This window comes from Callospermophilus lateralis, chromosome 1 (genome assembly GCF_048772815.1).
Source record: "Callospermophilus lateralis isolate mCalLat2 chromosome 1, mCalLat2.hap1, whole genome shotgun sequence".
Classification (NCBI taxonomy): domain Eukaryota; kingdom Metazoa; phylum Chordata; class Mammalia; order Rodentia; family Sciuridae; genus Callospermophilus; species Callospermophilus lateralis.
Window position 1 is genome coordinate 78,759,943 of NC_135305.1, and position 144,179 is coordinate 78,904,121.

At 36.8% G+C, this 144,179-nt stretch overlaps 2 protein-coding genes across 2 annotated transcripts in view; both read left to right on the plus strand.

Moving 5' to 3' along the window:
* The first annotated feature begins 45,851 nt into the window (after window positions 1-45,851).
* Window positions 45,852-108,296, plus strand: Sp4 (Sp4 transcription factor). The gene is made up of 6 exons (XM_076863310.2): window positions 45,852-45,907; window positions 46,327-46,439; window positions 46,967-48,521; window positions 87,539-87,767; window positions 91,959-92,158; window positions 104,855-108,296. Exons 1-6 carry the CDS (start codon window positions 45,901-45,903, stop codon window positions 105,100-105,102), a joined length of 2,352 nt encoding a protein of 783 aa, XP_076719425.1. The 5' UTR covers window positions 45,852-45,900; the 3' UTR covers window positions 105,103-108,296.
* A 26,288-nt stretch (window positions 108,297-134,584) lies between these two features.
* The window catches only part of Dnah11 (dynein axonemal heavy chain 11), a 302,098-nt gene continuing 292,503 nt past the window's right edge, over window positions 134,585-144,179 (plus strand). Inside the window, exons 1-2 of the mRNA XM_076853784.2 lie at window positions 134,585-134,911; window positions 136,216-136,359. Coding sequence (XP_076709899.2) covers window positions 134,585-134,911; window positions 136,216-136,359 — 471 coding nt within the window. The remainder of the gene's footprint in view (window positions 134,912-136,215; window positions 136,360-144,179) is intronic.

Here is a 144,179-nt window from a genome sequence, read left to right on the forward strand (position 1 = left end):
AGAGTGGACCAAGGTGCACTGTGATGGAGCCACATGATAATAAATTCTGTACCTTTAATTATGAAATACAAGTTATTTTTACTGATTTGAGAAAACAAATTTCTTGATTTCAAAATAATTTTTAACTAAGGAAAAATATTTTTTCTATTACTAATTATGCAATGTTTTAAGAGTATAAATATTATTATCTGCTTAAAAAAGACTAAAATTATAGGATTTGCATACCTGTATAGTTCTTAGTGTTTTTCCTTTCCCCTAATGTTTATAATGAGTCTCTGCAGGTCTATATGGGGAAAAAAAAAAAAAACATTGATTTTAGGAGTTTGAAAGTGCAGACATGAGATTTCAACAATTTCACTTGATACAAAATAGATTGTTCAACTGTTTAATGCTATTCCTGTTTGTTTTTCCTTTCAACACTTGATCCTTCTACCAATAAAACAGTAATTGATAGAAATTATATTGCCATTGTTGTGTGTATGAATGAATACATAACAACAAAGCCCACTATTATGTGTAATTATAATGCACCAATTAAAACATGAGGAAAATCCAATTTATTGGAATTTGTAAAGGTATTATTTTCAAATAGAGGAATGTATTTGCATTAAAACACATTTTCTTCAAATAATTTTAATTTGCATTCATTAGAAATTGTGTTTAAAATGTTTATTAAGATAAAAACACAGAAGCAGCACTTTGAGGGTACACTTTAGCCATAAACCTATTGTAACCTCTGCGTTGAGCAGAACCTCTGGTAAAAAAGGAGAAGACAGAGAGCAATGATAACTGAGAATTTATAGTCTCCAAAATGATTAAATTACAACATTCATTTCTAAACACCTGAAGTGTGTACATATCACTTGAAAAATCACTCTAGTTTCCGGAATGTTACCTATTTGACCTTTGAAAGTGGAAGCGAGTGAATTTTGCCATCGTGATCCTTCTTTCATCTTGAAGTTTAATATCATGTCATTGGCTTCCAGCGTCCATGGTGCCAATTTCCCACTGATGTCTTATATCTTGGGTTTCTTTTTCCCAGTTAGTAAAGCATAGTGATGAAATAGGTGAGGTAACTTTGAACACAGAAGGCCCTTGTAATTACACAGTGTTTCCAGCACAATCCACAATGTTCTGACACTGGACATCAGCACAATGATAAGTAAGAGTGGTAAGCTTGTCAGGGAAATTTGGCTGTGAGTGCAGCCTGGGGAAATGTGTAGGGGTGCTTCTAAGCAAAGGTGGTGGCTGTGAATACTTGGAAATCAGAATGTTTATGCAGAGAATAAGCAGGTACTCCTGATGGTTTCTAGGAGGGCTTTTATGAGGTTCATTTTTCTTTTAAAAAAACAGAATGTTCCATGCATAAAGTGATTGCTTTTCTTCTGAGAAGAAGCATTCATGGAAAAGGTTATTTCCAACCATAATGGGATATGGATCACTGTTTAGGTTTGCATAACTGATTTTCTAAAGCTGATTTACAGTTCTCCAATTTGACAAAATTTGATTATCGACATCAATGGGACTCACACAAATACAGCCTCTGATTTCCCATTGAAATGAAATGCCACCCTGCTTGTATGTCCCCTTCATGATCATTACTCTCCAAGGTGCTAAGGACCTAGAGTACCTGTTTAATCATTATAAGTTATTGTCTCTGATTATGCCTAAAAGTGATTAAAATAAGTACTTTTATATAAATTCATGTGTTGTTTCCCTGACTGAGTTTTTTTCCTTTGGCCCCTTTCTTGATTTTTGAACTTCTTATTGCAATTTGACCTGGACACTCCTGGTGTAGCCATTAAGGTGCACCCCGAAACTCTGCTTTCAATCTTGAAAGCTCCAGCTAGCTGTATATGGAAGTGGGAGAAAAGTTATTCCATGTCTCTGAGCTTCCTTAGCTTCAGAGGTACCTCAGACGACAGATTTAACCAAAATCACAACAGAAATCATGTTCTAGGAGTCTTAGCATGAAAATAATTTTACATCTTGATTATGCTTGGAACCAGAAATGTTTTGAAGATTTTTGGATTTGAGAGTATTTGCATACACATAACAGGAAATTTATTTTTTTCACACATTATACAGGTAACCTGAAGATAGCTTTATAGTTCCTTCTTCTTCTTCTTCTTCTTTTTTTGTTAGGATGGTATTGGGGATTGATTCCAGAGCCTTATAAGTGCTATGCAAGCACTTGCACTGTACACAGAGCTACCATCCCCAATCTCTCTCTTTTTTTTTTTAATACAGGGTCTTACTAAATGCCCAGCCTGGCCTCAAACTTGCAGTCCTCCTGCCTCAGCCTCCTGAGTTGCTGGAATTATAGGAATGCACCACACCTGGAATTTATACACTCTTCTTTAGTGTCTAATGAATAAACTCTGCACCCATTACTATGATTTTTAAAAAGTTAAAAATTTAAAAGTGACACATAACAAACTGTATGTACAGTATATATAGTAGGATACTGATTCATTTAATACTTTAAATATATACTAAAATACTAATAGCTAAAACACCAAAATATTAGTAGTGGTTATCTTTTGGCACATTATTGGTAATGTTCATTTCTTACACTTTATCTTACAAATTTTCTATACTAAATATAATACCGTTATTAAGTAGTAATTTAAAATACAAGAAATGTCCTTATTTAAATGCAAATGGTAAAACAAACTGGGTTTCCCAGAGTGTCATAAATTTGTCATGCTATCATGTTTATTTCATAATATCACTGAGCTTATCATGTCAGTAAATTTTTAAATGTCCAACAGAGGATTTTTACATGTAAAATGAACTACTCAGAGCTTTCTCAATATGTAACTTGTTATTGTAGTTAATTAAAAGACAACCTTTTCTAAATCTCTGATTTCAAATTATAGTTTTTGCTAATTTAATTATGAATTAAATAATATTATTAAAAATAAGCAGAATCATGCTGGGGTTGTGGCTGGCTTTGATCCCCAGCACCACATTAAGACAACTAAATAAACAAAAGTAAGCATAATCACGTTTACTTATATTTTAATTAATTTTAATATATTTAATACATTAGATAAGCTAAAAATTATTCAAAAATTTACTAAATTCCCTTAAACATTTTAACTAACCTATATGTTTGTATTTTAATTTCCTCAAACATCAAATTCCTGACAAACCCAACTTAGAAACTAAAGCAATTTTTGTAAGTTCTTATCAGCTTTTTAAAATATAAAAATTTGAATTTATAAACAGTAAACATTCAAATATTGTTTATAAACTTAATTAATTATATTCCCTGATGCATGTCAGCTTTAAATCACAAGTATCAATCAAGCATTTCTAATTAATAATACAAAACAAATAATTAAATACATGTCAGATGACATTCTCTCTAACATGTCATTTCTTGAGCATTTCAAACATGACTATAAAAAATGTAAACCAGCCCTATGATAAAATCTAGTCCCCATAAACTACCACGGTATTAATGTCTTCTATATATTATTTCCTCATCTTTTCCAACTAAAGAGTGAAGAATATTACCTCTAGCAGAGTCATGTTCTTTGGGTGAAGATTCCAAATTTGATCTGGATAATTGGTTTAAATTTGGAAATAGAATGTAGGGTCAGATTTGTGACTGTTTTCCTGTCCATGTTAAATGGGGGAAACTCAAAAGCACAGTTTAGCTTCCATGCCATTTACATCCGCTAAAACACATTCTTTTATTATTATTATTATTAGTTGTTCAAAACATTACATAGCTCTTGACATATCATATTTCACACATTTGATTCAAGTGGGTTATGAACTCCCATTTTTACCCCATATACATATTGCAGATTCACATTGGTTACACATCCACTTTTTTACATACTACCATACTAGTGTCTGTTGTATTCTGCTGCCTTTCCTATCCTCTACTATGCCCCCTCCCCTCCCTTCCCCTCCCATCTTCTCTCTCTACCCCATCTACTGTAATTCATTTCTCTCCCTTGTTTTTTTGTTTTTTCCCTTTCCCCTCTCTTGCTGGGAAACCTCAAAAATCTCTCCCCAGAGCTCCGTGGGCGTGACTGTAAAACACATTCTTTAGGTATATTTCAAATTTCACGTTTATGCAAATTTTGCTTTCAATTTTTGTTGTAATCTAAATTCTGATTTAGATTGAGGAAATTCTGCACAAACCACATGGAATCCAGCTAACTGCCTTCAGTTATAACACCCTTCATGAGTATAAAACCCTTCATATTTTATTCATAATCTGTCTCCTTGAACACTATTTGATAGCCATATTAACAGTTACATATTTGGTTACATGTGGGTTATGTAGATATATGTAAATGTTTATAAATTGCGTTAGGGATATACTCCAACACAGGAAAATATTGTTTCCATGCTTATTTATTTTTTACTTACTTTTATTTCTTTGTTGTGCCAGGGGTTAAAACCAGGTCCTTGCACATGCTAAGCAAGCACTCTACCACTGAGCTACACCCACAACCCTTCCATGTTCATTTATTAAAATTATATTTAGGTCACAGTATGAGAGCAGCTAGTTCACCTGTCCAATAACCCCTAAGGCCAGACATGGCCCACTCAAATTAATCATCTAATAATAGTCTTTTTCACATAAGTATAAAGTATTAATAAATGTGAGATTTTGTAAATATACTGGAGCATCTAATTAACTTCATTTTTATCATTATTTTCAGAAACTCTAAGCTGTCTAGGTTAGATTCATAATAAAAATAATCATTCATCAAATTAGCATAACAATAATTTGCCATTGCCTGTGGTGATAATTAACTTGGTTTTCAATTTTTTTATTGTAAATAAAATTACATTGAACTTTCATTTGTTCCAGAATGTACTTCTCTTGTTCCATTTGATTATTTCCTTAGAAAAAATTCCCAGTGGTAATGTTTCTCTGTGAGCAAATGGTCTTAGTTTTGGCTATTGATAGGTATTGCCTTAATCATTTCCAAAAAGTTTATTTGATCACAATTGTATCAATATTGTATTTATTGGTTTGGGTTGTATATTCTTCAATAATGGTAAATTCATAGATGTTAAATGGTACTAAAACATTAACTCACTAAGGACAACAAATATTTTTAGTACATTTTGTTACTAAATTTTGCCTAAGCAAAATTTAAGTACACTTACATATGTAGATACATAACCTACATGTGACTTATCTGTTTGAAGCCTTTGTTTGATATTCATCTAGAAAATTCAAATCAATTTTTATATATTTTATTAACATATTGGTATTTATATTTGATACAATGTGTTTCCCCATTGTTTTATTATATTCATTTTATACAAGTGTTTAAATGTTTTAATTTCTATGGCAATTAATCTATCAATGCTTTGAATAACTATCCTATAGCTTTTTTTTAAAGAAACAGATTATATTTTTAAAATATGTGTTTGCTCCATTAGAGCAAGAACCATGCCTATTTTATTCCACCAGAAGCTCCAAGATCTAGCGTACAGCCTGACACACAAGGGGTACTGTTATGGTTCTAATATGAGGTGTCCTTGTAAAGCTTGTCTGTGAGAAAATGCAAGAATTTTCAGAAGTGAAATGATTAACTTGTAAGAGTTGTAACCTTATCATTGAATTAATTCACTGATGGGTTATCCAGGTGGTAAGGTGTGGCAGGAGGAAGTAGGTCACTGGCAGTGGGCCTTTGGGGTTTATATTTTGCTCTAATGAGCAGAGTTCTCTCTCTTTCTGCTTCCTTGTTGACATGTCCTGTGCTTCCTTCCTTTGCCACACCCTTTTGCCATGATGTTCTGCCTCACCTGAGGCCCAGAGCTGGAGAGTTGGCTGACCATGCATGGACTGAACTACTGAAGCCAAAAGCCAACATAAAGATTTCCTTCTCTTAATTTTTCTTTTTTGAGCTTTTGGTCTCAGCAGCAAAAAAAGTTGACAAAACCAGGTACCAAACAACTTAAAAAAAAAAAAATCCATTTAAAGCTGGGCACAGTGGTGCACACCTATATTCCCAGCGGCTCTGGAGGCTAAGGCAGGAAGATGAAGAGTCAAAGCCAGCCTTAGCAATGACAAGGTGCTGAGCAACTCAGCAAGACCCTGTCTCTAAATAAAATACAAAATAGGGCTGGGGATGTGGCTCAGTGGTTGAGGGCCCCTGAGTTCAATCCCCAGTACCAGAAAAAAAAAATTACATTTAAATATACATAACATTTCCCTAAGTGTTTGGCAATTAAATAAATTTTGGGAATACTGAAAGCTATGGCCAATGAAATTTACAATTTATATAAGGATGTTAAAGTCTGAGTAGTTTGACTATTAAAAAAAAAAAAAAAAAAGCAGACTGTAGAGGGGCACACCTGTAATCCCAGCGGCTCTGGTGGCTGATGCAGAAGGATCATAAGCTCAAGGACAATTTTAGCAACTTAGCAAGACCCTGTCTCAAAATGAAAAGGACTGGGGATATAAAGCTTCAGTAGTTAATCTTCTCTGAATTCAGTTCCAACTGGGGTGGGTGGGCAGTTGACTCATGATTCTGGTCTCTGATCCAAAAATCTGATCCAAGGAGTCACACCTGGTGATAGCCTTCTTGCTGGCAGGATCCCATTGGCAGCTCATCAGTTTGGGAAAGGACAAACCATATTCAAAACAACAAAAAGAGTAACACGTATGAAGTAGGTTCATCTGATGATCCTTTCTAACAGCCCAAAGTAAACTGTCCCTCTTTCTGAGAAACCTCAACTCATAAGAAATAGCCATTTGTTTTTCATAATTTTCCTCCCTGAAACTACATATTAGAATGTTTAAAATTTTAATTTTGAAGCCTGATTCCATTTCAGAATAAGTAATTTAGTGCAACAAAGAACAATTTGGCAAATACAATTTCTGTTTAATTACCTTTTAAGAAATCAAAATCTTAGCTGGGTGTGGTGGCACACACCTGTAATCCCAGCAGATCTGGAGGCTGAGGCAGGAGGATCTGTTCAAAGCCAGCCTCAGCAACTTAGTGAGGCCTTAAGAAATTGAGACACCTCCCTCCCCTGCCTCCATATCTAAATAAAATATTAAAAAAGGGTTGGGGATAGGACTCAATGGTTAACCATACTGAGTTCAATTCCCAGTACCAAAAACTAACAAGGAAAGAAAAAGAAATCAAAATCAAAATATTTATATTTAAATCAAAATTTAAATATTTTAACAAAAACAAAAACCTTAAGTATGACATTCCTGGGTTGAGAGGAAAATATTTTAAATCCTCTTATTTAACTTTTTTTTTCCCAGAAAAGTTATTGAATACAAAAATATTTAATATAGAAAAAAATATAAATCAACTAATTTCTCTTTTTATAAACTTAAAATATAACTGGAGTAACAAAAATCAAGAAATAAAATAAGGGTAAATTGAGTAGGAAGAGCTTAGATACTATAGTAATCAAGTTATGATGGAGTAGTGTGGAGAGTTATTGAGTTGCGGGGAGAACATCTACCTCAAAAATGGTGGGGACGCAGGTCTTTGGGGAAGGCTATTGGGAGGTGTCAGTTTGACTATGTTTTGTGGGATAGATTCCATCAGTATTCAGTGAAAGTGGAACTGACTTGGGAGAAACACAGAGGATGGTGGTAGGAATAGTATGTGCAAAAAAACAGCATGGAATACCAAGATGTAGTTACATAAATGTCAAAAGTTCCGTATGTTAGTACAGAGGAAGTGACAGAGTGGGCCAGAGCCAGAACATGAAGAAATTTGCATGGTACTAAAGTCTTCAGAATCTACCCTGAAAAACAGTGTGGATAACTTGTTAGCCAAGACATCAAAATTTTTGCATTTTAAAATAAGATCACTTTGGAATCAAAAGGGAATATAAATTGGAAAAAGGCAGGAGAGAGAGCACCAGGAAAGGGAGTTTGGTGAAACAGGTGGGGAATGATACAGTCTTGAGGTTGAATGGGAATAAGAGGTCAGGTTCAATATGTTTAGAAGATACATTGACAAGGTTGGTGGTTAATTGGAAGTGAGGCATGAAGGAAACAAGAATTTTTAATGACTCACAACCTTTCTGAATAGTTGCCTAAACAAACTGAGTGAGCATCTTTTGAGTATATTGAGATTATTGACATATTAAGATTAAAGGACATAACAACATCCAAAAAAAAGATGCATAGAAAGATAGGTTATCTGGAGTCAAAGAAAAGGCTGAGGTAGATATTTGGGAATTAGACCTCATGGGTGAAATTGGAAACAATCAGTGAGATTTTTATTTTTTATTATTTTGGTACCAAGAATTGAACCCAGGGGCACTCTACCACTGCACCACATCCCCAGTCCTTTTCTTAATATATTTTATTTAGAGACAGGGTCTCGATGAGTTGCTTAGGCTCTCACTAAGTTGCTAAGGCTGTCCTCAAACTTGGGATCCTCCTAGGTCGGCTCCCGAGTCACTGGGATTGGGTTTGGTGATACAGGTGTACACTACCATATTCAAAATGGAACAGTGATTTTTTTTGGGGGGGGGTTGTTTTGCTTTATGTTGTGGGGTTGCTTTGTTTTTTTCTTTTTGTGTGTGTGTGTGTGTGTATGTGTGTGTATGTTTGTGTTTTTGTACTGAAGATTAAACACCGAGCTTCACGAATGCTAAGTACACACTCTACTACTGAATTACACTTTCAGTCCCTTGGGTAAAAGTTAGATGGCAACAAACATTACAACACAGAATAATTTAATGAAAAAATACATAGTCTTCCAGTAAAATCTACAGTGGAGGGATTTTACACAAAGAACTGAAAAAGGAAAGTACACAAGACTCTCCATTAGAAATATCTGAACATTGCATTTTATTTGGGGGTCCCCTGTCAAAAAAGTGAAACTTTATCAGATAGTGAATGACATTTATGTTTTTTGCTCCATTTTCAAGAAAACAATTTCCTTGAAGTAAACCGGCTTAGTTTTTCTACAACAAGCAAATGTATTCTTTTTCAGTAGAAATGAATCACTTAAACCCAAACAATAGAGACATCTTTCATCATTGGGTACTTCAAGCAAAAACAGGCAAAAGTCACACTGTTGCTAAGAAGCTGGTGAAACCAACCACAGAAACTAATAGTATGTATTTTACTCGCCCACAAAACAAAACAAGCTTTGGCAAACATCCTTTAGCTAAGAATGCTTAAGATGTTGAAGAACCATCACTGTCCTTTGGAGAACTGGTCAAGTGGCCAGTTCTATATCCCAAATGTATTCAAAATATATAACAATTGATCAAGCACAGACAGCAGCCAATTGTAACAGAAGAGGACTGAAAGCCAATGATATTGGACTACGGATGTGTGTCAACCTACTTCCTAGCAGACACTTTGCTTTGAAACCATATGGTGTGAACCATTTCTTGGCAGGTGTCTGACACATATATGAAGGAAAAGTGATTAACGATGTTTTTTTGTTGTTGTTGATCATTGAAAATTTTAGTGTTCTCTCTAGGAGACTTTTTGACACAAAGTTAGTCTAGCCCCTCTTCTCCTTGCCAGCCCTAATAAGTCAATGGCTAACTGTAAGGTTCAGAGCTTAACAGACAGACCTTGTTAGAAGCAATTTTCAAAGTGTTCTTTGGTTCCCTCTTAATATAATTTCAAATTATCAATCAGATAACTTGCACCCTGGTCTCTCAACTGTCTATTATCATGTCTCTAAAGGAAGAGAGACTCTGTTTCTGTATTTACACAACCCTTCAGGCACCAAATGTGTCAGTTTTTTCTACACTAATGAATTCTCTGAACCTATGCCCACACCAACTGGGTATAAAACAACTGGATTCAGTTCTGACCTGAACTATCTCATAGGTCAGAAGCAACTCCATGGGTTTGAGGTCTCAGTCTCACCAGACTGCCTTCACTTCAGAGGTCAGCTCCAAGGAAGAGATTACCCATGCTACTCTTCCAGCCATTTTCCCTGATGACCAGCTATATAAATTGGAGATTCCTGGGCCACCCTCCACACATTCAATAATTTGTCAGAATGACTCACACAAAGAACTCAGGAAGCCAGTTTTCTTATGTTTATGAGTTTATTATAAAGGATACAAATAACTAGCCAGATGGAGAGGTAAGAGGGAAAGTTCAGAAAGAGTCCCCAGCAGGGCACTTCTGTCTTCCTGGAGTTGTGGTGTGCTCATCTCCCAGCAGATGGGTGCATTCTCCAATTCAGAAACTCAAAATCTCTTTGCTCAAGAGTTTTTCATAGAGCTTAATCTTTTACTTGGTCTTTGTTGGGAAGAGCATCATCCTAAAGCTATCAAGAGATATCTCCCTAAATCATTCCATTTAACATAAATTCTGCTGTGATCAAAAGGGTCTCTGAGGGCCGGGTTGTGGCTCAGTGGTAGAGCGCTTAACTAGCATGTGTTAGGCACTGGGTTCAATTCTCAGCACTGCATATAAATAAATAAAATAAAGGTTCATCAACAACTAAAAAAAATATTTAAAAAAAAAAAGGAGGCGAGGGAGGGTCTCTTAGTGAATACCAAAAGACTCCTACCACTCAGGAAATTCCAAGAATTTTACAAGTTGACGCCAGGGGAAAAGACCAAATATATTTCTTATTATATCAAAGTCTCTTTGGATGAATTGTTAGTATTTGTTTCAGTAGAGTTGTTCTCTTAGGGGAAAAGACGGAAAGAGAACAGAAGGGAGGGAAGAAATAAAGATGGTAGGGAGGAAAGAAAGAGAGACGGAAGGGAGGGAGGGAGGGAAGGAGAGAGGGAAAATTGTCTAGGTCAGTCCTCAGGGATTCATTTAGCTCTTCTTCCCCTGGATTTAGTAACCTCACTCCCTCTTTTACACCTGACATGACTGACAGTGATGACAACCAATCACAACCTTTACCTTCCCATTGGGGCACCAAGATAAAGGTTCCTTAAATTCTGTAATAGAAATATAACAGAACAACGACTTTTCTATAAAGCCTGAAGAATGCATACGTTTACTCCATCCTGGTGTGTTTGTCAAGTTCATCTTTTTCCAGATGAGAGAAAGTGAAATGGTTATTGCAAAGCAGAATTAGTTAATGCTCTTGTGACTTACCACGCTATTGGAGAAGAGATTTTGTTTGTGTATTTAGTTAAAAATTTCTTTCTGAACCATGATGTGAACAGGGAAGTATTTGATGGGATCAGTACTGACAATACCTCATGATGTGCAGCAAGATATGATGCTGGTACGTGACTAAATGGGAGTTTTGCTCCAGTACTGATCTCCAAGATGCTTTCTCCAAAAAGAATAGCAGGAAGGGAAAAATGTATCTCCAAATCTTAATTCAGAGTTATAGTAGACTATGAAAATTGTGAATGAGATTAAAGTTTAGCCTCTTTTTAGCATGTTTTGCAAAGAAATGGGCAGCAAGCTCAAGATTTTGCTTTTCTCATTTAAGAACAATGACTTCTGGAAGGAAATGAGATGATCTAATAACATTTCCTCATGACATGACATGGCCAGTAAAGCATGTCTGTTATTTTAAGGCATTGTTCAAGTGGTAGATCTCTGAAATGCGCTCAATATTTTGACTTCAGGCCGTGTGTGTGTGTGTGTGTGTGTGTGAGTGTGTGTGTGTGTGTGTTTGCAGAGGAGGTATGTACCGGGGATTGAACTCAACCACTGCGCCACAGGGGCACTCAACCACTGAGCCACATCTCCAGCCCTATTTTGTATTTTATTTAGAGACAGGGTCTTGCTGAGTTGCTCAGTGCCTCACCATTGCTGAGGCTGTCTTTGAACTTGCTATACTCCTGCCTCAGCCTCTGGAGCCACTGGGTTTATAGGCTGGGATCATAGGCACCACCATGCCCAGCTCCAGGCCTAGGTTATCTTAATTTTAATGTTAAAGATAAGATTTCCCAATTTTTTTAAAAATACAAATTGTGGTTTTATGGCTTCAGCCCCATAGGCGATTCTTTTCTAACATATTGGGATTTTTTCCTCACATAGGGGTAATAAGCAACATACTTAGGAGAACATTATTTCTAAATAATATTCAAATGCTACTACTAAAACATAAAGATATAAGGTTAAAAGGCAAAAGCATTCCCAAGAGGCATAATAGGAATTATTATATGATTATGTCCCAAATTGTAATTGACTTTCTGGTAACAATAAAAGGGTGAAAGTAATTACTGTAACAAATGCTCCATCATTTCTGAATTCACGTTTGATCCAAATGTCCAGAACTACCTGAGAGAGCTAACAACACTTAATGCCATTCTCAACAACCTGTAATTATAAGTTAGGTTTTTATAAAATAGAAGACATAAAGAGGAAGAAAAGAAACTGCCCACTCCTGGAGTATGGCTTACAATTAAGACATAGCTTTGATGGAACAACAGAAACCAGGCTATTATGAATGTGAAACAATTTTATTAAATAACAAAAATAAGGCTCATAAAGATAATGATAAGTTACAAAAGTTTATAAATAATTTATTCTTATTAGTTTACAACTGTGATTAGTTCTAAATGGAGTTTATTTTTTGAGCAATTTAGGTTCACAGCAAAATTGAGTAGACTGTCTATCTCATAGAGCTCCTGCCCCCACATAGGCACAGCCTCCCTCACTATCAACATCCCTGCCAGAGTGGTATATTAGAACTGATGGACCTACATGGACCCATCATCACCTGCAGCCCATAGTTTATGTTAGAAATTGTTCTTGGCACTGTACCTTCTGTGGGTACAGGAGGATATTATTGACAACTATACAATGACAACATTACAATATCCACCGTTACAGTATTATACAGAATGGATTTTTCACTGCCCTAAAAATTCTCTGTGTTTTACCTGTTCATTCCTCCCACCCCCCAGTCCCTGGCAATTGCATTTTTTTTTATTATCTCCATGGTTTCATCTTTTCCAGAATGTCTAATACTTGGAATCTTACAGTTTGCCTTCTTTGATTTAGTAATATGTTTCTAAGACTTTTCCATGCCTGTTCATGGCTTGATAGCTCATTCATTTTTAGTGCTGAATAGTATTTCATTGTCAAAAGGTACCACAATGTATCCATTCAGATATTGAAAGATATACCTTGGTTGCTTCTGAATTGGGGCAATTATGAATAAAGTTGCTATAAACACTTGAAAAGGATTTCATAATTCTCTCAGGTAAATATCAAGAAGCATGATTGTTGGATCATATGATAAATATTTGTTTAGTTTTGTAAAGAACTGTCTTCCAACATGGTTGTACATTTTGCATTCCCCCTGATCAATGAACAAGAGCTCCTGTGGCTCCGCAGTCCTCACTAGCATTTGATGGTGTCAGTGTTTTGGGTTTTGGTCATCCTAAGAAGTATATAGTGGTATAGTATCTCATTTTTGTTTTAATTTGCAATTTCTTAATGACATATGATGTTAAGCATTTTTTCATATGATTATTTATCATCTGTAGTTTCTTTCCTATAGCAATCAGGTCTTTTGCAAATACTTTTTCCCAATCTGGGACTTGTCTTCTCATTTTCTTGACAGTGTCTTTCACAAAAAAAGTGTTTGGTTTTAATGAAGTCAATCATCCTTTCATAGACCATGCCTCACTGTTTCTAAAAAGTCATTGCCATACCCACTTTCATCTAGGTTGTCTCATATAATCTAGGAATTTTATAGTTTTGCATTTTACATTTAGGTGTATGATCGATTTTGAGTTAATTATGTGAAGATGTAAAAGCCTGTGTCTAGATTTTTTTTCTTTTTCTTTTTTTGCCATTGGACAGCTGTAAGTAAATTTTTTAAGTACCTTGAATTGGGTTTCACCTGTCTTTTTATAAAAACAAACAAACAAACAAACAAAAAACACTAGTCTGGCCAGACACAGGAGCACATACCTGTACTCAGTTTAACTCAGGAGGTTGAGGCAAGAGGATTGCAAGTTTGAAGCCAGCCTCAGGAACTTAGCAAGACTTTGTTTTAAAATAAAAATTTTAAAAAGGACTGAGGGGGCTGGAGTCATGGCTCAGTGGTAGAGCACTTGCCTAGCCCGTGTGAGGCACTGGGTTCGATCCTCAGCACCACATTAAATAAAATAAATAAAATAAGGGTATTTTTTGAAAAAGGACTGAGGACATAGCTCAGTAGTACAGCATCCCTGGGTTCAATCCCTAGTACAAAAAGAAGGAAAGGAAGGGAGGAAGGCAAAACAAAAAGTCTGGAGATTTAGAAAAGAATTGAATTGAGATAGGGAGGGAAGCGACCATTGTTCATCAGTCATCCCAAATTGCATCAAGTAATTGCCTCTTTTGCCACCACCTGGTCTGCTTACCTGAGGGAAGCTGCTCTGGGAAGACTGAAGAGGAGCTCCCTGAGACTGAGGTTGGCCGACATGAATGAGCTCACAACTGGGAGCTGAGTATACTCCTCACCTGTGCAACCAGCTCTTCCTAGAAGAGGGATCAGGTCACATAAGAGAAAAATCTGTTCCTAGGGAATAGATTCCAAAGTGTGTGGGAAAAGGATCAGCAACTTACTCTCAAGTGGTTCAGCAATAATAATAATACACACTTACTATTATCATCATCATTACATTATTTATAAAGAAGAAAAGGCAAATGTAATAGAATATTGACAGTTCATAAATCTAGATGAAAGACACATGGGCATTCCTTGTGCTATATTTAACTTTCTCTTACATTTCAAATTTTTCAAAATTAGAAACTGGGAGGAAAAACTCATGATTATCTGGAAGCATCCTTAGTCAAGGCTCTGGGATGCTTTATTCCTCAACTTAATCAAATCTCCTTTAGAAAAAAACCCTCTAGCATTAGAACAGGCTGTTTTGGGTGCTTTGGAGTTTCCTGTTTTGGGTGCTTTGGAGGGACAGGAGCCTCCCTTACAAATTGAGGAGTCTGACTGTAGAGCAGCACTAAGGCAAAGGCCCACAGATTCAAAGCAAAGAAAGTGCACACAGGTTCCATAGGGCGTGCAGGGAAGGCTCTAGAAAAAAAGAAGAAAGTCTAAGTATGAATGTGAATATGTATTCAAAATTTAAAAAGAAATTACAAAGAATCACAAATTTTATGATAAAAGATAACACAAATTTCCTAAGTCTAGGAATACCATTTTAATTAAGGGCCTGACACAACTCTATTATTCCTTTTTAATGTTTTTGCCTGTATACCTTCATAGCCTTGTGATATAATTTTAGTATATTATTTTTACAGAAAGAATAGTTGTTACGGTTTGGATGTAATGCATCCCCCCAAAGCAAGAAGGTTTAGACAATGCAAGAAGGTTTAGAGGTGAAATGATTGGGTTATGATAACCTTGACCTAATCAGTGAATCAATTCCCCAATAGGGACTAACTGAGTCGGAACTGAAGGCAGGTAGGGTATGGCAGGAGGAGGTGGGTCATTTGGGGCTGTGGCTTTGGGGCATATTTTGTACAGGGTGAGGGGAGTCTCTTTCTTCCTCCCTCTCTCTCCCACATCCCCACCTCTTCTCTCTTCTCTCTTCTCTCCTCTCTCTGTCTCTCTCCTTCCTGGTATGATGTCTTGATCCACTGCCCTCCACTCTTCTGCCGTAATGTTCTGCCTCACCTCAGGTCCCCAGGTATGGAACCAACCTTCTAGGGACTGAGAGCTCTGAAACTGTGAGCCCCCAAAATAAACTTTTCCTCCTCTAAAATGGTTCTTGTTTGGTCTTTCAGTCACTGCAGTGAAAAGATCTGACTAAAACAATAGGATTGTGATTCAGTATTCCCTCTCACATGCTTGATCAACTTTTAAAATGATTCGCTATAGTTTGGATGCGTAAAACATGTGACATGACTCAGACATAAAAGCTGCCTATACTGTTGCTCGAGGTTTAGGACAAGCAAAGAAATTCTAATTTGTGTGACTTCTTTCAAAGAGCAGAGAAAACTCTATGCTGCTGTTACAATTTTACATGTTGCATTATCAAGAATATTCCTCAGAAGTGAGTACTTCTATTTTGGGCAGGTATTTATAAAAACCATATCTTTTTTCCTGACAGTTTCCTGCACTAGCTTCTGTCTCCATTAACTTCAGCTTTGTGTCTCCCCGACCACCTCCAAGCTTGTGGCACCAGTGACTGCATTCATATCATCCTTCAATTTCTGGCCCCGAAGTCTCAAGACTCCAGCTAAGTGGACAGAGTGATGTAGGTGTCATCCCTACAAGATGGCCAGCTCTCACTAGCTCATTGCAGAAGTGAATGCCAACCCCATAAATATATAACTCCAAGTACACGCTAGACTTCTTCTCCACTCAACTACCTTTTAGCTCGTTCCAGAAAAATGCCCACAGCCCAATGCAAAGGGACACTCAGAAGTCTGGATGGAAAGAAACAGCAATATTGAATTTAAATAATTTGTGAACTGATACAATTAGATTCTTTTGGGCAACGAAATGCCATTAGTTATGTCAATGATAATTCATTTTCCATGAGCAATTCTATAGGGGAAGTAAAATGAAAATATGAGTTCAAAGAGAATAAGGAACAATGTAAAATTTCTGACTGCTGAAAGAAATGTTCGTGTATTTTAAATGAGTGATGTGATAGGGAATCTACAGCTATGCCTTATTAACTGTGAGGCTATATCCAGATAAAAATGGCATAATTTGAAGATGTCCTAAGTTAAAAATACATTTAATATGCCTAACTCACTGAACATCAGAGCTCAGCAACACAGCACACTGCAGAGTGTCAATTGTCACCCTTGTGATCCACTGGCTGACTGGGAGCTGCAGCTCACTGCTACTACCCAACATTGGAGAAAGGATCAGAGGGTATAATTGCTAGCCCTCCTGAAAAAGACCCAATTTTAAAATTCTAAGTAGGTTTCTACTGAAAGTGTATTACTTTCACACCATCATAAAGTCAAAAAATTGTCAGTTGAGACATCACAAATAAGGATTTTTGATATATAGTATTTAAATGATCTTTTCTGCCAGGCATGGTATCACATACCTATAATCCCAGCTACTGGGAGGCAGACATAGGAGGATAGCAGGTTGAAGGCCAGCCTGGGAAATTTAGCAAGATCCTGTCTTGAAATAAAACATAAAAAAGGCTGAGAATGAAGTTCAGTGGCTTCAATCCCCAGTACTGGGGGGACGGGGAGTGGGGGGTTGGGGGGGGAGAGAAAGAAAAGAAAAGCTACAGAAGCAAACAATAAGCATGTGAAAAGATGCTTAATCTGATTAGTCAAGAAGGATATGCAAATTAAAACTACCATGAGTTACCACTAATACACTATTAGAATGACTAAATTAATAAGACTGACAAACCAGGTACAAGTATACCTGGGAGACGCCGTGTTTCGTTCTAGATCACCACAATAAAGTGAATATGACAATAACACAAGTCACACAAGTTTTTTTTGTTTATTTGTTTGTTTGTTTGTTTTTTGGTTTCTCAGTGTATGAGAAAGTTATTTCTATGCTATTCTGTAGTCTATTAAGGGTGCAAACTATAGAGCATGGCAGTAACCCAAATTAAACCAGCTTACTTACAGCAGGAATTTATTGGCTTAACTAATTCAGAAAGACAAGAGGGTATTGTTGTTATCAGACATGACTTAATTCAGGTTCAAATAATGTTAACAACTTCTTTCTTCTTAGCTCTAGGTATGCTGACATCACACTAAAAAAGATAAGTCTTTCTTGCAGAGATAACGGCTAATGGTGGCCTCAGAGTTATATCTTTCTCGTCTTGTGAGTCTACTTAAAAAACTTGCCCCGCTAATTTTTGGGGTGGATTGTACTCCAACTCCAAGCAAGACCAAGGAAACTGCCCAGGCCTTAGTCATGTGCCTACCCTTGTTGGCCAGAAAAATAAAACCAATGACTGAAGAAGAGAAAAGGAAGGAAAACTTGCTAGTCAGACAAAAATGTTATGAAAGCAACCAGAAAGCACAAAACTCATTAAAATAACTGTGCCCTCAGGAGCATATAAAATAAACCTCTTATTACATAGCAATCACCTTCTAGTAGGGTTCTAGATGCCATTTACAGGGTCTGTTCTGCTGGAGACAGCAAAGCAAAACAAGATCTACTGGACCGAGTACCTGATTAGATTGCAGGAGAACCATTTGACCTGTACTCCAGAGAAGGTAGAGTCTCCAGGGGCCTTTGGCTTTTCCAGAAGTTTAAGAAGTACAATCCTCCAAAATTTTCAGATACTTTCATTTTTATCTAAAAGTTCAAAGAACTTGTGAGACTTCTGGAGTTCCACAGATCCTCTAGGGAGCTTCAATATATCTAATGGTGTCTAGAAGACCTGTAGAATTCCTTGCACGCTGGTCAACTTAAAAATGCAGACTCGGGGTCTTCAATGATTATTAACTATGTACTATACCAGTGGTTCTTGAAGTGTGCATCCCAACCAGCTGCATCAACCATTCCTGAGATCTTATTAGGAACTTAAATTTCCAGGTCCCCACCCCAAGACCACTCATGTAGAAATTCTGGGGGTAAAGTTCAATATATCATGATGAAACAAGCCCTCTGAGTGATTGGAATGCTACTGATGTTCAAGAACTCCGGGACAAGGAGTCAGGAGTAGAATGGAAGAGAAATATATCAACCAGACTCTAGAAACCCCCTTGGTGATAGTTCACAGTATTGATTTATCAGAAGAAAATGGAGCAATTATTCAGAATAACTCTCAAGGAGCTTTGGATAACTCCCAATCAAGTTATGAAGAATTATCATAGCTTTGGTGTAGATTATACTGTTGACTGGTCATTTACTCTATAAATAAATAGACTATATAATTACACATAAACACAATGTTTTGGTGAGTTTTTCCCTTTTTTCATCTATTTTATATAAATAGGCTGTTGTTATTATCCAAATTAATAGTTGTAATATATTCTGATTTATATAATGCAATGTAAAACTGCCATAATTATATTGCGTGAAAAACACAGCTTGCATTGTAATACTAAAATAATCAATATAATGTAACATCCTGCTTAACAAATACAGGAGAATACCCGAAGTTATGGCTTGGAAAATATTCTTCACAGCTTTAGATAATAGAATGTACATTAAACAATGCAATTGTAATTATATGTTATTTGTAATAAATAACAAAAGTTAAATATACCCTTGCTCTGACATAAAAGTGAAGGTTAAAAACAGATTTTGAAGATTGAGATATGAAAATATTGGGAAGCTAGACTCTAAGAGCGATTCATTTATAGGGCACTTACACATGCAGATGTTGGTTAAGCACTTTGACAAACACTAACTCACCAGAGCATTACAGCATGACTATGATATAGATGCTGTTATTAACTCACTCCACTTCAGAGAAGAAGAAACAGGCTCAGAAAAGTTTACTAAAATTTGTAGAAGATCAGACAATTGGTCATTTGAGAAGCCAGGGCTCCGACCTCATATTTTAATATTTAGAGCAGGGGCTTCCAACTACTAAACAAAATAAATAAAAGTAAAATAACTCTTTGAAGAAAACACAGGAATAATCTTTCTAACCTTGGAATAAGCAATGATTACTTAAATATGCCAAAGCACAGGAAACGAAGTAAATAATAGCTTCATTGGGCAAATTTTAAATCTTCTATGCTTCAAAGGACATTATCAAGAAAGTAAAAAATCAACTCACAGAACAAGAGCAAATATTTGCAACTCATTTATCTGATAAGAGACTTGCATCTGGGATATGTAAATAAGTTTAATGATTTAATAATAAACAGACAATTAAAAATTGGGCAAACTGAGCATGGGCGCACGCCTGTAATCCCAGTGCTTTGGGAGGCTGAGACAGGAGGATTGTGAGTTCAAAGCCAGCCTCAGCAAAAAGTGAGGCACTAAGCAACTCAGTGAGACCCTGTCTCTAAATAAAATATGAAAAATAGTGTTGGGGATATGGCTCCGTAGTTGAGTGCCCCTGAGTTAAATCACAGGTGCCCCCGCCCCCCCCCAAAAATTGGGCAAAAAGAATCTCAAAAGACATTTATCCAAAAAAAGATATAAAAACAGCCAAGAAGCACATGAAAACATGCTAAATATCACTAGTCAAAAAACAAAACATATCAAAACCACATGAGATAGTACTCACTTGTGTTAGTAAGCTTTGTCTTACTATAACAAAATTCCTGAGGATGAACTACTTTTTAAAGAAGAGTTTATTTAGCTCACTGTTCTGGAGGTTCAAGGACCTGTATCTGGTGATGACCCTCTTACTGACAGAATCCCAAGGCAGCACAGAACATCAGATGGCAAATCCATGTGTGCCTGGATTCTCTGGTCTTTCTCTTCTTTTATAGCTATCAGTATTCCAATCATGGCAACTCCAACCTGATGACCTTATTGAATCCTAAAAACCTTCCCCAAAGTTCCACCTCTAAACATCATAGTTGGATTACGTTTTCATCCTCTTAATACCTCAAAATGGAGATTCAATTTCTATATATGAAATAATTTCTATATGTGACACACTCAACCCAGAGAACTACTTACACTTCCTAGGATGTTAAAGTCAAAGACAGAAAACAGGTGATGGAGAGGCTGTGCAGAAATCGGAACCCTTCTACTCTGGTAAGACTCGAAGATGAGGCAGCCGCTTTGGAAAACAAACTGTCAGTTAGCTCCTCAAATGACTGAACAAAGACTTTCAAGATGACTCAACAATCCCACTTCTAGGTATATACCCAAGAATAATAAAACATACGTCCACACAAACACTTGCACACAAATATTCATAGCATCATTATTCATAGTAACTCAAAGGTGGAAACAATCCAAATGTCTGTCAACTGATCAACGGATAGACAAAACATGCTATCTTAACAATGGGATATTGTTAAGATATATTTATTCATAGAAAAGCAATGAAGTACCAGGCACAGTGGTGCACCCCTCTAATCCCAGTGACTCAGGAGGCTGAGGCAGGAAGATCCAAGGCTCAAGGCCAGCCTGGGCAATTTACAGAGACCCTGTCTCAAAATTAAAAATCAAAAATGCTGAGGATATAGATGAAGCACCCCTGGATTCAATCTCCCTAGTATCACAAAAGATGGAAGAAAGGAAGGATATAGTGGTTGTGCTGGGTTGGGGTGATGGCTAAAGGCCGCAGAGTTTCTTTCTGGTGTCATGAAGATGTTTTAAAATGGATTGTGGTGGGCTGGGGTTGCCGCTCAGTGGTGTGGTGCTTGTCTAACATGCGTGAGGCACTAGGTTTGATCCTTGGCACCACATAAAAAATAAATAAATAAATAAAGCTACTGTGTCCATGTACAACTAAAAATAAATATTAAAAATAAATAACTAAATAAAATGGATTGTGGTGATGACTTCATAGCTCCCAATACAGTGAGAATAATTGAACTTGGAGTGAATTGTATGTCATATGAGCCATCTCCATAAAGCTGTGTACCAAAAGAGAGACAGACAGAGAGAAAGCAGAGAAAGAGTCGAGTGTTTGGCAGAATGGAGAATTAGGATACTATTAGGGTTAATGTGGTAGGAATTGGTCAAAAGTAAACTTTTTCTTTTTTTTTCTTTTTCTTTTTTTTATTTATTTATTTATTTAAATTTTTATTGTTGGTTGTTCAAAACATTACATAGTTCTTGAAATATCATATTTCACACTTTGATTCAAGTGGGTTATGAGCTCCCATTTTTACCCTGTATACAGATTGCAGAATCACATTGGTTACACATCCACTGATTTACATATTGCTATACTAGTGTCTGTTGTATTCTGCTGCCTTTCCTATCCTCTACTATCCCCCCTTCCCTCCCCTCCCCTCCCCTCTTCTCTCTCTACCCCATCTACTGTAATTCATTTCTCCCTCTTGTTTTTTTTTTTATTTCCCTTTCCCCTCACTTCCTTTTGTATGTAATTTTGTATACCCCTGAGGGTCTCCTTGCATTTCCATGCAATTTCCCTTCTCTCTCCCTTTCCCTCCCACCTCTCATCCCTGTTTAATGTTAATCTTCTTCTCATGCTCTTCCTCCCTACTCTGTTCTTAGTTACTCTCCTTATATCAAAGAAGACATTTGGCATTTGTTAAACTTTTTCTACCCAGTGGTGAGAAACTAATTAAAATTAGATTGCACACATTTGCACAGTGCCATGCCTGCAGTAGAGTTCTGTGGCCTTTTCCCCAGGGCCCGAAGGGAATGAATGACAGGCTGGGGGCTTGCACAAAGGTCAAGGTGTGAACCATGGTTATCATATGCTGTTCCTGGGTTCCTTCCCTCGGCTTCAGCCTTCCTCTCTACTTTCCTTTCTGTGCCCAGTCATCTTCCTCTGCCCATCCTCCCTGTGTCCCTAAGGGCTCCACATGACAGTCCTCCACTCCTCTCTCTCCATGCTCTCCCTTGGTGAGCTCACACAGGTCAACCTCCCTTTTTTTTTTTTTTTTTCACTCCTGAGGATTTAACTCGGGGTGAGGGTCTGGAGAGCTCTACACTAAGCTACAACCTTTTTATTTTCTATTTTGGGTAAGGGTCTTGCTAAGTTGCTGAGGGTCTCGCTAAATTGAAATCCTCCTGCCTCAGCCTCCTGAGTTTCTGGGATTACAGGCATGCATCATAGCACCTGGCTACCGTGTATATCCGGATGAATCCAAAGTTTATGTCCCTATCTCAGATATCTCCCAAGCATCAGACCTGGCCACTGACCTGCCCAAGAGACGATTTCACCTATTGTCCCACACTCTTTCCAAAACAAAACACCCAACATTGCTCCTTCTCATCTCCCTATATACCCTTTCTTAGAAAACAGAATGAATCTTTGAGGGTGAGTACAATTCTGCACACAGTATATAGGGGCATCATAAAGTTCAATGAAATTAGATGGTTTATAAATGCTACTCTGGTTTGAATGTGTGCCCCAAGATTCATACATTGGAAACTTAATCTCCAATGCAGCAGTTCTGGGAAGTGGGGCATAACAGGAGGTAAGGGTTCTTCCCTCAGAATGAATTAGTGTCATTGGTAAGAAAAGTGGAGCAGTCATCAAGAGATTGGGCTTATTATCAAAGTGTGTCTGGCCCCCTCTTAGTCTCTTGTTCTTGTCCTCTCACCTTCTGCCTTAGGATTCTAGGGTAAGAAGGCCCTCAGGAGACACCATACCTTATGTCAGACTTTCCTGCCTCCAGAACTATGAGAAATAATTTTTTTCTTTATAAATGACTCATCCTCTGGCATATTGTTATATAAAGCAACACAAAGCAGACTAAGAGGCAAACAGACCCAGGAAGTGAAAGAGCATATTACATAAGTATCCTTTTTGTTAAGTCACCCTTTGGTTGAAAACTTCAAATTACTCATTAATGTTCAGAGATGAAAACCCAAAGTCTATAGACTACTATTGATATATAATAATATAGTTTTATCTGTAATTTATAGGAGCAATACCAAGCCAATACTCTGGGCATATACAAGGAATTGTGACACAGACCTTGATCACAAGTAGCTTATGGTCTAGCAGTAGAGGCTTACAAGTTCAGAAGAAATGTCCACAAAACATGACAAAGGTAAATAAGGATTAAGCATGAGGTGCTGGGCTGGCCCAGGGGGCATCCTACCTAGTGATTAGGAGGGTGAGATATGTTAGAAATGGTTTCTGAGGCACTGAGTGTGTCTGATGGACAGAAGTTAGTCTCCCACTGTGGAGAAAGGGTGTCCCAGGCATGAGCTGCCCTGTCTGTGGCCTCTTCAGCAATGCTGAGTGCAGAGAGATGGAGCTGGCAGAGGGAGGCTGGTGGAGAGCAGTTTCAGTGGGCGCAAAGTTGAATAGGAGGTGAGGAAGTGGACACAAAGGGAACTTTTTCCAGTAAGCTTAACTGTGAAAAGGGAGAGAAAGATAAAGCAAGAGGTGGAAGGGCTGCTGTTTGAAGAGTTTTCAGGGTTGTTTATGTGTGTGTTTTTCTAAGATAAGAGATGTGAGCCAGTCTAAGTGTTGAAGGAAGAAGTCAGAGTCCCCAGAACAGGGACAGCTGTGGTGCAAGGTGCCTGATATGAGAGAGGCTAAAAAATTGAGCAAGGTGAAGGTCTTAGCCTCATTCTGGGGAACTAGAAGGAAGAAGGAAGGATGAGTATGGTGGATAGAGTGACAGACATTGAAGGATTTCACTTTCAAAGTCAGTGAGGAGACAAGTAAAGGGTGTATACTTTGCAAAATGTGAAGTGTGACGCCAAGTGCAGATGCACTCCTGTCTGTAATCCCAGCAGTTTGAGACGCTGAGGCAGGAGGATCTTGAGTTCAAAGCCAGGCTCAGCAACTTTGCAAAACCCTAAGCAACTCAGAAAGACTCTATCTCTAAACAAAATAGAAAAAAAGCTGGGGATGTGGCTCAGTGGTTAAGCACCCCTGGGTTCAATCTTGGTACCAAAAGAAAAAAAAAAGTGAAGAGTGTTCGAAATAGGGCTGCAGATGTAGTTCAGTGGTAGAGTCCTTGCCTTGCAGGCATGGGGCCCTAAACTCACTCCCCACAACCACAAAAACAAAAAGCAAAAAGACATGAATATTTGAAATAGCCATGTTGGCTACAGAAGGATTGAGTGGGAAAGGATGACTTATTCTAGTGAATAGCAAAGGATCTGAAATATTCCGTAAAATTGGGGAGCAGCTAAAATATTAATAAATAAATAAGAAATCTAGAAAGATGAGGGATTATTTATTTATTTATTTACTTACTTACTTACTACTTACTTATTTACTTATTTACTGTGACACTGGGTTTAAGGAACCCAGAGCTTCCCATGTGCTAATTCCATACTCCACCACTGAGCTCCATCCCCAGCCCTAGGAGAGCAGAATTTTAAAATGGAATGTATTTTGTAATTTTGGAGGTAGATCAAAACCCAAGTAATGATAAGGTCTTGACTTAGCAAAGGGAGTGAATAGTACACTGGGAAAAACATATAAAGGGAACTGTGGAAATCAACAAACTGAGTCACCAACAAATGGAACAGGGTGTCCAAGTATATCCAAATCCTGGTTGGTGGCAAGTCTTAAGGGGAAGAAAGAGACTCCATTCTGGAGAGAAGATGGTACATCTTGGGGGGGGGGGACAGGGCTCACACTTTCAGTGAATGATGGGGACAAGACCAGGCAGAAGGTGATGGTCAAGTGAAGAGCATGCTGTGGCACAACCATACGGATGCAGGATTTCTGTAAAATGATGACAGAAGGATATTCTGAAACCATCTCCCTGCTTCTATTGCCTGTTCTCCGAAAAGCAATAGGGTTATTGTTTGTTTGTTTATTTAAATCAATTAATTAATTTTGTTCTGAGGATTGAACCCAGCAGCACTTTACTGCTAAGCTAAATCCCCAGCCCTTTTCAATCTTGAGTTAGGGTCTTCCTAAGTTGCTGAGGCTGGCCTCAAACATGCCATTCTCCTGCTTCAATCTCCCGAGTCACTGGGATTACAAGTGTGGGTCACTGTATCCAGATTCATGTTACTTCTTGTAAAGGAAAAACGTTTTTTTTCTCTCTCTCTATCCTCGCAATCAACACAGAACAACGACCAGATATATGGGGTTCTACACGACTCGGCAGCAATACTCCAGAAACCACCAACTGAGTAACCTGTAATTCAGTTCAATTCTGAAACTTCCTACCTTGAGATAGTTTCAAACCCCACAGGTTCAGGACTCAGCCCCACAGGACTGCCCATCCTCGAGATGCCAATCACAGGTAATAGGTTGTCACCTGTACAAACTGATTAGCCATAGTCTTCCTAGATTTGAATTCATTTGCTAACATAGATCACAGTACTCAGGAAACACTTAACATCTACTGCTTTATTATAAAGGATATTACCACTAATAAATAGCCAGATGAGGGAGATGGACAAAGCAAAGTATTTGGAAGTGTTCATGCTCTTTCTGGGCACAGCCCTACCCCTTGAGCCTTCAGGTATTCAGCAACCTGGAAACTCATCGAATCTTGTTATTCAAGAGAACTTTTTAGGTACCATGGCACATGTCTGTAATTCTAGCAACTCTGGAGGCTGAAGCAGAAGGATCAAAAGTTCAAGGTCAACCTCAGCAATTCAATGAGACCTAAGCAATTTTCAAAGACCCTGTCTCAAAATAAGAAAAAGCAATTTTGTTTTAAAAAACTCGGGGCTAGGGATGCAGTTCAGTGATAAAGCATCCCTGAGTTCAGTTCCCAGTACTTTTGTTTTGTTTGTGGTGCTAGGGATATATGCTAGGTAGGCCCTTGACCTCTGAGCTACACCCTCACCCCCTAGAGATCTTATAGAGCTTAATGTCCAGCAACCCCCCTCCCCAACCCACATACCATTCCTAGGTTGGTACATGGGACTGAAACTTCCAACCCTCTAATCCTCTAACCAGTTGGTCTATTCTGTTGACTGGCCTCATCCTGAGGCAAGGACTCAACTTAAGTCATCTCATTCACTGGCATAAATGTGGGAGCCATCAAAAGGAGCTCCTTAGAAATAACAAAGGCATTTCTGTCACTCAGGAAATTCCAAGGGTTTTAGGAACTGTGTGACAGAAACCGAAGGCAAAGACAAAATATATTTCACATTGTACAACACTCCTCTACTATAAGCCTCCCATGGCTTCCCACTTCCCACTCAGGAAATATCTTCACCATGGCCTTCACTACCTAGGCTGCCCACCTTTCCGATTTGTCACTTCACTACCCACCCACCCTGCTGTGGCCACATAAGGTATTTGCACACCTCACACATCGTGTCCCCATCTCAGGGCCTTTGCACTTGCTCATCCATAGGCCCACTACTTCATCCTCTTGAGATCAACTGCTACCTCACAATTACCTTCCTGCTCTCCGCTTATGCCCAGTCCCACAGGACTCCTATCCTACATCTCTTGTTTAGTTTCCTTCCATAGCTGTCACCATCACCAACAGACTTGATATATATTTACTTTGGTGTTTTTCCCAAGCAAATTTCTCCAAGGATATAAACTACAAGAAGGCAGAATTTTTAGTCACTCTGCTTGCTGTTGTATCCACAGTAGGCATATATATATATATATATATATATTTTTTTTTTTTTTGCATGAAGACATTGGCAGTGGGCTGTGAGAAGGAACCGGACTGTGAGGGAACTGCCTGCAAGGTTCCCTTCTGTTGAAGGAAGGTGTGGGGAGGGAGAGTGCACGATGGGGGTTGCTTTCACACAGGGCATTCCAGTGGGTCTTCTGGGAGATGTTGGTGGACAAGTGGGTCTAGGTCAATGATCGGAAACCCCGGAAGGGACTATGTACCCACTGTCCCAGCTACATGGGAGGCTGATGCAACATTACTGCCTGAGTTCTTGAGTTCCAGAACAGCCTGGGCAACACAGAGATGCCCTGTCTTTAAAAAAAAAGAAAAGAAATGAAAAAATCTGGAGCTGTATGGGACACAGAGGCAGGAGGGGTGGATGATCAGAGGAACTTAACTTTTTGTTTTGTTTTGTTTGTTTTCTTGTTGTTGTTTTGGTTTTAATACTGGGGATTAAACCCAAGGATGATTTACCACTGAGTGCATCCCCAGTCCTTTTTATTTTTATTTTGAGACAGGGTCTCATTATGTTGCTGAGGGTCTCACTAAATTGCTAAGGCTGTCCTCAACCTTGCAATCCTCCTGCCTCAACCTCCCATTCACTGGAATTACAGGTATGCCCTACCATACCCAGCTAGGAGCTTACTTTTCAGAGAATCTCCAAGGACAGAGACAGGGATGGAAAATGTGACATTGGCTGGCTTTCCAGAAAACATATTCCCAACAGCCCGTGTGGATTGGCTATACTTCTGAAGCTATCCACAGGAGAAACAACAGCAGAGCACAGGACTTGATGAAGGAGTTGCTCATCCTGTGTATGTTTATGTGACCAAGGGAAGGCAGGCAGGACCAAATGGGTAGACAGAGTTTGGCCAAAATGGGACAGCTCACCAGCTGTTTTGCACAGCTAAGAGGGGAGGGACTGGCACTGGAATCATGCCAAGTACAGTCAGCATCCTGCTTGCTGTCCCCCATAAAATGTGTTCTTCTAGAATGTTCTCGCCTCTACACCTATGCTCATACTGTTCTTTCTGTCTGGGACGCCCCATCCCCTCCCCTGCAGCCCTACAGCGATTCACATTTTCAGCATCCTTCAAAGATTCCATTCAAACTCCTTTCCCTTGACAAACTTTCTCTTCACAGTCCCATCGTGAAGGCAGTCGCACCTTGCCTTGAACTCCTATCATAGATCCTGACTATAGAATTCATTTAGCTGTTAATCACTTGCTGCCTGTGACATCTCTTCAATGATTGCACTGAACTCGATATTTAAGCCCTTCGGGTTTGTCACTTTTCTTGTGATGAGGCCTTGTTGTTTCTCCAGCTCCCCCACATGCTGCTTGAAGGCAGGGCAGGTTGTGCTCATCTTTGGAGTCCCCACGTTACCTGAGGTAGCCCTGCACACAGAGAAGGGATTCAGGTTATGTAAGTTGTTACATTTTAATTAATTAATGCTTTTCAGTTTGTTTTGGTTTGGGGGTTTTTGTTTGTTTGTTTTTTGGTTTTGTTTTGTTTTGTAGGAATTGAACCCCGGAATGCTTTACCACAGAGCTACATCCCCAGTCCTTTTTATTTTATTTTTAGACAGGGTCTCATTAAATTGCCCAGGTTAACCTCGATTTTTAAGAAGAAAACACCTTATTAAAATTCCTTATGAAGTTAAGAACGGAGACAGACCCTTCTTAATAAGGGTTCATAAAACAACAAAGGCCATTTCACTAGAAATTAAGTCATTCCTGGTGAAGTGGCACTCACCTGGAATCCTAGCTACTGAGGAAGATTGAGAGGGTGGGGCCACTCTGGCAATTTAGCAAGACCTTGTTTCAAAAATAAACAAACAAATATCAAATATTTAAAATATTTTAAGTGCTATGATTTATTAATCATTAATAATCTTTGCTGATGCCCAGATGAACATTCCGTTTACTTTCAAATGATTATTTAACATGAGAATTCAGTAGTCATATTTCTTCTTCCCACAAGGTACTCTCCCTTATCCAACCCAAGACCGACGCCATTGGTTTCTCTGTCAAACAATTGGACCTGAATTCTTCAGCTGCGGCAGGAAAGCTTGGCAAATAAGAGGACAGCTCTAGAACCACATGTCCTGGTTGCATCCAATCTCTGCCATTTGTTACAAGGGTGAGTCTGGGCAAGTTATTTAATTTTTTACATACCTCAGTTTCTTCATCTGTGAATTGGGATCATATTGCATTTTTCCATGGACTTCTTGGAGGGATTAAACAAATGACACACTGTGATGTTCTTCTGTCAGCATCTGGTGTATGGTGAAGCCCTTGATACTTGCTAGCTGTTATTTCGTGTGACCACATCTAAGGTCTGATACTCTCATGCCTCTTCCCACCACTCTTTTATCACTAAGCAGCAGAGAGCAGATGGAGAAGCTATGGTGTTCTGTTCTCTACCTTGGGAGGCAGACCGCAGTCTAAACTCTGCCACTTTGCTTGTATGTTATTTTAGGCAAGATACTCAGCCTCTTTGGGGTGCTGTAAAGATCAGGGCTTAAACATCTGTGAAAGTACTTTGTACACAGCATGCTTCCTTACTCTAAGCAAGGACCTGTGGTTGAGAACAGGAAACAAATTTAATTGGTTCCGTTTCGAAAATCTTACCCTTAGAAGATTTGCTTCAGCAAATGAGTAACTCTTTGTCTCTCTTTGGTTGGACAGCCCTGATTAGCTCATGTGGACTTTATAGTTTTTGTTTGTTTTATCTTCTTTGTTTTGTTTTTTAAGTACATATGCCCTGGGAAGGCTTTCTGACCCAGTGATATGCTTCCTTCTCTTATTTATAATCTGATCCATCTACTAAACAAACAACCACATTCACTGAAGTCATACATAATTTTCATGATTTAAAATCTGTTGCTGGGCTTTCACAAAGGAGCTCTGTAGGGAATGGTAATGCGATTAGGATGGCAACGAGCTGGAGGATCCAGAACACCCTAACCAGACAGCTCCCTACAAGTTCCTGAAAAAAAAGGATCAGAGGTAGGTTAAGAGTGAGTTCTCTGGCATGAGGTTCCCTGACTCAAACCCCAACTCTGCCACTTATTTTCTGGGTGAGCTTGCAAATTACTAAGCTTCTGAGTGCCTCCTACTCCATGTCTGTAAAATGGGAACAACTATATCTACCTTACAGGGTGACCAGAGGATCACATGAGTTAACATATATAAAAGCATAACATATATAAAGCATAGTAAATGCTAAAGAAGTACTTTTTACTATCACGAGTGCAGTCAATGCCAGCACATGCACCTTCCTCTGAACTAAGTGGAAAGCCAAATGCCAGTGCATCCCTGGGAAACAGCACAGGGGCAGATAGAAGACTCTTTTTCTTCAAGATAGAGGCTTAAAGATAATACACGCCAAGTAGGTTTCTCTGCTTTCCCCTTTTCCTCAATGCCACAGCCAAAGTTTGGGGAAGTGAATCCAGTATATACTGATGCTAGAAAAAGATGAAAGGACCAAGCCCCGGCCTGTGAGACCCTGCAGCCTAAGTGTTTCTGGTGCCTTAGGTGTCATCCCTGATGAATTTGCCCCCGGGCTAGGGTTGGGGGAAGAGGTGGAGGTGAGAAGAGAGAAGAGAGAAAAATAGAGAGAGGTGATGCCAAGAGATTGAGCCTGTATGGAGTAGGATCCATCCTCTATCCCCATCTTTCCTCTCCCACTTTTTAGAAGGAAATGTTCAGAGAAAGACAGCTAGACCTTCTGCCAGGTATCACTTGCCACCTCAAATCTGATCTCTTGTATCCCAAGTTGCATGAAAGGAAGAAAGACCAAACAATGAAAGGTCAGGGAGAATCAGGTGAACTGGGCCTTCAGCCTAGTGTTGCCAAAAGCTGGGTCCTCATCCCCAATGCCAATCCAATAATGAGGTCGTGGTTTTGAGAAAAAGGAAAACGAAGGTTGATTGCTTTGCTAGCAAAGGAGAAACACAGAGGACTCCTGTCCCAAAGGCTGTGATTCTGCCCATCAGCAGGAATGGGACTTTTAAAGAGGTGATTCAAAGGTTACATTCCACTTGTTCTCTGTTGGAGTTGTCATTCACTTGTTAATTTGGAAGACAGTAATTTCTGAGATCTTCTGGTACCACCTCCAAAGTCTAGATTACTTCCTTCCTATGGTGCGTGTGTACTCAAAGACAGATATCTCTTTCTAGGATGGGAAAAAAGGTAATCCTGTTTCCCCTGAAATTAGGGAGGAGGAGAGGTTAGGGAGGAGCAGGGAGAGAGGAAGAGAATGGAACGTGTCCAGCTTATTTATTTTAAAAATAAGCTGCAGTGGTAGAGCAGCAAGGGTTATATTCAAAGCACAAAGTAGACCACTGTTACAGTAGGAACAGTAGGAAAGTCCCTTGCTCCTTCTTTTCTTTTTTTATTCTCTCTCTCTCTCTCTCTCTCTCTCTCTCTTTTTTTTTTTTTTTTTTTTTTTTGGTACTAGGGATTAACTTCTGATATACTTTACCACTGAGCTACATCCCCAGTCTTTTTGTTTATTATTAATTAATTAACTAATTAATTAATTTTTTAAAACAGGATCACACTAAGTTGCTGAGGGTCTCACTACATTGCTGAGGCTGGCTTCAAACTTGCAATCCTCCCGCCTCAACTTCCACAGTCACTAGGATTATAGGCATGCTTGTCACTGCACTCTGCTGCCCTCGCTCCTTCTTACAGCTTTTATTTCATAAAAGTAAATGAATCCCAAGAGGCCAAAGGAAGGGTCCTCAGAACTGCACAGTGCCAGGGGGAAAGTTATTAAAATTTTAATCTAGACCAGCCCTTCTCAAACTTGGCTGAGCATCAGATCACCTGGAGATCTTGTTCAGATACATGGTGGACCTGAGACCCTGCATTTCTAAAACTCTCAGATGATGCCACTGCTGCAGGACAGAGGGCCTCACTTTGAGTAGAAGAATCTTCTAGATGGTATTCTAGAGCTGGGCAATATACAGGGACACCTGTTAAGCTGATACCCCCCTTCAGTGTATAATGTATAATATGAACTATGTACATTTGAACTTGGCCACCTGCTTCTTAGGAATGAAATGATAAGACATACTCCAGCCCATGGTTTTTGACTCCAAACTTTGAAACAGTGAAGACAAGACAGTCACGGACAGACGCAGTGGTACACAACTGTAATCCCAGCCACTTGGAAGGCTGAAGCAGGAAGACCAGAAGTTTGAGAACAGTCTGGCAATTTAAAAAAACCCTATCCCAGAATAAAATATAAAAAGGGCTAGGGATATAGTTCAGGGGTAAAGTGCTTGCCTAGCATGTGTGAGGTCTTGAATTCAGCCCCTCATTCTGGAAAAAAAGGAGAAGAAAATAGAAAGTAAGAGAGAAGAGGGGATAAGGAATACAAAGTGACGTATCAAAGAGCTGTGAGTGAATTTTCCACTCTGTCCCCACACTCGAGTTGGCCAAAACAAGCCTAACATGAATAGTTTAGAATCTGGTGATATTTCACGAACTCTTCTCTTATGCATCACATTGGAAGATGAAGAACAATGTCATTCTTTCTTATCTTCATGGTGACAGATGATAACTCCAAATGGCGCTTTGAAAAACATTTTCTTTATGACTACCCAAATCTTCTTCAATTTAGCTATATTAATTATAAAACTCCTGTTTGTACGTGTAGAATTTTATTTCATCCCTCCTGAATATTTCAGATAGAGATCATCATCTCAGTTTTACAGTTGAAGGAATTGAGACTTATCAAGGTTAAGTGATTTCCCAAAGTGACCCAGCTATGCAAAACCTGAGACAGAATAGGAACCTGGCAGGTCTAACTTCAGTTGCTCTCTTCCTACCACCTCTATGCTGCCTTATAGATAACAGAACAATTGTTTTTAAATTAAGGAGAATTATTCATTATTTGAAAAGCAAATTAAGGCTGGGTGAGGTGGTACAAGCCTGAAATCCCAGTAGCTGAGGCAGAGGGATTGCCAATTTGAGGCCAGCTTTAGCAATTTAGTGAGGCCCTCAGCAATTTAGTAATATGCTGTCTCAAAACATTTTTTTAAAAAGGGCTGGGGATGTAGCTCAGTGGTAACGCATACCCGGGTTCACTTTCAGTACCAAAATAAATAAAAAATTTCTTAAAAAAAAAATTCAGATCTTGCTGGGCAGAATGGAGCTCTCCTGTAATCCCAGCAGCTCCAGGGGCTGAGGCAGGAGGATTGAGAGTTCTAAGCCAGCCTCAGCAACTTAGCAAGGCTCTAAGCAACTCAGTGAGACCCTGACTCTAAATAAAATGCAAAATGGGGCTGGGGATGTGGTATAGCAATTAAGTGCCCCTGAGTTCAATCCATGGTTCAAAAAAAAAAAAAAAAAATTCAGATCTCACAGTTGTTTGCTAGCAACTGACTCTCTTGATGTGAATTTACTGGGAAGCTAATGAAGATTCGGTTTTGAGAACTGCTTATAAAAGTGCCTTCCAAGCCTCTAAATCTGATTTTCATTCATAATTTTGTGTTCTTCATTCTTTAAGAGTGTTCTCCAATTTTTCATTTCTACAAAATCTGTATTTGCTTCTGCTGGGGATGTGACTCAGTGGTTGAGTACTCCTGGGTTCAATCCTTGGTACCAAAAATAAAAGTAAAATACAATATTTCCTGCAAGCCAAAGGTATGGCACACACCTGTAATCCCAGCTACATGAGAGACCAAGGCAGGAGTATCAAAAGTTTGAGGCCAGCTTGTGCAACTTAGGGAGACTTTTTCTTAAATTAAAAAATAAAAAATGTTGGGAGTATAGCTTAGTGGTAAACTCTCCCCTGGCTTCAACCTCTACTACTACAAAAAAGAAATTTCCAATACCTACTTAAACCTGTGCTGAATTCTCCAGCATGGAGGAGCTCTACACCCTAAAGGGAGTTTCATTTCCCTTAGTTATAATTCTTCACAAGTTCTTTGTTTCTTTAGTTTTATTTAGTTATCCTTTGACCAACATCTCTCCAACTCAGAAACTCTTTTTATACCATGCCAAATCTACCTCCTGACAACATCCATGTATTGATTTTAGTTTAGTCCTCTGAACTATGTGAGGTAAACCTGATCCCTCCCCATCTAAGAGGCCTTACCATGCCTGAATGACAGTTATAGTTCCCTTTTCCAGATCATGTTCAGTGCTTCCAGCCATCCCCTCAGGAATCACCTTCCTGGCCCACCTCTTCTTCAGTTGTTACTGTCCTTTCCCAGGTTTGATTTGATTGACAGAGAGCAAAGCAACCTCACCCCTACCTTTGTTTGTGGAAGTCTTTGCATTTATCATCATGGAAAATTATCATTGCTGTTACATTGGATTCACAGTTCCAGCTGGCCCAATCGTGTTGTACCTTCATTTGGCTTTCTACCCCAGACTTCCAACTCCTGAGATATGCTCCTGGTTTTCTTCAGATGATGGTATTCATGTCCATGTGATCTGTCAGGAGTTTTTCCTAGGATTTGGTAAGACCTAGCAAAAAGGCTTGTTGGCATATTCCAGACACATGCTCTGGGAAGACAGCACACCTACAATTGTGCCTGTGTATGATATGGCCATGTCTACACCCCTTCTCAGGCTCCCCTGGCCCCCTACCATGATGACACCATTAATCCCAATTTTCTAAATCCACTTAGTGTGTTTGGAAAAAGGCTCAGGACAGAGCCCACTAAACAGAATAATTTTGATGTTTTCCCTTTGGTCACATTTGACGTTTATATATTTTTCTACAAAGATTTCTCTGAACTCTCTTGCCTTCTGCTTTTATTTTCTTTCAATTTTCCCTGTTGTATCTACCTTTGATTTATGTAGGGATACAGCTGTGCTCTAAGCCCCATCTTCTTCTACACTGAATGAGCACATTATGCTCAGGCCATATGCACCTTGGGAGGATGAACTGTTTGTGCCCTCTGCTCTCTTTACCACACTCCCCATCCTGTACCTGGCCCTCTACTTCCCCCTCCCCCTTTATTTTGTTTTTTTTTTTTCTTTTTTTCTTTCTCACTACCAGGTTATTAGACAAGAGCTTTGCACATACTAGGCAAGCACTCTACCACTGAGCTATATACCTGGCTGGCCCTTTTAAAATTTTATTTTGAGACAAATAAAATAAATACATTTTACTTATTTTAGATGAATACATTTTATTTTCTTGTCAAGTTGCAAAGGCTGGCCTGGAATTTGCAATCTCCTGCCTTAACCTCCTGAGCAGTTGGGATTGCAGGGGTGCACCACCTGCAAGGCTTCTCTTTTCTCCTGCATTGCCTAAAGGAGGCCCCTCACTCTTCCAAATGCCTCTTCTTTTGTTGGACAAACTCCTCATTCGGTCTTTTAGGTAGAGAAATGAGTAAATTTCAAAGTTCAGATGCTTTCAGAGATAAGAGGAGACACTTTCCTCTTGTTAAATTTTAATTGAATCACTTTCTGTAAGCTTTATAATAAAGTGCTTTAAAAAAATTGATTGCATATAGACCCCAAACTCAGAAAGGCAACTGATGACCCCAGAAGTCATTATTTGCTTATGGAAAACACCTTTGACCCACTTAAATTGCTCACTACATTTTAGAACTAGAAGAATAGCAAAATTAAGGCTTAATTATCATGAAAGATCATATACTCACTGAATCAGAAGGAAAGAACTCCAAATTAATTATTAAGTGCCTGCCATGGAGATTACTTCATTTAATCTTCCTAATAACTTTATATAGTAGGAATTATTATGGAAATTTTACATACGGATGAAAAAGCTCAGAGAGGTTAAATAACTTGTTTGGAAGCAAAATGGGGCCCTTGCTTGCTCTTGCAAAGCCAGCTAATGCTCTTGCTACTTGACCTCACTCACTGTGGGATGGGTGTTAGCCAAGCTGCATGAACTCTATTATTGATGTTCTCTACAAATCTGCATTTGCACCATCCCACACCAATCGGAGGAGCTTGAAGAGTAGTGACTTAACAAATCAGGAAACAACACTGAGCAATTTAAAATGAATGCTGGAAAAGGGGACGAAACTCAGTGGCACAATTTGTGCTTAGCTTGTATACTGACCTGGTTCAATCCCCAGCACCAATAAAGTAATAAAATAAAACAAAACAAATGCTGGGTTTCATATCCTTCCCCTCTTCTTTATACCTTATCCTTAAATTTTGAATTCACTCTTAGGTCTTGAATTCACTGCATATTTGTTCCCCTGAGCCTTATATGACTAAAATGCTTAGACTAAGGATTTTGTGTTATTACAATATCATAGCCTCAGTAGATGACTGCTCCTGATACTAGAAAGAAGAGTTGAAACTAAAATCTTTGGCATTGGTAGAAATTCTTAGATAATCTAGTTTCAAGTGGACGTATTTCGTTACTTTAATGGTGTCAGTGTGAATTTTCAAAAGTTCAAGGAAACCCTATGGACAGTTTGGAACAACAAACTCACAGATTCTTGGGTTTAGTAGCATGCAATTTATTAAAGTCACTATTTTTCCCCTTGGATCTTCAGGTCCAATTTTCAAATTTTATTGTTAAATTTTTAAGTCTATAAATATTTGACTAATATAAGAAAATTATCTTTACCTAATCTTTGATTGATGTTTTATTATCCCAAAATAAACACAAAAGTTTTCAAATAATCCTACATACAAAATTAACTAAATCCTAAAATATTTCAAGCCACATACCTAAATTCAATGTAATTAATTCATTTTAAATACCAGAAATGTCAAATTCACAGCCCTAATAATGTATAAGAGGTATTTATGAAATATAGTAGCTATTAATCATTGAAGCTAAGAAAATCTTTGCTTTTTCTGAGAAACTGACTTTTTTTTTCTTTCTGATAATGACCTTATACAATCACGATTCTCTATTTGCTCTGGCTTCTGGGAAGCTTGGAGTCAACATTAAAGTTCAGATAAAATACATGTTTTGCATTATTGGTGGTCATATTTGGTTTCTTTTTCATTGAACCTGATTTTATAGTTCAATTCTTATTTTACTATTTTATGACATATGACTCAGGCCCTTGTGAGCAGAAAAATATCATCAATGAAAATGAGTTAAGAAATAGAACCTCAATATTATTATTACTAGCTGCTTTGGGATAGTTGAGAAAATCCATAACCATTATTTTAAAAACTCAATGCCTACAGCTGCTAGGAAGACCAGCTGTTTATAATATTGGGGGTATTATTAATATTGTTCCCTCTAGAATATATGCCTCCAGTCTCTCTCTCAGTATATTTTATAGTCCATTTTTTAATTCAGATCATTCCAGATATTTTCCAAATTTAAAAAAAAAGAAAAAAAAAAAAAGAGAGAAACTAAACACACAATTCAAGTCATTTTGCTATGGGTAACTTTATTTTCTTTGTAGATCATGTACGAAAACTTTCATCAACTCAATAAACATATATTGGATGTTTACTATAGGTTAGGCATCTTCTAGGCACTTAGGACCTAGTTGTATATGTTAAGGACAGCTGAGGGGGTATGAGAGGATGTATAATACTATATTTCTACTGTAGTGGAGAAGACAATTCTACCTAAATAGTATAAAAGTACTTTATCCCTATGTATATAAACACATTTTAATGAACTATGAAAAATTTTCATTTAGGTTGATATTATCCTTTGTAAAATAGAGTCCAAAATATACAGAGTATATGGCAAAAGACAAATGATTATAAATTGGGAAAAATATATTAGCAATACACATTACTTGCAAAGCCTTAGTACTATCAAATATATTCAGTTCCTCAAATTGATAAGAGAAACACAAACAATACTATAAGAAATCAAGGAGGTAAGGATATGAACAGGCAATTTGCTGCAATAGGAAATGCACACCGCTACTTAGCAAATGTAAAGATGCCTATTTTCCCTAGAGTTCAGTTAAGTTCATTTCAACCATCAGATTTGCAGTAATTTACAAGACAGGAAAAAATCGATGTTGGTAAAATTATAGGGATATGAACATTCTCATACTGAACTGGGTAGATTTTGTGTATTCATCTTACTGTATATATTAAAAATTAAGAAAGAAATCCACAGGCTATATGAAGGCAATCTTATTATTGAAATTTTTCTGCTAAACTTGTCAATGTAAAAAACAAAACAAAACAAAAAACTCTGCAATTATCAATACAAGTAAATTTATTACAAATGAACACACTGGCATTGATAAGGGTACTCTTTTTTTTTTTTTTTTTGGTACCGGTGACTGAACCCAGGGGTGCTTAACCACTGAGTAACATCCCCAGCCCTTTTTATTTTTTTATTTTGTGACAGGCCCTCGCTAAGTTGCTGAGGCTGGCTTTGAACTTGGGATCCTCCTACCTCAGCCTCCTATTGAATAAAATATATTCATATCATCAAGTAGCATATTATATTAAAATAATGATTTGATTAATAGTATTTTTGACTTGGAGAGATGACTATAATGTATTAAGGTAAAATAATGCAAGTTTGCATATATATTTCTGCTGGGTGTGTGTGTGCATATGTAATTTTATGATAAAATCTCAAACATACATACCCACACACCATCATAAATATAATTTGTGGCAGCCAGAAAAAAAGTGAGAAAGGATATACCAGTTAACACTGATGAATTGAGACTAGACTTAGATGGAATAGAGAAATCCATTTCTGTATTTGGATTTCTCTATTACCTATTTTATTCTCTATTACCTATTTCTATATTACCTATTTTAATACTAATAAGGACGACAAATATTAAGGGGCAGTTATATTCGATAATGCCATAAAAATGGGGAGGTTAAGGCTAAGAATGTGGTTCAGTGGTAGAGTGCTTGCTTAGTATGTTTAAGGCCCTGGGTTCAATCCTCAGCACCTCAAAAAAAGAAAAAAAAAAAACTAAGTTTTGTGGTAGAGCACTTGCCTAGCATGTGTGAGGTCCTATGTTCCATCAGTGCACTGAAAAAATAAATTAATAGATAAATAAAGAATAAAACAGTAAAATGATAGCTAACATGTATTATTTATTCATTTGTTAATTTTTTTGAGTGCTGGGGATGGAACCTAGGGCCTCATGCATGCTAAGTATGTACTCTACCATTGAGGTATGCCCCCTCACCATCAATAGCTAACATTTAATGAGTATTTACCAAAGAATATCCTAAGAACTTTCAGTCTCACTCAATTCTTGAAACAACCCCATGAGATGATAATGTTATCATTGTTACCATTTTATATATGAAGGAATGAGGCTTAGAGGGGCTAAAGTCACTTGCCCAAAGAACTTTTAGTAAGCAGCATGCCAGACTATAAATCCAAATAGTTTATTCCACTGCTTACATTCCTTAAGCAAAAATGGAATAGAAGATTCCTTTTTTAATAAAAAAAACATATTAGCCAGGCATGGTGGTGCACATCTGTAATCACAGCAACTACAGTCTAAGACAGGAGAATTGTAAGTGCAAGAGCAGCCTGGGCAATTTAGTGAGACCCTGTCTCAAAGTTTAAAAACAAAAGATCGGGGTTGTAGTTCGGTGGTAAAGGGCCCCTGCATTCAATTTATAGTATAAAAATAATAAAAATAAAAAACGTTCTAAATTGAGCATATAGAATTGGTATGCTGTGGAAAGTTACAATTGTGTTCTATAGTTTAATCACCAACCTTATACAATCTGAAGACAACTAATTTATCTGTTTCAACTTTTGCATTGACGGAATCTCTTTTGTTTTATGGCAATAATGAGCCATATCATTTGCTTTTGTATATAAAATAGATACAAAGTATCAAATAGATGCTGTTTATGTTAGGCCTCTAATAACTACTAATAGTTATTGTGTTCTAATATGAATTAAGGATAAATATAACCGGGCCCAAATATGTTCTGAAGTTGTACCTTAACATTCCATGAAAGAGCTAAGCATGTGGGAGGAATAGCAATGCCATCAGCTTTTTGAAGAAGTGTGTATCTGTTTTGCTAGTTGACAGTGTCAGTTACCTTTGATAATACCAGTTATAGACATTATTTTTAACTGTTAAAAGGTTTACACATACATAGTAACCTATCCCTATTTTGATGTGAATATTCTATATTCAGCTCTCAATTACCTTATAATTAAACTTCATCTGCTTCCTGAAAACAATAAGTTTTTAAAAATCATTTTTAATGTGACTTTATATACTACTCTATTTCAGTATCAACTAAGCATGGTCTCCTAAATGTACTAAGGAAGCCACGTGCTTATAAATGCAATATGTTCACTGAGCTGGTATCTGATTCCTGATTGGTTAATACTCCCAGTCAATGTACTTTGGGACAAAGTGGATGTTAAACTGAACTTCCTCTGATTTGTGGCCTTTTCAAGCCTTTTGCTCAACAGTTATTTCAAGTAGCTCCTCAAAGGAAATACTTATAAAAGATTGCTTTCTCCCATTTGTCATGTGTGGGCCTAAGTTCATTCTCCCCAAATATTAAATTAAGTAACCTCTAAAGCTGCTTCTATCCCATTCATCCAAGCATCCTTAGCACCGCTGGGGATTAGAAGTCCTGGATTTTACCCTCCAAGAGTTTAGGGCTTACACTGGAGGAGAAGGAATGGTGGCATTCAAGACTTGTTGATTGGATGAGTAGTTAATTGAGAAGTGCCAGATCCTAGAAAGTAGGAACCAGCTATATCTGAAAGAAACATGTGAACAATTCCAACAGCATTTTCCCAAATGTAGACTGAGAGCTGATATAGGTGTGTAAATCAATGCAGAGGAGAACTGCCTAAATTCTAGACTTGTTTTGCATTGAATTAGAAATATGAACTTTTCTATTCCTACAAAGAAGGATTGGTGGGAGGGGGGAAATCCTATAGGGCACTGTTTTTCAAATTCATCAATACTGCTAGAATTTTTGAAAGGCAAGGTAAAGGAGGAAGTAGAGAGCACCACGCATGGGAAGATTACTTCAGTCTTTGATATTCAAAGGATACACATTGATATGACTCTGAAAGTTGTTACTCCCCAACAAATAAATTAACATTCAAGTCCCCTTGTTGTCCCCAACATTGTTTTGTCACCCTTTGGAGCTGGAAAAGAAAAAAAGCCCCTAGGATAGTACTTGAGTGTTCTGGTAGTATTTGATCTGAGTGGTCAATGCTTAATGTTGTTAAATATTTAGAATAAAAATGCTGATTTCTTCAGTGTGTCTGTGTGTGCTGTATATACTGAGTCATGATATAAAATATCCTTATTCCTGAGAGGGGAGTTGGTCATAATTTTAAACAGCTTGAAAGCCATTGTTCTAAGGGGTGGTACGAATGTGGGAAGAAAACTTTTTAGCCACTCCTCAGGGAAAAGATCATCCTGGTGGGCTCAAGGCTGAGAACTTTGTGGAATTTATACTTATGCTATTAAAAAAGATATTGTTCATGATACTTTTTAAAGACAGTGAAGAAGACTTTAGTCAAGGTGTGTGGGAACTGTGGAATAGGCATAGGGACTACTGTTGAGGGCCACAGCCGAGTCAGGATGATGCATGGCATTTTTGCCAGAAGTAGTGGTTGAGAGGTGACGCTAGCGAGCCATTAAGATGATGACTTGAGTTCTGGCAGAGTTCCCGATGAGTTCTGCTTGAGCTCTCGCGGGGATTCCCAGAGAGTTCCCATTGGTTGGGGAAGTGCCCGAGGAGAGATATTTCTGGTTGCTGGTTGCATGAGGAGCTGCATGTCATTAGAGAGAATTCCCAGGGAGCGTGTGTGGAGTGTGCTGGTGGAGTTCAGAAATAAAATTTGTTTCTGCTTCAGTGGCTCATGATTTGTGCCCAGCCAGACTGCGGCAGACTACTGCACTGGGGTCTTAACAGAAGGGATCCCAGGCTCAACTATAGAGATCTGTAGCCAAAAGCATGGTTGGGTCAAGGGATAGAAAATTACTAAGGATAAGCCAAGTGCAATGGTATACACCTGTAATCTTAGTGATTGAGCCGGTAAGGCAGGAGGATCATAAGTTCAAGGCCAGCCTTGGCCACTTAGTGAGACCCTCAGTAACTTAGGGAGATCATGTCTCAAAATAAAAGATAAAAGGGACTGCAGATGTAGCTTGGTGACAAAGGACCCCTGTGTGTAATTCCCAGTACCAAAAAGATAAAAAGAAAATTACTAAGAGGAAACATCCAGGGGGATTCTGGCTAAATTGATCTGACAGAATCATTACTGAAGACAGGCTAGGGTAATATCAAGAGTGGGGGATAAGGAATTTCGTCAGATATTAAGGGTGGTCAGATATCAAAGATAGGGGATTTTTGCCAAATGGACCCAGCATAATTCTTGTTAAAACCGGATATTAAATGAGCAAAGCCACTAGACTCAAGATAGAGCCTACATTGTAGTTAATTAGAAAGAAAACTCAGAGGAGCCTGATTGGTCAAAGGAAAGAGCCTTGGAAAGAGCCTTTTATCTCCATAGCATTAACTGTTTTTCCATCTACAGTAGTGATATAAACTTCTTAAATTGTTAGAAATAGAAGCAAATTATTTTAAAGAAAAGACATTAACTTCATCATAGGATAGGTAGTATATACCTTAAATTAGGAAGGTGATGTGGAAATCACTATGCTCTTGGAACTATCTTAGCTAAACTTTCTATGGATAACAAAATGTTGGTAGCACCTAAGAATTGATTAATTTGTCACTGATCCTAGAGTCTGGCTCAGCCAGTGTTTAATCAGCTCAGACTGCTATTAAAAACAAACAACAAAACAAAACAAAAACCCACACACTGGGAGTTTATGAAAAACAATTTTACCTCTCATCTGGAGTCTGACATTGTGGTACTTGCACTATCAAGTTCTGGTGAGGGCCCACTTGGGGGTTGCAGCCTGACAATTGCTGGTTGTATCTTTACATGGAGGGAAGCAGAGCAAAGGAAAGCAAGCTCTCTTCCAGCTCTTCTAAAATCACTAATCCCATTCATAAGAGGTCACATTCATGACCTCATCTAATCCTAATGATCTCCCAAAGACTCTACCTCCTAATACCACCACACTGGGAAAAAGGGAACTAGAGCTTCAACATATGAATTTGGGGGGTGAGGAAAGTGAGGACACAAAAATTGTTGCCGAAGACTTGGTCTTTGTCACAGATGCCAATCCAATAATGAGGACACAGTTTTGAGAAAAAGGAAAAAGGTTTACTGCTTTGCCAGCAAAGAAGAAACACAGAGGATTCCTGTCCCATAGGCTGTGATTCTGCCAATCTACAGGAACAGGGGGTTTTTATAGAGGTGATTCAAAGAAAATGAAATTAGGGAGGAGAGATGAGGAAGGAGAAGATCAGAGAAAAGAAGACCAGGAAGGAGAAGTTTAGGGAAAAGAAGATTAGGAAAAAGAAAAAAGTATGTAAGTTTCAAAGCCACAAGGGATGTAGATATAGTCAAAGAATCAAGTGAACGCCTGTTACACATTCAGTCCATAAAAGTTAGAAACTAGCTCTTGGACACCATGAAGAGCAGAGCTTGTAGACACTTTGTAGATACATGTGAATGACCTATTGTTCATGAGTCAGTAACATTACTTCTCCTAAGCAGGTTTTCTAAGGTAAGAAAAAGCTCAAAAATAAGCCCCAATTCAGAAGACTGCAAAATGTCTTCATTCACCTGATTTGGTTACTTATGCCTGTAATCTCAGCAACTCAGGAGGCTGAGGCTGTAGGATTGCAAGTTTGAGAACAGCCTCAGCAGTCTAGTGAGACAAGCAGCTTAGACTCTGTCTTAAAAAAGGGGGAGTGCGTGCTGAGGATGTTGCTTAGTATTTAAGCATCCCTGGTTCAATATGCAGTACCAAACAAATTTTTTTAAAAAAGTCTTCATTCATTATGAACTGGGATAGGGGACTGAAGATAGTGTATCTGTAAATCTACATAGTTCTTCCGAGCTTTCTATATTGCACGTTTCGGGGGTGTGAAAGCAGGTTATTTAAAGATCTTAAATTCATCTTATAAGATGGAGTAAGCAATACTATGTAATTCTTTACTCGAATTGCTTTGTCTTGCTGAACCGCTTTGTCATCGGTCCATGTAACAATTACTTAAAAAGCAAAGGAAATGACACTCAAGTGCAGCACCTGGGACCTCCTTACCTTTGCAATATGTCAGACCTCAGGCAGAGACAAAAAATAAAATTAAAAAAAAAAAAAAAAAAAAAAAAGCCCTAGGTGAAGCCCAGGTAAAAAGGAAGTGGGTAGTTTTAAGCCTGGGTGTATAACATGTCCTGTCCCCAAGGCCAATATTTACAGTAGGGATTCACTTTCACCTTTGGTACACTTAATCACGGACTGGTTATATTCCATGGCATCATCCTGACTTCAGGACTTTGGAGAAAACCTGGAAGCAAGAGAATGCTCAAGTGCATTTGATAACACAATGCTTTGTACCAGAAGCTTATGCTAAAACATAAACAGGGCTGACCCACACGGAGCAGATCTTTTCTTCGCCTGCACAATCTGGCGAGACCCTTAAGAGTGAGAGAGAAGTCCGCCAACCTTGCGGACTCTTCCGCAACACAGGATGCAACCCTAGAAAGGTAGGTCATTGCTCTGCACCAGCGGCCAGCCAGGGACACAACAAATAAAAATGGAAGATCCTTCTCTGTGGGAAAACAGGCCTCGGACTCATGCGGTGGGCCTGAAGGGGGAAGGTGAGCAAAGAAAGGCTCAGCAAAGGCGCTACTTCAAGAAGCCGGGTTCATTCAAACCCGGAGGACAGTAAACCCCGCCTCCCCACGCCGCCGCCCGCTCAATCGCCGAGCGCTCCGGGTGTGAGCTCGCCCCTCGGGGAGCGGCTTCTATCCGAGGAGGCGGTGGCAGAGGTAGTTTGGGCAGCCCCGCGCGGCGGATAGGCCCAGGCAAACAACACCCATTCCCCCTCCCCCTCGCTCAGTTCAACTCCCACTCGGCCCCGGCCACGCCCTGACGCCGCCGCCCCCTCGGGCAGCTTTCCGCTTGGCAGCTCGGCCTTGGTCGGGGGCGGGAGCAAGGCGGTGCCTCGGAGAGGCTGCATAGGCTGCTGGAGACTACAAGGGCCGACAGCCTTTGCGTCGGTGGCCCGCCCCCTTTCTCCCACCACTCAGCGCGCGTCAGCAGGAGCTCAGCCAATGGAGACCGAGCCAGGGAAAAAGGGCGCCCGGGTCCGGATGCGCCTCAGGAAAGCCATGCTCGCTGCGCGGGGGCAGTGGGCAGTTCACCCCTCGCGCCGAGCCGCCAGGGGTCTGCGCATCCCGACCCTCGCCTCTCGCGCTTCCCTTGAGCGATAGCCCCACTTTTTCCTTTAGTGGCCATTCGGAGGGATGCTGGAACAGGGTTTTGAGTGGAGGGCGCCGGGAAATGAGTAGGGGGCGGGATATCCTGAGACAACAAGTTTGGCTGTAAGGAGGGCCTACCGGCAGCGCGCCTGAGCTAGAACATCGAGAGAAAGAGCGCGAGAGGAGCCAAGGGAGGAAAAGAAAAGCGACTGAAAGAATAACCCCGGGAAAGGGGGTGGAGAGGAGGCGGCCCCAGCGCCCCGGCCCCCGGCAGGTCGGCGGCCAATCCGCTGGGGGAAGGGGTGGAGAGTCGGCGGCTCTGGCGGAGAGAGGCCTAGGGGGGTGGGGAGTCGGCCTGGCTCGCACCGCCCTGGCCCCGCCCCCGGCCCGCGCCACCGCCCGCGCCGCGCGCCGCCGCTGTCAATCAAGGGCGAGTCAGCCGGGCTCGGGCGGAGAGAGGAGCTGCTACGCCACAGCCCAGCGGCGGCCATTCGCGGAAAAAGAGGCAGAGCCTGTGCCAGCTACAGCCTCCTCCGAGCCACCGCGGGCGGGCGGGACCGGCCTCTCCTCCCGCCTCGCCCCCACCCCCACCCACCTCTATCCCAGTGTCTCCGTCTGAGGGTTTGTCCTGTTAATGCGGGATGAGCGGTACGTATTCTCCACCCCCCTCGGTCTCCTTCACCGCCTCCCTCTCCCTCCCTCCCCAGACCCTGCTCGGTTCTCCCCCCTCCCCCGGGGCCGATGAGATGCTTTAAGGGGAGGAGGAGAGGGAGGGAGGGAATCAGGGGGAGGGAAGGAGGGTTGTGTTTTGTCTTAATGTCTGAGCTAGAACAACCTCCTTCTGGGTGTTGCTCTGGAGCCGATGGGTCGGGTTTCAAACCACGTTTTGTGATATCCCCCTCCTCCCTTCCCTCCTTCTCCCCCACCCCCTGCCGGTGTGCAGGGATCGCCGGTTTATGGAGATTAATGTTCGGGGGGGAGGGGGGAGAAGTGAAGAGAGGGAGACAAATAATAATAATCCTAATAACCTGTTGTCGTGTATGTGTGTATGGGGGGGTTTGTTGCAGATCAGAAGAAGGAGGAGGAGGAGGAGGCGGCGGCAGCGGCGATGGCTACAGAAGGAGGGAAAACCTCTGAGCCAGAGAATAACAATAAAAAAACCAAAACCTCAGGCTCCCAGGTAAAAGCCAACATACGGAAAAAAAAAAAAAAAATCATCACGGAACATTAGGGGAGAAAGGGAGTTATGCCCTTTAAATGCCCAAAAGTAAAGAGCAAAATAAAAATGTTTATCCACTCAAAGCATCTTAAAGTGAGGAACTTAAATTGTAAATTCATGAAGATTTCACATATTTGAGGCTATAACGTTGTTTAAAATTACATCAGTAACTTATACTGTAAGAAAAAGGTGTGTATTTTCCCAAGGGCATTTTGAGCTTAGGTGAATAACACTTTAGGAAAGTTTGTTAGAATTTTTTTTTTTTTTTTTTTTTTTTTACTTAAACTTTATATTACAGGTTCTGTTTCCTTATCCATATAGTTCTTACCTGGGTTTGTTAATATTTCTTTTTTATTTCTGCCACTTCTTGAGTAAGTTCTGATATGTAGAGCTGTCAAAATAAATAAATGACCCCCTCCCAACTACTGGCCTCCACTAAATCCGCCCACTTTTTCCCCCCCTCTCCTTTACCATTCCATTTTGGTTAGGACTCTCAGCCCTCTCCTCTGGCTTTACTGGCAGCTACTTGCAGCAAAATAGGGACTCCTGGTGAAAATCAAGCAACTGGACAACAACAAATTATTATAGATCCAAGCCAAGGATTGGTGCAACTTCAGAATCAACCACAACAGCTAGAACTGGTAACAACGCAACTTGCTGGAAACGCTTGGCAACTTGTTGCCTCCACTCCTCCTGCTTCAAAAGAAAATAACGTTTCTCAACCAGCTTCTAGTTCATCTAGTTCTTCCAGCAGTAATAACGGGAGTGCATCTCCTACAAAAACTAAATCAGGTAATTCTTCCACCCCTGGTCAATTTCAAGTCATACAAGTACAAAATCCAAGTGGTAGTGTACAGTACCAAGTGATTCCACAACTTCAAACAGTGGAAGGTCAGCAAATTCAAATCAATCCAACTAGTAGTTCATCTCTACAGGATTTGCAGGGTCAGATTCAGCTAATTTCTGCAGGTAATAATCAAGCTATACTCACAGCTGCTAATAGGACATCTTCTGGGAATATTCTTGCTCAAAACCTCGCAAATCAGACAGTTCCAGTCCAAATTAGACCTGGTGTTTCAATACCACTGCAATTACAGACCCTTCCTGGTACTCAGGCTCAAGTTGTAACAACCCTACCAATTAACATTGGAGGAGTGACTTTGGCTTTGCCAGTGATAAACAACGTGACTACTGGAGGAGGGACTGGACAAGTTGGCCAGCCTGCTACTACTACTGATAGTGGGACTTCTAATGGGAATCAGTTAGTTTCCACACCCACAACCACCACTGCTTCTGCCAGTACTATGCCAGAATCACCCTCCTCCTCCACCACCTGCACAACCACCGCTTCAACATCTCTAACAAGCAGTGACACATTAGTGAGCTCAGCAGATACAGGCCAGTATGCAAGCACATCAGCCAGTAGTTCTGAACGCACCATTGAAGAATCTCAAACACCTGCTGCTACTGAGTCTGAAGCACAGAGCTCCAGTCAGCTTCAGCCTAATGGAATACAGAATGCACAGGATCAATCAAATTCTCTTCAGCAAGTGCAAATTGTAGGCCAGCCTATCTTACAACAGATCCAGATCCAACAGCCTCAGCAACAGATTATTCAGGCTATTCCACCACAGTCATTTCAACTTCAGTCAGGGCAGACAATTCAGACCATCCAGCAGCAGCCTTTGCAGAATGTTCAACTTCAAGCAGTAAATCCGACTCAGGTGCTTATCAGGGCTCCAACTTTAACACCTTCAGGGCAAATCAGTTGGCAAACTGTACAGGTTCAGAATATTCAGTCTCTTTCAAATTTGCAAGTTCAGAATGCTGGGTTATCCCAACAATTAACCATCACCCCAGTGTCTTCAAGTGGTGGCACAACTCTTGCTCAGATTGCTCCTGTGGCTGTTGCTGGTGCCCCAATAACTCTGAATACTGCCCAGCTTGCATCAGTGCCTAACCTTCAGACAGTGAGCGTTGCCAATCTGGGTGCTGCAGGCGTTCAAGTGCAGGGAGTTCCAGTTACAATCACTAGTGTTGCAGGTAAGTTACAACGTCTTTTCTGTTTAACTACAGTATAAACAGTTTTTAGTAATGATCAACCAGTGCTTCTCTTTGCTAACTCTTAGATTTGATATGATCTTTGAAGTAAACAAATGATCATAAGGAATTAAAACCAAACAAGAATACAATATGAACAGCCATAACTATAGCAATCAGTGTGACCTGTTCACATCTGTAGATTTTAGTGTCGGGTTTTATGTGTTAAATTTGTTAAGTAGACCGTTTTTAAAATTCTTCCATGAAACAAAATTTTCTCGTTAGAATCCTAATTGTCTTCTGTAATTTAGACATCATGTTTGAGTACACTTGAACTCTTTAGAAAGAACTCTAGTTAAAATGATGTTCACCTGTTCTTCAGGAAAAGTAGGTTTATATTGAAGTATGTATAGTTGAATCTGTTGAAGTTTGACTTCTGCTGTGTAATAAGTCTAGCTTTTTTTTTTTTAAACTGGAAGTTATTGCTCAAACTTCAGCATCTTGTTGCCAGTGTTTGTGTTTTATTATACTGTGTTATTATAAACTAGATATTGTTGCACTTAAGGAATAGAATTTGAAGTTGCAAATTGTTTCATTAACTTTTATGCCTACTTTTTGCTCTAATCAAGATTTGCTCTAGACTGTGAATTAATAGTCCTTTCATTAAAATTTTTTATTATTTAAGTTTTGAGGTCATTGTATTATTTGTAGATGTTTAATGTGAGGTTGGTGGAAAGCAATATAAAAATGTAGACAGTAAAATGTCACTAATTTGGACTAACTGTAGAAAGGTCATTTTTAAACCAATTATAAAAGCAGTTGTTATTTGTTATGCATATAAATAGATACTGCTAAAGTACTTGGAAAACTAGTCCCTAGTAAGTAGTTTAATCTTTTTTGAAACAGTCTTATTGTACCTAATACTCGTTGACTTCTGGTAATTAAATATTTTTCATTGATTCTGGTTTGGTGAAAACCTAGTTGTGGTTTTAAGTGCTGTTGATACTTTTAAATCTTGTTAATTGAATATTTCTATTTTGGTAATCCAAAATAAATAAGCTTGTCACTTTTGAATGACCTTTCTTAAAACAAGTTGCAGAAAAAATATACTAAAAGTTAATACTTAGAGTAGATGCATACATGTAAAATTGGAAATTGCCTGATAGGACCTATTGATTCAGGAGACCATAGACAACATAGACTACGTTTTTTTTTTCCTAGATACCCACTACCTCTAGACCAGTGCCATCCAATAGAACTTTCTGTGCTCTTGGAAATGTTCTCTCTCTGAGCTATCAAACATGTTAGCCACTAGTGACATGTGGCTATTGAGCACTTTAAAATGTGGCTAGTGTAACTGAAGAACAGGATTTTAAATGTTTATTTGAGTAGCCACATTTAGCTAATGGCTCCTATATTGATAGCACAGTAATCTTTTTAGTATTTTGATTTGATACTTTTTCCTCTATCACCATTACAGTACAATTATGTAAGTGATTCTCTGGCTTATAATCCTTAACTTGCTTTGTTCCTACTCATTTTCTAAACATTAACAGTGATTGGAGCATTTCAGAACAGTGTCTGCATTTGGTAGGTTGAGTGACAGTTTGCATTGTCACAGCAAAAGTTATTTCATCTTGACCTTTAAGCGTTAGTTAGTGAATTGTAGTAATTAAGAGAATTGAGTAATTTATAATTTAGATTAGAAGTAGCCACTTCTGCTCTTTAATTAATGTATGTTGCAATCCAGAGGTTTCCCCTTCCCTGTTGAGAGTAAGCCAGTGTTCTGACCCCTCAACTCAAACTCACTTGAGTGGTTCATTTTAAACACAGGATCCAGCTTCTGGCATTAAGAATCACCTGGAAAATTTGAAAGAATCAAGGGTCTAATCATCAGCAGTAAACCAGAAGACAGACTATGGAAACAGAAGAGTACAGCTTGCCTCAGAAAATAGGTTCACTGGCAAAAAAGGAAAAACTTTAGTTTTTAATTTCACAAATATATTTTGAGGATGGCTACTGTATGTCGAGAACTCCTAAGAGATGTGTTTATTTCTTTATTTTAATGGGTGTTTTTTTTTTTTTTTTTTTTAACTTAGAGAGTTCATATCCTTTAGGAGCTCCACTTAAATGAGGAAAATTGAACTTTACATATTTGGATTTTTCCCCCTGAAGCCCAAGGACTTTAAGTTTTGTTGATGTTGCAGAGTTAATGTTCTAGTAGATAAGCTCCATTAATTTTTAAAAGAGACCCACATTACAAAGACCAGAAATTAATCCAGGTTTAGTTGTTTGCAGATTTTATCCTAATGCCTATCATGGAAGTTGCTTTTTGAAGTATGGTGCTCAAGGTGATAGAGAAGGACTGGGGACATAGTTCAGTGGTAGAGCGCTCACCTAGCTTGTGTGAGGCCCTGGGTCAAATGCTCAGTACTCAAAAAAAAAAAAAAAAAGAGAGAGAGACACACACACACACATGACAGTTTGGGATTGGGAGTAGTACCCAGGAATGGTTATAGTGGAGCTAATGAAATTGCTCTGTTTTCTTTGGTTTTGTGTTTTTAAGACTTTAAAGAGTAGAAGACCAAATATTTTAATGCTTTGAGAAGGGGAGAACAAATACTTACATATCCCTTTTATAAATGAACCCTGGAATTTCAGATCTATAACTTCATATCCCCATTCCATTTTAAATACCTTCTTGGTTATTTCATGTTTTTCTTCATGAGAATGTTTAATTTATAGAAGTGTATTTACTCTTAATATTCACAAGTTTTTAAAAATATTTTTAATTTTTAATTGACACATAATAGTTGTACTTATTAATGAGATATAATTTGACATTTCAGTACATCTGTACAATGTACCACCCACCTCAGATGTTTATCATTTCTTTGTGTTGGGAACATTCAAAATTCTCTCTTAGTAATTTTGGAATATTCAATTAATTGTCAGCCACAGTTGTCCTACTGAGGTTTGGAATATTAGAAATTACTACTCTTATTCAGCTAACTGCCTGTGTACCCACTAACCATCCTCTCTCTGTCACCTCGCCTTTTCCCTGGTTCTGATAACCACTGTTCTGTTCTTCATGTTTTTGAGATAACTCTTTCTCTCTCAACATATAAATGAAAACAGGTTCATGACAAGCACTGTCTATATTTGAAAACATTATTGGTCAGCTTTAGCAGAATGTTATAGGTAGCTCAAGGACAAAGGTTAAAACTTCTGCACCATCCATCTTCATTTTACTCTTCAGGGGGTATGGGGGAGATATGAATGATATGGACAAAGAATGGAAAAAAATCCTACAAAGCAAATCTAATGAAACCAGTTCTTGAATCTGGGGAGCTTTGCACTTTGTATTATGAAATGAGACATTCTCCCTTCTTGCTAATGTACTCAAAATAGTATGTTTCTGTGCTTTGGTCTAATCTAAAAATTCTGATTTTTAGGCTAAGCATCTAGCATTCGATTAGTTAAAATTGTAGTAGGAAGTAAATACATGTGCTTTCTGCATGTTTCTTTCTTTATTGGGATTCTGAGATTAAAGGAAAAGTGGGGAACCTTACTTTAAGTTAAGCACAAAGATAACAACTAATTGTACTTTGGCTTAAGGACATCTTTTGTTTTAGCTAAGTGAGGAGAGTGCAGGTTTTGTTCAAATGAGAACTGTCTTCATATTGTCCCTAGTTACCAAGTGAACTTCAGGAGTTAGACCTTAAAGAATTTAGAGTTTTTAGGAACCATTGGTATATATAATCGTAATTAACTTGGGCTGGCCAGAGCCAGTGATTTATCTTATTTTGGGCTATAATCAACACATATAGTAACACATCATGCTATAGGCCTTTTGCTTGATGACTGGATACTGCTTTGTTAATTTTAGTGGAAATTATATTTGCTATGCTAGTTTTCCCACAAAGGAAGTTCCGACTTGATAAGATATTGCTGACGCTGAGACTTTTGCCGAATTCCTTTATTTTTGTGGGGGCATTGAAGTTTAAACCTGGGGATATAGTATGAAGCCAGAAATTGGAAAGCCAGTTCTTCATTACTGGTAAATACGGGGACCAAATAACATAATTGAAATTTATGTTTAATTAATAAAACTAATTTAATCTAGTAGAATTATCCTCTTACATCCAGAGCTACTAAAAGTAGAAACTTGGCTTGAGATTTAACACAAATAAAGTTTTATTTTGCCATATAGGTTATATTAATTTGGATTTCGCCACTAGGCATCTTAAAAGGTCTGTATATATACATAAACTTATACTCAATTTGGTTGTTTTTCAGACAAGTTAGATTTACTTTTGTAACTCTTATTTTCTTCAAATCTTCTAACCCTCTTTGTTACAGATTAGAATTTGTTAACAAGGGACTTACATCTTATACCCTAATGAATGATTTGGGTTCTGAACTACCAAATTGGTTTTAGCCATTAGATAGTTTGTTCCTGTAAGATGAAAAGGACTCAAGTTAGAGATAACATTAATTTTTTAAAAGGGCATCTTCTGCAAAGGATTTCAGGATTGAGAAAGGAGCAAGGGAAAACACTTTCAATCATTTGCTTTCTAAATTCTAAATCAGGCTGGATGTTATAGCACTTACCTGTAATCCCAGTTAATCAAAAAGCTGAGAGAGAAAGATTGCAAATTCAAGGCCAAACTGGGCAATTTAGCAAAACCCTATTACAAAAAAGAAGGACTGGGGATATAGCTCAGTGGTAGAGCACGCCTGGGTTCAATCCTCAGTACTACCAAAAAAAAAAAAAAAAAAAAAAAAAAAAAAATATATATATATATATATATATATATATATTAGGATATACATAAGTAAATCTTTCGAGTTTGGGGGCAGTCTAGAATAGTAGGTTTAAGAGAAAATAGAAAAGGAAGTTTGATTAGAAAGCTAGGGAAAGGGGATATATGTAGACATTGTAGAATTACATAGATTTATAAAATGATAGTATTTTTTAATGGGAAAGGAACCTTGGCTTACTAGCTCTGACCTTTTGCTATTGCTGCTAAAGTCTGTTTATAAAGGTGTTTTATTGTTTTAAGTGAAAGCAAAAATATGGGTCAGGTGTTGTAGTCTCCATTAAGTGGGACTGACACATTAAGGATTGATTAAAAATGGGGGGAACCTGGCCTGATACCAGACCATACACATATATGTGCTATTCTGTACTCTTCTGAACTGTAATATACATGATGAGGGTTGTTTTACTACCTAGTGAATGAGCAAAGTGTGTCAAAGAAAATCTGTTTTAAATGCAAATTGCTTATGTAAGTAGGTGGTGGTAAGATGAAGGCTTAATGAAGTTGTAGTTACTAAGGAAACTTCAAAATAATCGAGTTGCTCCCATCCTCATTCCTTAGCCCTATTATTAGAAATGAGTAAATTGAAGCCCAGAAAGGTTGAATGACTTTCTTGTATTTTATGGCAAAGTGAGAGCTGAAATCTTGACTTCTGCTACAGTTGTTTTTCCGTTGTCTTTCTGGGTTTGTTACCCAGATCTCTTGTGAGAAAATGTAGCTGAAGTTTAGAAATCAAGGAGGGACAGTTCTCCACTTGAATTTGTCTCTCATTGGCTGTCCCTGTCTTCACTGAATATTCCAGCTCTTGTATATGAAGTATGATATTACTGGTGAAAAATAGAATTCTCTAGGTTTCCTTGTTATAGAATTTAATGGTGGGAACTAGGTGATAGTATTTTTCTCTTTCTTGAAAGAGCATGTTCAGAAAAAAAGATGTTAGTAAATTATTTTTATACCTTTATTTTATTTATTTTTATTTATTAATTTATTTTTAATGTAGCACCAGGATAGAACCCAGTGCCTCATGCATGCTAGGCAAGTGCTCTAGCCATAACTCCTACGTGTAAATTTTACATGTAGGTAAGGAAATCCTTGGGCTATATAGAAGATTCTTTTCCCAAACTGTAGTTAGAAGTGGCTTTTTCTTTTAAATGAAACTTGTGAAGGAAAGAAATAGACATTTATTGTTTACCTAATATGTGTTAGGTGCTGGACCAGCGTTTATATGGTCTTATTAACCCTTACAATATTCTTATAAGTATTGTGTCCATTTTATAGATAGCCTTACTGAGCTTTAATTTCTTTAGGAAACTATGACTGCCAGTAAGTGGAAACAGCATGATTCAAAGTCGTCTTTGATTCCATTCCTATTGTTACATAAGAAGCTACAGGATAAGTCCACAGATTTTTGCGTCTGATATCTATTCTGAAATCCTTAAAAGGGCTGATTGGTGACTTTGAAAATTGAAATATTAACTGTGCAATTAAGCTGTCTCCTAACACCAATAATTTGTGGTACTGACATATAATAATGAACAAAAGTGGTAAAAGAAGTGGTAAATTCCAACTAGTGTGGCTACATGGAGACCTTGTTAAGCTCAGATTTATTGTTTGTGGAGAATAGAAGGAGCATAGGATTAAGAATGAAAACAAAAAATAGCATGTATTTTAAGAATAATGTCAGGAAAATAGAAACTCATAATAAAAACAGGATTTTAAAAATATTTTAAACAACTTGCCAGGACTTTATTTATTTATTTTTTAATTTATTTTTTGGTACCAGGGATTGACCCGGGATGCTACTGAGCCACATCCCCAGCCCTTTTTAATATTTTATTTAGAGACAGGGTCTCACTGAGTTGCTTAGGGCCTTGCTAAGTTGCTGAGGCTGGTTTTGAACTCCTCATCCTCCTGCCTCAGCCTCCAGAGCCACTGGGATTACAAGTGTGCGCCATCATATTTTGAATCAGAGCAAGATGGACACTCATTGAGCAAAATTGTATAATATGAAGAGAGGACATAGCAAAGGCAGAGTTTTTCTATTCTGCTTCTCTTAACCAGAAGGAAAATATAGTTCCAGTTGAAATGAGTACCCTGTCACTATGAGATACTTGTTCAAGGTAAGTGAGGAGATACATCACATTTAGTTGTTTTGTGTAGTGGGTGGGGGGTACTGGGATTGAATCCAGGTGCTGTACCACTGAGCTACATCCCCAGCCCTTTTGTAAATTTTCAAAACTGGGTCTTGCTAAATTGCAGAGGCTGACCTCAGACTTTTAGTCTTGCCTCACTCAGCCTTCTGAGTCTCCGAGATTACAAACATTCAGACTTGTCAATGTGCCTGGCTAGGTTTTTCTGTCAGTACCACAAATTACTGACTATGATGATGGTACAGATTATTCCTATTCTATGGTCAAAAGGAACTTTCAGATTCTGTTTCAAACTAGTATCAGTAAAAAATTAGGGTGGGAAAAAGTACCCAGAAAATTAAGGATGAATAAGCACCTCAATTTTTTAAAATATTCTAAACTTCAAACAAATCATTTTGATTACTGTCTTTAACAGAGTCTTTGAATGAATCATAAAGTAGTTGGCCCCTGAGCATTTGATCAAAATCCAGGATCATTGGGAGCCACTGTGGGCTGACTAAGAAACTGGGTTCCTAGCCAAGCATGCTGGTGCAGGCCTGTAATCCCAGCAACTGGGAGGCTGAGACAGGAATATGTAAGTTTGAGGCCAGCCTCAGCAGTTTAGTGAGGCCCTAAGCAACTTAGTGAGACCCTGGCAAAAATAAAAAGTAAAAAAAAGGCCAGGGTTGTAATTAGTGGTAAAACAGCCCTGGGTTCAATCTGCAGTACTGCCCTATCCTCATCTTCTTTGCTTAAGCTTTCTAATGAGTATACCAAGAAAGCAATGGCAGCACAATGACACAATTTCTGAATGGCTCATAACTGGTCACACAATCAGATGAAAACTGTTAATTGATTGTCTACGTTAATAGTTGTCTTTGGCATTTTGGCATGGGATTCTACTTTTGATACAGTCCTGTATAACTTTCTTTTTCAAGTACCAGGCTGGAAGATGACCTTATTTTATTTACTGAATTCAAAGATGAGACAAAGCTGGGAGATGGTGCTAATATGATAGGAGATAAAATTGAGATTCAGTGTGATCTTAAGAGGCTCCAATGCTGGGAAGATAAATACAACAGACAAGATCCTGTACTTAAAAGTGGGGAGTATTATGTTTCTATAGGATAAAAAACCTGGCTTGCAGCAGTATTGTGAAAATGATTAGGGTTTTATTGGTTTAGTGTGGACTGAGAGTAGAGTGTAGGTTTTTCTGTACTTCGTGCTTGTCATACTGCTTCTGCAATAATGTGCACAGTTCTGGGTGGCATGTTTTAAGTGAGACATTGACAAACTAGCAAGCATATCAAGAAGGTTCCCAGAATGAAGAATGTGGAAAATATTTTATACTAGTAATAATTAAAGAAAGGCACTTTTTATTGTTAAGTGAGAACAAGAGAAAATGTGACAGCTGCCTTTGGATATATGAAGGACTGGGTTTTTTTTTTTTTTTTTTTTTTTTTAAACCTAAATAGTTCTGTTTTGTTTGGCCCTGGGAAACACAACATGCATGTGTATACACACACACACACACACACACACACCCACCCACCCACAGAGTCTAGAACTAAACCATAATGGAATGATGTTTCATTAGTGATCTTTTGTCATTAAAGATTAGCTGTCCATCTGTCAGAGATTACTGTAGACTATTTTAAAAGATTTTCTTGTATATAAAGTTTGATTATATGAACTGTGAGTTGACTTTCAATTTTAAAACTTAACGTTCTGTGGATATTTGAGTTTATGGACATATATACTTCTGTCCAGCCTATGGTCAGAGAGTTCTATAAGTCTTAAACTTACCTGATAGAATAAGTAGGGTTTTGAGGAGGAGGTTTGAAGGTGATGTTTACCGTTTTTCTTATCAGAGGCTATATAATACAGATTAATTCTATGATGCAATGAATGTTTAACTCATAAATTAATATATTAATATGTTCTTCATTATTTAGGTTTGTAGGTGCTAATGATAGACTCAGCCTGATTCCCTCTTAAAATTGGGATATTTTTCAGTATTATTTGCCCTTTAATTTGGTGAATATCAAAGCATTAGTATTTTAAACATACATTTTGGCACCCAGCACTGATTTGGTACTTATTAGCTCTTTAGTTACAGTTCTGTTTCTGATACTGTCACATTAGTATGAACAATATGATCACTTCTTGAGTGGAATTAGAGAACAGTTGGAAAATCTGGGATCCTGAGATCAAACTCTGAGAAGCACTCACAGCTTTAAATTTGTTAATTTACCCTGCGAAGTATGCAAATCCAGAATGTCTGTCTTTGGGGGTTCAAAATATCTAGCACCAGAAGTGTTTTTACTTATTTATTTATGTATTTATTGTGTGTGTGTGTGTGTGTGTGTGTGTGTGTGTGTGTGTGTGTTTGGTGGTGGTTGTTTTTGAATTGAGACCAGAGAACCTTTTTAATAGGAAAGAAGTGTGATTCATACATCTGAAGGGTCTTTTCCTCAGAGATGATGATAAATGCAGTCAGGTGTGGCTCAAAGAGCAGATTTGTTGTTTATTAACTTCAGAGGCAGGTACCGAGAGCATAGCAGAGGACTGAAAATTAAAACTTTTTGTATTTTTGCTTCCATGGTACCAATTAACTGTTCCACCCTGGGCAAACTTTGTATTTGGAGCTTCATCCTTGTTTTCATTTGTCGAATAGCAATATTAGTTCCTTCTGTCTTTACTTCATAGAGTAGTAAAGATCAGATATATGTATAAAAAAACCTGTTATAAATAAAACTATATATAAGAGGTGATGATCTGGTACACTCTTAACCTAGCAACATCCATTAAAACAATGTGAAGTAATAAAGTGGGAGAAAGTTATTTTAGGTATGGATATTAGTATTTACATTGGAAGTAAATGAGTGGTTTACATAAGAGAAGTATCAAAACTTTGGCAAAGTTCAACCAAGGATATGAGAAGAGGTGTATGTATAAATGAAAAAAGCAGTGTTTCCATGTAGTAAGAATTAAATGTCTGCTTTGTGCTCTCAGCTAGCCTTTATTAGATTCTGAGAATACTCACTTGTCATTAAAAGGTGAGATAAGGCTTATTATATACATGAAACAATTATCTGGAAATTGCAACTATATGAGAGTTTATACTTAAGTACTGGGTTTTGTGGTATGGTAAACAAGCATGAGAACTCAGACAAGTGAGATCAGGGTATTGGAGTAAACAATCAAGTCTTTCTTGAATGGATATAGGACTTGATAATAGGCCTCAGGGATTGGTTTGAAAACTGGACATCTGAGACTTTGAAAGTGGAGAGGTGAAGGAAGATGATGTCTTGAGTCAAGCTGCTGAACATGGAATGAACTTGATAGGGATCAAAGCATAAAGACCTCACTTGGAGCTTAGAGTTAACACAGGGAGTGGTATTTCATAGAGGTACAGGGGTATCCCAGAATAGTAACTCATCCTGTGCTCAGTAGGTAGTATAACATCCGTGTTTCAGCTGGAGAAGTTGTATTTATTGAACCAGTTCCTAATATTTTGAAAAGGAGATTTTGCCAAATCAATAATAAAAGTAAGTTCAAATAACATCAATCTAGTGTGTAGAAGGAATTAAATGGGAATATTTGTGATGCAAATGATATATACTAGAATATTTCTCTAACTAAAAGTGTGGAAAAGTTAGAAAGGAGCCCAGGAGCCCAGTTAAAAGGATTTTGTTGAGGTAATTAAGTCATAAAGTCACAGTGCCCTCCAAAGACTATGGCAGTGAAGGAAATGGTTACTAGATATGAAAAACAGATTATTGAACTTTTATTTAGTACCTAGAATGTTGAGAAATGGTAAGGGATTAGATAAAAACATCAGATTTGTTCTTTTCCCTATGTATCAAGTATGGTAATTGGTATTGAAACACTAATGATGAAGTGAGACATTTTCACCTTTACAGGATATATAATCTATTGTGGGAGAGACTTTTTTATTTTCTTCTAAGACATACTTTGTACATTTTAATATATTTAACATTGAAATACACCTTATAATAAAAATCATTTCATAGTTTAATAGAATTTTTTCTTTCTTGAGGTCATTCACATCTTAGACTCAATGGAATATGATGTATATATAGTTTATTAGATTGCAATGTGACATTTGGTTTATAAGAGCTATGAGTGAAGTGTTATGGAAGCCCATAGGAAAGGAGAACTGGTTCTGGGAATGTGTTCATGGAGAAGTTGATAACTGAGCTGGGATTTAAAAGAAGACTGAAAATTTGCCAAGTCAAAAGAAAGAGGAGTACTATTTCAGGTTGTATTGGATGTCACATGTAGTTTGAAAATTCAATTAGTATTGTGTATACTTTATGGAATTTAGACTTAGATCAAGTAATAATAGTATATATTAACAAATATGTATACATATGTATATATGTACATACACACACGTGTATTTTCTTCTCACGCCCTGGTGAACATTTCTCCATACGTATGATCTTGATATTAGGAAAAATATACAGGCAGAGAACTTAGACTTAATAGAAGAATGGAATGAATGGATAGATCCTTGAAATAGATTCAAGATTCATACTTAAAGAATGAGAGTTTATGATTATAAAAGGAAAAGTGATCAGTAAAGTGAAATAAAGAGAATTTGTATCAGATTGCTTTATATATTTTTGGTAGACAATTGTAGGCAAAACTTTAGAAGAAAGGGGAATTTGAAGAGAACTTGAAAGTGCGCACAGACTCCAGTTTGTTTCTCTCCATCTGAGGTTATATAGATGCTTCGTAAGGTGGCCATCAAGAGGGGTTTAGAACAGTTCTGTAAATAATGAGACAAGTCACCATAGCTTTTTGTTCACAGAAGCGGAGCTGCTTTTGCACAGGAGTATAGGAACCAGATAGTGATCTATGCTGTGGTAAGTGGGTACCTGTGCTTGGTTTGGGGCTGTGGGAGGGCTGGAAAACCCTTGTTTTGGTATAGTTGAGGATGTTGACACCAGGGAGTTGAAGGAGAAAAAGGAAGAGGAAAAGATCAGATGAATGTGATGTCAAATACTAACTGGATATATATAGGAGAAATATCTAAGATGCTTTATAAATCCTGTAGGTTTTCCCAGATAGCTAAATGTACTTATGAAGCAATTTGAGACATTTGACAGATATTGTCATACATACTATAAATTATAATATGCTTGTTGAAACAGACATCTAATTAAGTATTTGTGATTTTAGTTTTATGATGTTAAAGCATGCTGTAATTTTATTTTTAGAATTTCTCTTGTCCTCATTAGTAGACTACAACTACCTATATTTATTTTTATAATAGAGCAGGTAAATGCTTTTAGTAATTCCTTGATAGAATTTTATCCATTTCACTGACTCCCACTGGTGGACTGTATCCATGAATTCAGTAAGCAAATAGATACTCAGCATCTATATTGCGTGGCTTCATGTGTTCTTTATAAGGTTTAATATCATGGGACTGATCTCCTGTCCCATATATTCTAATGGGGAAAGAAATCATGCTGTTTTATTTCGTGAATAAGACAAGTAGTAAAGGGGTACTTCTTTCATCCTTATATTTTATATTTTGACTGACATTTATTGCATGGTTGTAGTATACTAGATTATAGATGCAGCATGTGATGTAGTAACTCATTTAATCTTCAGAACACACTATAAGGTAAGTGTTGTCATCCCTCCTTTCAGGTGTAAAAAACTGATCTAGAGAGAAATAACTTGCTCAAGGCCACCTGGTAAATGATGGTTCCAGAACCCTATACTTTAACCTCACTGTGTATTCCCTATGTGCTATAGTGTTTGTCTCCCGTGATCATTTATGAAATTAGTTCATTGGTTGTCTTTTGTATGTTATACACTGTTTAAACACTGTATTTATGTTAACTCATTTTTTTCCCACAATCCTATAAAGAAGGTGATGGGTGGTGACCTCAATTTATAGAACGAGGAACCGAAGCCATCAGAGGTGAATTTACTTAACTCATTCAGCTAGTAAGTTAGGGAACTAGGAAGAACAAATTCTTTATAAGATTGATCTAGGACTGGGGATGTAGTTCAGTGGTAGAGTACTTACTTAGCATGTGTGAGGCCTTGGTTTGATCCCCAGCACTGGGCTGGGGTGGGGGGGGGCAGGGATGGGAGGACTGGTTTAGATATCTAGATGAACAGGACTGTAATTGTAGTACAGTATGTTCAGTAGGGCACAGACATTCCTGTATCTTTAAAAAAAAAAAAAAAAACTTATTCATTTTTTATGTGGTGCCAGGGATCGAACCCAGTGCCTCATGCATGCTAGGCAAGCGCTCTACAGTGGTAGAGCCACAACCCTGGCCCCCAAACTCCTATATCATCAGCTGAGTGTTCCAGTCCTCATTTCTTTGGGGGCACAGGGAACATTAGTCACAGAGGGAATTAAAATGCCAAAAAAAAAAGTTTTTATTACTTTGATATCCCATTTTGATTGGAAATTTGAGGGTAGGAAGAATATTTTATATCTGTAGAATTTGTATTCTTCAGGTAATTCTGCATGTCATTTTATGTGAAATTAAATTGACAGGGATGGTGCTGTGGCTTTATTGTTTTGTAGTAGATAAATAATAAGCAATATCTGCCACTGTATATTAGACATTGTTCTAGATGCTGGGGAAATAAAATATGCCCATTCTCTATTCATGGGGACTATGCTTTATCTAGGTAAGTTGTGTTTTATCTCAATCTTAGAATGTCATTGGCTTTTTGAGGGGGAAGCAAGCTTGTTTTTGTTGTTATTGTTGTTGTTTGTTTGTTTTTTGTGGTTCTGGAGCTCAAATCCAGAGCCTCATGCATAGTTAGCAAGCACTCCCCCTCTGAAGTACGTCTCCCACCTGGCATTTTTAATTGTTGAGAAAAAAAAAAAATCAAGGCTCAGAAAGTTTAAATACTTTGCCCAATGTTACAAAATTAATACATGAAGATATTGGGGAAGGAACCTGAAGTCACTCTTGCTTTAAATCTCTTCCTGCTGTTTCATCATAATTTGTTGAGGCAAAGGAAATCATAGTTTCCATGAAAAGTTTTAAAGGAATTTTCTCTTTCCTTTTTTTTTTTGGCAATAAACTACCAAAGAGAATTGAAGACCAATTTACATTTTACAGAGGTTGATACATCAGAGTTCATTCACAATATTAAATTAAATAGATTAAATTTAATTTAGCTTTCATTTTCAAAACGTGATTGAGTTTATTTGTTTATCTGTATGTATGTTCATATTATGTGTGCACATATATTCATTTACATATATATTTTCTTGTTAGAAAAATATTGAGGAATTGGGTATGATAGCACACACCATAATCCCAGCTACTATGGAGGCTGAGGCAGGAGGATGTCAAGTCAGTTGGAGCCAATCTGGGCAATTTAGGAAGATTTTGTCTCAAAAAATAAAAAGGGTGAAGCTCAGTGGATTGGATTTGATCCCCAGTAGCAGGGGGAGAGAGAGACAGGAAAAGGGAAAAGGAAAAGGAAAAGGGCATATTCTATGCCTATTCACCTTCCATGTCCTCCCAGCACTACTTTATAATTAAGGCTGTCACCCCATTTTGGAGTATTTACAAAAATTTGGTACACCTCTTCACATTTCCACCCTTACCCTAAAGGCACAAATAAAACTTGATTGTCAAAACCAAAGTATTCAAACAGCTTTCAGTGCTTTTTAAAGGCTTCTTTGGCAGCTGCCTGTCTTGGTACTGATAATCATGTATAATTTTCACATTGGAAGGCAAATATGTTTCATTCTGTAAGCAGTTTATGATTAGTAGAGGTTAACTGATACTATTTAAGAAAAAGGCTCTATACTGGAGAGCAGGTGTCTTTGTCATGTGTGATCTTTGGGAATAGCATCTGTTTTTTCTTTAGTACAAGAAAATGCTAGTGTGTGTATGTGGGTGTGTGGTGGTGGTGAAATAGTTGAGATAACTTTCGTTTAGTGTTAGAATACTGTAATTTTAAACACAAATGTGTAGAGACTAGATTGGACTTAATTTTATTTTAGTGAATCAAGGGGAGTACTCAAGAGAAAATATCTAATTACTAATTACTAATATTGTGAGTTTTAAAATTGATTACCTTTTGAAGTTAAACTGTCAGTATTTATAAAAAAAAAAGTAAAGTTTTGTTTTGGCAACTCTTTGAAGCCACATGTAATATTGAGTCTGTATCTGTAGATAAAGATCTTTAAAGATCAGTACCTATAGGTTTAAATTGTTTTAAGGACTTACAGAATTTGTTTTAAGAAAATGATTTGTTTGCCAGCATCCTTCTAACTAGGCGCAAGCCCTGCCTTGAACAACAACAAAGGTAGAAACCAAGCCTCTACATCCTTTGGCATTTAGATTGATACAGACATTAAAGATGCCTGCTCAGAGACCAGTTGCCCTTTAAATCTGGGGAGTGTGATTGCTTACCCCTGAGAACTCTAGCTTACAAGCACAGTCCTGTGATAGTGCATACTGCCACAGAAACTTTCAGAAAGCTCTCCTGTCCGGTATTACCTTCTGACCTTTCCAAAAACCAATTCCTGATTTTTAGACCAAAGATTTTTATCTCTTGTGCTCTCTCTTTTTAATAACCATCTTAGCTTACCTGTTTATTACTTTAGCACCTCATGATTGGACTTCTAGTCAGCCCGTCCCATGGACAGTAGTTATGAAATCTAGAAATTTAGAAGTGGTGTTAGGTACATTTATTTTGAAATCTCCATTTCAAAGGATAAAATATTTTACTACTTATTCTAGAAAGGGAAGAATGTCACAGTTGTTTTGTACTTCTACAGGTCTTATAAGAGGAGTGGTATCTTGTCATCTGCTAGAATTTTTTGCTAGTAATATTGAGGCAGGGAGACAATTTTAGCCTACCAACTACCAACACAAATTTGAGATCAGGTTTTAGCTGATACTGTGGGAAAAAAGTACTATAGATGCTAATGTCAAAGAATGCATTTACACAGTGGCTCCTTGTGAAGAATTTTTTAGTTAATAATAAAAATAGAAACATTCGAAAAGCAACTTATTTAAATTTTTTATTATTTTTAATAGATAAATTGTATGTGTTTACATGATGAAGTATATGTACATTGTGGTATGGTTAAATCTAGCTAATAAACAAATGTATTACTGCACATAATTATCATTTTTCTGGTGAGAATACTTAACACCCATTCTCTAAAAGCAGTTTTAACTATAATATTTGCTTAGACTTTATAAGTTAACAAATTTATAACCATTTAAAAAATATGTAATTACCCATGATTACCAAGAAATAAAAGATTTGTTTTGGTAATATGTCTTAGAAAGGTCACACTAGCATACTACTATTATTAAGAAGTTAAAAAGAGAAAATTGTGCATTCAAATACCACTTACAAGAACTATCAGTAATGAATTTGTTTCATTAGTTATTAAGAATCCTGCATGCTTTTAAATATGGTATTAGCCCCACACTTGTAGTAGTAAAGGTTATTGAGCAATTAATCTTTAGTGGTTGGGAAAGCTGTTTTTCCACATAATAATCTTGTAGACTTGACTGAAAGTAGAGCTGACTTTATGGTGTTGGTGAAAGTAGCAGTGGTCAGAAACCAAGACCGAGGTTCAGTACCCTATTCTGTCAGTTGTTGTCTGTCATTTTGGATGTCATTTAACTTTCTTGAGCCTCATTGTAAACACTTCATTGTAAACATTGTAAAATGAAAACAAGCTGCCTACCAGACAAGGTTTTTCTGAGGATTAAACGGAATGGTATGTGTGAAAATATTCTGTAAAGGCCAAAGCACTAAATAGTGAAGTTTACCTTTACTCTTATAAATTAATAAATGTGTATGCTTACTTAGTATTTTGTACTCTTATTTCCTAGTGCATGGCCATTTTTGTATCTGTGGCATAGTACAATGCTGGTACATAGTGTTTAATAAATATGCAGTAAAAATAATTTTTTTAATGTATTCTCATACTTTGATATCTGGGAAGTTGCTGACTCGGGGTGGGGATTTAGCCAGTTCTTAGATAAACAAATAGTCTGCCATTGTGATTTTCAAATACAAACCAGTCAATCCAGAGCCCATATTTCAATCACCTCATAATTATGTCCCAATCACCTAGAACCAGGTACCAGACAATTAGGAAGTATGCCCCAAAGCCCTCTAAAAATCATTTGAAGTAGTTGTCCTGAGCTTGCTTATTCTTTCTTGCAGAAAGCAGAAAGTGTGGCTCTGACTCTGGTATTCCCCACCCCTCCAATCCGTGGCATGGCCTGTTCCTCTTGGGAACTGTCAACAACAAAACTGTTTCTTCAATAACAGTCAATTTTTTATTAATACATTATTTTGTGTATTTAATTTTTGCAGTACTGGGGATTGAATCCAGAGGTCATTTCCTGCTACTAAGCTATTTCCCCAGCTCACCCCACCTTTTTGGGTTTTTTTTGAGATACAGTGTCACTAGATTGCCCAGGCTGGCCTCAAACTTGTGCTCCTCCTGCCTTGGCCTCCTGAGTCACTGTGATTACAGGCATGAGCCACTGCACCTGGCTAATACATTATTTTTAAATACTGGGCTACTAAATTATTGTTTTAAACAGTCATTGTGCCAAAGAATCTTATCTTTAAGAAATAGTGTTAAAGTTTTCTTGGAAATAATTTGCATCAAGATTCAGAATGGTATTGAGATATATATGTTTGTATGTAAAGGTAAATATGTATGTGTCTGTGTATAAAAATATTTTTTAACCTTACTGGAAGATGACAGGAATTCTGATCTCTAAGTTACCCTTACAGATCATTTTTGATTGATCTGTAAGGGTAATTTACATCTTCCCCCTTTTTTTTTTTTAAATAAATTTTAAAAGTAAGACCCACATTGGAGATATAGTTCATCCAGATCAAACCGTTAGTAGTTGGCAGTGCCAGAAGAACTCAGATCTAAATCCTTGAGGCATAAGTAGATATTCAAGTTCTATAAGCTTTTTATTAGGAAAAATATTATTAGAGACAAGTTTTTCTTGCATCTCCTCTTCTCAAGGGAATAAGTTCTTAAAGTAAATGTTGTTTTCTCTGATCCCAGATGACAATGATTTGGTTGCTAAGTAATTGTTACAATTGGTGTAGCTTCTCCACTAGCAAAACTAAAATTTAAAATCTAATATGGTCATTTAAATTATTTTATATGCAAGTTTTTAGAGTAAACCCCAGATAGTTTATGCCTGAATCTACCTGTTTTGTGTCTTGCTTTTTCGTGTGTGATTTTTCTTTTATTTTGCTTTCAGTATTAGATTCACAAACCAGGCAGCCTTTAAGCTGCTCTAAATGTTTTATCATAAACATTTTATAGCACATGTAATTAATGATTAATAATCATATTATGAACAGGTAATATGGGGAATATTATTGACTAAAGAGATCAATGAATTGTGAAAAAGTGATTTAGGAAATGGGAATTTTTAAGGGTTTTTGGGTTTTGCTTTTTTAGGGGAGCATTATATGAAGAGGTAAATATATACAAGATTTGAGGTGGGGAAAAAAAAAAAAAAAACTTATGTCCTGTATTGCTGGACCTTTCTATAAATAGTGGATCAAGTTTTGTTTTCCACCTTTTAAGAAATAAACGAAAAATGAAGCCTGAGAGACAACTTCCATGCAGATAGTGTTTTGGTCAGCTTTTTCACTGTTATGACCAAAGGACCTGACAAGAAAATTTTAAGGAGAAGTTTATTTGGGGCTCACAATTTCAGAGGTCCATAGATGGCTGGCTTCATACTTTGGGCTTGAGATGAAGCAGGACATCTTGGCAGAAGAGTGCGGTGGAAGAAAGCATCTCAGGACATGCTATCAAGAAGCAGAAAGACTGCACTCACCAGGGATAAAATATATACCCCAAAGACACAACTTCAGGGACCCGCCTCCTCCTGACACACTATCTGCCTACAACCACCACTCAGTCAATCCCTGTCATGGGATTAATGCACTGATTAGATTAAGGCTCTCATAACCCAATCATTTCACTTCTAAACTCTCATGCATTGTCTCACACATGAGCTTTTGGGGGATACTTTGTATTTAAACCATTCAGATAGGTCTTCGTTACCCTCAGAAAACTAAACGAATTGTAATTATTTTGGAAGGATAAATTAGTTTAATGTATTCTTGATGTAATGCTTGAACAAGGGTATAACTATTATTGAATCTCTGCCCATGAAAAATTTTTTTATAGTGCATGATAGTTTGTTCTAGGATTGCAAGTCACCTGCTCCCCAGGGAACCCAATATGATTTTTTAAAATCATATTGAATAAAATATTTAGCAATTTCATTTTATAGTCCAATCCTAAATCTTGGTTGAATGATGTAGAAATATCTGGTTTATTCAGGAACTCAGAGTTCTAGAAAATCTTTGATTCCCTGTCAGATTTTTCATATAGCCTTTTTTTTTTGGAAGGGGAGGCAGCTTTTACACCTGGTTTCTATGAAGCCCAGAGATGTGCTTATTGCCATAACTTCCAGCTTTTGTAATGGAAAATACACAACTATAAATGAGATCTAATTAAGTAATGGTCCATTATACCACCACTAATACTTTAGTGCCCTGATCATGTTGGCTTCCTCCAGACTTCCTCCATAGATTCCTTGTTTATTGTTGATGCTTAATAAATATTTGACTGAGTAGATTCAGCTTTACTGAAAATTTTTGAATAAAATTGAGTTTCTATAGGCATATTGGCATTTTCCTGAACTTATCAGTTATTTCAGGGACAAGTAGTTACATGGGCTGTAGAAAGCATATAGAAATTTTGGAGTTAGCTGCATGCAGTAGTGCCCACCTGCAATCCCATCAATTAGGGAGGCTGAGGCAGAAGGGTTGCAAGTTTGAGGCCAGCCTCAACAACTTAGCAAGACCCTAAGCAATTTAGTAAAACTCTGTCTCAAAAAATAAGAAGGGCTGGGGATATAGCTCAGTGGTAAAGTACCCTTCAGTTAAATCCCCAGTTGTCTTCCAACACCCCCCACCAACAAAAGGAATTTTGAGTGTATCTTTTGGAGTGTTTGCTTTTTTTGTAAATTAAATAAAAGATCACTTTATTATTTCTCTGGTAACATGAAAATATGAATATTCTGTATTATGACAAAATCTGGTTTTTTTCAGTGATATATATCTGCTTTATATTTACTTTGTGTTTTGTAGCTGCTAATGAAAGTTAAACAAGTTTTTGCTTGTGTTTTATTATTAATAGTTCCTTTTCATACTGAAACATTGGATGTTCATTGGATATCTGTTTTCTCTCCAGATGCTATAACTCTGGCCAGATTTTATTTTTTAGAATTTAAAATCATACACAATGCTTTGATTACTAATTAAAACTAAAATTTTTATATGACACAAATTTAGTAGCATCACAAATTTAGAAGCACTTAGTAACTTTTCAGGTTTCTTATGATGAAGTATTACTAAGTACAGTGTAGTGGTGTAGGCCTATAATCTCAGATACTCTGGAGGCTGAGGAAGGAGGATCCCAAGTTTGAGGACAGCTTGGGTAACTTAGCTAGATCCTGTCCTAAAATTAAAAAAAAAAAAAAAAAAAATTAAATTTAAAAAAGGATAGCTAGGGATGTAGCTCAGTGGTAGAGTACCCTGGGGCCTAGTCTAGTCCTCAGAACTGTTTAAAAAAAACAACAAAAAAAAACTTTAAAAAAATATATAAATAAAAGTAATTTTTAAAATTTAATTATTATACTTGACAGCAGAATGCATTTCAATTCATAGTATACATATGGAGCACAATTTTTCATTACTCTGGTTGTACACAAAGTAGAGTCACACTATTTGTGTCTTCAAAAATGTACCTAGGGTAATGATGTCCATCTCATTCCACCATCTTTGCTACCCTCAGGCCCCCTCTCTTTTCTTCCCTCCCCCTTGCCCTATCCAAAGTTCCTCCATTCCTCCCATGCTCCCCCACCCCCACCCACATCATGGATCAGCATCCATTTCTCAGAGAAAACATTTGGCCTTTTTGGTTTTTTGGTATTGGCTTACTTCACTTAGCATAATATTCCTCAGCTTTAGCTCCACCCATTCACCTGTAAATGCCATGATTTTATTCTCTCTTAATGCTGAGTAATATTTCATTGTGTATATAAAGTTTCTTTATCCATTCATATATTGAAGGGCTTCTAGGTTGGTTCCACAATTCAGCTATTGTGAATTGTGTTGATATAAACATTAATGTGACTGCTTCACTGTAGCACACTGTTTTTAAATTCTTTGGGTATAAACCAAGGAGTGGGATAGTTGGGTCAAATGGTGATTCCATTCCAAGTTTTCTAAGGAATCTCCATACTGCTTTCTAGATTGGTTGCACTAATTTGCAGTCCCATCAGCAATGTAAGAGTGTGTCTTTTTTCCCATACCCTTGCCAACACTTATTGTTGCTTGTATTCTTAATAACTGTCATTCTGACTGGAGTGAGGTAAAAATCTCAGAATAGTTTTGATTTGCATTTCTCTAATTGCTAGAGATGTTGAACATTTTTTCATGTATTTATTGATCAATTGTGTATCTTCTTCTGAGAAATGTCTATTCAGTTCCCTGGCCCATTTATTGATTGGGTTATTTGTTTTTTTTTTTTTTTTGGTGTTAATATTTTTGAGTTCTTTATATATCCTGGAGATTAGTGCTCTATCTGGTGGTGCATGTGGTAAAAATTTGCTCTTGTTCTGTAGGCTCTCTCTTCACCTTCCTGATTGTTTCTTTTGCTGAGAAGAAGCTTTATAGTTTGAATCCATCCCTTTTATTGATTCCTGATTTTATTTCTTGTGCTCTATAGGAGTCTTGTTAAGGAAATCAGAGCCTAATCCAACATGATGAAGATTTGAGCCTACTTTTTCTTCTATTAGGCATAGGATCTCTGGTCTAATTCCTAGATCTTTCATCCACTTTGAGTTGAGTTTTGTGCATGTAGATTTCCAGTTTTTCCAGCACCATTTGTTGAAGAGGCTGTTTTTTTTCCCAATGTATGTTTTTGGCACCTTTGTCTAATATGAGATAACTATATTTGTGTGGGTTTGTCTCTGTGTCCTCTTTTATGTACCATTGGTCTACAAGTCTGTTTTGGTGCCAGAACCATGCTGTTTTTGTTACTATTGCTCTGTAGTATAGTTTAAGGTCTGGTATAGTGATGCCACCTGCTTCACTCTTCTTGCTAAGGATTGCTTTGGTTTTTCTGGGTCTCTTATTTTTCCAGATGAATTTCATGATTGCTTTTTCTGCTTCTATGAGGAATGTCATTGGGATTTTGATTAGAATTGCATTAAATCTGTATAATGCTTTTGGTAGTATGGTCATTTTGATAATATTCTGCCTATCCAAGAACAAGGGAGATTTTTCCATCTTCTAAGGTCTTCTTTAATTTCTTTCTTTAGCATTCTGTAGTTTCCCTTGTAGAGGTCTTTCACCTCTTTTGTTAAGTTGATTCTTAAGTATTTTTTTTTTAAATAAAAGCAATTTTGAGTATTAAAAGAAAAAAGTTAAGCCATTCTCTGAATTTAAGTGCAGGTTGAACATACCTCACCTGAAATCCATAATGCTCTGAAATCAGAAGTTGTTCTCTTTTCTTTTTAATGGCAGTCTTCAGATTGAACCCGGATAAATTGGAAATGTTTTAAGCACTGACTTGATGGCAAGAGTGGAAAATTCAACAACTGACTTTGTGTGATAGGTTGCTATCAAAATGCCAGCACACTGAAAATATACAAAATTATTTTCAGGCTATGTGTATAAGATGTGCATGAAACATAAATGAATTTCATGTTGGACCTAGGTCATATCCCCAAGATATCTCATGTTTATGAAAATATTCCCAAACCTGAAAAAGAAAATTGAAATCCAAAATAGCTGTGGTCTCAAGCATTTCGGATAAGGGATTGTCAACCTGTATTTACTACATCTAGAAATAAGAACAGTTTCATGTTCTTTTACTTTTTTCAGAATCATCAAAGGTAAACTGGCCAGAAGTATTCTTTGATCACAAATAGATAATTTTCTGCCCAAGTTTATAAAAGCACATGACTTTTTTTCCCAAGGGATAACAAAATACAAATCTAAAATAGTAATTAAGCCTCCAGTGTGATTAAGGGGAAAGGGATATGATTGTAATCAATCTTGTAATCAATCGTTGGTTCTTTTCATTAGTTGTTCTTTTATTTATATCATTTATTTCTCATCTGTTGCCATACATAATGGTTAAGTGCACATATGTGGAAAGATTCTTGAACTATCTTAGTATGAGAATTAATTACATGAATCTAATTTTAAAAAACAGCAATATACAACTACATGGTCTTTTGGAGATAATTATTGTGTTGAAGACACTAGAAGAATAAAATACTCTTGATTTTAAGAGTTTTTAACTCTTAGAAGAAGTTTTGATTATACTTTTATAGTAAAGTTCATTCCTTTCCTTGTCTGAATTCTCCTATTAAGTATTCAAATTAGTCTATAAAGTGCAGAAATGGTTGTCCTATCAAAGCTCATTTATATAAATGAGATTTTGTTTTTTCGGTCATAGTGTGAATTAATCAGGTAAATGATAAAACCTTTTCTTTGCTTATGTTCTGATCTCCCCTCCTCAATATGCCAACTGTTATTTGTGTCCAGGAAAAAAATCATATTTAAATGTACTTTTTCCCACTCAAATATATGTACCTACTCTTTGCATCTTAATTGTGAGTAAAAGAAATAACTAGAGATCTGGATTACATAGTAGAATATGGAGGATGGTTCCATGGTTAGAATGATCCCCATTAATTTTTTTTTAAATATATAGATGCTATTTTTTTTTTTTTTTAGAGAGAGAGAGAGAGAATATTTTTAATATTTATTTATTTCTTAGTTTTCGGTGGACACAACATCTTTCTTTGTATGTGGTGCTGAGGATCGAACCCGGGCCGCATGCATGCCAGGCAAGCGTGCTACCGCTTGAGCCACATCCCCAGCCCCCCATTAAATTTTTATAGGAAAATTGTGGCTAGTTCACCTACACTTGAAAGTAGAAAGCTAGTATCTCCTCCTTGCTCAATATGCTGTTTGGAGATGCAGCTTAAAATAGCCATCTGTGGGGTTAGGTTAGACTGCTCTATGGCAGTGTAACAGTCTTGGACTAGCCTCCCTTGGCCCTACTGAGCAACTATTTTAAGCTGTGACCCTAAGAACTGACAGGGCATACTGTACCCTCTTACCTCTGAGTGCCAGTTCTGTATTTCCAGGGCTGGACAGATCAGCTATAAACTTCTTGAAATTAAGGCTATCATTGTAATTTTGGAAATTCTTTTACCCACCTACCCTGGCTGCCAGATTGCCTTGATATATCAGGTTTCATTAAAATAAATATTATTGTAGGGGAGAAAAGATGATTAGGAAACCATAAACCCTGTGTTTTACTCATTTATTTTAAGCAGTGCTCATTTGGGTGAACTTTCTATGCAAGAGAAAGATCCCAAGAGTCATTGATGATCACTGTGATAAGATTATGCTATTTTTAGATGTCTAATATACTAAGGTCTGATTCAGTGGTTGCTTTTGCCCATATTCTCTGCTCATGTCAAATTGCTTTTCCTTGTTTTTTTTTTTTTCATTTTACCCATTTAATGTTTAGTATCCAGATTGCTTTCCCTTTTTCTCTGTGTGTTCCCACTTGAACTGCATAGCTCTTTGTGATTATTTATGAACATTCTGACTTACAAAGTATAAATACAGTGAAGGGTAAGTGCTAGAACATAAAGGTGGAAATCTTTGCCTTCTAAAAGCTTAGGTTCTTGTTGAGGGGACACAGTATTCATTCATATAAAAGGTAGAACATAGGAATAATAGATGATGACATGTATTAAAAGTGAAATGAATGAAAAAAGGTAGTGATACTGAAATTAAGAGTAGAATGAAGTCACTGAGAGCCATAGCAGAAATCCAAGACTTCATGAAACCCAGGAGACTTGAACTGATTCCTAAAGAAAAGAAGAGCCTTCACAAACATGAATAAAGAAGCAAAACATATAGACTGAGGAGACAGCAGGTGCAAAGAAAGGAATCTGGAATATGGTTCACATATTTAAGATAGAATGGGTAGACCATCTAAACTGTTGTGGAGCTTTTGAGGGAAATGCTAGAAGATGAAGTTGTCCAGATTGATAGAAGTCTGGTTTTAGAATGGTGGTGTCATACCAAGGACAGATGACAAGTCATTGAAGAGATGTGTGAAGGTGTATACTTTTTGAGGGGAGTTTCACTTGTAGTGCTGGATAATAAAACTAAAACACTATAAGAGAAATAGGGAAATCAATTTTTATACCACAGATTTAGTCCAGATATCAATGATAAAAGTGAACTTGATGTCAAGGTGTGATTTTTCAGGAGTCCTTAAGAAAAATTACAGTATTTGATTCATGATTATAGAGAGGAAAACAAAAGGAATTTTAGTAAGTTTAAGTATGGATGACCATGGGTATAATTGTACCACTGAAAGAAATAACATTGAGAAAAAGAATGGAGTGAACTCTAACTTTGATATTTGTTATGTTAGATTTACTATTTAGTTAATAGTAAATCATTTTATTGGAAATGTTTAGTTTGTATTTGGATACTAGATCTGAGAAGAGATCAGAATTGGCATTCTAGATTTGGAATTCTGCAGAGAGCTGGTGATTGAAATTGTGGTAATAAATGGAATTGATGAGACAACAGCTTTTGTTTGAAGTTCTGACACTGACCTTTGGGGACCAAAAGGAGACAGTTGAGCTAAGAATAAGAGCTGAGAAAGAATGAGTGAGTGAGAGAGAGAGCGAGAGAGAGAACACAGGATGATCTGTCAACAACGAAGAGGAATCTCAGTGTCGAATGTTATTAGGATGACTTGAAGAGTGAGAAAGTTTAATGGGTTTCGTATTTGAATTATTTGATGAGATCTAAGACCTATATTGTTCAATATGATAGCCAACATGTGGTTTTTTAAGGTAAAAGTAATTAAAAATTTATATCCTCAGTTGCATTAACCACATTTCATGTGCTATTAGCCATATGTGTCTAGAGGAGACCATATTGGAAAGCACTAATGTAGAACATTTTTATTGCCCCAGAAAGTCTGTAGGAGAGTGCAACTTTATAAAACTAAGGGATTTCTAAATAAAAAATTGGGGTGAGGATTTAAATATGAGGGCATAGTGACAATATTAAGTGTATAATATACTTCAGAAAAGTTTGAAAACAGGAAGAACAACAGTATCTTGGAGGCTGATAGAGAAAGGCTTTGTAAGGCCGTGATTTTGTTTTTTCATGTAGTACCTATTTGTTGAGGGCCTGTTGTGTGTCAAGTACTGTGTTAGGTATAGATGATATAACACAAAAGAAGGCATGACAGAGTGTGTAAGTATATAATTGGATCAGGGATGTTAAGGGGTTGGAAATCAGATTAGTTATGATATAGTGTTGTATTTTTTTTTAAATGGAAGGACTATCTTCTATGAGAACATTTAAATGTGGCTTTATAATAAAATAAAGGACTTTGTGAGGAAGGGTCCCTGAAGGAGGTAATGCAGGATAGTTCAGGTAGAATGACATCAGCCATACTGGCAAAGAAACACTAAATGCTGAAGGTCAGGCTCATGTAATGGCATGATATGATCTGGGATTTATGGATAACTTCAGGTGCTGTGACCACGAGTTCATGTACTCAAGTCAAGGTGGTAAGAACCAGGTCAGAAATATTCTTTTTTTGATAAGGAATTTAAACTGCATCCTGAAAGTTACAGGCAGCCTTCAAGGGACCTTACGTGTAATATCATGGGCGAATTTGCATCTTGGATTGCTTAGTGTGTACAGTGGAGAAAGGAGGACAGTCTGATTTCACAGAAATTGAGAGTATAGGAAGATGAATCTTTGGATAGGGAAAGACTTGAGTGTGTATGTGGAGAATAAGGGAATAACAGAAAATGCTTTTTGAGGTAATAGGTTGTAGGAAATGAAATCAAAGGCACAAATGGAAGTGCTTTCAAGATGAGATATTTTAAAAGATAAGTCAAACTGGGTTCAGTGGCACACCTGTCCAATCCCAGCTACTCTGGAGACTGAGGCAAGAGGATTTCAAGTTGGAGCCCAGTCTAAAACAAGTTGTTCAGACTTATCAAAACTCTCTCTCAAAATAAAAAATGAAAAGGGCTGGAGGTGCAGATCAGTGGTAGAGTGGCCCTGGTGTCAATCTCCTCTACCCTCCACCCTGTAACACACACATGAAAGATGAATCAACATTTTGAGAAGTATTCAGATGTTGTTGATAGAAGGGAGAATGGAAAGACTTCATGTGACTTTGGGCTTCTCAGTATATGAGACGAAGTCATCTCTTGATTGTGAGGTGCAAAGAAAGGGAAATGAGAGGTTGAGGATTGGAGAAAAAATTGGAGGAGCTGATGAAGGGATTTATTATATATGTTGCTAACATAGGGTGAATGAGAGGATACCAAGCAACAGTGATGGCCTAGATATTATTCAATTAGAATAAAATTTCAGGGGTTTACTAGTTTCCTTTCCCTTGATTTTACAGTCTAAGAACATGAGAAAGTGGATAGTGACAATTACTACCAGTATGGCAGAAGTTCAGATAGGCAAAGGTTCAGCAAGGATGTCAAATGAAACCAGAGGAGACTTGCTGGATTGGGGTTGTGTGTAGACAAATTTCAAGAACAAGGTGAGGATTAAGATGGAGTTGGGAACTGGTGAGAATTAGAGTGGCGCAAAGTTGATGAAGTGGTCAGAAAAGAGAGTGCTGAGCTGGCTCCTTGAAGGTGGAACAGAATTGATGACAGAGTTGGAGCAGGGGTTCTATTAGTAGGATTTATCTTGAGCATAAAAACTGATTTGCCTTTCCAAACATGCTTCCTTTCCCAGGTTCATCATTCTCTTTGTCACCTAGACCAGAATCTTTTAAGACTGATTTGGTCTTTTTTTTTTTTTTTTTTTTTTTTATAATTTAATGATTTTACCAAATTTTGTAGCTTTACACCAGAACTAGAGAGATTTTGATTCAAGTTTTGGTTTTGATAAAGTGTCTCTTTAGATCTGTATGTCCTGTGTAAAATACCAATAATTATGTTACCTTAGTGGGATAGTACATGTAAAGCACTTTGCACAATGCTGAGAACACAGAAAAGTTTTCACTAATTGCTAGCAACTGTTTATTATTATGATAATTGTTATTCATATATCTGGTTCATTTTCCTATTGTTAGGGCTTTCTTTTAGGATCTTGCCATCTGGAAGGTAAAATAGTATCTTTCCTAACTGGTATCTCTGCCTGTAGCTTTTCACATATCTGGTCTGTAGTCAACATTTCATAGTTTTCCTAAAACCAGATCTATGATGCACTCTGTTCCCCACATCCTTAATAGATAAACAGTTACAGACTTTCCAAGTTACTAGAACTTTCAAGAAGTGATAGATCCCAGTATAAGATAATAGTTTCTTATAGAGGCCATATCAGTTCAGTAATACCTATGAAGGGTTACTCATTTTATTTCTAAAGGAACAGAGGTACGTTAAAAGTTTATGTACTGTTTAAAATTCCACATAGAAATGTCAGATTTTCCAAATTTCTTTTTTTTCCCTTCCACATCTTAAATGCATATGGTTTAATATAGAATGAAAGGAAGGAAGGGAAATTAGATGTTTTTTTTTTAATTGCAAATTCTGTTTTAGGGAAATATTCAGATATTTCTGCGGTGGTTTGTCTATTAGAGCAAACTATTGTTGATAGTAACAGAATAAGTAAAAATAACTAGAAGTCAAAAAGGAGTGTATGTCTTTGTTTTGACAGAGCTTTTCTTTCCAACTCTTGCCTTATTTCCTCATCTACAATGCCTAGTCAATGGGAGAGGTACGATAAAATGCCTGTTGTAGCAAATTGATTTGGATGCATAAACTGGAGCCACTTTATATGTTGGATAATTTATGCATCAGTCTTCTAAATTTTGAGGAAAAAAATACATACCAATTGAATAATTTTATCTGTGACTTTTATCTATACTCACCTGTTGTTTGACCAGGTGATTTTGGAGAAAAATGTGAACTTTGGAGGTTTTCATCATTAAAAAATCTTTATTACAGTGATGAATTATGTGAACAATGCTGTTGTAAGTTAATTATAAGAAAGTAAACAAGAGTTTCTATAGAGCTTGGGCTCTAGAAAATAAGTGAGGGGGATACATTTAAATAATTAAACTTCTTTAAGAGACAGTGGCTTATTTTTTTTTTTAACTAGGCATTTATAGAGGTCTGTTAATTCTCTCATAATAATAGGGTATTGTCAATCTCTAGGATATAATTTTGGGCTCTTTACCACTGTTATCTCAAAGTTGTTACTTAGGCACATTTAATCTTTATGACTCAGTGTGTATTTCTTAATGTTTTTGCATAATTTGGAAGCTGTTTGTATTTGTGTATGTATTCCCTAAAAATTATTATTTTTTTTTAAGAGAGAGAGAGAGAGAGAGAGAGAGAGAGAGAATTTTTTAATATTTATTTTTTAGTTTTCGGCGGACACAACATCTTTGTTTGTATGTGATGCTGAGGATCGAACCTGGGCCGCACGCATGCAAGGCGAGCGCGCTACTGCTTGAGCCACATCCCCAGCCCCCTAAAAATTATTGACCAGCTTATAAATTAAACTTATTGCTATCATCTTATTAAAATTTGTGGATACATATGATTATTTGTATTTAAAATGATTAGGTAATTTTTCCTTTTCAAGTGGGACTTCCTAAAGTGATTCTTTGATAAAGTCAAAATAGATTTGTGATTTAGTCTGTAGTTTTGGAATTACAGAAACTGATTTTCAGTGTTCATGTTCTGTAGAAATTGGTTTATAAAATCAGGATTCACAAGAGACTGATAGTTATTTTTCTTTTAAGATCTGATACAGATTTTTTCAGCTACTGAAATGCTCTTAATATTGTATTTGTTGTGCCAGAGAATCTAGAAACCAAATAATAATCAAAATTAATTTGTGAGGGCTGACTCAGAGGATAGGGAAGTAGGTAATCTTTTGGACTAATAACCTTTCCCAGCAGGTTATGTGTGAAGTATGAGAAAGGGTAAGGTTGTCATTAGGATTTTCCTCAGAACTGAAATTTTGTCCACTTCTATTGTGGTTATCTTTCTGATATTTGGAATATTGTCTTCCAGTTACAGTTTTTTTTTCAAGATGATAGTTCTTAATAAATGTTGATAAATTCTTACTATTCAGTACTTTTTTTCCACGTAGGTAGATTAGGGAGATCTCTAGTTCTGCTGATGAATATAATCATTTCAAACCACACTAATATATTAACTTTTGAACAAAATTAACTGTGAGCTTTTAACTCCCTTAACACAAATTTTAATACTTTAGTCTGTTTGCTTTTCAAAATAAAAATCAGGAAGAAAGGTTGGAAGTATAGTGTAAGAATTCTTGCCTAGCATACAAAAGGCCTGGCTTCAATTTCTAGTATAGCAAAACAGAATTGCATACAATTTCATTGAAAACAAAAAATTGAATTACAGGGGCTGGGGCTGGAGCTGTAGCTCAGTGGTAGAGCGCTTGCCTAGAGTGCATGTGGCCCTGAGTTCAATCCTCAGCACCACATAAAAATAAATAAATAAATACAGATATTGTGTCCATCTATAACTAAAAAAATATTTAAAAAAAATTGAATTACATACAGTTTCACTGTGGCTAGTGAGGCCTGACTAGCCCAGCCCTAAGTTCATTAAAAGAAAGGAAGGAAGGAAATATTAAAAATTTGTTTCCAGTCAAATTAAACATCCACTTGTGTATATTTTGTACTTACAAATTATGTATTTTATAATTATTTTTATAAATTAAATTTTAATTATAATTATGTACACATAAAACACATATATATATTCTGATGTCAAGGAATTTCTAGTGTTAGATAAAAAAGTTTGAGATACCACTTTTATCTGTTTTTTTGCAAACAGCATTCTCTTTGCTTGTTTTTTGTTTTTTTGGGTTTTATTTCCCCTTCCAGTACTGGGGATTGAATCCAGGATCTAGCACATAGTGGGCAAGTGTTCTACCACTAAACTATATCCCCAGTCCTTTCAAAATTTATTTTTGAGGCAGAGCCTCATCAAGTTGCTCATGCTGCCCTCAAACTTGGGATCCTCTTGCCGCTACTTTTGTGTTTGCTTGATTTTTTTCTTTTCTTGCTTCCTTTTTGTTTATTTATTTATTGGTACTGAGGATTGAATCCAGGGCCTTGTGCTTGTTAGGCAAGTGTTCCACTACTGAGCTACATCCATCTTTTTTTATTTTGAGATAGGATCTCACTAATCTGTCTCATGGGCTAGCCTCGAACCTGTGATCCTCCTGCCTCAGCTTCCTAAGTAGCTGGGATTTCAGGCATATGCCACCATACCTGACTGTACTTGCTTCTTCTGCTTAGATACCCCTCTTCAGAATATTCTTTGACACTTTCTTGAATTTGGTAGGATCAGACCATTTAGTGAAATTTTAGCATACATTTTAAAAAAAAGTTCATATCTGCTCCTTTTAATAAGGAATTCTGCCTAGTTTAAATGGGTGGGGGAAAATCTAAGTAATACACATAAATGTATGTGTATTACACATGCTTTATAAATAGCAGATACAAAGTGACTAAAGTTGTCTTTCCTTCTTAGTTCAGGGATGTTCAAAAGTGCAGCATCATAAGACAGGTGGTACTGTGTATATCTCTAAATCTTTATTGTCTCCAAAGCCTAAATCATATCCTTAATTCCCAAGGAGAGAATGTAGCCAACTGGAAAAGAGTTCAGGGCTCTGGTTGGAGGTTGACCTAGGTTTACATCTTGGTTTTGCTACTTAATAGTTGCCAGATAACCTTGAGAAATTTATCCCTGAGTCTTAGAAGTGAATAGTAGATGGCAAAGTATAAAGTAGTTGAGTTCATTGCAGCCATAGTAAATTCAGTAAATGCAATGGCAGCCATTCTCTGGATTGAGGATGAGAAAGGCAACAGGATAGTTTAACAAGGATCCCACTTCTCTATCCTAGAAAGTAATTTTTTTAAGTGTTTGATTAAGCCCTTCCTGGTCTCTCTCTCCAACCCTTGGGGAACTTTTTATTATTGCTTAGCTCATTATTCACTTAGTCTTTATATATGTTATCTCAGGGCAGTGTCCTTGAATTTATTATTGCAGTACTGGGGATTGTACCCAGTAGCATTCTACCACCAAGATACATCCCTTATTTTAAACAGTGTCTTGCTAAATGCCCACACTGGCCTTAAACTTGTAATCCTCCTGCCTTAGCCTCCCAAGTAGCTGGAATTATAGATGTGCACCACCATGGTGCCTCCCAGTTTTGTCTTTAGAATTCCTTTCCCATTGTCTCCCAATTTGCTTCTGTTCTTTCTACCTGTCCATGGTTTTTTCTCTTCCATAAAACCTTCATTGTTTCTCCTTGACAGTAAATCTATCTGAGTTTGTTCCCACTACAGTTAAGAGTTACATTTTATTTATTTTCATTTTGCCAGCAGTATTAAAGTGTAGCTAGTACTCAAGAAATGTTTGCTTAATAAACAAAGCTCACTTGAATACTAGATTCTTGTATTAGTCAGTTTTCCATTGCTATAACAAGTACCTGAGATTATCAAATTATAAAGAGAGGAAGAGATTTGGGGTCCTACAGGGAACATCCCCAATGACCTAACCATCCCAGTAAGCCCCACTTATTAAAGTTTTAACCATCTCCCAATAGTGCCAAGATGGGGACCTATTCTTCAACATTCTAGGTCCAAACCATAACAGTTCTCATTCAGAGATCTAGAATTTGTGGAAATCTGAATAGCTGTTATTACTTATTTGGACTTAATATTACCTTTGTAATGTCATGTTCATTGGAATATTTCTCTTGAATGTTTATGTTCTTAGGTTATTCTTCATCTGTAGGGAAACACATAGTTGTAGCCTTGCATAAAACAAAGAAGTGTTTTGTATAATTTCCAAACCTCTAGGATATTATTGTTTCCACTTTATACTGTGGAATCTTTCTAGTTGGGTCTATCAAATCTGTCAAAGCCTATTCCTAAATTTATATTGTCTTCTTTTCAAAAGATTTAATCCCAGAGTCATGTAGTTCATAGTTGTTATAGGTAACATACAAGGGTACCATATTTTAATTTTCCTATGTTCAATTTTAGTTTGTGATAGTAATGATACGAATGAAAACCATAAACATTAGTTGAGTTCTGATACTGTTTGATAGTTATTAAGTAGGTCGTTTTCATTGAAATGATAGTTGGGTTAGTTTATTTATAAGTAGGTAGTAGTCAGTTGAGGTTGCTTAGTTTTTCCATTTTCTGGGTTATATTACCTACCCAGTAATGTAACTTGATATTCACTATAACAAACAAACAAAAAGCTTGGAAATCATTATGTTTTCCATAGGAAGAAATAGGCCCAGCTGGCTACAGTGGCATACACTTGTAATCCCAGTGGCTGGAAAGGCTGAGACAGGAGGATCATGAATTCAAAGCCAGCCTTAGCAATTTAACTAAGCCCTAGGTGACTCAGTGAGGACCTGTCTCTCTAAATAAAATATGAAAAAGGGCTAGGGATGTTGCTCAGTGGCTAAGCATCCCTAGGTTCAATCCTTGGTTCAAAAAATTTAAAAAAGAAGAATAGGCCCAGTTGGATTATCTTGGGTCTGTTTTCTTATCTGTAAAATGAAGGTGTTAATGACTGACTGATTTACCTCAATGGGTTGGTGTAAAGAGCATGAATCATGTTAATAATAGGTGAAGGAAATTCACAAGTTGTATTTTTATCTTTTTTACTTCTGTTTTCCTCTATGTTCCTTTTTGTTTAAATGTTACTAAGGTGTCCAAAGTTTGGTTAAAATGTGTACACCATAAACAGTATTTTCAACACATTAGACTAGGGGTCCTTAATAAGTAGAGCTACATAAAAGACCTGACTCCTTATACATAAATGGCAAAGGATATAAACACACAGTTCAAGAAATATTCAAATGAAAAGTAAACATTTGAAAAACATGTTCAACTCTATTATAAATCTAATAAATACAGATAAAATTAGTAATAGATTATTAAAATTTTTCTTTTAAAATTAGTCATATTAGCAATACATGAAAATGTGTTTTTTTCTCAAAAATAAAAATTGCAACTATTATAAGTGAGACTGAAGTTTCCTTTGACTATGCTCTAGTCTCAACCCCCTTTTAAAGGAAATACTTTCAAATATTATATATTTATATTACATATAAAATATAATATTTCAATATTATATATTGTTATATATCCTTTCAGTTTTTTTCCCACTTTTTTCTCTTTTACTACATGTGAATGTCATTGTAGGAGCCTTATAGTACTATAATATAAACATTTACTAGGAACTCTGTTTTCATATACAGAGAGTACTTAAGTATTTCTGTTGTTCTTTTTGACTGCTACATTACATTCCATCTTTCAACTCTCTCACAGCATTTATCTTTCCCCCCAATTCTTAGTTATTTGTTTCTGAATTTTCACTGTTAGAAACAGTTGCAATAAATATCCTTTGGTATGTGGAAAAAGAAAAGTTAAACAGAATGTAAGGGAAATGGGACTGCTGGAGAGGATTGAGTTTTAAATAGAACAGTTGGTGTAAGGCAGACAACATTGAGGAGGTGACATTAAACCAAAGATTTGAAGGAAGTAAGGAATTTTTATATACATAGTTTGGGAAAAGACTATTCTAGGCAGAGATAGAGAGCAGAAACATCAATTTGGAACTGTGCTTATTATATTCAAGGAATAGAAAAGGAATCAGCATGGCTGAGGTAGAATACACCTGGAGATGCTTTTAGGGAGGTAAATGTGACCAGTTTATGTAGGACTTTATAGGCAGTCATTAAGCAGAGAAATGACTTGATTTGACTTTACATTTTAGAGTGATTCTTCTGGCACCCTGGAATTTATTAATAGGATAGGGCAGTGGTAGCAGAAAGACCAGTTTGGAAGCTGTTGTGTTGTATTGTGATCAAGCAAGTGTCTTGGACAAAGTGTCTGGGATGTGGCTCAAGCGGTAGCGCGTTCACCTGGCATGCGTGTGGCCCAGGTTCGATCCTCAGCACCACATACAAACAAAGATGTTGTGTCTGCCGAAAATTAAAAAATAAATATTAAAAAATTCTCTCTCTCTCTCTCTTAAAAAAAAAAAAATTGCAAGCTATGGGAATGATGGAGAAGTCCTTGAATGTTGGATAATTTTTGAAGGATGAGTCAGCAGGTTTGGTAATCAAATATAAAACAAAGGCAAGAGTATCAAGAGTCATGATGATTTCAAAGACTTTGGTCTAAGAGTTGATCAGATGGAGTTGTATACTTCAGAAATTTAAATTCTGATAAGGCCAAATTTATCAGTATTTTCCTTCATCTTTTGTATTGGAGTCTTGTTGAAAAGACTGGTTCTTCTGAATTTTCTTATAATATTTGTTATTTTGTTTTTACATTTAACTCTGTATGTATGTATGTATTTGTAGCATTAGGGTTTTAGTCCAGAGTCTCTCACATGCTAGACAAATGCTCTACCTTTGAGCTACATCTCCAGCTCTATCTTTTTTTTTTTTTTTTTGTCTGTTAAATATTTTTAATTTTTTACTGAATTTTTCTTGTGCATGAGATGCAGTAGTGTTCTCATACTTCTAGTGGAAATGTAAAGGAATGCAGCTCTTTTCATACACTCCTGAAGTTCCATAATCTGTATGAAATCTTATAAATGTTTCATACCCTTTGACCTAATAATCTCACTTCTGGACTATCCTTTGAAAATAGTGAGTAAAAGTATTTTTGTTCAAGCAACTCATTATTTATGTTACTTATCATAAGTGAAAATAATCTAAATGTCTGATCGTAGAGCAGTAGTTTTATAAATTGTGTTGTATGTATATGATAAAAAAGATAAAATAATGTACACTTATTATATTATCTTAAATGTAATAGCTTGGAAGTACTTATTAAGAAGAAACAGAATCATTTTGTAGTAGAATTGCATCAGTATCAAAATGCGCTGAACAAAAGATTAGAAACAAATACATCAAAAATGGTAATAAGTGGTAATCTATGGGTAATGGCTATATGCATGATTTTATTTCTTCCCTCATAGTTTTCAATGGTGAGCATGCAGTATTCTTTAAACTCTTAATTAATTAATTAATTTCTAATGGATGTGAGATTTTTCAAAATTTTGGTATTTTTTTGACATCTCAAACTTTATTATTGGCAAGCAATACTGTTAGCTTCCTTGCCTGTAAGGTATATTTTTAATATTCTTTTTTAAGAGAGATCTTGCTGAATTTGTTGTAGGTATGTTATAGGATAAATTCAATACCTGAGGGAGAAGAAATACGGTGATTTTGGTAGCAGGTTGTGACTTAAACCTCAGCTCAGCTCTTAAATTGCCTGAATTCTGTGTTAGAAAAGCTGGAGGGAATTAAGGTAAACGTCCGTCCACTCGCTCTTCTTATCATCTTGCCACCAACATTAAGTGTATATGGCAGACTAGCTAGCATCTAGGAGCATTCTGATGTAATACTGGCCTTGTTTCAGAAGAAAGCTTCTGAGTTTGTTTGAATTTGAAATTCCCATTCACTTTATTTAAGAAACAGTCACTGAATATTTCCAGTGTGCCAGGAACTTTGATAGCTAAAGTAAAAATGACACAAAACCACACAGATGTTCTCTGTCCTGAGCAGCCTTTGTTGGAAATAATTCTGTGACTAATACTATGATGGAATATCTGATTAGTGAAACTGGGAATTCTTAAATTCTAACTCAATCTTTATCATCTCTTGGGGAGCTAGGTATATGAGAAATCAAGTCAGAATGATACTTTGTTGCCTTAGGCAAGTTCTCCTTCCTCAAAACCCAGAGAACTAGGCTTGTGTACATAGAATATGTATTTTCCTTTATTAGTTAAACCTGTTTTCCCTTCTTTTTCTAAACTTATAAGCCTCAGAATTTAATACTCTATTGAAGTAAAAAGACCACTTAATTGGTGTCAAAGGTAAATGTGCAAGAAGTGAGGTTCTTATTTTTGTTTTTCCTCTCCAAATACCCATTCTAAATGTTGTTGAGTATCTCAAAGTCTATTGTCTTGCTGCCTTGGCCAAATTTCCATATTTGAGAAAAAAGAAAAGACTAAAACAGTAGAATAAGAAAGGTTGCTTGACTGCTCCAAGCAGCCTTGGAGTGCTTTTTTCCTCTGTTAGCATAGTGTGTAACCACAATACCAAGAAATTTTGAGTTACTTAAAAATTTATTTCATAAAACTGTTTCAGAAGTATCAGGTGTCTGCATCTGTGCTGAGTGTATACAGACTTTGCCCCTTGTCTGTATTCCCCAAACAATACAGTAAACTACTTATATAGCATTTACATTGTATTAGGTATTTATTATAAGTAATCTTTTAAAAAATAATTTAAAGTGGGTGGAGAATGCATAGATTATATACAAATATTGTGCCATTCTGTATAAGGGACTTAAGCATCTGTAGATTTTGGTATCTGTATGTTGGGCAGGGCATGAGGGTGGGGATTGTGCTGGAACCAGACCCTTATCAATATTCAAGATGGCTGTGTTTATATTTAGAGATGGGTATTCCCACAGAGTTCAGAGTGCTGTGGATACAGAGAAGGTTGAGATTACTTTGGCTGGGAGAGTCAGGGGTTTAAATTTGTTTAGTTAAATGCATGCTGTTTTCTTACTTGGTAATTTTTATTGTCTTTTCTTGGTTATTCCATATGTTTAACGTACTGTAAGTGCAGTTTTAAAAAACATTCCTTTATTTTTACAGCCAGGACCCACATGTTTGTTTCTGCTACTATGTTTTATCCTTATATTGCTACCCACTCAGTGGAGACTCGTAATAATAGCTAACATGTAATGAAAATTTTGTACCATAAGGGATTTGTAAGTATTGACGAAATTAATCTTTACATCAACTCTCTGAGATGGGAGCATTCTTTCATAAACGGATGATTTTTTTTTTGTTTTTCAGTCTATTCATCTACTTGATATTGCTACCTCTGATGGTCAGAGTGTAGAACTATGTTGGAAAAAGGGTGATTATAAGATTTACTCAGTTTTACTTCAGGATAATGTTAAACCATGCAAATAAATACTTTTTTGTCATATTATGCATAGTTTTTTCCTAAGTGAAGAAGCTGAGTTAGTGTATATACTAATCTGAGAGGTGAAGCCTACATTATAAAACATGAATGAATAACAGTATCCTGTCTTTTTATTGCTATAGTGATGGTAAGTAATAGTCATTAATGGTTTACATTTAGAAAACCAGTTAACTGTGCATAATACAAAAATGACTTTTCAATAAAGGGATTAATTTTGCTTAAATGACTGAGAAATAAGAAATGTCCATAAAAGTTAATCCTTTGTTACTTTTTTCTTCTATATTTTCTCAGTGCGATTAATACATGTTGTTTACTGTAGAAATAGTAATAATGCTTTGTATTTATGTAGCATTTTTCATCTGAGGATCTCAGAATGTTTTTCAAATATCTCATGAATCCCCACAGTACTTCACTGAGATAGGTAGGTGGCAAGTATTATTATCTTCCTTTTACAATTGGAGGGAGAAATTAAGCCACAAGGAAGGTTAACTGATTTATGTATGGCCCCATGAACTAGAGAAAGAGATACTCTGAGCTACTAAAATCAAAATTAATATTAAATTTTAGGAGAATTGGCATATATGAGTCATTAACTCTTTTGTACATGACACAGATTATTAGAACAAATATATTAGTTTTAAAATACCTACATGGGGACTGGGGATATAGCTCAAAGTTAGAGTGCTTGCCTAGCATATGTAAGGCCCTAATTTTAATCCCTGTACTGCGAAAGTAAATAAATAAATTACATGGAATTATTTCCTTTCTTTAGAAATAGAGAATATCATTTACTCTCTTTTTTCCCCCTGTTCCTTTTTAGGTCAGCAGCAAGGACAAGATGGAGTGAAAGTCCAGCAAGCTACCATAGCTCCTGTAACGGTAGCAGTTGGAGGAATTGCTAATGCTACAATAGGTGCTGTTAGTCCTGATCAACTCACTCAAGTGCATTTGCAGCAAAGCCAGCAGACTTCTGACCAAGAAGTGCAACCTGGCAAGAGGCTTCGAAGAGTTGCCTGTTCCTGTCCTAATTGTAGGGAAGGAGAAGGAAGGTAAATGCTCTGTTTTCAACTCTTTTAACTCTCAAAGTTATAAAATCAGTACTCCCAATGAAGTCGTTGGCTACCTACTTTGATTCCTGGAACCTCACTGACTTTGTAGCCTAAAATCTGAAATATGTTATGAAGGGAATTAGACTATTCTAGGAGTAAGACTTGAGTGATCCTCTGCCTTGTACCTCATATTTTTTAAAAAATGGATTTCTTTATTTTGTAAAAATCTTTAAAACCCTTGTTAATATAAAAATAACTCACACATCATGACATTTTCCCATTTACAGTATAGTTTGGTGGTTTTTATGTATTCACAGAATTGTACAAACATCACCATAATCAATTTTAGAATATTTTTTATCCTCAAAAGTAGTCCTATTTTTTTTAAGAAGTCCTGTGTTCTTTAGCTCTCAATCTCCCAGCCCTCTCAGCCTATGCAACTGTGAGACTAATTTCTGCCTTTATAGATTTGTGTGTTCTAGACATTTCATATAAATAGAATCATGGAATTTATGGTCTTTTGTGGATGGCTTCTTTTATTTAGCATTAATGTTCTCAAGGTCTTTCCATATGATGACACAATTAATACTTCATTCCTTTTTTATGGATGAATAATTCCATTCTGTGGACTGTATTTTGTTTTTCTCATCACTTGGTAGATATTTGGGGTTTTTTCCCTGTTGAGAATCATAAATAATGTGTTGTAAACATTTGTGTAGAAGTGTTTGTGTGGATACAGGTTTTTCATTTCTCTTGTGTATGTGCCTTGGAATGGAATTGCTGGGTCATGTAGTTTAACCATTTGAGGAACTGCCAGGCTGTTTTCCAAAGTGACTGCACCATATTACATTTCTATCCAGTGGTATATAAGAGTTCCAATTTTTTCATATCATTGCCACACTTGTCATTATCTGACTTGTTATATCCAATTGTAGGATTAAAGAGGGATCTCACTGTGGTTTTGACTGGAATTTTTCTGATGATTGTTGATGTTGAGCATCTTTTCATGCATTTCTTGGTCATTTGTATATCTCTGGAGAATAGTATCCTTTGCATCAAGCATCAATGGTTTTGAATTCAAATTTTTTTCTGTTTTTTTCCCCCCTTGGTTATTTCTGTTTTGGGTGTGATATTTATTCATTGTCAAATCTAAGACCATGAAGAATCCTAATTTTCTTTTGAGAGTTTTATAGTTTTTACTCTTCAGATCTTTAATCAACTTAGGGTTAATTTTTGTATGTGGTGTGAGGTAAGGGTTTTGTCCAACACCATTCATTTATTGACAAGACTATCCTTTCTCCCATTGACTAATCTTGGTACCCTTGTCAAAAATAATTTACCATAGACATATGGGTTTATTTCTGGACTTTTAATTCTATTTTATTGAACTTTATATTTATCTTTATGCCAGTATCACACTGTCATGATTACTGTGACTTTGTCATAACTTTTGAGATCAGGAAATGTGGTGTCTTTCAACTTTGTTATTTTTCAAAATCTTTTCACCTTCTTAGCAAGACTTTCAATTTTATGTGACTTTTAGCATTAACTTGTCCGTTTCTATGAAGATGCTAGATGAGATTCTGGTGAGAATTACATTGAATCTGCAAATCAATTTGGGGAATATTGCCAAGTTAACAATATTAACTCTTTTGACCAATGCAAATGAGAGGTTTTTCTAGTGATTTAGATTCTTGCTGATTTTTTGTCAATGTTTTATAGTTTTTAGAATAAAATTTTAGCATGTTTGTTAAATTTATTCTGACTTTCTTCTTTTTGCATATTATAAATGAAATGGTTTTCTTGATTATTCATTCTAGTTGTACAAAAATAAACTTTTAATATATTGATCTGCTGGCCTAAAATTTTTGCTAAATTTTTCATTAGTTCTAGTAGCTTTTTTTTTTTTCAGTGGATCCCTTAGGATTTCTATATGTACATTTATGGCATCTGTGAATAAAGATTTTACAATTTTCCACTCTAGAGAAAGAGTTCAGTTTCTCTTTCCCCCGCTGTCTCCTTCCCCTCACGTTAATTGCCTTGTCTAGAACTTTGAGTACAATGTTGAATAGAAGTGGCAAAAGTATACATCCTTGTTTTGTTTCTGATCTTAGCTCTGAGTCCCTTTATCAAGTTAAGGAAACATCTTTCTATTCCTATTTTGTTGAGTATTTTTATTATGAAAGGATATTTATTGTGTCATGTGCTTTCCTGCATTTGTTGTGGTGATCATGTGCTTTTATTTTTATTTTACCAATATGTTACATTAGTTGATTATCAGATATTAAATCATTTTGCATTTCTGGAATGTATCCAACTTGATCATGGTGTATAATTCTTTTTATATGTTGTTGGATTCACTTTGATAGTATACTGTTAAGAATTTTTACATCTATACCCAAAAGAGATACTGGTCTTTGGTTTTCTTTTCTTGTATTGTCCTTATCTGGTTTTGGAAATAGTAATACTGGCCCCATAGAATGACTGGAGATATGTTCTCTCCAGTTTTATTTTTGAAGAATTGATATTCTTTAAATGCTTTCTGGAATTGACCAGTGAAGCTCTTTATCTTGGACTTTACTTTTGGGTAGTTTTGATTACCAAATTAATCTCCTTACTCATTATGGATTTATTCTGGTCGACTGTTCCTGAGTCAGTTTTACATTTTGTCTCTAGAATTTGTCTATCTAGTAATTCCTTTATAATTCTTTTTATTTTTGTAAGATTGATAGCGATGTCCCCTTTTTCATTTATGATTGAACTAATTTTGAGGTGAGCCTATATATCTAATGAAGCTGTTAAATCTCCCGATCCTCTTTTGTAATAATATTTACTTGTTTGAGACACCCTTAGACTTGAACTTACTCAGCTTCATTGTAAATTGTCACTTCCTTTAGGAAAAGATTTGGAACTCTCTGATGGTGTGCTTATCTCTTTCTGGGCAAAATTTGAGTCATGGCTTTCTAGCTGGTGGTTGAAAGATGGCACATTTCTCTCTGAGTGACACCCTGTTTTAGGAGCTAAGTGCATGGTGGCAGGGATAGCAGTAGCCTCAGGTCTTCTCATCTTGCCTCTTCCAGCTTAGAAGATCCAATTTATGAACTGTGAATGAAGTAGCTTACTGTCCATTTGGGTCATAGATTTTTCATCTTGTCACATCCGAGGTAGTGCCTATGTTCCAGGGTTGGGGTTGATGGAAAAAGGGAGTCTCAAGGTTTCTCAGCCACACACTGACTAGAACTTAGTCACAACAGTGGGTAGCTGGGGATAGGATGAGAAATGTTGTATCCTGCTCCTCCTGGGAATATAGCCCTTCAGCTAAGAGGTGGGAGGAGAAGGAACCCTATTCTTGGCTGCATCTGTTTCCTGTGTCATGAAGATGGGAGAAAGAGGGGAAGGATTGAGTCTTGGTTCAAAAACCATAGGCTTGTGGTTGCTCTTACCAGTTCTGTTAGATTTTCTTGAATAAACGTGTGTTTACTGTTATTTGTTCCTAGAAGGACCATTTCCAGAAACAAAAATGGTATTTTGTCTTATAATTTTTACCAGTTTTGCTGGCAAGTAGATCCAAGGAACTCCTCCTCACACTGTCCTGCTGGAAATAAAATTCTGCACCTTATACTTTGAACAGGAGTTAGCCATCCTTTTGATATTTTAGAGGAGAATTTTAAAGTGTCTTAAAAAGCTTAAAGAGATTATTCCCCCAAGATGAGAGCCTGTGAGGGAAGGAACCTGAGGTCCATAGTAGACGTAAGCACTGAGGAAGTTTACAAGTTTTTATAGCAATTTTGTGTTCAATACACAAACGTAATTTATTTATTTTATTTGGTACTAGGAATTGGATTCCAGGGTGTTTAAGCACAGAGCTACCCCATCCTTTTCATAATTTTATGTTTCGAGACAGGGTCTTGCTAAATTGCTAAAGCTCTCAGTTGCTAAGGCTGGCCTTAAACTTGAGATCCTCCTGCCTCAGCCTCCCAAGTCTCTTTGGGATTTCAGGTATATACCACCACACTTGGCTATTTTTTCTTCAATTGAAATCTTTCTGACTTTAACTGCTGTTGTGAGATCATGATTAAACAAACCTATTCAGAAAAGCATCATTTAATTATCTTGATTCCCTTTTAGTTTTTCATAGTTATAAACTTAGTTTTGAAAATGTAACTATTATTTGGTTTTGTTTTTTGGCAGGAGCAGTAATGAACCTGGAAAAAAGAAACAGCATATCTGTCATATTGAAGGATGTGGAAAAGTTTATGGCAAAACATCTCACCTCCGAGCACATCTTCGCTGGCATACTGGAGAAAGACCTTTTATATGCAACTGGATGTTTTGTGGTAAAAGATTCACAAGGAGTGATGAGCTTCAGAGACATAGAAGAACCCATACAGGTTAGTTGGTTTATTTTAGTAGGACTTGTATGTTTTACTTGGTTTTTTTGTTTGTTTGTTTGCTTAATACTTAGCTAATCTGTTGCTAAAATGTCCATCTGTCAGATTAGAAATATGCAAATGAAGAAGAAAGAATTCACTTTAGTAATTATATAAAAGATGTTGATGATAAAATTTTTTTACTTCATTCCTGAAATGTGTTTTTTCCTACTTTTTGTAAGCTTTATCAGTGTATTTAAATGATGTGGAGGAATTTGTTCCTTTTGCTTATCTTGTGTTCTTAGTTTGTTGAATTCCCATAATATTTTTCATCAGTGTTTAAATAGATAAACAGACAATTGGATTTTGATCTTAGAAGTGACCTTCATTAGTTTTATTTTGTCTTTACAAATTCAGAAAATTCATCAAGAATAATATGACATACCCAGTTCTCACTCAGAACTGACAGTTGTTGATATTTTATTTTCTGAGGGGCTAGGAATGTGAGACTCTGAGTTCAATCCCCAGGACCACAAAAAATAAAAAATTATATTTAGTAAAACAAATCTCTTTCAAAGTCAATATTGAAGACAACAGCTCCAATGAATTTATTGATGTGTTAAAGTTTTTAGTGCATCTCTAATACCTTTACACAAATTATTCATGATTCTCTATATAAAATAATGTTTTGTGTAAATTAAAAAAATGTTCCATAAGTGTTTCAGTCATAATTTTACTTATGTTTTAAAAATTATTCAAGTACATATATGTGTATATTTTCAAGTATGTGTGCCTTAACAGCTATGTAGTATTCTGTCACATGACTGTACCACCTATGTTAATTCATTTCCCAGTCTGTTGAGGTTATTGTTAGTTTTTTTTTTTTTTTTTTTTTCTGTCACAAACTTTGCTGCTGTGAATATTCAGTGAACATGTGGAGAATTGTATTACTGGATACTAGAGAACATGTATATGTGGTTATGCTAAATAATAGCTAAAGGATCTTCACAGTGGCCATTACAATCTCTACTCACTAGTAGGAGACATTAGTTTCCACTTTGCTGTGTGCTCACTTGTTAGCAACATTAGGGCTCAGAAGTTTTTTGTCTATCTACAATGGTTTCTATTTTTTTTTAATTTGTATTTTTCCTAATTATCAGTGAGATCAGTCATCTTTTCATATGTGTATGGGTCATTTATATATATTTTTTCTGTTCATTTTTCTTTTCCTCGTTTGTTTTTTGAATTGTTTTCTTTTTTCTTATATGTTACAGATTCTGTATTTCAAACCTTTTTTTTAAATTATGCTATACTGTGTCATGCAGAAGTTCTATAGTTTTATTTAATTAGATATAAATCTTTTGATTTTTGCCTTTTGTTTATGAAATTTTCTTCTTTCCCAGGATTTTTTAAAGTTTATTCAAACATTTTCTTTTAATGGCTTTAGTTTTCTTTTTATTAATTTGGCCTTTTAACAGTCAAGGTTTTTGGTTTGTTCAATCAGTTCTTTTTTTTATGAATCAGGGCTGCAATTTTATTTCTCTTCCGTATGGAAAGTAATTTCTTTTTTTTTGGGGGGGGGCATACTGGGACTGAACCTAGGGGCACTGAAGTATATCCCTAGCCCTTTTATTTTTTTATTTTGAGATAGAGTTGCTAAGTTGCTGGAGGCTAACTTCAGACTCTTGCTTCTCCTGCCTCACAACCTCCTCTAAGTCACTAGAATTACAGGGATGTGCCACCATGCCCAACTAGGAAGTCGTTTATTGTCTACTCATTCTTTCTCTATTGATCTGTAATAATTATCATAGGTTTATGTTAGTTCTTGACATCTGGGAAAGCAGTCCCCCTACATCTGTCTGTCTCTCTCTCTCTCTCGCTCTCTCTCTCTCTCTGTCTCTGTCTCTCAGAACATTCACCCACTCTATTTAGAACATGCCTGTCATATATCAGTATTCAACTGCTGAACAAATTAGTTTAAGTAGATTATTGAATTAACCTTAACTTATACCAAGTATATGTGGAACAAAAGGAGGACAACTGACTTTTTCTTTTGATGGCAGGGAGCTGGGGATTGAACCCAGGAGCACTCTACCACTGAGCTTTTTTATTTTAAGACAAGTTGCTGAGGCTGGCCTCTTAACTTGTGATCCTTCTCCCTCAGCCTCCTGAGTCAACTGAGATTAGAGGCATGTCCCCATGTCTGGCTTAGAACTAACATTTTTTTTAATCAATTACCATTTATTAGATATTTTGAATATGTTGATTATAGCAGCAACTCTATGAGATAGAAATTAGCTCCTTTGTACAGTCTCAGAAAAGAAAAAATGTTAAATGTAAAATTATCTGATTTGACATTCACACATAGTAGTAACAACAGTGAGTATTAGTTTATTGGCTCAATCCCTGGAGGACTTAGTACTAAAATAGTGAGTTATAAGTTTTTTATAAAAGTTTTTATACCTTCCTGTATTTTATGAGGCTTTTAATGCCAACTCACCCTTGACATTGTCAACTATGATGTGATTAAAATTAATTCCTTAATAATGTTGTTTTTTTGTGGGAAAATTATCTGCTATTTATGTCTATAGAAGAGGAATGTTGTATTTCCACCCTGGAATAGCAGTAAGAAAGATTAAGGAAGTTAAGAAAAATTACAACTTTGATGTGGAATCTAACACTGTGATTGCATCATTTTGTCCAAAAAGATGATGGGTTTATAAAATCCTGATGTGCCACACATCTACATTCACACAGATATACAAGACAGGTTTACTAAAGGATTTACGTGTACATAGGCTTTAAAGTTAAATATTAACAATTGTTAATTATTTAGGCCATCTCTTTTTAAAAAATATGATTCATGCCATCATCATCATCTACTAGCTTGATGATTGAGAATCAAATATACATTATGCATGCTTATTGATACAAATGTCTTAAATACACCCTATCCAAAATTGTTTTTTTTTAATTTTTGTAGTTGCAGATGAACACAATACCTTTTTTGTTTTATTTATTTATTATTTTATGTGGTGCTGAGGATCGAACCCAGTGCTTCACACATGCTAGGCAAGTGCTCTGCCACTGAGCCACAGCTACAGCCCCCCAAAATTGTTTAATTAAAATTTTTTAGGGACTAGGAATATAGCTTGATGGTAGAGCATTTACCTGTCATGTACAAGGCCCTATCACCAGCACCATGAAAAAAACAAAACATAGTAACACAAATAGTAAACTCAATATCAGCATACTTACAAATGTTACTTTTTAAAAAGATTTTAACATAGTAACTTCTACATGTTTACTGAGTTTGTTGAAAACAAAATGAAGAAGTTGTAGATGTGGCTCAGTGGTACATCCTTTTGCCTAGCATGTGTGAGGCCCTTGGTTTGAGCCCAGCACCACCAAAAAACAAACCAACAACAAAAAAGTGTGTGTGTGTGTGTGTGTGTGTGTTGTGTGTGTGTGTGTGAGAGAGAAAGAGAGAGAGAGAGAAATAAAATACCTTTTAGAATAACTGTTAAGTGTTAAGTTGAAAGCCTTGACCATCCAGGGCAAGAACCATTTTATTCAGTGTTTAACCACTACTATCAGTAGAAACACATTGAATTACTATGAATGAATAAATGAGTTATTTTTAATCACTGCTGAATATAGTGAATGATGTATTTGTTTGGGGGAAAGAATGTAAAGATCTTCAAAATGATACATGTATGCAGTGTTTAAAAATCAAATCCAGGGCTGGGGATGTGGCTCAAGCGGTAGCACGCTCACCTGGCATGAGTGCGGCCGGGGTTCGATCCTCAGCACCACATACAAACAAAGATGTTGTGTCCGCCAAAAAAAAACTAAAAAATAAATATAAAAAAAATTCTCTCTCTGCCTCTCTCCCTCTCTCTGCTTCTCTCCCTCTTTAAAAAAAAAAAAAAAAAAAAAAATCAAATCCTATAAAGGAGCTTATGTTTGCCTGGATTTCGATCTCTAGCACTGCAAATATTTTTAAAAGATTGTTTTTTTAAATTATATACTTCTTCATTTCATTAATTATTCTCTTTTTCCTCCTCCTCCTTGTTGTTGTTGTACTAGAGATTGAACCCAGGAGTGCTTTACCACTGAGCTACGTCCCACTTTTTATTTTGATACAGGGTCTTGCTAAATTGCTACAGCTAGCCCCAGGCTTGTGATCCTCTTGCTTCAACCTGCCAAGTAGCTGGGATTATGGTTGTTCACCACCACACCCAGCTAGAAGATTATCTTTTCAAACTTTATAGAGGTCACACATTATCTCTTGATTTACCCCTCTATAATATAGATATTACATGTCTGTTCTTCATTTTTTTTATCCTCTTAATTTCACTCACCTAAAAGGTTACCCTCTCTTTCTCTTGAGGTTAAAATGCTTATATTTTCATCAATAAATGCTAATCTATTTTTAATAGCTTAATTTTTTAAAGTTGAAAATTATTTCATAATTACATTATGATCGTATATGTACTGTTATTGTTTTCTTCATATTGTTTTTCGTTTCTCTAGCGAGTTTCTACCTTTTTTTTTTTTTTTTGTATTATGTAACTTTATCACTTTTGCAATTATTTCAAGTTTTCAAGAATAGAACCAACTTCATTCATTTTCTCCATATTCTGGAGATTCCATGTTTCTGTAATCATGAGATCTTTCTTGCCTGCTATATGGTTTAGATCTCATATTGGTTCCAAAGATCTCATCATTTTTCTTGGTTTACTCCTTTCATTGCTGGAAAAATATTCTGAAATGCTTCCTAATCAAGAAAAGAAAGGGATAGTGATTTTGTCTGAAAACTTATTTTGCTTTTCCACTTAATTTGACTAATATAGTGTTCTAGATTCAAAATCATATTCCCTTAAAACATCAATTGCATTACTCTGTTGTCTTTTTGCTTCTGTTTTACCAATTAAAAATTCATTGTCATTCTCTCTTGGGTTTTTTTTTTTTTTTTTTTTTTTTTTTTTGAAAGGTGATGTGATTTTTTTTTCCCCCTACAACTTTGTTACTTTTTATTTTGGAATAATTTTATGCTTAATAAAGTTGAAAAGATAATGTGAAGTTTTTATGTATTCTTTATGAAAGTTCCCTTGATGCTAACTTCTTATTAACCACAGTGACTTATGAAAACTAAGAAATCATCACCATACTGTTAGTTAAACTACAGACTTTGCCACAAATACACTTCTCTACGTTTAAATCTAGAATAACACATTTTATTTATTTGTCATGGCGCCTTAGTCTCTTGCAATCTTTGGGATTTTCCTAGTTCTTTTCTTATCTTTTATTGTCATTACACTTTGACAAAACTAGGTTAGGTATTTTGTAAGATGTTCCCTAATTTGGGTTTATCTAGTGTTTTCTCATGATGAGACTAAATTATTAGATTGAATTAGATTATGAATTGTTGGAAAGAATATCAGAGGTTAATGCCTTTCTCATGTCATTATATGAGGTGGATACCCAATGTAATTATGTCTTACCAATTTTTTTTTAGTTGTAGATATATACAATGCCTTTGCTTTATTTTTATTTATTTCATATCGCTTTGTTCTTTTATTTTCTGTGACATTCTTTACTCTGTCATATATTTCTATTGAATTGTTTTCTCATTTCCAACAATGTCTTTTATTGTTTATGTTTTTTATTTTTATTTTTTTTACTGCTTGCTGTTTTCATAAGATGGATGCAGGTACTTGCTGTAAATATCTTGAGTTTTTCATATGTCATTCAATATAGTTTTTTGTCTCTATCTGGCTTTTTCTGAATTGTACAGTGAAACTTATTTTTTATTCAAGTTAATCATGATGATTAAAGAATATGTTTAAGTGAAAGATTATGAAAACTTTATTATAGGCTGGTCACTTTCATTGTAAGCCTCTTTCGTGGGGAACTGTATCAACACTGGAAGATGTCTAATTAGCAAAATTCAATAATATAACCCAAACCCAAGTAATGTTTCTTTAGATACATACAGATCCTCAAATATTTTGCTCCAATTTTTATTTATCCAAAAATTGATAGTAGGACTTATATTCCATGTATAGACTTTTTCTATTTTATACTCTTTGTTTCCTTCTCACCATTTTGAGTCCCAGACTCTTACAGGTTTCCTCAGAAGATAGACTGGTCTCTTCTACAACATCTCTTCTTTGATAATCTCTGTTTTCATTTGCAAAAGTATGACACCATCATTTTGTTGATAACTTCCTTTTCTATTTTTGTTGTAGTAAATATTTAATCTGTTTTTTCTTAACCTTCAAGATTTACAATTACTTTTCCTGTTAATTGGGAAATAGTACAACAATGTGACCAAGTCACATTGCCTATAATATGTATGTTGTATAGATGTATATATTTGATGTGTTCATCTGTTAATGTAGTTTACCTTTATGAATATTTTATTGTAGATATCTTGCACACTTACTATACTATTAGAGAACTATCACTTTTTAAGAAACATCTTTGATTTCATGAATTTAATTTTAAGTTCTGTGATTTGAAAAAAATGGTTATTTCACACTGATGTGTTTGGCAAATCCATGCCTAATGTTTATTTTAAAACTTTAAAAAAAAAAAAAAGAAAATTGGATCAAAAATAAGAACTCTATCACTTGCACTGAAATTTCTCCCAGTATTATTTATATAGATGCCTCAGAAGTTAGTGAAATGGTCCAAAGTGTTGTCTTTTAGTTCACTGTCAGCCACAATGGATCAAGCTGTCTGCAGCCTGTCAGTGCCATTTGATTACACTAAAAACTCTGGGGCATTAGTCTGTTTTCTCGAGCATCTGAATGACAATAGTGAAAATTAAACAATAACTGGCAACTGAGGAGTGAAATCAAACTTGTAAAACAGTGCATAATATGGGTGAGTTTCAAAGGTGTTTTTCACCAGTGTTTCTGATCCTGTGGGTGCTGCATAGGTATAGGCAAAAAACATAACTGTACAACTGGCTTTTTTTTTTTGGTACCAGGAATCAAACCTATAGAGGCTGTACAACTCCAGCCTCTTTGGTTGTTTGAGACAGGGTCTTGCTTAATTGCTTAGGAACCCACTAAGTTGCTGAAGCTGGCTTTGAACTTGTGATCCTTCTTGCCTTAGCGTCCCTAGTTACTGAGATTTTAGGTGTGCACTGCCACATCCAACAGAAGACACTACTGGAGAAACTCCTGTATCTTGAGAGAGAAGTAAGAAAAGAAAGTTAAAGAAAAAAAATCTTAAAAGGAGCCAAAGGAAAATAACACATTTTACATATGGGGGAACAAAAATTTGAATAATGGCAGATTTCTCCTCAGAAACTTCGGAGGCCTGAAAAAGAAAAGATCTGTCAATTCAGTATTTTATATCCAGTGGAAATATCCTGAGTAACAAAAGCCAAGTAAAGTTATTTTCAGATGAAGGAAGACTTAAAAAGTTTTTGGCATCAAATTTGCTCCAAAAGAAATGCTAAGGAAGTTCTTCATGGCAAAAATAAATATTACTAGAGAGAAACTAGAAGGAAGAACAAATAATAAAAATTAAATGTAACTCCTATAAAATATCTGATACATTATAGAATTAGATAATTCTATAAATTAAATTAGAATACTAACTATTAAAATACTACAAAATATGGGGCTGGAGTTGTGGCTTAGCAGTAGAGCACTTGCCTCACACGTATGAAGCACTGGGTTCAATTCTCAGCACCACGTATAAAGAAGTAAATACACATCAACAACTAAAAAATGTTTTTAAAAATCCAAAATAAAAAGGAAAGGGGAAAGGAAAATGAAAAACGAACAGAAAACAGATAATAAGGTGATAGACTTAATTCTAGTCAAATCAATAATTATATGGCTTAAACATACTAATTAAAATTGTCAGATGACTTTTTTTTGTTTTGTTTTAGAGGAAGGCCCCACTGGTGATTGAATCCAGGGATGCTTTACCATAGAACCACATCACTAGTCCTTGTTATTTTTATTTTAAGACAGGGTCTCGCTAAATGACTGAGACTGGCCTCAACTTTTCCTGTCTCAATCTGTCAAGTAACTGGGATTATAGTCATGCACCACTGCACCTAACTATCAGATGACCTTTTTTTTTTTTTTTTTTTAAATGAACCAATTAATTACACTCAAAAACTCACTTTAAAATCTTATTCCAGCAAAGTTCATATTTTATTCAAGTGTAGATGAAGCCCAACATGGAGCCACATACTTGTAATCCCAAATACTTGGAAAGGTTGAGGCAGTTCACAAGTTTAATCCTAGCTGAGCAATTTAGCCAGAACCTGTCTCAAAATAAATAAAAAGGGCTATGGATGTAGCTCAGTGGAAGAGCAAGCACTAAGGTGCATGTAACACAAAGAGAGATCATGTTCTGTACTATGAACATACCTTAACAAGTTAAAAAGAACAAATATCATTCAAAGTATATTCTCATCATCAGTGAATTAAACTACAAATCAAATAAAAATATCTGGAAAATCCCCAATGTTTGGAAATTAAATCACACATTTCTGATTAACTGATGGATCAAGAGGAAGTCTCCAGGGAAATTAGTAATTTTTTTTCAACTGAATGAAAATACAAATACTAAGACTTATAGGCCAGGTGCAGTGCCACATACCTATAATCCCAGTGGCTCGGGAAGCTAAGGCAGGAGGATTGAAAGGTCAAAGCCAGCCTCAGTAACTTAGTGAGGCCCTACGCAACCCAGTGAGACCCTGTCTCTAAAATAAAATTTAAAATGGGCTGGGGATGTGACTCAGTGGTTATATGCCCCTGAATTCAATCACTGGTACCAAAAACAAAAGCAAAGATGTGCCTCAGTGGTTATGTGCCCCTGAATTCAATCACTGGTACCAAAAACAAAAACAAAAAAAAATGTGTAGGATTCAGGTAAAGTGATGCTTACAGTGGATTTATACCATTAAATCCTCCTATTTAAAAAGAAGGAGTGCATTCAGTCAGTAAACTGATGAGCTTTCATTGTAGGAAACTAGAACATGAGCAAATTAAATCCAAAATAAGAAGTTAGGAAATAATAAAAAGCAGAAATAAATTGAAAATAGAAAAAGAGAAATTTAATCAAACCAAAGGTGGAATGGATAGACATCATTATCCAAAGTACATGTATGAAGACACAAATTGGTACAACATACTTTATATACAACCAGAGATATGAAAAATTGTACTGTGTATACGTGTAAAAAGAATTGTAATGCATTCCGCTGTCATTTTTTTAAATCAATTTTTTAAAAAAAGATAAAACTAGTAAGTCTTTTTAGGTAGACTGTCAAGAAAATTTACCAACGTTACTAAAGACCCAGTAAACATTAAATGGGTAATAAAGGAGTGCTGAGCATAACTCTGCTTTCTAAATTTGAGAATCAACTCCTTAAAAGACACAAACTACAAATACTTGTTCAACAAGAAATAGATAAACATGAATAGTTCAATATTTGTTAAAGAAATTGGTTATGTACTTTAAAACTTTGAACAAAGAAAACCCAGGGCCCAGATGATTTGATTGTCCAATTATATCACTTAAGAAAGAAATATCAGTTCTACACAGTCTCTGAAAATTTATGAGGAAATACTGTACAACTCACTGTGCAAGGCCCACAATGATATAGCAAAACCAAAGACTTCACAAGGTAAGAAGGAGAACACTGCAGACCAATATCAAAAGTTTAGGTGTCAAAATTCTCAATAAAATGTTGACAAACTAAATTCGGCAATATGTAAAAAAGATAGGCTATCATAACTAAGCAAAGTTTAATCCAGGAATTAAAAAATGTTTGAACATTTGAAAATCAGGTAGTATAATTACTAATGAAAGAAAAAAAATCATTATTACTTAAATACAAGTAAATATTTGGCAAAATTCTGCGTTTGTTTTTATAAAGAGGAGTTGAAGAAAACATCACACATATACCAGCTTAAAATAGCATGCTTTATTATCTCAGTTTCTTTAGGTCAGAAGTCTGAGTGGGCTTAGTTGATGACCCTTCTCAGCATCTCATAGAACCAGAATCCAGGTGTCAACAGGGCCACATTCTTTCATGAAGACTCTAGGAAAGTATCTGCTCCAAACTCATTCTTCTTGGCAGTTAAATTCAGCTTTTTGCAGTGGTTGGACTAAGGTCCCATTTTCCTTGCTGCTTGTCAACTGGGCTCCCAGTGTTTGCTTTTAGAGGCAGACTACCCATGTTTTTTTTTTGCAGTCTTGCCACGTGACCCCATCCAGTTACTCAGGTCAGGTCCCTCTCACATTTCTAATCTCTCTGACTCCAGGTAAAGTAAGTCCTCTGCTTTGACCAGCTCATGTGACCAGCCAACTTAGATAATTCAGAACACTCCCTGTATATTAGCTCTATAAGCTTAGTTACATCTGCAAAGTCTCTTTTACCGTGTAACACATTTATAGGTTTCAGGGATTGGATGTCTTTATAGGGTCATTCTTTCTACCAAAGTAACCAGTACCAACAGTTTTGATAATTAGATGCATTAATTATAAGAAGTAATCATATATTGTTAATAATTATAAAAGTAATTATTAAAAAGATATCATATATACTTAGTATAAGTACTGTATGTCCTTGAGTTAAAGTATACTGATAATGTTTGCTGAGGGTGGGAAATTTAGAAATTGTCTGACAAAACAACTTACTTCTCTGTGGAAAAGGTTAATGAACTGAAATGAGTCATTCCTTTAATGAAAAGAATTATACAACATAATTTGCACATATGAGATTTTAGGAAACTTATCTTGCTTAAGATTAACTGGATGCCCACACCACTGAGTAGACGGGAAATCCAAACACAAACCACATCACCATTATTTCCCTTTTATCTTATCATATGCCACTGAATATCTGAGCGCTAGAATTTCTTTGGGACTGATAGCTTTACATGGTTACAATAACTCTCAAGAGAAAGGAAGCTTCTTAAAGTGAGAGACTCACTTGTTTATTTTTCATATCAGCAGTCCCTGGCATGTTGTAGATAATCTACAGATTGTTATTGAAAAATTACTGAGTTTATGAATATCACAGTTAATACATATTTGTTAAATGGCCATTATGTACAGGTTGATCTCCAGCTGTGTACTTATGAATGATTCCATGTCTTTAGGCTATCACCATCTGATTTTGATAATTCACAGCCTTTGTTGCTATAAAGTAAAATCAGTCTTTAGTTACACTCTGGTAGAATAGCATAAAGAGCTCAGACTGTAAATCTAATACATGGCATGACTCTCAAGCAAATTAATTTCTGAAACTCAACCTTTTCATATATAAAACAAAATATAAAATCAGATGCTGACAATTTTTCCAGTTTTAAAATTTGTTAACAGATTTTTTTTTTCTTTTTAATTTCTCTACTCCTTTCCCTCTCCGTCCCTCTCTCATGGTGGTGGTACTCTGTGGCACACTACCACTGAGTTATACCCCCTCAGCCCTTTTTATCTTTTAATGTTGAGACAAGGTCTCACTAAGTTGCCTAGGCTGGCCTCAAATTTGTAGTCCTTCTGCCTCAACCTTCCAAGTAGCTAGATTGATTACAGGCTGTACCAGTGTGCCCAGAACAGTTTTTTTCTTTTAAAGAAAAATAAGGACATTGAAAAGGTGAAGGAGTTCAAGATTGAGCCTGAACTGCATTTAATATTTTCACCCTTACCTAAATGTCATCTGTATTTGTAATATTCATATCCCTTTACTGCCTTTTAGTTTGACTATCTTTTAAGAATTCATCTAAGGCATTTAATTGTTTACTATTTCAAAAAAGTAAATGCAAACATATAACGGGAAAATATCTGATGTGGACAAACTTGAGCTTATAGATTTTGTCTTGGTATGTCAAAGGTAGATCCATAAAATGAAATCAGCTAAACTGAACTTTCTTATTATCCAAGTTCTGATAGACTGGAAAAACATCACTTTGTTTTATTAACTAACAATTTTAGAAGCTAATAGTCACCCATTTTAGATATCAGAATATACCAGTTAACCATATTTTTAATATTCCTTGTCCATTTTACACAAAAATAAGATGACCTTTTTTCTTTTATAGTTAGCTGTTTTTATTCCAGAGAACTGAAGTAGTTCTACTAGGACTGTCTTACATTTTGAAGAGTGTATATTTGTATAAGTGCATGAAGATCTCTTTGTATAATAGAAAGTAATATTATTTTACTGTGAAACCTAAAAGCTTTATTTAATTTGAAATTCAGCTTGTTCTTGCTTCCCATTTTTACCTTATAACTCAGTACAATACTAAATTCCTGGCTTACTTTATTTTAAATAGTTCTAAAATATTTCATGCCTTGGGATTAAAACTAAAACCTAAGTAACAGTTTTAAAGATGAGTAGACATCATCATCTATTAGAAGCATTCTTCTGGTTGGAGAAACTGAGACCCAAAGTTGTTTTTTCACTTGTTCAGCTTTTATTTCTAGTTCATAGTAGAACCAAGACTTTAACTTAAGTATTATATTCTCACTCACTGATTTTTCTCCTGTAGGACTTGTTTGATGGCATTTTAAAATAAAAACAGAAAACATTGTGCTTCTAGGTAAACTATACAAAAAAAAAAAAAATCATACCATAGAAAAAGTATGGTATGACCAGAAGAGAAATTATTGAAAATTACAGTTTTATTTAAGAAAAATGTAAATAACTTCATTTACTGTTTTTTCTTATAGGTGAAAAAAGATTTGAATGCCCAGAATGTTCTAAAAGGTTTATGAGGAGTGATCATCTCTCCAAACATGTCAAAACACACCAGAATAAGAAAGGAGGCGGGACAGCTCTTGCCATTGTTACCTCGGGAGAACTGGACTCATCTGTTACAGAGGTGCTTGGCTCCCCAAGAATTGTCACAGTTGCAGCCATTTCTCAAGATTCGAATCCAGCAACACCCAATGTTTCAACCAACATGGAAGAATTCTGAAAAGTTATTTATAATAGAGACCTCTAGTGCTGCACTTAAGTTTACACACCTTTGAAAATCTGGAAATGGGCTGGTCAAGTGGATTACAGAGTAGGAAATCATGTTTTTATTCTTGGCTTCTTTAAGTATTCCAGGGTTTTGGTTCAACACGTAAAGTGTTGAATTTTTAAAAATACAAAAACAAACTAATATACTGGAAACAGGTAGAAAAGTATTTCCTCCATACTATAAGTTGTAGTTATTTGGAAATATGTATCACATAACCTTTAAACAGAATCCTCCCCTCTCAAAGATCATGTATTAATATGTTTAAAAAGACAGACCTCAGTAGTTTGCAGGCTGGACCTTAATTGGACTTATTTTCTTTGAAAGTACTTTGTTATAAATTCAGGCAGTAATAATTTACGTAAATTTTTTTCTTCTTTCTCTATAGCACAGAAAACAGATAGTAATTGATGATAGAGATAACATTATATTTCCTTAGCTTGATTTTTGGAAAAGCAACTCAAAATAGTTTTGGCCGTCTTTTCTAAATGTTAGAAATCCTTCAAAAGTTGAATTAGATAAGTTCCAAAACAGTAATCTGAGATGTATCTCAGATCTTTATTACCACTACATTATAGTAGTGTGTATGCAGACAATCAGTGAAATCCAATTACTTTCTCCATTTTGGAGACACAGAGGAACTTAGAGCTAAATCTTAGGTTAAATTTTAGGTTGAAACCTTATGAAAATGCTGGGAAGAAAATGGTTAAACAACTCATAATAGCTTCAGAAAAATAAAATGAAGCAACTTAATGTGCATTGTTTTAAAGTTAGGATTGATTACATTCCTAACCCTAGGTTGAACCACAAAATTTCATTTTAAATGTTTATATTGGACATATTTGCATAGATTATAAATCATTTTGTAGTTTCATATTCTGTAAATATGAGTTATGTTGACAATGTGCAGAATTCTTTATGCTTTGACTTGGTAGCCAAAGAAAGAATTATCACACTTTTTTCAAAGTCAGCAGAAAATTATTTTTTAACTACATTATAATTTTTTGTTTTCCTTTACTAAAAATTGGCCATTCCCATTTTATTTTGAGTACTGTGCTAGAAGGTTAATTAGGAATTTATATCACAGTAATGTCTTCATATTATGTCAATAACTGAATTTTTCCTAAAAGTCTACACAGCCTAATAAATATATAAGAGATATATTATGAAGCAGAAATTATTTTTGAAGAATCAGAATACATTACAGTCAAATAGTGACTAAAGAAAAACATATTTCATTGTTTATGCAAGGATCTTATAGAAGGGGGTCTTATTAGGAAAGATGGCCAAAAGTTTCATATGAAAAAAATTAGATTATTCTGATAGCTTAAGCATTAGTAAGATGCTTACCGTTTTTAAAAGTATTTACACAGAATCAAAAATAACATTGACCATTTAAAAACTAAAGTTTTTACCTGCTTGGTTTATTAACATCATTGGTTTGGGGACTGTTTGAATATAGGTACATGTTTTCTTGTGCATTCTCTATTATTTCAGGAAAAGTACTACTCATGTGAATTCTCTTCCAAAATTGTGATGTTTCTTGTATTTTTGATGAAGGAGAAATACTGTAATGATCACTGTTTACACTATGTACACTTTAGGCCAGCCCTTTGTAGCGTTATATAAAACTGAAGGTCTTTTGTGCTTTCAGTTTGTATAAAAAAGCTTTGAGATTAAAGGAAAAAAAAATTTTTACACTGTGGTTATAAATTTCAAGTTTCTTAAAGCTTTTGTAGACTTGTAACAAAGTCTTTAAATTTTAGTTGGATTTTGTAAATTGTTTTGTATATTTTATTTAATGTACTCTTAACAACTGATGTATCTGGCTTTAAGACATCAGAATCAGTTTGTTGTTTTGTTTGGTACAGAGGAGCATTTGGTAGTGTTCATTTTAATTTTATTATATAGGAGCTGAAACATCAAATATATATTTTATCTATCATTATGCTACACAATCAGTGCTATAAATTTTTTTATGCAAAGAAACTTTCTTAATGTTTTAATCATGTTTCCTCCGAGTGACACTTTTTGTTGTTGTTAATACCAAGTATAAGTACTCTGAATCATTATTCCATGAACCAGTTTTAATGCAAACCCATGTATGTTCATCAGAGATGCAAGTTATTTTTAATCAACAATAAGACCTATTATAAATTTATCAAACTGAATCTGGATAGCTTTATAGCATATAAAATATATTAATTTGTGTTAGCAGGTGCACATTTCACCACTGAAATTAGAAATATTTTGACAGTCTGTTCTGCATAACATTTGAGTCCACTTTTCTGTCTATAAGAATCGTAAATTTCAATGTCCTTTATTTGACTCAGTGGGATATAGCTGTTATAAGTAATAGGGCACAGATGTGCAGTAGAGTCTTGTTTAATGGCATTTCACTGTTCATTCCCTTTGCCACCATTATAAAACTTTTCTTTATTGTAATTATCAGTGCAAAGCTATGTATTTATCATGGTAGAACTCCAGTGTTAGAATAGTTTTTTCTTACAGTATACTTTCTTTGGTTAGGTTTGTGTATGTGTTGCTGATTACATTAGAACTTGATGTTAAGTCATTATTTATCACACTCTCATGAGAGCAGTAATAAAAGTGTGTAATCTAGGAGAAAAAGTTAATTTGTCAAACTTAGATAAGCATGATGTTTAGGTCCTATTTTTCAATTTTATAACTGTTTTATTGCAACAATATTTGTATTTAAGTCTCCATTTTAATGCCTTGTGGTGTTTTTTTATGCATGTCACTAAGTTGTCATCCCACATAAATTGATGTGCAGCATAGGGTATTAAATCTACATAATGATTTTAAAACAGAAATAGTTGATGGTAAAATGTAAATGTTTTGCAAAAATTCCTTATAAAAAGTTTCGTAGTAACATTTCACTTGTAAATTTTTTTGTAAAAAAAAAAAAAGCAGCAGAAGAATAAAGAAAATGGAAAAAAAAAAGAGAAAAAGATGAATCCAGGAAAAAACCTTGTTTCCCATATCCTAGAATTTAGACAATTACTCTGCCAGCAAAGCCTCTGGGGCTGTAATTGACATTTTTACAGTGCTGATTTGTATAAAATTTGTTTTTTGTGGATTTGGAAATAAAAATCATGTACAAGTTGTTGCCTGCAATAACAATTGCAAGTAACCTATTAAAAATTCCCTTGAGTTTAACATGTTTCATTTAATTATGTATACTATAAAGCAGCAATAAATTGTTTGAACTATCAACCTTTTTATCACAGTGAACACTGGAAAGTAAAATGCTTCTCACTAGAAAATGCATTGGCAATCCCTCATAATTCCTGGTATTCAGATGTGGTCACCATTTCTCTGAACATACCGCCAAAGAATACCATTTTAAATTGCATGTTAATTTGTAACCATTGCTTTGAACATGTATGGAAATTAAATTTTGATTTAGATATACTTTTTATTAAATATTTTCAGCAATAAATGTTAGGAAATTATAGGAAGATCTAAAGCGAAAAAATCATTAAAATATTATTTAAGCTCACAGAAGCACTAAGAAGTAGATCATGTGTATATATGCTACAGAGTCTGTAAGCAAAAACTCTTTTCCTCTTGGGAGAGCCTTTCAGATCTCATGGAGAACCTAACTGACATAATGAAGACTGGTGACTTCAGTGAACAACATCTCCAAGCGCTCAGATAAACAGCAAAGGGGGGCAGGGAACAGCTGAGGGATATCTGGCCAAAAGGAAGTAAACTGGTCCACTGGCCAAGAACTAGAGTCTAAATCTCTAGGAATCAGGGTCCCTTATAGTGTACTGGGTAAAGAGCTTATATGGCAAAGCCCTAAAAGTATGGTTATATTACAACTTAATGTATGTTCATAACAATGTCTAAATCAAGGAGTGGTTAAATTTATGTCACTCTGCCAAATAAGACCACAAAAAAATACATTTTGTTAATAGATTTTCTGTCAAAAACAAAAGTGTATATTTCTGTTACCTGAAAAATTTACATTTGGAGGCAACAGGAAGATAGTGTATAAAAGAGTATAATGTGGGCTGGGGTTGTAGCTTCCTAGCATGTGCAAGGTACTGAGTTTGATTTTTAGCACTGCGTATAAATTAATTAAGTGTCCATCAACAACTAAAATATTCTTTTAAAAAAGGATAGTGCGGGGCTGGGGTTGTAGCTCAGCAGTAGAGCGCTCCCCTAGCACATGTGGGGCACTGGGTTCAATCCTCAGCGCCACATAAAAATTAAAGGTATGTGTCCAACTACAACTAAAATATTTTTTAAAAAAGGATAATGCAACTAGAAAATTAAACAAATATGTTTAAATTTTTTTTAATATAGTAGCAATCTGGCTTTTTAACTTCTAGGAATTTTAACCACACAAGACAATCAAAAAGATGGGATAGCTTTTTGACATAGAACTTTGTTCTAATAAATAGGGAAATTGAAGCAGTGCTTAAGAACATTACTTTGTATGTGTGCATGTACACCTGTATGCAGGGGAGTACAGGATCTAGGCAAAGCAAATCCTCTACCAGTGAATTATGATGCCCAGCCCGACACCTCTGTATCCTTGGTGTGGTTTACAATGCCATCATTAAAGATGACTTCAATATCATGGGGGTGGGGGGAGCTTATTCAGTATAGCTTATTATTTGCAAGTTCAAATCTTAATCATAGGGGTGCAGAAGCTTCAGATGTCTTAGAAGAAATGTGAAATATTTTGTTCCTCAATGAATTTGAATAATGTATTGCAGTATTTACTGCTCGAGGAATAATGTCTGCTTAATATACACACAACCAAGTTGTAATTGTGTAGCAGAATGTCTATGGCTTGTTTTTCCATTCTTTTAAAAAAGTTTTGCAGATTAGCATAAGCCATGGGCTCTGCTAATGAAATCATTCATATTTGGATACCTGAGAGTAATCTCAAGTGGAAATAGTGGAAGAAACCAAGGAACAGAGAGAAAGAGGGGAGAAAAACGAAGGAGCCTACAGATCTGTTTAGAATGCTGAGTTGCTTTCCATGGTGATAGCAAAGCACTGTGACAGAGATCATTAACTCCCCCATGGGGAGTACCCCATGGGAGTCTGAGAATTAGGCTGGCTGGGTTCCTGGTTTAGGTGCTTACTAGCCATTCATCCTTGGCCAAGTTATTTTATTTTTCTGCATCTTTTCTTTTGCAAAACGATACCTCATGATACCTCATATCTATTAAGAAGTTAACAAAACCATATCAAGCACCTAATAGTAATGTGTAATATGAGGATTTATTACTATTAATTATAAGTGAATCCAAAAGTCAGAGGTTATCTTAGTCAGTTCAGCCTACTATGGCAAAATAGCATAAACAATAGAAATTTATTTCTCAGTTCCTAGAGGCTGGAAGTCCAAGGTCAGAAGTGCCAGCGGATTCAGTGCCTGCTGAGAGCCTGCTCCCTGGTCCATGCGTTCTGGACACACTTCTAGCTGTGCCCTTGAAAGTAGAAAGGGCAAGACATCTTTCTGGGGCCTCTTGTAAGGACACTACCTGTTCAAGAGGGTTCCACTTTCACGATCTAATCACTTCTTAAAGGCCCATCTCCTGATAGAGTGGTAATCAGGTTTCAACATACAAATTTTGGAGGACACAAACATCCAGACTATCAGAGAGGGCATAGTTTCCAAACAGACCAATGCTGAAATTTTTTGCAAAGAAGCAAAAGTGAATTCTCAAAATCTCAAAGGAAAAAAAACTTCAGTGGAAATTCCTCATTTCACCCATGTGTTTTTCTCAAACTATAGCTAGGCTTAAACTATATCTGGAGGTCTTTGCTTTGTTCTTAAAAATCTACAACCATCAGTCAAAATTTAAACATATTAAATGAAGAGCTGCCCTATTCCTAGTTCAGTTCATTTCCCTTAAATGAACATAAAAGCAGTCAGGCATAGTGGCACATACCTGTAATACCAGCTACTTAGAAGGTTGGGTAGTAAGCTAGTGTGGGGTACTCTAACCTCAAAATTATATGATGATCGTCTTCCTGGAGCATCCCAATCTACGTGCCACACTAGAAACAGACTGCAGAGATATTGGAACACAGGAAGACCATGTCTACAGGAGGGATCCCAGGCTGAGGTAATGGGAGGCCAAATTGAAATGAACAGGATTCAAGACAGCTAAGAAATCAGATCTGGGAGCAAAGTTCAGACAAAAGCAGCATACAGGGAAAAAGAGCAGTTGTTTCAATTCATCACTGAATCATGCCTTTCTAGGTGGTTAGTTTGGTTTAGATTGTGTTATTTATTATCTTGCTATGAAATGCCATCTAATAAATATTTTATTTGTAGTAGTAGTAGTATTTTTTGAGATGTGGAAGCCATAATGAAGTTATATTTTCTGCTGGTAAAATTGTTCCTAGCTTGTATAATTTTATGCTAGAACTAAATACATCAGTAATTCATGGTGCTCTAAAAGGGCATCAAGGCTTCCAAGAATTTGGTCAATTTAAGTTTGAACACACTACTGTTGAGGAAAACACTGTAAAGGCACACAATAAGCTAACTGGAAAAACATTCCAGTTCAATTCAGTGCTATTGTAAAGAGTCAACAACTTTACCATAGCTACGTTATGTCTTCCCAGCTTTTTTATGTTAGGGTATTCTTTGTCAAGTTCATATGTGTGTATGTGATGTGGAGCATCATGTGTATTTCTAATTATGGTTGATAACTCAGGATTAAATTTGAAAGTTTTTTTGTATTGCAGTTGTTGCTTTTTTCTTGAATTATGTGGACAGAAATATAACATTGTGAGAAAATTAAGCCCTATTATGATGACCTATATATTAACTTACTTAAATTTTCACACTTAAGGAACAAATCATGACTAGTACAGGATCTGGGGTCCTACAGAAAGAATTTCTCTTTGTTTTGTTTGCTTGTTTGGCTTTGCTTTTCAAAATATTGTGAATGCCAATTTGTACTATCAGTGTATATAAGTACATCTATTAGTTCCAGAAATAGCTGGAAGTACTTTTATTCTTGTGCCCAATTGTAAATGTAAACTTTGACTTTAAAAAACAAGCAAACCTCAAAATTTTGTTTAAGTTACCATTTGTAGACATAGGTGGTGGTCTGTACTTTTAGGAAAAATGTTATCTCATTTTATAATATTAATTTTTAAATATTTAATGTTTAAATTTGTTTTGTAAATATTAATTTTCATTTAAACTTTATGCATATTTGAACCCATGATCTTTGACATTTCTCTAAAGAATCAGTGATATGAGAAAAAATTACCAGAGAATATATTCAAATAAAATTATCTTCAGCTTATGCATTTTATTCTAAGTGAAAATAACGATCAGGTTTGTGATTCATTTGTTTGGGTCTCTTATAAGAGAAACATAAAATGTCATTTAACTCTGGCATTATTCAGAATATTCCCAAAATAATTATGATCTTTAAAAAAATCTAATAACTTCATTGCTTTAATTTCTTTGTAGTTGAACGATAGCTAGGTCTAAACTACATCTGGAAGACATTGCTTTGTTCTTAAAAATTTACAACCATCAGTCAAAATTTAGACATACTTATATACTAAATGAAGAGCTGCCCTATTCCTAGTTCAGTTCATTTCCCTTAAATGAACATAAAAGCAGTCAGTCATAGTGGCACACACCTGTTATACCAGCTACTTTGAAGGCAGGGTAGGAGGATTCCAAGATCAAGGTGAATCTAGGCAATTTAGTGAGACACTATCTCAATATAAAATTTTGAAAAGGGCTAGGTATTGCAGTTGAGAGGCAGAACACTCTTGGGTTCAATGACTAGTACACAGAAAGAAAGGGGGGGAAGCAATTATTGGTTCTCATCAGATACAAAGGAGCTATGGTCTGAATGTTTGTGTAATTCAGAAATTTGTATGTTGAAACCTAATCTTCAAGGCGATGATATTAAGAGGTGGGTCTTTGGAGGTGAACAGGAGATGGGGGGCCCTCATAAAAGAGGCCCCAGAGAGCTAGCTAACCCTCCTCACCACGTGAAAGTGCAGAGAGAAGTTGCCATGTATGAACCAGAGTGTCCCTCCCCAGATGCCAAATCTACCAGAACTTTTATCTTGGATTTCTTAGTCTTGAGAACTGTGAGAAATAAATTTTTATTGTTTATAAGCCACCTAGTTTATAGTATTTTTGTTGCAGCAGCCCAAACAAACTTGGACAGTGGGTGACAGTAAAAATACTAAGAAGCCACAGCACAGGTTCGTCCATCAGAAGGTCTCAGGGCAACTCTCCCTCCTCCCTCCCCTTGCCTTTATTGTTGATCTAGAGAAGATCTCGGGGTGGTAGTAAATTAATTAAATTTTACATATGTAAAAATATAAATGAGCTGGATGTCTTGGTGCATATTGAGGAATTAGAGGTGCTAGCACCTCTTGGTATGGAATTAGTTCAATGTTTTAAGAACCCGTGTGGTAATATAGATGTCCCTCTGTAAAGTGGACCCTGGGTGGGTGGGTTTATGTTCTGCCTATGCCCCAGACTTTAAGATGTGGATAGAAAACCCAGACTCAAAAACATCCAATTAACTGCTAATATAATTTGTGAAAAAGCCCATGCAAGTTACATAGCATTTTGCTAAGGCTTGTGAAAATCAAGAGAAAGGGAAAGTGGAGAAGTCATTTCACTTCAAGACAGTTGGGGTTGATTCAAAAATACCTGTAAAACTTGGGTAAGAAAACACTTCATATTAAATTATGCTGGGCAAGGTGGCCCATGCCTATAATCTCATTGACTCAGGAGGCTGAGGCAGGAGGATCACAAGTTGGAGGTCAACTTCATCAATTTAGGGAGACCCTCAACAATTTATTGAGACACCATCTCAAAAAATAACAATGTGTTGGGGGTGTAGTTCATTTCTGGTTTTGGGGGTTTTGTTTTTTGGTACCAGGGATTGAACAGAGGCACTAAACCACTGAGCTACATATCTAACCCCTTGTAAATTTTTTTATTTTTATTTTTTATTTTGAGATGGGGTCTAGTTAAGTAACTGAGGCTGGCTTTGAACTTGAGAATCTCCTACTCTGGCTTCCTGAGCCACTGGGATTACAAGTGTGCACCACTGCACCCGGTTGTAGTTCAGTTCCCAAGCACCCTTGTGTTCAATCCCTACTATCAAAAAACAAACACACACACAAAAAAACCTTTGGATTATTATACCTTTACAATTTTAAAAGGCAAATCAGAGAAATGGGTTAAGTTTTGCAATTGGGGTATTATATGAATAAATGTGATTGCTCCTTAAACTTTCTTTTCAGAGATTTTAAAAAGTATCTTCACTGTATTTATTAAATCTAAGACATGGTTGATTATATACCACTGAAAATACTCTGGTAATCATACAGCAACACAGTGCTTTAGTATAACTTACACATTTTCTTTTGCACTTATGAAAGGTCTTTCCAAGATTAACTTAGATATTTTATCATGTATTGCTCTTTTACATAATTAAAATATAAATGAGCTGGATGTAGTGGTACATGCCTGTAATCCCAGCAGCTCCAGAGGCTGAGGCAAGAGGTGCATAGTTCAAAGTCAGCCTCAATTATTTAGCAAGATCCTAAGCAACTTAGTGTGAAACTTAGTGAGACCCTGTCTCAAAAATTAAAAAGGGATGGTAATGTGGCTCAGTGGTTAAGTGCTCCCAGTATCCAAAAAAATACACACACACACACACAAATATGAAATTGTGTCTTATCACTTTTTAATCATATTTTGCCTGAGAGTGGTAGTATTAAAACTACAACATTAAAGCTACTCAGGAGGCTGAGGCAGGAGGATCATAACTTTGAGGTCAGCGTAGACAATTTAACAAGACCCTGTCTCAAAAAATAAAAAGGATAGTGATGTGACCAGAGATAGAGAGCCCCTGGGTTCAATCCAGGGGTCGGGGTGGTGGGGAAGCCCTTCTAATTCTTTTTGATACTCCTCCTCTCAGTAGGTGGAGACTAATTAATTCCCTTCCCATTGAGTGTTGGACTGCACTGAATGACTTTCTTCTAATCAATAGAATAAAGTGGATGTGACAGTATGCAATTTCAGGGACTCATTAATTTGAAGTCACTGTAGCTTCTCTTTTAGTTGTTCTCCTGATTGGACACTTTGGGGGAGACCATCTGCCATTTCATAGCCAACTGTATCCAGAGATGGCGAGGAGCTGGCACGTCTGTGAGCCTGGAGGAAATAGGGCACTCTATTTAGAGGCTGCAGCCTCAACCCACATTTTGACTACAACCTCAAAGGGAGCCTTGACCTAGAATACCCAACTAAACCCCTTACAGATTTGTGATCATCAGAAACCACATGAGCCGAAAATGTTGTTTCAGGTTGTGTTTTGGAGGTAATTTGTTATACAACAGTAGAAAATGAATATAGCATGATTCATCAATTCTCAACCAATACCATCTTCTGCATCATGATGAGCATTGATGATACAGCTTTTTTTTTCATGGTTGTTTTGGTTTTTAAAAATTTTTTAAATCTTTCCCCTTTTTATTGGCACATTTTAATGATACATAACAGTGGGATTTGTTATAATATAGATGAGGCTTTTCTTGAAAGGGTGCTCCACTTTCATCTCCAGGAGTTTCCTCTATACTGACTCTATCTATTCTGCAAGTTCTGCTGCAGGTGTATGGGCAATAATAACTACAAAGGACTTGTCTCCTGGTGGATCGCAAATGTAAGAGAGACCCTAATTAGAAAGACACTAAAATGTGGGGTGAAAGTGCATCATGGAATCAGTGAAGTACATTTCAAGTCATACTTATTATTTCCTTTTTGTTCTACCTTTCTCCTGTTAGACCTTGATCTTCTGCGTCTCAGGACAAACCAAGTGTTCACAAAGGCTTACTTTGTCTGCATCGTCCACTTTACACGGGGAGTGAAAGGCTAGGGAGATGTTGGGGAAAGAATGATCGGTGCAACTACAGAAATGCTTTACCCAACATCTCCCAGCCCAGGCAACCCTGGCTGTGATTGTCACAGAGGGGAGCACCCTCTTGATACCCGCCTGAAATTACTGGTGGTACTTGGGGGAGGGGATCATTGGTGCTAGTAGAATTGGAGGCATGAACGAGGACACATTAAACCTTGGAGAGTTGAGAATAAGTCAGTTCCATGTGATATTCTATATCCTGGAATAGTTCATTACCAACATAATATATATTTAAGAAGAAAAGCAAGAATGCAAACAATACTTACTGGTTTATTAAGAAGACTTGGCTGTGTCACAATGGGTACACACCAAAGAAAATATAAAGGAAAGAAGCAGATCTATCTGACCTAACCACTGCAATCTCCTCTTTCAATCCTTCTCCATGAAATAAGATGCCACCCAGGAGAGGATTTTGTAAAGTGGTGAGCCCTGGCAAATGTAAGGGCTTAATTACATTCGTTTTCCATCCTGCCTCCATGCTGGGAGAGATCACAGAGCCTCATTTAATTCCCACCTGTGCCTGATTTAGAGCCCTTTCTCTGGGCTTTCTCTTCATTTCTAATCTCAAGGAAAGGTGTAAGGAACAGAAATAGAAATAATAACGCTTAATACGATTTAGGAGATAATTCAGAAGTAATTGTGCTTAAGACCTTTATAATTTTACTCTCTTTCATATTGTTGGGAAGAATTTATTTAATCTGTCAATCTTTCTCCCTCCCTGGAACTAGGATTCCTAAAATAAATCTGCTTTTCCATCCTGATCCCCTATAATTTAATTTATCTCTTTTTACAGGTTTCCTCTAGTCCTTCTCCCTTCAGAGTTCTAACTTTTCTCAAACTTGAATTTCTTGATTCTAGAAGTCCTTTCTCCCTAGCATTTCTGTAGAGTTCCTTTCAATTTAACAAATATTTGAGCAATGGTATTGTTAGAGGGTTCTATCCATGCTAGATGCTGCAGGAGGTAAAAAATTAATGACACAGTCCCTGACAGTGCCCACACAAAGGGCGTGGTTACTACCCATGAAAAATAAGAAAGCAACAAATAAGTATAATGCCAGGCAGAGCATGTTACACTGGAACAGGAGATTACTCCAGGTGTCACGTGAGGATTTTCTCTCCTGAGAGTCTTGGCTTGGTTGCTTTTTCTGTTAGTCTTGGTCCTCAACAGTTTTTTTCTGTCTAGATATTACATTATCAGTCTTTGAAAAATCTATCAGTTTTATATGATACTTTGTCCTTTAACTCTTAAATTCATGCTTAAATACCACAATGATGATGCAATTTTTTTAGTTTATTTTAAATTACTTTGTCCAAACCAGCAATAGTAAGACACAATAGAACTTTCGTTTTACTTCTGCTCTGTGTGGTCTTGACCTTACTAGGCTACATTTCTGCCTGTGACCTGCAAGTCTTCATTTGGGCTCAGCCCCTCTTTGCCTCCATCCTCATGTGCACCAAACAGCTGGTGACCTTAACAGCAACTGCCTGATAGATTTGCCTTTGCTCACTTGTTTCTATGTCTCCATATCTCCGGACCAGATATTAAAATTCCTCAAGTCACATGGTTTTCTTAGTTTCACTCTGATTTTCCTTTTCTCCTTCCAAAATCCTAAGTTGAGAACAGTCAAGGGCTTCTCCAGAAATGGAGAAGCCACACACTTAAAAAAAAAAAAAAAAAAAGTCATGAAGTCTCTATCAGGCATGGGAAATCACATTAGTATAAAGTGCTATTTCCAGCACTGTTGTATATATTGGGGCATCTGAAACAAAAGCATTTTCATATGTTGCTTGGTTGACTACCAGATATTCCCCTCACCCGCTTTTCCTCACTAAGAGAACCTAGATTTTTCTCAGATACCTCCTAGTGGCCATCTCCTTAAGAAGAGATTGAAGATAAATCTTTGGTAAGCTAACCAAGGAGGTCTCATTTCTCGTGACAACTGCCAAGATTTAGACATGGGCATGAGATGTCATTCTGGCCAAGCATATGTAGAAGGAAGTTTTCGTAAGGCTTTGGGAGGTTGTGGGTTTTGTTGTTGTTGTTTTGCTAAAAATGAAGATGTTCTTTGCTATGTTTTAATTGCCCCCTTTAAAAACTCATGTTAGAATATAATTGACATTGTAACAGTACTAAGAGGTGGTTCTTATGGGAAGTGACTAGATCACAAAGACTTCATCCTTATGAATGCATTAATGCTGTTATGGAGGTTATAAGGGAGTGGGTTCCTGATAGAACAATGAGTTGGTCCCCCTTCTTGTGGGTATATGGCATGCTCCCCTGCCCTTCCTCCCATGTTATGATGCAACATTAGCCTTAATCAGATGCTGGCATCATACTCTTGGTCTTCCCCGTCTCTAGAATCTTCAGCCAAACTAGTTTCTATTCTTAACAAATTAGCTGGTTTGTAGTATTTTGTCATAGCAGCAGCAAACAAACTAAAACGTTTCCTTTACTTGTGGTACCTAGTCCCCTGCGTGGAATGCTAAAAAGCATAGCTGCCACTTGGCAATCATGATAGAAGAATCACTGACTCACATCGGTTACACATCCACATTTTTACATAATACCATAATAGTAATCTTTGTAATGTTTTGAATAACCAAAAGAAATAAAAAAAATGGGAAAAAAAAAGAATCACTGACTCATTGGTACCACAGTCTCATCCCTGCCTCATTGAATCAAACAGCCCACAAACTCTGTACATTCAGAGTTCTTGTGAGAGATTATCAATGTCCTTCCCATATATCATTTTTTAGTTATTTTTGTTTACAGCAGTAGAGAGCAAAGCATTCTGTCTGACATGGCTTGTGGTAGAATTAGACAAAATACTGAATCACTTTCAAGTCCACTTTTGTTGTCCCTTCCTCCTCCCCTCCAGATATTCTGTTCCCCTTTAGTTGCATGGAACCCTCCTACTCTTCTTGAGCACTTTATCAAACTTGGAAAGAATTGTAAAATTGGATCATGTATCCTCACAGAATAATTGTGTGAATGGAATCAATAGGTTGAGGGAATTTTTAGGCATTAGTAAACGGTAGAAGTAACTTTTTTTTAGGATTCTGGAAGTCATCATCTACTATTATTTATGAGGCTGGTACTGAAGACGAAGTCTGAATTCATCCTTGTTGTGTTCAGCAGGAATCTACTTTCCCAAAGAAGAGATAGTATTTATCGTGCATTAGGCAAGTTATTTGACTTCTCTCAGTGTCAGCCTCCTCATTTCTTACATAGAGATGCTAGTTGTAGTATCTCAAGAGTCACTGTGAGGATTGTATGAGATACCTTGTTATCCTCTTCAGATCCCTGAGCCAATCCTTCTTAGAGCTCTTGCCTTACTGTCACTCTTTCCAACACAATTTTTGTAAGTATTTTTAGTGCTTTCAGCAGCAACAGAGATGATCTTTCCAAAGCTTTATTTCTGGCGACCTCTTGTCTTACAGTGATCCTGAAGTTCATACAACTCAGCTACTGACCTACATGCTCCTACCTAGACCTCTTCATTTCCAAGAACTATAAATACTCAATTGTTTCACTTCCAACATCACATTCTCACTACCATGTCTTATCCTTCTAGCAATCTTTCTCAGCTACTCAGACTTCAAGTGTCTTTAACTTCATCTGGTTGAGCAATCCATTGATTCTGGTTTTTTTTTTTCTTTTCTTTTTATTAAATTGATTTTATTTTTTTAAATACACAACAGCGAAATGCATTACAATTCTTATTACACATATATACCACAATTTTTCATATCTCTGTTTGTATATAAAGTAGGTTGACACCCAATTCGTGTCTTCATACATGTACTTTGGATAATGATGTCCATCACATTCCACCATTCTTGCTAATCCCCTGCCTCCTCCCTTTCCCTCCCTCCCGTTTTCCTTATCTAGAATTCATCTATTCCTCCCATGCTCCCCCTCCCTACCTCACTATGAGTCAGCCTCCTTATATCAGAGAAAACATTCGGCATTTGTTTTTTAGGGGATTGGCTAACTTCACTTAGCATTATCTTCTCCAACGCCATCCATTTACCTGCAAATGCCATGAGTTTATTCTCTTTTGTTGCTGAGTAATATTCCATTGTGTATATATGCCACATTTTTTTAATCCATTCATTCACTGAAGGGCATCAAGATTGGCTCCACAGTTTAGCTATTATGAATTGTGCTGCTATAAACATTGATGTAGCTATGTCCCTGTAGTATGCTGTGTTTTCTTTGTGCTGCCCCTAATCTCTTCCTATTGTCATTTCCCTCCTTACCCAACTTAAATCCGTAGTAAAATATTAATGATTGGGACTGAGGTTGTGACTCAATGATAGAACACTTGCCTAGTGTGTGTGAGGATGAATGACTGACTTCCATGTGCCCTCAACTCCCCTGCCCCAATCTCCCTCCATCAAACTATTTTGGCAAAACCAACCAATTATAGTTATATCCAGCCAACTCAGTTCCTACAACTATGTAGTTGAATGGAGCTAGAGAAAAACACCCAAATCCATGATAATCAAACTCAAATGGAACCTTAGTACTGCTTTGCAAACTGTTCATTTTGATAGCTCATCCACCTTCCAAGTCTGCTGAACCATTCTTTCACACCTTCTCTGCTATGAAGCTTTGAACATCTCTTCTCTATTCTGCACTCTCAGTTGATGACCCTGCTTCTATTTCATCAGAAAATAGATAATCAGAAGAGAAACCTTCACTAATGTCCATCCCCACACTTACCAAACTGCCTGAATCTTCCTCTGCCATTCCTTCTGTTTCTATGGATGCATTTCCACTATTTAAGTCTTGATTTCATCCTCTTCTTACCTGCTCAGATAACAATTACTTTTCTTTCTCACTAGCACCAGCAATTTTCTCTTCCCTACTGAATCAATCTCATCAGAAAAATAAAATGCAAGAAGATATGTTTTTATTTTATTTTATTTTATTTTTAATTTTTATTGTTGGTTGTTCAAAACATTACATAGTTCTTGACATATCATATGTCACACTTTGATTCAAGTGGGTTATGAACTCCCATTTTTACCCTGTATACAGATTGCAGCATCACATCGGTTACACATCCACTGTTTTACATATTGCTATACTAGTGTCTGTTGTATTCTGCTGCCTTTCCTATCTTCTACTATCCCCCCTCCCCTCCCCTCCAGTCCCCTCCCATCTTCTCTCTACCCCATCTACTGTAATTCATTTCTCCCCCTTGTTTTTTTCCCCCTTTCCCCTCACTTCCTCTTGTATGTAATTTTGTATAACCATGAGGATCTCCTTCCATTTCCATGCAATTTCCCTTCTCTCTCCCTTTCCCTCCCACCTCTTGTCCCTGTTTAATGTTAATCTTCTTCTCATGCTCTTCCTCCCAACTCTGTTGTTAGTTACTCTCCTTATATCAAAGAAAACATTTGGCATTTGTTTTTTAGGGATTGGCTAGCTTCACTTAGCATAATCTGCTCTAATGCCATCCATTTCCCTGCAAATTCCATGATTTTGTCATTTTTAATGCCGAGTAATACTCCATTGTGTGTAAATGCCACATTTTTTTTTTTTTATCCATTCCTCTATTGAAGGGCATCTGGGTTGGTTCCACAGTCTTGCTATTGTGAATTGTGCTGCTGTGAACATCGATGTAGCAGTGTCCCTGTAGCATGCTCTTTTTAGGTCTTTAGGGAATAGACCAAGAAGGGGAATAGCTGGGTCAAATGGTAGTTCCATTCCCAGCTTTCCAAGAAATCCCCATACTGCTTTCCAAATTAGCCGCACCAATTTGTGGTCCCACCAGCAATGTACAAGTGTACCCTTTTCCCCACATCCTCGCCAGCACTTATTGTTGTTTGACTTCATAATGGCTGCCAATCTTACTGGAGTGAGAATGGTATCTTAGGGTGGTTTTGATTTGCATTTCTCTGACTGCTAGAGATGGTGAGCATTTTTTCATGTACTTGTTGATTGATTGTATGTCCTCCTCTGAGAAGTGTCTGTTCAGGTCCTTGGCCCATTTGTTGATTGGGTTATTTGTTTTCTTATTGTTTAGTTTTTTTGAGTTCTTTGTATACTCTGGATATTAAGGCTCTATCTGAAGTGTGAGGAGTAAAAATTTGTTCCCAGGATGTAGGCTCCCTATTTACCTCTCTTATTGTTTCTTTTGCTGAGAAAAAACTTTTTAGTTTGAGTAAGTCCCATTTTTTGATTCTAGTTATTAACTCTTGTGCTATGGGTGTCCTATTGAGGAATTTGGAGCCCGACCCCACAGTATATAGATCGTAGCCAACTTTTTCTTCTATCAGATGCCATTGTCTCTGATTTGATATCAAGCTCCTTGATCCATTTTGAGTTAACTTTTGTGCATGGCGAGAGAAAAGGATTCAGTTTCATTTTGTTGCATATGGATTTCCAGTTTTCCCTGCACCATTTGTTGAAGATGCTATCCTTCCTCCATTTCATGCTTTTAGCCCCTTTATCAAATATAAGATAGTTGTAGTTTTGTGGATTGGTTTCTGTGTCCTCTATTCTGTACCATTGGTCCACCTGCTTGTTTTGGTACCAGTACCATGCTGTTTTTGTTACTATTGCTCTGTAGTATAGTTTGAAGTCTTGTATCACTATACCACTTGATTCACACTTCCTGCTTAGAATTGTTTTTGCTATTCTGGGTCTTTTATTTTTCCATATGAATTTCATGATTGCTTTATCTATTTCTACAAGAAATGCTGTTGGGATTTTGATTGGCATTGCATTAAACCTATAGAGAACTTTTGGTAATATCGCCATTTTGATGATGTTAGTTCTGCCTATCCATGAACAGGGTATATTTTTCCATCTTCTAAGATCTTCTTCTATTTCTCTCTTTAGGGTTCTGTAGTTTTCATTGTATAAGTCTTTCACCTCTTTTGTTAGGTTGATTCCCAAGTTTTTTTTTTTTTTTTTTTTGAGGATATTGTGAATGGAGTGGTTGTCCTCATTTCCATTTCAGAGGATTTGTCGCTGATATACAGGAATGCCTTTGATTTATGCGTATTGATTTTCTATCCAGCCACTTTGCTGAATTCATTTATTAGCTCTAATAGTTTCTTTGCAGACTCTTTTGGGTCTGCTAGGTATAGAATCATGTCATCTGCAAATAGTGATAATTTAAGTTCTTCTTTTCCTATTCTCATGCCTTTAATTTCTTTCGTCTGTCTAATTGCTCTGGCCAGTGTTTCGAGAACTATGTTGAACAGAAGTGGTGAGAGAGGGCATCGTGTCTTGTTCCAGATTTTAGAGGGAATGCCTTCAATTTTTCTCCATTCAGAATGATGCTAGCCTGAGGCTTAGCATAGATTGCTTTTACAATGTTGAGGTATGTTCCTGTTATCCCTAGTTTTTCTAGAGTTTTGAACATAAAGGGATGCTGTACTTTGTCGAATGCTTTTTCTGCATCTATCAAGATGATCATATGGTTCTTACCTTTAAGTCTATTGATGTGGTGAATAACATTTATTGATTTCTGTATATTGAACCAGCCTTGCATCCTAGGGATGAATCCTACTTGATCATGGTGCACAATTTTTTTGATGTGTTTTTGTATTTGATTCGCATTTCTGAAGTGTCTGTTGTGATATTGCCTTTTTCATCCCGTATGTTAGTAATTTGAGTTCTCTCTCTTCTTCTCTTCGTTAGCATGGCTAAGGGTCTGTGGATCTTATTTATTTTTTCAAAGAACCAACTTTTAGTTTTGTCAATTTTTTCTTTTGTTTTGATTTCATTAATTTCAGGTCTGATTTTAATTATTTCTTGCCTTCTACTTCTTTGGGTTTGTTTTGCTCTTCTTTTTCTAGGATTTTGAGATGAAGTATGAGATCATTTATTTGTTGGTTTTTTCTTTTTTTAAGGAATGAACTCTAAGCAATGAATTTTCCTCTTAGAACTGCTTTCAATGTGTCCCATAGATTCTGATATGTTGTGTCTGTGTTTTCATTTATCTCTAAGAATTTTTTAATTTCCTCCTTGATGTCTTCTATAACCCATTGATCATTCAGTAACCTATTGTTAATTCTCCATGTGATTCATGATTTTTCCTTCCTTCTTTTATTGTTGATTTCCAGTTTCATTCCATTATGATCAGATAAGATGCATGGTATTATCTCTACTCCTTTATACTGTCTAAGAGTTGCCCTGTGACATAATATATGATCTATTTTTGAGAAGGATCCATGTGCTGCTGAGAAAAAAAGTGTAACTGCTTGATGTTGGGTGGTATATTCTATATATGTCAATTAAGTCTAGGTTATTAATTGTGTTATTGAGTTCTATAGTTTCTTTATTCAACTTTTGTTTGGAAGATCTGTCCAGTGGTGAGAGAGGTGTGTTGAAGTCTCCCATAATTATTGTATGGTGGTCTATTAGACTCTTGAACTTGAGAAGAGTTTGTTTGATGAACATAGCTGCACCATTGTTTGGGGCATATATATTTATGATTGTTATGTCTTGTTGGTGTATGGTTCCCTTGAGCAGTATGTAGTGTCCTTCTTTATCCCTTTTGATTAACTTTGGCTTGAAATCTATTTTATTTGATATGAGTATGGACACTCCTGCTTGTTTCCGAAGTCCATATGAGTGATATGATTTTTTCCAACCTTTCACCTTCAGTCTATGTATGTCTTTTCCTATCAAATGCATCTCCTGTAGGCAGCATATTGTTGGGTCTTTTTTTTTTTTTTTTTTTTTTTTGATCCATTCTACTAGCCTGTGTCTCTTAATTGGTGAGTTTAAGCCATTAACATTTAGGGTTATTATTGAGATATGGATTGTTCTTCCAGCCATATTTGTTTATTTATGTTACTTAACATGGTTTGTTTTTCCTCTTTGATCATTTTTTCCCCTTTACTGTACTACCTCCCACTGTTGGTTTTCATTGTTATTTTCCATTTCCTCTTCCTGTAATGTTTTGCCAAGGATGTTTTGAAGAGATGGTTTTCTAGCTGCAAATTCTTTTAACTTTTGTTTATCATGGAAGGCTTTAATTTCATCTTCCATCCTGAAGCTTAATTTCGCTGGATACACAATTCTTGGTTGGAACCCATTTTCTTTCAGTGTTTGAAATATGTTATTCCAGGATCTTCTAGCTTTCAGAGTCTGTGTTGAAAGATCAGCTGTTATCCTGATTGGTTTACCCCTAAATGTAATCTGCTTCCTTTCTTTTGTAGCTTTTAAAATTCTCTCCTTATTCTGTATATTGGTCATCTTCATTATAATGTGTCTAGGTGTGGATCTCTTATGATTTTGCACATTCGGTGTCCTGTAGGCTTCTAAGATTTGGGATTCTGTCTCATTCTTCAAGTCTGGGAAGTTTTCTCGTATTATTTCGTTGAACAGGGTGTTCATTCCTTTGGTTTGGACCTCTATACCTTCCTGTATCCCAATGACTCTTAAGTTTGGTCTCTTTATGTTATCCCATATTTCTTGGATGTTCTGCTCATGGTTTCTTAACAGTCTTGCTGAGCTGTCTATGTTCTTTTCAAGTTGAAATGCTTTGTCTTTATTGTCTGATGTTCTATATTCTAGGTGTTCTACTCTGCTGGTAGTATTCTCATTTTAGTTTTTAAGTTGGTTTATTGCTTCCTGCATTTCTAGGATTTCTGTTTTTTATAACCTCTATCTCCCTGTATAGTTGATCTTTTGCTTCTTGGATTTGTTTATGTAATTCATTGTCGAAGTGATCTTTCATTGTCTGATTTTGCTGTCTAATGTCTTCCTTGAGACTCCAGATCATCTGAAGCATGTATATCCTGAATTCTTTATCTGACATTCCATCTGCTGCAGATATTACCTCGTCTAACGTTGAGTTGACCTGCATTGCTTGTGGTCCTTTCTTTCCTTTTCTTTTCATACTGCTCGCATTTCTTTCTGCTTGGTGAAACTGTTGTGTTATTGAATTTTCCCCCTATATATTTATATTGCTCTTGTATAGTTGCAAAGTCTCCCTCGCAGGCGCGGGCGGTGGCTCTGCCCCTCCCCCCAACCGGGGTGATGTGTCTACTACGCTGGCCAGGCCGCTGGGCCTGTTCTGCCGGTGAGCCGCAGGTCTGCCTACCTTGCAGGCGCAGGCGGCGGCTCTGTCCCTCCGTGGGCTGCTGGGCCTGTTCTAGATATGTTTTTAAACAGGAAAGGATCTTTCAAAAAGAAAACTCCTGTGCCCTTGCCCCCTTCCTGCTTTATTTCTCCACTCCTTCTAAAGTTTCCCATGCTCACTATCTTCAAATTTTCTTTTTCTATTATCTCTTAAATTTTGCACCTCCCCCTCTTTGGTCCTGGGGGTTGGACCAGACTTTTGACCTCACCATTCCATTGACATAGTTCTTTGCTTGGTCATAAATGACCTCTCCATGTGACTAAGTCCAGGGTTGATTCTCAGTCTTCATCCGTTGGCCTTCTCAGAAACATAAAGCACAGTTTCCAGAAATCCTTTTTTTCCCCCCCTGGAATTTTTTTTCCTCTCTTGGCTATTTTTTTTCTTTCTTTTTTTTATTATTAGTTGTTCAAAACATTACATAGCTCTTGACATATAATATTTCATACATTTGATTTAACTGGATTATGAACTCCCATTTTTACCCCATATACAGATTGCAGAATCACATCGGTTACACATCCACACTCTCTTGGCTTTTAGAACTTCACTTTCCCTTGGTTTTCTTATAGCAGCATTGTCTTCATCTCCTCAGTCTTCTTTACCTGTTTCTCCCCTGCCCCAGGGTTTGGTCTTCATATGATCTCTTCCAATCTTTTGACTTCAAATATCATCGCTGTGCTGATGACTCCCAAATTTATTTATCTAAATGGCACCTAGCCCCCAAATCTATACATTCTATCCAACTGGTATTTCAATATCTCCACTTGCATATTGAATGAACATCTCACCTTTAACATGTCCACAAACTAACTCCTGGTTTCCTTCTTCAAGCCTGTGTTTTTAAGTTCCCTTATCTCAACACATGTCAAATCCAACCCTCACTTTGTCAAAAGAAAGATTGGATTAACCCATAATTGTTGCTTCTTGTAGATCCTATATCTAAACCTTTAACATGCTGTTAGCTTTACTTTCAAAACGTATTCAGAATCTAACCACTTCTTATATAAACACTTCTTGTTTTTTATAACCTCTATCTCCCTGTATCACCCCCAATACTAAAACTGGTCTAAGCTATCATCATCTCTCACCTGTTATTACTATAGCCCTTGACTCTTTATTTTCTAGACACAGCAAGCAGCTAGAATCAGCCTTTTAAAATCCAAGGGAGATCTCAAACAATGAGTCTTCCTCTGTATTAATTAGAATACAGGCTAAGGTGCTTCAACACAGAGATCCAAAATACCATAAAAAAGAAAACATTGATTTCTCTTCTATGTAACAGTTCAAAGGTACATGGGAAGTCCTGCTCCAGGAGTCCATCCTGTGAACCAAGATTTCTCTGTCTTGTTCTTCCTCCTGTAGTACATGTTTGCTGATGATGAATTCTCTCAGTTTCTGTTTCACTGAGAAAGTTTTTATTTCTTGTTTGTGTTATTCTTCCAGCACTTTAAAGATGTCACTCCATTGTCTTCTGGCATGAAAGAAGTCTGTTGTAATTCTTTCCTTATCACACTTGTCCTCTCTCTCTAGTTGCCTCTAATATGTTCTCTGTCTTTTGTTTTAAACAGTTTGACAGGATACAACTAGGTGTGTGTGGGGGGAGGGGAAGTGTTGGGGGGTGTTTGCTTGGTATGTTTCTTGCTTGATGTCCTCTAAGTTTCTTAGATTTGTAGTTGGACATTGTTCATTGATTTCAGAAATATATATCAGCCATTTTTAAAAAAAGATTCCTTCTGCTTCATTATTTTTCTCTCTCTCATCTCTTTCTAGGATGCCAAGACTGAGTCTGACACTGTTTGATACTGTTCCACAGCTTTTTAAAATTCTCTTTGTTTCAGTTTGGGTAATTTCTGTGGATCTATCTTCACGTTCACTGATTCCTTATAAGATGATCCTGTCATAGGCATTCTTCATGTCTGTTTCTGTGTGTGTGTTTTTGTTTTGTTTTAGCATTTCCATTAGCTTTTTAAAAAATAGTTTTATCATTTTGGTGAATATCTTTATCCAATCTTTTCCATTAGTAACTTTAATAATTACTCATAATTACTTAAATCCCTGTCCATGAATTCCAACATCTGTTGGGTGTGGTAGTGCATGCCTGTACTCCCAGAAACTAGGGGAACTAAGGCCAGTTTTAACGAAATCAGAGTCACCCAAACTAGAAATTTCATTTCTTAAACTAAGGCTAGTTCAAGGCTCATTTCAGCAACTGAGTGAGACCCCTAGCAACTGAGTGATATCTTTCCTCAAAATAAGAAGAGGACTGGGGATGTAGCTCAGTGATAAAACACCCCTGGGTTCAAAACCTTGCACCAAAAAAAAAAAAAAAAAAAAAAAAAAAATCCCAACATCTATACTATATTGGAGTCTGTTTCTATTGGTTATTTTTCCTCTTGATAGTGATTTATTTGTTTTGTTTTTGTTTGTGTATGCTTCTCTCTCTCTCTCTCTCTCTCTCTCTCTCTCTCTCACACACACACACACACACACACACATTTTTTTTAAACTAAATACCAATAAGAAAAAAATAGAATTGTTACTCTAATTTGGGTTTGCATTTTTCCTTTGTGAGGGAGGTTGAGCATCTTTCCATGTGTTTAGGGGTTATTTGCATGTCTGAATATGGTTCAACCTTCCATATTCATATTTTTGTCATCAAGTTGGAAAGATAAGAAATGGAGACAGGCAAATAATTTTCCTTCCTCCCTCCCCCTCCCTTTTTCTTTCAGTATTGGAGATTGAACCCAGGGAGCCTTACCACTGAGTTGTATTCCTAGCCCTCTTTTTAAAAATTTTGAGGGTCTCACTAGGTCGTTTAAGACCTCACTGTGTTACTGAGGTTGGCCTTCAACTTGCAATCCTCCTGCATCAGCCTTCAGAGTCACTGGGACTACAGGCCTGTTCCAACATATCCAGCCAGGCAAATTCTAAGAACACAACAGAGGTTGCATACCTCATTTACTTTCACTTTCCTTTAGATATAAGGGAAATTAGGAAATGAAATTTCTAGTTTGGGTGACTCTGATTCTATTAAAACTTGGAATGGGGGTCACAGTTTTATTACCAGGAGCAATAAAGGATAAGTGGAATCTGGGGACAGCAGTTTCTGCCACATTTTTAAAGAAAATTCCAGCCATGCCAGGTGTGGTGGTGTACACCTATAATCCCAGAAACTCAGAAGGTTGAGGCAGGAGGATTGCAAGTTCAAAGCCAGCCTCAGTAACTTAGAAAGTCTCTAAGCAACTTAGCCTTCAGAACCTGTCTTAAAATTTAAAAGGCTGGGGATGTAGCACAATGGTAGAGTGCCCATGGGTTCAATATCAGTACCAAAAAAAAAAAAAAGGAAAAAGAAAAATTTCAGATGATACCACAGCCAAACATGATTTTGCTTCTTGTTTCTTATTTGTCTTCATCTCTTACTCTTCTCTCTCATTGACCTTGCTGTTTCTCCAAACACCAAACAGCCTCTCTTGTCAGTCTGCTTTCTCTTCCTTGCACCTGGAAGAGTCTTCTTCCAGAATCTGTGGCTCACTCATTCTCTCTCTCTGAAGTTCCTGCTCAAAATTGAGGATTCACTTGAAAACTGATGCTAACTAGCACCTTCCCCACCCCGGCCCTTCACTCTCTTTTGCTTTTCTTCTTAGAATTTGTCATTGTCTGGCCAGGTGCAGTGGTGTATGCCTATAATCGCAACATCCTGAGGCTGAGGCAGGAGGATCACAAGTTCCAGGTCAGCCTGGGCAGCTTGGCAAGATCCTGTCTCAAAAAAACAAGATAACCCAAAACAACAACAACAGGAGAGAGAGAGAGAGAGAGAGAGAGAGAGAGAGAGAGAGAGAGAGAGAGAGAGAGAGAGAAACAGAAAAAACAACTTATCATGGGGCTGGGGTTGTGACTCAGTGGTAGAGCGCTTGCCTAGCATGTGTGAGGCACTGGGTTCCAGTCTCAGCACCACATATAAGCAAATAAATAAATAAAGATCCATCAATAACTAATAAAAATATTTTTAAAAAACTAACTTATCATAATCTGACAGAAAAAACATGCTCTCTTTGTTTAGTTTCTCATATTTTCCCTTTCTACCTATTAATAAATCCTTACAATGCTTATAACTTGCCAGATATTTGGTATAAATTATTATTCTTTTTATGTATCCAAACTAAATGACTTCTCTCAACAACCCTATGGTGTGATATTCTACCTACTGGTGCCACACTATTGCTGCAGAACACATCTGGCCACAAACATGTTGCTAAAATGAGAATCATCTGTTCTTGTTCATACACTGGTAGGCTGGTTGAGCATAGACTGATGAAGGCAGGACGTAACTGAACTTTCCCCTAGGCCATGAGTTGAGGCCAGGTGGCTCTTTCCACCAGCAGGCTATCTGGACATGTTCTTCCACAACTGGCAGAGGCTCAACAAAGCAAGCCTCCATGGCAGGACCAAGGAGGCAGGACATGAGGAAACCGAGGCACCAACAAGGTAAGTAGCTGGCCAAGGTCACACATCTAGTACATGGTAGAAGTGGACTGTGATTGGCCTAGTCCAGCCAGGACACCATATTTTGCGGTATAATTGTTGCCGCAGCATAATAGTCATACCGTGTTTTTCTCAGTCCAAAAATTGGTTTGTAACCTTTCATATTGTAATTGTCATGTGGTATGATACTGTTCATTATGCTGCTTAAAAAGTGAACAGCAACAATGCATTCAGCAGTGACATATGGATGCACAATTATCTTCTCACACTGTCTTCTCACACTGTGAGAGGGGAGGCTAGACTTCTCAGTGCACTTGCATTGTCAGTGTATTTCCAAAAGCTGACTTATGTGGGTTGTTCAGAGTGCTGCAGCACTAACTGCAAATACATCTTCTATGTGTGGTGCTGAGGTTAGTATGCCAGATAACAAAATCTATGAGAGTAATGCAGAATCTTTGAACACAGATATAATTGCGTACATCTCTACTTTGCAACACTGTAGCAACTTTTTTTCAAGTGTAATATTATTCCAACTATAATGCAGAAATCGTTCATGTATTAACTTTTTATTTTCAGATTGAAAAAGTGTTCACTAAACTGTCATGAAGAAATGCTGTGCATTGGTTTGGACTACTCAGTTTTAATGTATATTCATGAGTATTCCATGCATTATAATCTTGCATCAAACACAGTTTAGTAACAAATGATTTTAAAGTAATAATGATACAACTAAAAAAAAAAAAAAAAAAAAAAAAAAAAATTCTCAAGTGGGTTTGGTGGTGCACACCTCTTATTCCAGCAGTTTGAGAGACTGAAACAGGAAGGTTGAACATTCAAGGTCAGCCTCAGCAACTTAGCAAGGCTTTCAGCAACTAAATGAGATCCTGTCTTAAAATAAAAAATAAAATGGACTGGGGATATAGCTTAGTGGTAAAGTAGTCCTGGGTTAAATCCCCAGTACAAAAAACAAAACAAAAAAATCTTCACCAAATGGTTGCATCCTACTGTTTTGCAAAAAAACAACTCCCTCACCCTCCACACACACAAAAAAACACCCCAAAATGGGCAAAAAATCTGCAATAATTATTCAGTGAAATACAGTAAGTATACTTTATAATCACAACATTAGGGCAGGATTTTTGTTGAGTTTGTTGTTGCAGTCTCAACACCTAAAATATTGCTTGGCACTTAGTAGGTGGTCAGTAAATATTTGTGGAACAAACAAATGAACTCAGTACAACACAAGGCACATAGCTGGTTCTTGAGAAATGGCAGATGTAATTGAGGAAAAATATTCAAAAATTGGAAATAAGATAAAGGAAGATAGCATGGTCTTTCAAAACCATATGGAATGTCATTTAACTGGTACACCAAAACGTTATTTAATTATCTAGAGAAATGTATTTTTTTTTTTTTTGTGAGGGGTGTTCATTTTCTACTATGGATTAAAGACCCAAAGTCTGTGAAGATATATATATCTTATATTATATATTTATATATATATATATATATATATATATATATATATATATATATTCATTACAGATGTAAATTATTTCTGAAAAACAAATTATTCTGGGAACCTCTCCAAATCCTCCCCCTAAAACTTAACATTACATTGCCCTGCAGGACTTAAATGAATATTGCATTTAACCTATCAATCTTATTTCAAGTCTCTGCAATGGAACCAACGTCAGTGTTTCGTTGCTTTCCTCATTATTGAGTTGAATAAGTCTTTGTCATGTTTTTCTGTAATTTGAGTTACATATTTAACTTTTTGAAAAGTGTACTTTAATATCAGCTGTATTATTTAAAAACTTTCCTGCTGAGAGCTGGGGATGTAGTTTAGTGGTAGAGCACTTGCCTAGCTTGTATGAGGCCCTGGATTCCATCCCCAGCAACATGTGCACAAGCTTGTGGCTTCAGCATCCCACACATCCTGCTGAATCTGAAAGTGGTTATTCACTTCCAATTTAATTCAACTATTATATTTGCTGTTTCTTTGGAGTAGGGGAATGCAAACTAGGAATACAGGGGTGAGAGGAGGGTCTGAGAACTTATTGCTAGGCTTTCATTCCAGCGACTTGGAGCCCCAAAGATATCATGGACTAGACAAAGCAGGCTTGAAGTAATTATAAAGGGTTTCCCCGAGCTTATATTCATTCAAAATTCTGATCATATAACTAGAAAACATATAGATGGTTATGAGAGACAATTATTATTTTGAAGAGAAAAATATCTGAGGCTCAAAATCTTCCTATAAACATAATCAACAATCTAGTATTATATAAATCATTGAGGGCAACACTATCAGTAGCGTCTATGGAAGAGAAGGGGTTCAAATCTTTATTTTATAATTAATAATTAACAAAGGGGAACCGCTAAGAAGTTTTAGTTTAAAGACTCCCTTCTCAAAACTCTGGCTACTTAAAAATGGGAACTTTCTTAATAGTCTTTACAAGTTCCAGGCTTGGTGGTGCACACCTGTAATCCCAGTGGCTGAGGCAAATTTAAAGCCATTTTCAGAAATTTAGCAAGTCCCTAAGCAAATTAGTGAGACCCTTGTCTCAAATAAATAAATAAATAAATAAAAAGGGCTGGAGGTGTGGTTTATTGGTTGAGCTCCCCCAAGATTCAATCCCCGGTACCAAAAATAAAAAATAATAAGTAAGTCTCTACAAATACCACTTACAGACTATACTGAAATTCCATTTCATTTCAGTATTACCAAGACTTTTGTGTGTGTGTGTGTTTGCCAGGGATTAAGCCCAGGGGTGCTTAACCACTGAACCACATTCTCAGCCTTTTTTTTTTTTTTTTTAATTTTGAGACAGTGAGACACTGTCTCACTAAGTTGCTTAGGGCCTCAGTAAGTTGCTAGGCTGAACTGCGATCCTCCTGCCTCAGCCTCCCGAGCCCTGGGAGTACAGCATGGGCTACCGTGCCATGAAGACTATGTTTTATCTAGTGTTTTCCTCCGGTGCACTTTTACTCTTGAAAACTACAGATTTTTAGAACACACTGAAGTTTACGAAGAGCGCTGTACATTACATTCTTTGTGTGTGTGTGTGTGTGTGTGTGTGTGTGGCGGGGGGGAGTAATAACATTCTGGTGTTAGGTTAAGGATGGGAATCAGGATTTTAGATACCAAGATCTTGGACTTTTACAGTTCAGAAAGTTGAACGTGAGTTGACTCTTTTCTGGTAGTACATGGATTATCTCGAGTAAAAGGAATAAAACCCTGGACTTGAGCCCCGAATACCGATCACACAATTCCCTTGTGACTTCGTGGCTTGGTTCCTTACCTATACAAGACTGACCAGTCAGAGCCCTGGCTTTCTAGAGGTCACACGAACTAATCAACTAATCGAGGTAAAGGATTCAGCCTAGAGCTCCGCCCAAGATAGCACTGCTTAATTGAGAGCAGCTAATCAATACCGGGCTGTCACTGGGAGCCCCACAAAGACGTCGGGTAGGCGAAGGAGTGGACAGCAGTGGAGTGACCGGGTGGCGCAGACCCAATCAGGATGCACACCTCTCCCCGCCAGGTTTCCCTCGGCCGCGGACCTCGCCTGTCCTGGGCGGAGGCACCGGGCTCTCACTCGGCCCCAAGGATCGGGGGCGGGGACGCCGTCCCCTGGGAAACGGGACGCGTTGCTTGTCCCGGGCCACCGCCTCCGTCCGCCGGGCTCGCCGTGCGCACAGTCTCGCGGCAGTTAAGTAGAAGCAGGTCGGGGACTAGGGTCCGCGATCGCAAGGCAGGTGGGCACCTCCGGAGGTGAGCTGTGTCGGGGTGTCCTCGCCCACTCCAGACTGCAGAGAGGTGCGCGCCAAGAGCTGACTGGCCCCGCGTTCCCTTGGATGTACCAAATGGCAGCCCGAGGGGCAAGCTCCGAGACTTTGCGCCAGACCCCGGGGACCCGCCTGCAGGCCTCAGGTTCTATGGAGTTTGAAGAGGAGGAGGAGGAAGAGGAGGAAGTGGAGGCTAGGAGAGCGCGGAGTTTCGCTCAAGACCCGCGAGTGCGCGTCCTCCGAGGCCACCTGGAGCAGATGCTGGGACTCCGGGAGGAGAATTGGAACCAGTATTTGGCGAGTGAGGAAAATCGGCAGGTTCTTGGGGAATTTTTGGAGAGCATCAGCCCTGTCTGCCTTGTGTTCAGCGTCGCCACCACTGGGTGGCTCGCGGTCTCCCGGGAGGTAAGGGGAGAGGGGACCTGCCAGGTCTCAGGACGGGCAAAAGGGACGCTCTAGGTGGGAAAGTCGGGACTGCCTCCTCGTCCCCGCACTCCCCGGGGCGCTTAGAAAAATTTAGTTTGAATTCTTTAGCCTGGAATCCGCAGAACCCCTCTCCTCTCACGTGCTCCACTTTGCAGTTCAGCTTTATAGTTTTCAGTCCTTTTCATCTGACCGAGAATCTCCCATTGAGCTTCTTGAGACGGGATAATGCAGGAAATCCAGGGTTTTCTGTGGCAAATAATTTCCGTCTCAGTCGCTCGTGGGTTACTCTGAAATCGTATCTTTTAAAACATGTTTGGTAGAGTTCTTATAACTTATCACTGGTTAGTCTGACTACCTGTCAACCACATTCCATTCCGGGGAGAAATATTGAGTCCTTAAAAAGGCAATTTGTGCACAACTTGGTGATCCTTCCTTTCTCCCTATTTTCCTCCTTTCCTTTTTATTTTTGAACTTACCTTGCTTGTCCACTAAAATTTGGTTACTATATCAAGAATAGCATTTGTAGTTCGCATTTTTCCTTTGTGAAGAGCTTGGAGGAAGATTCGCGATCTTCCAGGCAGTTCTGTCTCAGGTGAATGCTGTAAAGTGATATTAGCATCCTAGATGTCCTTAGGATAGTTGGAAAATAGGATCCCAGACACTAAAGTGTGACATGAATGTTGTCTGAGGGTTTTGTGAGTTTTGAAAATATTTGTTTTGGTAGTCTTCTAATTGTAACTTATTATTTAAAAGTCCTTCAGCCAAAAAAGTACTTTAGTGTTGAGGAAGCTAAATAGAAATGACTCAAGAGTTGTGAAAATGTTAGAATATTTTGGTTAAACACTTCTAATGTTTGCCTTGAAGACAGAAATACAAATTAGACTCTTGTGCCTTGTCTTTATCTCAGTTTGGCTTATGTCCAAAGAGGAGAATATTATTAAAAATAATTTTTAAGATTGAAATATTGTGTCTGCTCTGTTTTAAATTATGAGATCTTATGCTATGTGTTGATTTGCTGTAATTGACATGTCTTTAAAGGTGGTATTTCCACACCAATAATACTGTGAAATTAACACTATATATAAAAAAAAAAACAAAGAAAATTGTATGTACTTTGGAGAATAGGGAAAAACAGGAGAATGACCTTGTTTGTAAAGGTGGGCAAGATGCCAGGTTTTGTTTCTTATGTTAGCAATCTGGCTACAAATTGGAACAGCAAATCCTGCTTGTTAACCAGGAAATTATATAGTGAACTTGCATTAATTATCTCTCTCTTGTTTCAGATTCCAAGAGATGCAAAACATAAAGTTGTTTATATTGCTAAGAAGATTACTGAAAGCATTGGAGTAAATGATTTATCTCGAACACTTTTATTTGGACAATTACCTGCATCATTTCTTGGGCATATAACTGCTTTCCTAGATGAGGTACGAGTCAATTCAAAAACATTTGAATTTTTCGTTTATCTCCATGATCCTTGGAATTATTTGACTATTGAAAAGAAAGAAAATGTAGAAGTCAGCAGTTTCTTTAGCCAGGTGGTTGGAGAGTAACAGCATTTAGATTGTTTCTGTAATGAGCTGATACTGACTCTAACACTCAACAGGTGGTAACTTGTCAGGTCATTCCTCCTTCCCTTCTTCCTCACCAAGTAATGGAAGTATATGTAAATCAACTTGAATTGGCTAGGTTCTTGCTCCTAGTTGTAGATTTTAAACTTCCCCTTCAGATAAGATAAGCTTACATTTGGAAATGAGTATTATCCATTTTTCAGATTCCTGTTAGAAACTAACAGTCTGAAACTTAGTTTCACTTATGTGAGATCATGGAAAAGGTGATAGAAAGAATTAGAAATATTTGTCTTAAAATTCCCTTAACCCCTTGCTGTTATTTGATCTGGAGACTCCCTCTGAAGGCCCATGTTTTCAAGACTTGGACCTCAGCTTGGTGCTAAAGGTAGGTAGTGGAACCTTTAAGAGGTGGGATCTAGTGAAAGGAAGTGATGTCATTGGGGCAATAAGGATATATAAGGACCCCAGCCCCTTCCTTTCTCTTGGCTTCCTGACTGCTGTGAGGTGAGAACCTTTCTCCATCACCCAATCTGGCCATGAGGTGCTGCTACCTTGCTACCAGCCCAAAAGCAATAGGGTCAACCAACTATGGACTGAAACCTCTGAAACTGTGAGTCAAAATAAACCTCTCCTCCTTTAAGTTGATTATCTTGGGTACATTGTCAAAATGACAGAAAAATGTCTGATACATCCCTTTACATCAGGAGATATTCTTTGAACCTATCACTGGTACTGTAACGTGCATTTGGATCACCTGGGGATTTTGTGGAAGGTAGACTGAATTTTTTGGCCTTCAGTGGAGCCCCAAAGTCTTCATTCCTTACCTAATACTTTTTGCAGGCTATCTTTGGGAGTGTAGGTGTCATAGAATTAGAGCTGTGGTGGTTTTCAAGCTTTACTGAACCTTAGGTTCACCTGGGGGAATATTCTAACATACCAATGACTGATAGCATTTCAAAATGTCTGTGGGAAGTTGTTCAGGCTTCCCAGCTGATTCTAAGGCATAGTAAACACTGGAACCACTGGGTCAGATACCTGTCCATGAAGTCAATTGTAAAAATTGTTTACTAAATCAGAACTCAGTAATCAGTCCTGCCAAGGCTACATGGTAGGTAAAATTGCTAGTACATTTATTAGTTATGATTTACCAATTTCCCTTTATCTCTCTTCTACTTCCTGTCTTCTTGAAAGGAGGTATTTTCTTGTTGTCTTCAGGCAGGCCAAGTCTCTTGCAACTAGCTCTAGTACTCTGCCTCGCTCCCTCTCCCTGCATCCACTAACTGGTTTCAGCTGATTATAGGGAGAGGCTGGGAAGAACATTTTCTATCTTAAGTACCTGGAACAGTTTTTGGTATGTAGCAGGTGCTCAAGAAATTTTTAGTGAATCTGATGAGTTTCTGTTGTAATTTGCATCTAGAGAGCCATCAGCTGGGGCTTAGAAGGGCAAGACTACACTCTTCATGGACATTCCCACTCTACCATCTGTGTTTTGCAAAAGACAGAAAACTGTCGAATTCCTTTGTTATTTCTCTGACTCTATCTCAGTACCAGAATCTGCTCTGCACTTAGAAAAAGGGTTAGATGAAAGAGTATGCCAATGTGTACATGTATTGGAAACATAACACATCCAGAATTTAAGTTTAATAAGTGGTTTAGAAGGGTCTAAAATGAGCACTGGGAAAAAGAAAAAAAGTAAGGACATCACATTATTATGTGGTATGTATCAGGTGTTCAAAAAATTTTTATTACAAGGTTTATATTTGGTATGAATGAGGCTATAAGGTCTGACTATATATTTTTAGGTTAAAAGATCCGAGGATTTTCATAGCTTAGTAGCCCACTGTAGTTACAAAATTAGCTGTGTTCTATGATAATGTGTTAGGGACTCCTAAACTTCTTTTTCCAGCCAAGATCTCTCTCCTGTCCTCCCAACTTGGAGAGCCACATGCCTTCCAGACACTTCCACTCTGTATAATTGACCTCTCAAAGTTGAACTTCTGGCCTTCCTCGACCTTCCTTTTCTGGCTTTACTTGGAGTTATTTCCAGATTAGTGGAGGTGAGTCCTTACAACTGTTAAAGCCAGAAGTCCTTGGAGTTATCCTTGACTCTGTGTCTCAATGTTATATTGATTCTGTTAGAAAAATTTTATATGTTCCCTCTTCAGAATACTTCCCAAATCAGTCCCCTCTGCCCTCCACTGCTTCTTCTTTGATTCAATTCACCTGTACCACTACCCTGTGTTACTGCCTTAGCCTTTTAAAAGATCCTCCTGCTTCTGTTGTGGCTCTCCTTCACAGCCTATTCCCAGCACAGCATTGGAATGAACCTTGCTGAAACACAAACCACAATCTCACTTCTCACTGCCTTGGCTCCTGTTTCACTCACAATAAAGGCCCAAGGACTCATCACCATTAACACTTTCCTTTGGTGGCTGCTGCTGGGAATCTGCATTACTAGCATCACCTGGAACTATAGGACCTCAGATCCCACTGTAGAGCTGCTAAGTCATCTGATTGAGTAGTAGGCTGAAAGCACTAGCCCCAAGCTTGTGGTCTGGCCTCTTTCTTTCTTCTCAGAATTCATCTCACTTGCTAACTACTAGACACCTCAGGCACACACTTGCCCTAGGGCCTTTGCTCTCACTGTTTCCTCCTCTTTGCCTGAATCTACTCAGCTAACCCCTTCTGGTCCTTCAAGTGCTGGTCTCAAATAGCTCTTTTCACTGAAGCTTCCCTCCTGGAAAGTCGGGGGGTTTTCTGAGGTGGAAACCAGGGTGAGGCAAGGACACATCCAGATCAGCAAAATTTTCATCATAGAAAAGCAACTCCAAACCAATGCATTAATTAAGATAAAATATTTTTAACAGTGAACATCTTATTAGCTTGGCAAAAGAAATGGGTCTAATGAAACAGACTGAGGACCTGATACAGAGTAGATGTGAGCTAGTGAATTTGGAAGAGGTGAATTCAGCAGGAATAAAGTTGATAATACACATTCAAAGTCATAGCAAAATCCATATTACTTTGGATTTTAAATAATATAATATACATAACACTAAACTATTTTTACAACTTTGTCAAGTTCCACTTTGCCACATTTGAAAATGTATTTTATTATTTTGACAAGCATGAAATTACCTCCTGGTCTTACTTTTTACTATTTAGTTAGTTTTAAAGGTAGAGTCAATTGCTGGAAACATTGTATTTTTTTCTCATTTCTGGCATTATTTTAGCAACAAAATCCCCAAGCTTTGTTTTCTTGTTTTTTGATTTTTTTTTCTTCCTCTGCACTGTTTTGATACTCTTATTACAGCTTGAATGCAAATTTGAACTTCCAGCTCTTCTCCCCCACATCTCAACAAACACAAGAACCTCACACACAGGCCAAGGAAGCAACACACAGAAATATGGTTAGAGCATTCCTTACAACATTGCTTATAATATCAAAAATAGAGGGACTGGGGTTGTGGCTTAGGGGTAGAGCTCCCACCTACAACTTAAAAAATTACAAAAAAAAAAAAAAAGAGAGAGAGAAAATAGTAGTTACCAAATAGGGGAATGGGCAAAGTAGGAACATGCAATAGTTGCTTAAATGAACAAAGTCAAGATATATTCACCTGAACAGATTCATTTTTAAAATGAAGGTGAGTGCAAAAAGTAAATTGGAAGTCAGTAATACTACTACTGAAATTCTGTGTGTGTGTGTGTGTGTGTGTGTGTGTGTGTGTGTGAGAGAGAGAGAGAGAGAGGGTGTTCTTGGGATTAAACCTGTGGCTTCATACTGCTAGGCAAGCACTCTACCACTGACCTATACCCAGAGCTCCTCTGCACTTTTTTGTGTTTTTTAAGTACTAGCATTCAAACCTATGGCTTCGAGGATGCCAGGCAAATTGTCTACCACTAAACTACATTCCTAGCCACAATTGATGATTTTTTTTTAAAAAACAAAACTGTACTATATATTGTAAGTAAGAAAATATACCCCAGGTGTGGTGATGCATACCTGTAATCTCAGTGGCTCAGGAGGCTAAGGAGGCAAAAGGATCACAAGTTCAAAGCCAGCCTCAGCAACTTAGGCCCTGTCTCAAAATAAAAAGTGGTCTGGGGATGTGGCTCAGTGGTTGAGTGCCCCTGAGTTCAAACCCTGGTTATCTGCTCTGCCCCCCCACCCAAAAAAAGAAACATAAATGAGAGGGGGTATACTACAACTGTAGAATAATGATCATCTCTTAAAAAAGGAAGGAAAGAGGTTCAGAGAAGATAATACAAAGCAATTTTATTTTAACCTTATCGAATAAGGATAAATAACATTGTAATGCAAATTTTTTAAAAAATAAAAATGCCCCACAATCAACATTTAAAGTAAAATATAGGATTAGTTGCAGTACTAATCCATATGGAGTCTGAGGCAAAAGGTAAAGTAAGTCCTATCCTGTCTTTATTAAATTTTTTGACATTTTTTCATGAAAATCTTTGAAGTGTGTGGGTGGCATTGAAGATTAAATCCAGGACCTCATACATGCTAGGCAAGCCCTCTAGCCCTGAGCTATATCCTCAACCTTTATTTTGAGACCAGTCTTGCCAAGTTACTAAGAGTGGCCTAAATTGCAATTTTACTGCCTTAGGCTTCTGAGTAACTGGGATTACAGGTGTGCACTACTACATTTGGAAAATTTTGATGTAAAAATAGTTTTTAAATGTTCATCTTGATTTCCAAGTTTTTTGGTGCCCTCTTAAATTTTGTTCTCCAGGCAAGTGTCTTAATTACTTTATCCTAGCTTATTCTTGAATCTTTGACTCACTAACATGTTCCAATCCCCAGAAATATTGTGTGGCACCTAGTAGGAGTTTTGTAATTATTTGTTAAAGGAATGGAAGTTAAATGAAGGCTAAATGATGTGTTCTTATTCTTATTATTACAAAACACTTCAGCTTTTTAGAGAAAAAGCCCATGGTGTATGATGTCTACTTTTTGAGCAACATTTGAAAAGAATAGTTGGAAAATTCTATGCTGATAAGCCTAAAATTGCCAGTAATCATTTAATCAATATCGATTGCATACCTAGTTGATGGCAGTTCTTGAACACTTGAGATAAGTAATGTACTTTTTGCCTTCAAAAAGAGTCCAGTGGGCTGGGGGGTGTACCTGAGAGGTAGAATGCATGTTTAGTGCATGTGAGGCCCTGGGTTCCATCCCAAGTACTGGGGAAAAAAAAAAAAAAATCAGTCTAATTAGGCAGAGAGAGAAACCAACAGCAATAAGGCATGGTAGTCAGGGCTGTAATGGGGTTTAGTGGGGAGTGTGGGAGTCCGGTGGCATCTTCCCACATTGGAAAGAGTGACAGGAGGTGAGGAGTCTTGAAGAAAATGAACCTAGGTCTTAGTTTGACTGGGAAACTTCCAGTTTTAGCCTGTTACAGATAAGTTAATATCTGCTATTTTTAGTGCTTCCTTTTACTCTCAAAAGTATCCATATGTGGTGTGCTAAATTATTTGGTTGCTTTGATGGACAAGGAGAAGATAGCTAGATGTAGAAGATGGAAGGCATTCTGGGTATCAGAAGAAATATGCACCCTGGCACAAAGGTGGGGAAATGCAGGTTGAGTTTTTAGAAGTTTATGTACCCAGATTGGGGGATGAGCTGGGAGGTGGGAGAAACAAGACTGGAGAAGCTGATAGAAAGTAAACAGCCTTGTGTTTTTTTTTTTTTTTTTTTTTTTTTTTTTTTTTTTTTAATTCAGATGGCTGCCAGCAAATCCCATTAGCCAAACTTAAGTCCTTGTGGTTATTGAAAGACTGTAACAGAAGTACATGTTCTATGGAGGTTTTTGTCAGGTAGACCAAGTGGCTTAAACATTTGTTTCTCACCATTCTGGAGGCTGAGATCAGAGTGTCAGCTGGATAGAGTTCTTGGTCAAGGCTCTCTTCCTAGAGAGAAGTGGAACTGGGAGGAGGGCGAGAGAGACTTGTTCATTTATCTCTGGTTGTATTTGCCTTTAGTAAACATGTCCAAATTATTTTGGGTCACAGAGAAAGTTTGGGATTTTCCTTACAAATCACAAAAACTGGACAATTCCCAATTGAACAAGAAAAACCCACAGACTAGTTGAATTAGTTTGTATGTAGCTGTTAAAATTTATTATAATTAACAAGCAAACTTCAGACCTATTTATCTTGTTTTATTTATAGAAATGCTTTAGGTGTTTGCCTGAATAACAGCTTTTCAAGAGCATGCAACTCAATCTCATAGCATTTTTTTTCCCCTGTAGTTCATAGCAGGAACATTAAGTTTTAAGAGAGTCACAGAATAGTAGAATGAAAGTCTGAAACAGATACCCAATAGGAATGTTGACACTGGAATTGTCCTCAGTCCTGACTTTTAGAAAAAGCTTTGGTACTGGGGATTAAGTCTAGAAAGTAGCTTCTTAGTGGGTCTGTGCATGTTCATCCCTACAAGCCTATCTCTTCTCTCTGGTTTAAAAAGCCCTCATTGGACCCCAGCCACCCTATCCCCACTCCCCCCCCCCCCCCATCTTCCTCAGAGCCTGATTGTTGTCATTTCTCTCTAGGGTGCTAGTTCCAGCCCCACGCAGACCAAACTGGCAGTTTCCCCTAAGCACTAGGATTCCTTAGTGCCCCATAATTCTGTGTTTCTGGCTGCAGTTTTCTGGAATGCTCTCTGTCTTACTCAGTTCAGGCTGTTGTAACAGAATACCATAGCCTGGGTGCCTTATAAATAATAGAACTTATTTCACAGCCAGGCATGGTGGGGAATGCCTATAATCCCATCCACTCGGGAGGCTAAGGCAGGAGAATCAAAAGTTCCAGGCTAGCCTCAGCAACTAAGTGAGATCCTGTCTCAAAATAGGTTAAAAATCAAAAAGGGCTGGGGATATGGCTCAGTGGTTAAATGCTCCTGGTTGGTGTGTGGAGGGGGGGGGGAATATTTCACATATCTCTGGGCTAAAAGTATGAGATGAAGACTGAAGATACTGGCAGATTTGATCCTAGTTTATAGTTGGCACCTTCTAGTTTTGTCCTTATCTGTTGCAAGGGACAAATGAGTTCCTTTGAACCTTTTTTTTTTTTTTAACAAGGGCACCACCAATCCCAGAGCCCTCATGACCTAATCACTTCCTAAAGGCCACTCTTTCTAATATGATCAACTTGAAGGCTAGGATTTCAACATATATATTTTGGGAAGACACAAACAATCTAACCATTGGTCTTGTCTTACCTCAACCTTTTGTCTTAAAGATTCGAGCCAAGTAACAATTTTTCTGGCAAGTCTTCCCTAATATAATTGTATCCCAGAGTCAGGTATTTCTTCCATGTTTTCATGTTCATCCTGAACACACCTCTAATTATGACAATGCTTATATTATGATTTCTGATACCTCATCTATCCACTGAGCTTGTTGAGCAGGGACTATTGGTTAATCTCCATATTCATAGCTTGATGGATAGTAGGTGCTAAGTAATAATAATATCATTTGGAGAGATCTGTTTCAGTACCATTTGAAAACAAAAGTGAATTTTCAGTTTTTCAGAATATTGTACAAGTCAAACATCCTGAATCCAAAAATTGAAAATCTGAGTTTTTTTGAGCACAAACTTGATGCTACAAGTGGAAAATTCTATGCCATGGAATTTTGTTTCATGCACACAGTTATTAA

Bases quoted from the DNA above. Each gene is read 5' to 3' on its own strand.
- Sp4 (XM_076863310.2), top strand. The intron at 87,768-91,958 runs GTAAATGCTCTG...GTTTTTTGGCAG, and splicing joins TGTAGGGAAGGAGAAGGAAG to GAGCAGTAATGAACCTGGAA. The intron at 92,159-104,854 runs GTTAGTTGGTTT...TTTTTCTTATAG, and splicing joins ACATAGAAGAACCCATACAG to GTGAAAAAAGATTTGAATGC.